The following is a 144,179-nucleotide window of genomic DNA, read 5'->3' on the forward strand; positions in this document are numbered from 1 at the left end:
TGTAAAAGCAAGGGAATATTCCTCAGTGTAAAGGAACAAGGGCACACTATTACCAGTGAGAATGGGGGCTCCTTATCCTATTAAAGATGACAGGTACTCTATTATGGCTATTTGTAAGGAAAATGCCTATAGATTGTGTCTACCAAGAGGGCTTATCTTCATAGGCATTCATTAAATTAATAGTTAATAGGGCCTATAATTCCCTTCTCTTTCCAAGGAGGGGAAATCTTATAAAGGTTCTGAAGTCTTTAACTCTAGAATGACAATTCAAACATTCTATTCTGAGAGATTTTATTCTTCTTGGAATGTTGATAGATATGACGAAGGAAATCATTCCATGGTAAATGAAATTAGAGAAAAATCACTGCAGATGGTGATTGCAGCCATGAAATTAAAAGACGCTTACTCCTTGGAAGGAGTTACGACCAACCTAGACAGCATATTAAAAAGCAGAGACATTTACTTTGTCAACAAAGTCCATCTAGTCAAGGCTATGGTTTTTACAGTAGTCATGTATGGATGTGAGAGTTGGACTGTAAAGAAAGCTGAGCACAGAAGAATTGATGCTTTTGAACTGTGGTGTTGTAGAAGACTCTTGAGAGTCCCTTGGACTGTGAGGAGATCCAACCAGTCCATCCTAAAGGAGATCAGTCCTGGGTGTTCATTGGTAGGACTGATGTTGAAGCTGAAACTCCAGTACTTTGGCCACCTCATGCGAAGAGCTGACTCATTAGAAAAGACCCTGATGCTGGGAAAGATTGAGGGCAAGAGGAGAAGGGGATGACAGAGGATGAGATGGTTGGATGGCATCACCAACTCAATGGACATGGGTTTGGGTGGACTCCGGGAGTTGGTGATGGACAGGGAGGCCTGGTGTGCTGCGGTTCATGGGGTCACAAAGAGTCAGACACGACTGAGCAACTGAACTGAACTGAACTGAACAGAAGTTCAGCAAAGCAACAAGTATTTTTAGAGCAGGACTTCTCAGATCCCTTAGCATGTTAGTATTCACTGTGAATCCCCAAGAGGAGTAGAGTGTTCCCCAAAAGCTCCCCAATAGAGTGTTCTCCCAATGGCCCCAAGGACCCCTATTTCTCAGGGTACTCAAAGGGTAATTCTACAAAATGCTACTTGGAAATGCCTCAGTACAGGAAAGGCTTTATCTCACTGGCAATGGATGGCAGAAGACACAGGTGCTTTGGGAAGAAATTGCCTGACTGGTCTGCCCTGCTCTAGACATATTTCCCATAGATAACAGCAAAGGATGCCTTCCTGCATCTTTGATTATATGTTGGTGACTATATCCATTACTTCCTGAAATCTAGGGAGGATAAATATTACTAGCAATAAACGTGATCACCAAAGATCTTACCACTGTTACTGAGAAGGCAAAGCAGGCTTTCTTGTTTCTTTCTCCAGAGAGGTAAACAATGTCAGTAAATTTAGGAAATTAATAAGTGAACTCCAAAAAGTCTCAAGAAAATGTACCTTGTGTCAGTATAGGTGGCAGCTTTAAGAAGACAGCATCCAGGCATGGCTGTAGCATTTTCTGAGTGAACTAAGCACCGTCCATGATACTTTTCCAAAGAGAGAGTCATGTTTATGTAACAAGAGCATCTGCAATTTCACTACCCCGATAAGGTGTCTTGAGCCATGGATATTCATGCCTCAGAGAGACAGAGAAGAACAGCATTTTACTCAGAGTAAAGAAGCAATTCTTCAGGCCTGAAATCAGGTGCTTTGTCAGGGCTGATGTCACTGAAATTTGAAGCAAGTTGATGTTAAAGTGTGATCTGAGATGTTCTAGGGTACATTCTACATGCATAATATGATATGGTGAAAAGAAAAAGCTAAAAATGTTTAGCCCAGGGAAAAATAATGAGTTACCTTCCTTAGGAGGTAAAGCCTAATGTAGTTTGTTTAATAAAGAAGAAAGTTCTAACCCTCTTAACAGTGTTTCATTATCTTTAGAATAATTTATTTCACGGCTACAGCCAGTCATTTGTAGATTTAATTAATGAGTTAATACAGGTAAAGTTCTTAGATCAGTGGCTGTATGTATATGACTAAAAAGTAGTAGCAAGCAAATATTATTTAGTAGTGCAGTTATAGCAGTTACATTTGGATACAAAAAAAAGTCACTCCTGAGACTATCAAACTTATCTTTACTTAAAACCTATACTACATGTCATCGTGTGAAAGCTATTTATCATTGGTCTATATAAAAATAAAAATTCCAAGAATGAGGCTGCCTGGTATATTTCATATTGCCTAAGCTCAGAACCACAGACACTTCATGCTCTTTCATTAAGTTTGCTTTCAATCATAAAACGCTTCTCAATTAAAAAGCAAGCTGTAAAATCATCCCAGGAAGGCACATTTGGGATATGAGTATGCTACTGGGAAAAGCACAAATTAATGCAATTTCAAAAAGTACTGGAAAAGTACATCATAAACCTTACTGAAGATACTTGATGGAGTCAATTTAAAAATACATATTCCTTTACTATGTGATTGAACAGTGGTTAAGCCCGAGAACTCTCAAATTAGACTCACCTGGATCCAGATCCTAACTCTTCCACTCGTTGGTCATATGGCCTTTGGCTAGTTAATATGCGGCCTTTGGCTAGTTACTTGATTACAATCTGCCTCTCTATCAGTAAGAGAAAATAACACTGCCTACTAGCTGGGGACAGTAACTAAATGATACAATACATAAAAATATTAATATAAAGCTAGTACTTAGCACATTAGCATGTACTTTGTGTTTATTCACCAGTATTTCCAAAGAATATCTCACAAGTTAGTGGGACCTATTGTGTTTGTATATACACACACATGCATGTGTTTTGAGGAAGATGTGTAAATTACGATTTTAGAAGAATTTGACCCAAACTTTTCTAGAATCCTATTTTAAGTTCTTAGCAACACTACCCTCACCTCTGGCACAATTCTACTGCCATTTTAGGATCAAGAGCACATTTGACCACATTACCTCTTGGGCAACTTCCTGCTCACAGGACATTTTCTAGGGAAGGTTTCTCTTGTCTGAGCACTTTTATTGGCATACAGTCAAGAATTTAAAAACTGTAGCTAAAGGTGGGTTTTGTCTTCCAGCTATTAATTCAGAAAGTGCTAATGGTTGCAACAATGTTAACAGCTGAAACTTAAAAACAACCAAGTTTCCTGTTAGTTCAGGATCCTTCCCACAAAGCTCACAAGAGGTCTGCTGAGCAGATGTGCAAGGGTGGGCAGAGAATGCTGGGTAAAGTTCTGCTGGTGGTTTGGGTTTAGAATTTAGATTTTACTTTCACTATTACTGGGAAGGATCAACTGACATCCCATACAAAACACACAAGCATAGCAGGTTGATCTTAAAGAATAAGCCCAGCATTGAAAAATCAAGGTTTAAGCAGATACATGTACATAACACATAATTTTAGTATAAACTAAAGGGTTGAGGTTTTAGAGACTGCAGTTTAATACAAATTATACTGAAAGTCAGAACAAGTACAGGAAATGGAAATATTTTTAAACTTGTTCTTTCAAAATTTATTGCCAGGCTCTCTGCTAGTAATGATGTAGAATTGAATAAAGAAACAGTAGAGAAGCAAAACGTTAATGGTGGCATGTGACGCTGAAACAGAGATTCAAAAATAAGTTATATGGGAGCACAAGGAAGAGAGAATTATGCTTGCCTGGAGCCTGCAGAGCTCTACAGAGAAGGTGACTTTTGAAACATGCTTTCAAGGAATGAGATCGCTCAGGCTGCTTTTTATTGTAGCTAATAACAAGATAATGTAATATAATCACCATTTCCATACAATCTACCACAGCAATTGCATATATTCTTTCTAAGCTTCACTGGAACCTTAAAAAGAAGGTATTATTCTCCCAATAAAGATATGGGAAATGGGATTCAAAAATTAAGAAACTCACAATCACATAGCTGGTGAATGGCAGATTCAGGATTTGAGCCCAGATCTACATCATTCCAGGCTTCCCAGGGGGCACTAGAGGTAAAGACTCCATCTGCCAATGCAGGAGACATGAGACATGAGTTTGATCCCAGGGTTGGAAAGATACCCTGGAGTAGGAAATAGTAACCCACTCCAGTATTCTCACCTGGAGAATCCCATGGACAGAGGAACCTGGTGGGCTACAGTCTATGGGGTCACAAAGAGTCAAACACAATTGAAGCAACTTAGCATGCACACACTACATCATTCCAAATTTTGTACTATGGTCATGAGTTGCCCAGAAAGATCTACTTCTGTTCCCTATTGTCAACCAGTATATGGTTAACTTGTAACTATACAGAACTCACCCTGGAAGCCCATCTGGAAGGCCAAACTTTGGCCTAAAGAACTGAATATTTAATGAAAGATCAAAATGGTAGCCCTGGCCCACAGGGCCCACTCTTTTCTCTGAACTTCAACCACATTTAGTTCAAAATGGTTTATACTGAGTCAAGTGCATGCCAGATTCCCTCTCCCATGCTCTGTGAACACCTGGAAATCAGGGAATAAGCCTAATCCTTCTCTGAGACCCTCAGGGTTCAGCAATCACAGAAGCTGGCTGATTGCTAATTGACCTAGTGTTTTACAGAGGGCTTGATAAGTGTGTGTGTTGACTGAAGTGAGGTGACTATAGACTTAAGGCTTACGTTCTGTAAAATAAGAAAAGGAGACCTAAGCAGTACAATATAGTGAGTTTCAGACTAGCGCCTCTCAGACCTCAGGGTGCATGGGAATCACCTGACTATACACAGAACTGTCCAGCTGATCCTACTAGAAAGCAGGCACAGAGTAGCCAAAGGTATTGCAATTAATGGGGTAGAGCAGGGAGGGACTTAACTTGCAGGGACTCAAATCCATCTGCAAGCTTCATTGCTGTTTCTGGTCGTTTTGTTCTCTGAGCAATAGTGCAAGTCGCTCACTCTTTGTGACCCCATGGATTGTAGCCCACCAGGCTCCTCTGTCCATGGGGATTCTCCAGGCGAAAATACTGGAGTGGGTTGCCATGTCCTCCTCTAGGGAAACTTCCCAACCCAGGGATTGAACCCATGTCTCCTGCATTGCAGGTGAATTCTTTACTGTCTGAGCAATGAATTGTAGTAAATACCACAGCTACCATTTACTAAGTACTTATAAAGTGTTTGGCCCTGTTCTTGGTGATTTAAGTGTGTTATTTAATTCTCACAGCACCCTATAGTACTATACTTACATTGTTGATGGGGTGGGGGGAAGTAACAGTAATTTCCTTACATTTACACAGGAAAAGCAGGGATTTCTTCCGGGTTCACCTCAGTCCAAAGTCCAGCATTGTGATTCCTTGACACTGGGCAGTGAGGCAGCGTTTTAGGGAGGACTAAGCTTGAGTTTAGGGTACTAGTGGCACAAGGAGGATAGAGGTGCAGGCAGAAAGCCTCTGGAGAACAAAGCCCTCCGCAGGATATTTGTGCCCTTAGTGCTCATGTCGCTGTTTAAATCCAGGTAAGGTATTTAACTTAACCGAGTTAACTAGTTAACTCAGCTAGTACCTGGTGGCCTGCCAGATACTCAAATTTTTATTTTATTTTATTTTATTTTTTTTAGCAAATTTCTAGTCAGTCTTTGTCTTTTCTCTAGGAAACTTCCAGGAATTTTCCCACCTGCTATCTAGGAGGAAGGCCCCACTTTAGAATTAAGTGTTGTTCTCTGGGTTAATTAAGGCTAGTGTTAGGGTCATTTCCTAAAGACTAAGAGGGTTGACGGTTTTCTTCTGTGAAAGACACCCAACAACAGTACTGGAATTGGAAAAAGTGTAGGAATTTGCCAGAGGAGCATGGAAAAATCAGTTAAGACTAAGAAATCAACTTTTTGACAAATTTTAATTTTGACTTGGAGATTAAAATAGGGTAAAAGGAGAGAGGCCTGCTTTCTTAAGTTTTGGGGTGTAAGAACAAACCAACTACCAAAAAAAGATTAGCTGTCTATGAATTGCTCTGTTGGCATAAATCCCTCTATTCCTGAATGCCAAGACAAAGCAATAGTTTAATTGTTGGTGCTCTTAGAAAAACTCATACTGGTAAGGCGTTCCAGAAGATCTTATAAATACTTAGTAATCTTGTCTGTACATTTTTCCACTGGGGAGATTTTCTATACAGGTGACTCAGCTTTCAATAAGGCAGAGTTCGCTTTTCATCCTGAAATTGGGTAGGGAAAGATGGAGAAGAAAAGCGTGGTTTAGGTCGATTTAAGACGGGGGTCGGGGGGAGAAAGAAACCCCTTCCCCCATACTCTTTAAACAACAGGTGGTTTTGACAAGAAAGATCAACACCATGCACAGTAGGAAATCGCAGGCGGAGCATTCGATTTCAGTCCCCCAGAACCTGGCGCCAGGTTGTCAGGATGCGGGAACAAGGAGGTTGCTAGCGGACAGCAAGCTCAGGTGTCAAGGGAACGGCTCCTGGGCTTTTTGGTCTAGGAAAGCTGGTTTTTGCCTTTGTTCTCTGTCTCTCTGTGTGTCCCACCACCCCCTCCCACCCTTCTGCTCATCTGTGAGGGGAGCAGGATGAGGAAGGATTATCTCCATCCTCCCAAGTCCTTCCGAGGAGTGCCCAGAAGGGCTATTTTTAGTGATAGCGGCTCCCCTCCAACTTACCCCGGGGTGGAGCCGCGACTGTAGCGCGGCCGCCCAGCGCAGGGAAGCCTCGGGTTAGGGATGGGGAAGGTAGTGGCCCCGGTCCATTCCTCAAGCACTGCCCGCCAGGTGGGCGTTCCAGAGGCCGGAGTGGCTCCACCGGCAAGCGGCGGGAGATCTTCGTGGGCGCCCTGAAGGAAGTCCTCGGCGGCCGGCCCGGGCGCGGGGTGGTCTCCGCGGGGAGGAAGTTCCCGGGCCCGGCGGCCTGCGTCACAGCGGGCTGGCACCGCGGAGCCGACCGGCGGGCGGCGCGGCGACCCCGGGGCCGGGCGCTGGGCGGCGCTGGCTGCCGCTGGCCCTGCTGCTCGCGGGGCGGCGCTGGAGGCGGCTCCGTCCGCGGCCGGGGAGGCGGAGGGGAGGAGGGCTGCGGGGCTGGGGCGTTAGCTGCGTCCCGGCTCGGAGCCCGCGAAGAGGACTAGGAGGAAGGCGCCGCCGTGGCCGCGGCCGCAGTGCTTCGGGGCGCGACGAGCCATGAGCAGCCGCCCGGCGGGCGACCCCGCTGCCGCTGGCTGCCGCTGAGCCCAGCCGGGAGACGGCTCGCCGCTCCCCAGCACCGTTCGCAGCCGGCACCCTCGCGCCCAGAGGTAAGGGCGGGGACCGCCGAGGGATGGGATGGGATGCGATGGAGAGGGACGGCCCGCCGAGGACCGCCGGCTCGGTCCTCTAGGTGTGCTGGAGCCACGATTCGCCCCGCCTCGTTCGCGTCCCTGCCTTCCCCCCGCTCTCGGGCGGGCGGACTGTGGGCTCCTGCCCGGCGTGTGGTCCCTGGAGCCATCCGCTGCCGGAGCTCGGGGACCCGCCAATCCTTACCCCACCCATTCCGCGCCAGCCCAGCGTCGGGTGAGAGACCCCAGCCTGGCGCCAAGCGCAGCGCGGCAGGTTCTGCGGACTTGGGGGGATGGGGCTGGGGGACCAGGAGAAAACGGGGCCACGCAGGGGGAGATCGTCGTTCTTTTCAACCTTAAACCTCCCTGAGACCTCAGGGTCTTTACCTACTGGTCTGCTCTTCCTCACCACCCCCGAGCCCCTGAAGTTAGCACTTTGGGGAGAGAGAGGAATTAGGTCTCCGAAGGGAACGAGAGCGCGATGCCTGCTCCCCAGCAGGACCCGAGGGGAGAGAGGGTTTCGCTGGATCTCGCGGGCCCCAGAAACCAGGTGTCTAGGCCGGCGACTGAGACCAAGACCAATGCTTTCGACACAAACCCAGGCTCGCTGGTCTTTCCCTTTCCAGCTGGTTCTCAGCGACGACACGGCTAGGGATGGAGTTAGCGACTCAGGAACCTTAGGATGTGCTCTGTAGAAGCTAATTCCTTTCTTCTCTCCCTCTGCCAGTTCTTCCCTCCCCCACCCACGGTATACATCGGATTTTAGTACCTTCAAAACCTTGCTCTTTACCTAGCTTTGGATGCCACGGACACCTAGCCCACATCCCAGACAGATATTTCAAAGAGTTAAGGCTAAACTTCACTTTCGAATTCTTTTTAAGCATTTTAAACTCCCAGCAAACCGGTTAGGAAACACTTTCAAGTCCCTATCTACCTTAAAGTAAAAATAAGCACCCATCAAACTGTGTGTGAGTGCCAGCAACGTTGGGCAGAGGGAGATCTGAATGACTATTTCATGCAGATTTATGGGGGAGGAACAGGTAAAGGAAATGGCAAGGCTTATTTTAGTCACACATTTCTTACAAGCTCTCAGTCGTGTAAAAAATGTAGCCTTAACCAACGGTCACATTTCCGGACAGGTATATAGTGGTTTCCTAAGGCATACTGGAGGCTTCTTCATGGACAAGTTATTAAAATGCCGTCCAGATGAGAGATGAAGGCAACTGGTCTTAACTCTCTTCGCACAGTAGGGTACCATCACCTCAGCCATCAGCTTTATAGTTTTTATTTTTCTTTACATTCTATTTTTAAATGATTTGTGTAAACCCCAAAGGTAAGCCATACTTTACAAAATTTGCTCAGATTCATAAACCTGTGGACATGGGTAACAGATTAAGTGTCTACAGCTCCAATCTGTGATATTTGCCTTCTTGTGATTTGCTTAGATAGGGAAGACCATGGACCTGACCCAGACTGGCTTTACTTTGGAGTCATCAAATACTCTCTTTAGGTCAGGTTGTTTGTTTGCTTTTGAGGCAGAGGTGGGGAGCAGCTTTGCAAGGATGGATGCTTTTCATGGTTCACATAACAGATTTGACCACAGATAAGGCCCACTCACCCACCAGCAGTATCAGAGATAGCAAGCATGTTTAACAACTTTCTTAGTAATAAAATGATCAAAGCCTTTGTTAATGGTACTAATCTCTTATTTCTCAGATGAACTAGGCACTTAAGGAAATGTGTTTTGAGAAGGGAATGCTTTTAGTGTAAAAAGTATCTAATTTTTACCAATTTGTTAATGATTCTTAATAGTCTGTACTTAAGTTGTAGTCACCCATAACTTCATAGTAAAACCCAAGTTTAAAAAAGAAATAGAGTGGAAATACGCACTTATTTTGCCAAGTGTGGTGTTAATAATCTAGTATGAAGCATTACTGTAACACAGGCTGAACTAGATGCCTGACATGCATGATCTCAAAATCTGACAACAAAACCTTAAGGCAGATGGCCATTCACACATTACAGAAGAGAGAGGCTCAGAGTGTGTGACTTATCCAAGACCGTACAGCTAAGTTAATGCCTGAATGAAGCCAAGCCTCTAGTTGTCTTTTCTTTTTTTTTAATTTATATTGGGGTATAATTGATTTACAGTATTGTTTTAGTTTCAGGTGTACAGCAAAATGAATCTATTACACAAATACATATATCCAAATCCTCTAGTCTTAATGATTTACTTTTTTGTTATTCAAAGCTGCCTTTTTTTTTCCTAAATAAATTTATTGTTAACTTACCATAAGGACTGTATGAGGAAATGGGGGATTAAGGAAGTCAGGTCACCTGTTCAGGGTTTTCTGGTATATAGCAGAATTCACATTTGGAATCAGGGCCATCTGTTTCCCAAACCCCTCTTCTTGCCACTGCTGTCTATTAAATGATTTAGAGCTTAACCTAATGAACATTTCACTCTGGCTCATCAGCTATTCTCATTCACATGATAATGATGCCCTCATGAGTTGCAACACACTCCCAAATACTTTATACTTAATCCCTGGAGTGCTGGCTATGTCTCTAGGCCCAGAACACTCATGAAAGCATATTGTAACCAACGAGGTGACAGGTATCCTAATGCAGGTATCATTAATTCACTTAATGTCTCTTAAAATATAAATCATTGTAGACTGGTATGGGGTAAACGGCATGGCCTCAAGATAGGAAAAGCTGGTACAGGTTCTGGCTCTACTGCATAGAACAAGTGCCAACTAATTCACATTATTGAGCTTCTCTGAGCCACAGTTTCTTGGTGTGTAATGGGCTTATAAGTAAAGCCTACCTAGCTGGATCATTGTGTGCATTCAATGTAACAGTGCTTACAAAGGACAGCTTCTGAAACCTGTGTGTTGTGTGTTCAGTCACTATATTGTGTCCGACTCTTTGCCATCCCATGGACACAGTACACCAGGCTTCCCTGTCCTTCACTATCTCCTGGAGTTTGTGGAAACTCATGTCCGTTGAGTCAGTAATGCCATCCAACCATCTCATTCTCTGCCACCCCCTTCTCCTGCCCTCAATCCCTCCCAGCATCAGGGTCTTTTCCAATGAGTCAGCTCTTTGCAGCAGGTGTCCAAAGTAGTGGATCTTCAGCTTAAGCAGCAGTCTTTCCAATGAATATTCAGGGTTGGTTTCCTTTAGAATTGACTGGTTTGATCTCTTTGCTGTCTAAGAGACTCAAGAGTCTTCTCCAGCACCATAGTTTGAAAGAATCAATTCTTTGACGCTCAGCCTTCTTTATGGTTTAACTCTCACATCCGTACATTACTAATGGAAAAACCATAGCTTTGAGTATATGGACCTTTATTGGCAAAGTGATGTCTTAACTTGTTAATACACTGTCTACATTTGTCATAGCTTTCCTTCCAAGGAGCAAGCGTCCTTTAATTTCCTGGCTGCAGTCACCATTCGCAGTAATTTTGGAGCCCAAGAAAATAAAATCTGTCATTGCTTCTACTTTTTCCCCTTCTATTTGCCATGAAGTAATGGGACAAAGGGCTTCCCTGATGGCACCAGTGGTAAAGAATCTGCCTGCCAATGCAGGAGACGTAAGAGAAGTGAGTTTGATCCCTGGGTCAGGAAGATCCCCTGGAGGAGGGCATGGCCACCCACTCTTATATTCTTACCTGGAGAATCCCATGGACTGAAGAGTCTGGTGGGCTACAGTCCATAGGATCACAGAGTCAGGCACAACGGAAGCGACTTAGCACAATGGGACAAAATGTGGTCCTGTCACCTAGTAGGTGCTTAATAAATGGTAAGAATTACTGTAGTCTACCACTGATTGAAATTTCTGCTTAATTTTACATTTGTATATTTTACATGCATATAGCATTTAGTCAGCACTGTCATTGATTCACTCTTTTATATGAAGGCCTTATCTGCTTTTTAGCATCTTTAACTTTTGAATCACATCCTTGTTTTTGTAGTCTTGACTTATATACACTTACTCACCTTATGTAGTTTTTCCTTTGTCCTACTCTGCACATTTTTTAGAATATTAATAGCCATCTTTCAATGGGATGGAATTTGTATATCTTGGCAAATGCACTATCCTGTTTTCTGCCTCTCCTGATATCTCAGCCTTGCTTATCACTCAGAGCACCATGGCAATCCTAGTATCTCCCTACCACATACCTCACCCTTCACTGAGTCTCTACCAGCTAATGTTCTGCATCTACTTCAAGGTCCAACTCCTATGTAAGCCATGGACCTTCCATTTTTAATCATTTGTCAGTTCATTTATAATTCAGATAACATATCCCCCCCTAATGATTTTTACATTTTTTAAGGTTATTTGTCTAGGTAACATCCTACAAAAAACTGTAAACTCTTTAAGACAAGGCCATTTTTCTATTTCTTTATATGCTTTGCTTCAAATAAAACATCAGTTCAGTTCAGTCGCTCAGTTGTGTCTGACTCTTTTCGACCCATGAATCGCAGCACACCAGGCCTGCCTTTCTATCAGGCCTCCCTTTCCATCACCAACTCCCTGAGTTTACCCCAATTCTTGTCCATCGAGTCGGTGATCCCATCCAGCCGTCTCATCCTCTCTCATCCCCTTCTCCTCCTGCCCCCAATCCCTCCCAGCATCAGAGTCTTTTCCAATGAGTCAACTCTTCACATGAGGTGGCCAAAGTACTGGAGTTTCAGCTTCAGCATCAGTCCTTCCAATGAACACCCAGGACTGATCTCCTTTAGGATTGACTAGTTGTATCTCCTTGCCATCCAAGGGACTCTCAAGAGTCTTCTCTAACACCACAGTTCAAAAGCATCAATTCTCCGGCACTCATGGTTTCAATTTCCTGAATGAAAGATGAGTCAGATATTCAGAGAGAGATCCTCACAATAATTAGGAAACACACCCAAGTTATTTGTCTCTGTTACATGAGTAGTGGCACCTTCCGCTTTATTCTGAGACTTGTTCATCCCAGCCTCCTTCACTCCTTTAACTGGCATTACATTTACTGGAAGGCCACAGTTCTTCAAAGCCTTGGCCATTAGGTACCAGGTAAGATAGCTATGTTTTATTGATCAATTGCTTCTGTGGTGGTATAGTAACCTCATTAGGTTGTAAATATATTGAGTACATCAACAGTATTTGAGTAGTTTGGCATTTTAGATGGGGTAATGACCCCGATGATTTCTTTAACTAGGATTATAATTTACCTACGGGAAAGAAATGCAGGTTTCCCCCATTATCTGCAAGCAGAGTTCCTCTGAAAATTTATGTAAGCTGAAATAGCATAAAGGGAAGGAACAGTTATCCTAGGACACATCTTACTAACCCATGCACAGAATACATGGAGATAAAGCGCAGATGCTCACAGGTACTGTTCAAAGTTATGGGGCTTGATGTGGAGATGCTGAGTGTAGTTCCTGGGGGAGGAGCTTGGCGGTGCCACTGTCGCTGCTGCCCTGGGTGTTCCCTGCCTCTGTATTTCTCCTTACTGCAAAACCAATGCTGAACACTATTTTTGCTTTTTACCTCTCTTTTCCATAAGTGCAAAAATCCTTTTTGGATTTCTTTCAGTTAGTCAAAACAGGCACCACTATAGGTCTTTCGTAAAACTGAAGTGATGTAAAGGGAACTTTCAAAAAACAGGTATACCTGTACCTGCCTTAGAGAGAAGGTTAAGATAATAAGCAAGGAGGATTTCAAACCATTTGGTTGAAAATAGGACTAATCATGGCACAGTATGGAGGATACAATCAAATTGACTTTCATGAGAGAACAGACCAGTTGCTCAGTCATGTCCAACTCTTTGCGACCCCATGAACCACAGCACACCAGGCCTCCCTGTCCATCACCTACTCCCTGAATTTACCCAAACTCATGTCCAGTGAGTCGGTGATGCCATCCAACTATCTCATCCTCTGTCGTCCCCTTCTCCTCCTGCCCTCAATCTTTCCCAGCATCAGGGTCTTTGCAAAAGAGTCACCACTTCTCATCAGGTGGCCAAAGTATTGGAGTTTCAGCTTCAACATCAGTCCTTCCAATGAACACCCAGGACTGATCTCCTGTGGGATGGACTGGTTGGATCTCCTTGCAGTCCAAGGGACTCTGAAGAGTCTTCTCCAACACTGCAGTTCAAAAGCATCAATTCTTCAGCGCTCAGCTTTCTTTATAGTTCAGCTCTCACATCCATACATGACTACTGGGAAAACCATAGCCTTGACTAGATGGGCATTTGTTGACAAAGTGATGTCTCTGCTTTTTAATATGTTGTCTAGGTTGGTCATAACTTTCCTTCCAAGGAGTAAGTGTCTTTTAATTTCATGGCTGCAGTCACCATCTGCAGTGATTTTGGAGCCCAGAAAAATAAAGTCAGCCACTGTTTCCACTGTTTCCCCCACCTATTTGCCATGAAGTGATGAGACTGGATGCCATGATCTTAGTTTTCTGAATGTTGAGTTTTAAGCCAACGTTTTCACTCTCCTCTTTCACTTTCATCAAGAGGCTCTTTAGTTCCTCTTCACTTTCTGCCATAAGGGTGGTGTCATCTGCATATCTGAGGTTATTGATATTTCTCCCGGCAATCTTGATTTCAGCTTGTGTTTCTTCCAGCCCAGCGTTTCTCATGATGCACTCTGCATATAAGTTAAATAAGCAGGGTGACAATATACAGCCGTGACGTACTCCTTTTCCTGTTTGGAACCAGTCTGTTGTTCCATGTCCAGTTCTAACTTGCTTCCTGACCTGCATACAAATTTCTCAAGAGGCAGGTCAGGTGGTCTGGTATTCCCATCTCTTTCAGAATTTTCCACAGTTTATTGTGATCCACACAGTCAAAGGTTTTGGCATAGTCAACAAAGCAGAAATATATGTTTTTCTGGAACTCTCTTGCTTTTTCCATGATCCAGTGGATGTTGGCAATTTGATCTTTGGTTCCTCTGCCTTTTCTAAAACCAGCTTGAACATCTGGAAGTTCACGGTTCACATATTGCTGAAGCCTGGCTTGGAGAATTTTAAGCATAACTTTACTAGCATGTGGAGAAGGCAATGGCACCCCACTCCAGTACTCTTGCCTGGAAAATCCCATGGATGAAGGAGCCTGGTAAGCTGCAGTCCATGGGGTCGCTGAGTCGGACATGACTGAGCGACTTCACTTTCACTTTTCACTTTCATGCATTGGAGAAGGCAATGGCAACCTACTCCAGTGTTCTTGCCTGGAGAATCCCAGGGACAGGGAAGCCTGGTGGGCTGCCATCTAGGGGGTCACACAGAGTTGGACACAACTGCAGCAACTTAGCAGCAGTAGCAGTTACTAGCATGTGGGATGAGTGCAATTGTGCGGTAGTTTGAGCATTCTTTGGCATTGCCTTTCTTTGGGATTGGAATGAAAACTGACCTTTTCCAGTCCTGTGGCCATTGCTGAGTTTTCCAAATTTGCTGGCATATTGAGTGCAACACTTTCACAGCATCCTCTTTTAGGATTTGAAATAGCTCAACTGGAATTCCATCACCTCCACTAGCTTTGTTGGTAGTGATGCTTCCTAAGGCCCACTTGACTTCACATTCCAGGATGTCTGGTTGTAGGTGAGTGAGCACACAATCGTGATTATCTGGGTCGTGAAAATCCTTTTTGTACAGTTCTTCTGTGTATTCTTGCCACCTCTTCTTAATATCTTATGCTTCTGTTAGAATTATGAGAGAATAATGAGAGAATTAGCATGGGGAAAAGACCCATATAGTCTCACCACAAATATCAGAGGTGGAAAAATTTTAAAGGAACTGGTAAAAGAAATGAAACACTATAATATTACTATACTATGCTATATTCTCTCTCTATATATGTCTGTGTGTGTATGTGTATATATATATACACATACATATATATATATATGTATATATATGCTGCTGCTAAGTCACTTCAGTCGTGTCCGGCTCTGTGCAACCCCATAGACCGCAGCCCACCAGGCTCCCCCGTCCCTGGGATTCTCCAGGCAATAACACTGGAGTGGGTTGCCATTTCCTTCTCCAATGCATGGAAGTGAAAAGTAAAAGTTAAGTCACTCAGTCGTGTCTGACCCTCAGTGACCCCATGGACTGCAGCCTTCCAGGCTCCTCCATCCATGGAATTTTCCAGGCAAGAGTACTGGAGTGGGGTGCCATTGTATATATATATATCACACACTATCACACCCTATGACAATAATAACAAATACTATTATTTATTATTAATAATAGGCCTGTTTAGATATGGGTCATTCCTGGACTATAGAAATAGAAAAGAGACTGTGAGGTCAAGATGGGCAAGAGTGGAAACTAGTGTGGCCTCGAATACCTAGAACAATAACGTACTCCAATTCACTCTCAGCACAGTCACAGAAGGGCAAGAGGGTAATCTCAGAACTTTATGTAAAGTAGATAGTTCAGCATATATAGTGAAAATCTCATAAACATATTAAAAGGTAAAGAATACCTGAACTCTTTTCCAATATCAGGCGTGAAACAAAAAAATAGCCTGGGCTACCTACTTAGAAGTGTAACGCACTGTCACAAGTTCAGGGAGTGAATTTAAAATCCTTTTCTGGTGTTGGATTGACTGTCCTTTTAGAATATGATTCTATAGTCTGTGAATGGCAGTCAATAGAGACATGGTAATATTCAGAAAACGAATACAGTTAAGAAAAGAGAAAAAGGCAGAATTCAAGAACCGGTTTTAAGAAAACTGTTGTAAAGCTTAGGGAAACAACTGAAAGTGTTCCAGATGACTGGGTATTTGAGGTCAAAGGCATTCAGGAGAACTATAGATTCTTTAAAGACCTCAAAAGAATGAACGCTCTGTCCTTACTGGAGATGGGTGGGAAGGAGGAGCAAGGAGGAAAGTTATTTTGGCTGAACTCAAACACTGCCCAAAGGCTAGAAGCACAAGAGAGAGTAATGAAGCTCTTAGGGAAGCATTTCTCAACCTTTAGTTCATGCCCACCTTCCTAACAGGGATACATATTTTTAAATACATTGTAATGTATCTAATTGTAATGCCACAGATACCCTGTCTACCCACTTAGGTGCTGTGGCCTGTTGGCAGGCTACACCCTGAAGATTCTTTTCCTCTGCCCTGCAGACCCAGTAACCCACTCCCGTATTCTTGCCTAGAGAATCCCTGCAGACACAGAAGCCTGGCAGGCTACACTCCATGAGGTCACAAAGAGTAGTACACAACTGAGCAACTAAGCATAGCACACAGCAGTCCAAGTGTTTGACAGGGACAAGATTGCCCCCCCTGTTGAGAACAAATGGAGGAACATGATTCTAGATTACGTTTGAAAATCACAAATGAGCCATGTGGAACTAAAAGACATGAAGAACAGTGTATACATACACATTTTTCCTTTATAAGAAATCATATTTCATTGGCTCTTAAGCTGAAATGTATTTGTAAAAATATATCTTCCAGTTGTACCAGTTTCATCTTGGCAGCATTATTACATTCATTAAGTTATCTTCCAGACCGGCCTCTACCTGCATTCTTTTGTTTTAGGGATGGGAAACCCTCCTCAAACTTTAAATGTGCAACATCTTTTATTTACTTACTTCTGTTATGCTGGGAAGGCTCTGATACTAACCATTCATTCTTGTGATTGTTCAGTTTTAATGAGTATAAATTAGTTTGTCTTTATTAGAGCATTTGCATTTTATGGCAATTTTTTATTATTATGAAACACTGTGTTCCCTCTCAAAGAAATCTTAACTCACAACAAGTAGATATTTGGTGGTGGGGGTGGGACTTCTGAAGTCACTCTTAGCTTTTTCGTGTTTGTTTCCATCCTCTGGTTCCATAGGGAGCATAAGCCTGGGCTTCTGACATGGAATCTCAGAGCCTTTAGGGTTAGAGAAGCTTGGCTTCTTTATATATTGGCTTCTTTTGGCATTTGGAGCCTGTGGGCTTCCCAGATGGCACTAGTGGTAAAGAATCCACGTGCCAGTGCAGGAGACACAAGAGCTGAGGGTTTGATCCCTGGGTCAAGAAGATCCCCTGGAGAAGGAAATAGCAACCCACTCCAGTATTCTTGCCTGGAGAATTCCGTGGACAGAGGATGCTGGTGGGCTGTAGTCCATGGGGTTGCAAAGAGTTGGACACCACTGAGCGCACACACACACAGCCTTTGCGTGCTCCTTCCTCCACCACAACACATCTTCTTTCAGCTTTTAACTGTATTGTTCTTTCCCCCTCTCCTTTCCCCTCAAGGCTTCAGAAATATCTTTGTTTTCCACATCTTTTCTCTTTGTTTGATTTTTAGAGCTGCACTGAAAGTCCCGTGAGGGCAGAGGCCATTTGGCCATATCGGTCTTGTTCACTTCTGTATCCACAGCACCTGCACAGTGACTGGAACAGAGCTGCTCAAGAAACAGTTGTGGAATAAACACTTATGATACATTTTGCACTAAAGTTTCTAACCTGCCATCTTACAGTATATCCCTTTCTGTTATTTTAAATTCTAGAAATGAAATTTAAGAGTGTAATTAGAAGTTATTCTTCTTAATGGGGTCGTGACATATGTACACAGAAATATTTCTATATGTCACTGGAAATTTAGAGTATTATATAAAACATGAATTCAGAACATCAAAACAAGTCCTAAATAAAAGTCACTACATAAGCTAAATAGATGAAAACTCATGGGTCCAGTAATCAATACAAATTACTAACTACTCTTTCTCGAATACCTTAGGAATATATTAAAATTAGAAACAGATTCAAATATCTTTTTTTAAATAGGAATGATATAACCTATAAATCTAGCTTCTGGAAAAATACTTTGGGGGTCACTTAGCTAATAACACCTTGATTTTTAAAAATAACTATGAGAATAGCTTCATTAGGAAAACAGCTTCAAGCTAATTTCTATTATGTGCCCTGAAATTAGCAAGGTCCAGGATAATTTCCCATCAGCAAAGTTAGGAAATACTATATATAGCACACAAAAATACCTTTCTAGTTAATGCACAGCTATGTAGATCCCTGTAACCAGAAAATGGTAAAAGTTGAGGAGCTAGAAGTAGGGGTATGTCTAGGGCTTGGATCTTTGTTGAGTATTTAAGCACTTTATCTAAGGAGCTGATGGTATAACGTGTATCTTATATTTCTGTATGTGGCCCCATGGTGCATAATGTAGTATTGAAGCAAGAGTTGGAAATGAGCTTGGCAAAATAAAAATGAAGGAAATAATCAAAACTGAGCACTGAAATTCACTTAAGGAAAGTATAGGATTGTACCTTGAAGAAAAATAAATAAAACAAACATAAAATATACTAGACTTTTGTTTGTTTTGTTGTGTTCATTTCTATATCACCAGTATTTACAGTAGTACCTAATATGTTCACAAAGGATCGGTAAATATTTGTTGAATGAATAAATGAATGAAATGCAAGATGGAAAAAGACTAACTACATGCCATTAGGGCAAAAGTAAAGTTAATCCTATGGAGATGGTGATGGATAACTAGTAGACTGAAGAAACTGTTAGAAAACACTTTTTGGACAAATCATTTTTGAGTCTGTGTTACAGTTTTATTTTAGTTTTACATGTAAAAGACTTCTGGTAGGTCAGAAGTAGTTTAAAAATTCATCCCGACTAGGGACATTTTATAAGCATAGTGGATGGTTAGATATTATTGTTAGGCTAGATAAAAAATGTGGGTTTAAGGTCATTGGATTCTTGCCTAAGTTAACTGATTAGCTCTTTAGCTGGTTTCCAAAGATAAGTCTTCTCCCCCTTTAGCATTATACCATATTTTGTAGGAGAAGGCAATGGCACCCCACTCCGGTACTCTTGCCTGGAGGATCCCATGGACGGAGTACCCTGGTGGGCCGCAGTCCATGGGGTCACTAAGAGTTGGACACGACTGAGCGACTTCACTTTCACTTTTCACTTGCCTAAGTTAACTGATTAGCTCTTTAGCTGGTTTCCAAAGATAAGTCTTCTCCCTCTTTAGCATTATACCATATTTTGTAGGAGAAGGAAATGGCAACCCACTCCAGTGTTCTTGTCTGGAGAATCCCAGGGACGGAAGAGCCTGGTGGGCTGCCGTCTATGGGGTGGCACAGAGTCGGACATGACTGAAGCGACTTAGCAGCCAGTACAATAAGGACGAAAAAAATTGAAGACATAAAGATTGGAAAGGAAGAAGTAAAAGTATGTCTACTTACAGACTTTGTGTTTGAAATTAGGATTCCATATCCCAAGGAATCTACAAAGCAACAACTAAAGATAAATGCCACACTCATCTCTAATTAACATGTGGGTATTTAAAATTTAGAAACAAAATCTTTGAAATAAATCTGTTGTCAGTGACTGTTTCAGTCAGCCCTTGTACCTGAACTTGAAGATGATTTTACTTATCCTGAAAGGGTATCTAATAACATAATCACATTAATAACATTTTGTTTAACTTTTTTACTTAACAGCTCTCCCCATAATGTCACTGCAATAAACAGAACAGCCTACTGTTGCCCTAATTAAGGAATTTAAGGAGCAAATCAATTAAAACTAATTATTTCCAGCATCTCTTTTACTTGTGAGTACCCCATCCTGGATTATAGGAGAGGGAGCACACCTTTGGTGTTACCTAGAGGCTGTCTAATGTGTCTCAAACGTGTTTTGAATGTTAAAAAAAAATGCTCCTTTTTTATTGCTCCAAATTAGAAACAATCTTAAACCAACATTTTTAAATGTTTTCAGATAAGAATACAGATGCCCAGTAATAAGAGAAGGCCATATGGGTCGCTGGCTTATTAACTACAACTAAGAAAGTGTTTAAGAAATCTCAGAATTTTAATTTCTTTAGAGTCCAGGAGTCTCTTATTGTTCTGCTTGTTTGCTTTTAGTTATTTATGATTTTGAAATTTCAAAAAGCAGCCCCAAAGCAGGAAAACTAATTGCCCCTTCTGAAAGAACACATTTGGTTTGAGTGAAGGAAAAAATATCTTTTGTCAATTAGGTAGAATATATGGTAAGTAAATAATTTTACATCTTCATATTGGGAAAAGTTTTTTCTTAGTTACCAGTTACCTATTCTATTAAGCTAATTAAAAACAGCTAATTTTATTTCCGTGTATTATTTATCATGTAAATCACATAAGCTAAACAATGGTGGATGACAGTATTTAAAGTGTTACACCTCAGTTCTTAAGATAAAAGAAATTTTATAAAGCATGTTATAATCATATTATTATTATTTAAATGTTATAAAGAACAAATTATATTTATGTATAGATATTATACATAGGTTAAAACTATCATATGATATTATTTGCCAAAGGTTGTTCATTAATTAGTTATTAGTCCTAAGTCTTCATATTAATTGTCTTTAATTACAGTTTATACTTCCATTTAAAAATGATGTAATCACAGTTCATATTAGAATGTATCAGAGAAATATGACATTTCATGGTTTCACGTTACTGTAGGAGTGCAACAACCATTAAATAAACTGGCACTAGTTATAATTCAATGTTGTTGAACATATGAACAAAGACATAAATTTTTAGTGTAAATAATGATCTGGGGAGCTGTCTGAGCTCAGAACTATCTGAGATGCTGTGTTCTCAGTTTTATATGCCAAATAAAACATAATTCTCAGCAACAAAAACAGAAATGATCTGACCATGGCTTCCCTGGTGGCTCAGACGGTAAAGAATCTGCCTGCAATGTGAGAAACCCAGATTCGATCCCTAGGTTGGGAAGATAGATCTCCTGGAGAAAGGAATGGCAACCTACTCCAGTATTGTTGCCTAGAGAATGCCATGGGCAGAGGAGTTTTGTGGACTACAGTCCATGGGGTCGCAAAGAGTTAGACATGACTGAGTGACTAACAATTTCAGTTTCAGTTTCATGAGACAAATACAAAGAAGTTAGTAACTTCCAATTAAACAGGCATCCTATCAGAGTACAGGTCAGTCATGCAGGAACTAAAATACATTTTAACAGCTTTATTGAGATATAACCCACCTTCTATAACACTTATTTTTTTAAGTATATAATTCAGTGGTTTTTAGAATAATTACAGAATTGTACAACCATTACCATAGTCTTAGAACATTTTCATCACCTCCCCAAAAAAATCTGTACCATAAACTATCACTCCCCAACATGCCTCCATTTCTTCTCTGAAGCTCTAGGCAGCTGTCTGTCCTCAGTCTCTATAGATTTGCTTGTTGTAGAAATTTCAGTAAATGATATCATGTTATATGTAATCTTTTGTGACTGGCTTCTTTCACTTAGCATATATTTAAGATTCATCTGAGTTGTAGCGTGTATCAGTACAGCATTCCTTTTAATTACCAAATAATATTCCATTATAGGGGTATACCATATCTTCTCTTTACATTCTTCAATTAATGGGCATTTATTCAGGTTGCTTCCACTTTGAGGCTGTGAGGAGTAAGGCTCCTGTGAACACTCATATAAGCATTTGTGTGGACATATGTTTTGATTTCTGTTAGGTAGATCTGTGTAGAGGTGGAATTGCTGGGTTATCTGGTGTCTCTTTGTTTAATACTATGGTATAAATGAGGTATAATTTTTTCATGATCTCCCAATCTAGAATAAAATCAGGGCTAAGACTTTTAACTGCCTTTTAGTGAAATTTAAGAAAATAGTTAAATTTGTTCTGAGTACTCATTATCAGGAATATCAATTGAAATTTGAATTTTATGTAATTCAGTGCAGAGTACTATAAAGCTTTGCTAAATCTCTTTGAATTAAACATTCTGATTGAGAAATATAGAAAGAGCTATTGAAGGGTGACCAGAAAGCTATTTGCATAGGTTTTAGTTCCTCATCCTTACTGACAATTCCACCCATTACCTGCAAACTTCCCTTTTGTGCATTTTTCCTCTTTTTGTTGTAAGACAGTGGTGAATATTTTTTGTGTTTCCTTATTCTAGGTATATATGTTTATTACCTCCTGCTTGGGATATGTGAATTCATTTTAGTCTTTACAGTCCTGTTAATTTCCCTCTGGAAAGAGGGAAAGGCACTTTTAAAAGTAAAACACCTTTCCTTGGCTAACGTTCTTTCAGGCACTACTCTTTTGCCCAGGAGGGTGAGAGAGGGGCTGTCTTTTCAAATTGTAGATTCTATCTTTTTTATCTATTTGAATTATTCTTTTAATCCACTGTCAGACCAATTCTTGACAGAAATTTCCCTTTACTCTTTACTACACAGACTTATGAAATCACCCAAGCAGATTTCCCCTTCTCCCTTTATTTCAACATAAATCTATTTAAAGAGGTATTTTTCTAGGGGAAAAAAAGACAAACTCTGACCACTTAACCTTCATTCTTAGAGATATTCAAAGCAAGGGAAAAAGTATAGTTGTAGTAAGTGGCCAAAGAATTCACTGACCACAAAATAAACAAACAAACAAACAAAACAAAGCACTGTAAATAACTATAGAAACAGACAAATATACAAAACAACCTCTGAACCAATTCCCGCATACAGTTTTTTAACTGTTAGACAAATGTGAATACAAGTGCAAACATATACACAAACAAACCCACTGTAAGAAAACACAAGATAAGACTTCTGTGAACGTTGTCAAGGGATAATTCTTTAAAAGTTAAACATGACTCGATGAATATAGAATGAACCTGTCAAAGATTTATTCAACTCCTTATTGAGAGAGCTGGTAAGATGGCAAAACATTTAGTTTAAAGAGCATTCCAGGAACTGTTTGAAAAAGGAATGTTAGAATAACATTACTAGGTTAGATACAAAACTATGTTACGTCCTTCGGGGCAATAAAAAAACATATGTTTTGGGTTTTCTTTTCTACCTAACAAAAATCTACAATTCTGGGATGTAATCAGTAGTAATTAGCAAGTCAAAATATATTTCCCTAAATTATTCTTGGGTAGGCCAGTTAAACACTTCTGCAGTATAATAATAAAAGGATATCTGCCCTCTTTTTGCCTCACTTCCAAGTTTTAGATACCTTTTTTCCCCTAAAAATGCATAGTTGTTCTTCCTAAGCTTCCTTTCGAAGGGCTTTTGTTTTTCTTAGTATTATAACAGAGATTTGGCCATGGAATGTGTCAAATTCAAAACACTGGTCATTGAAATTCTCAAATTTAAAATATGGCATGGAAACTTTGGATTCTACACTTGACTCCCCCTCTTGGGAGTCCTTTACGTCACTCAAATATCAAAATACCTCTCTGATCTCATCTTGGGGAGGAGTTCTTTAACTCCAACCCCAAGTTTAACCAATTCTTATGGTCCAGACTGCTCTCCAAGCTCTCAATTCAGATAGTAAATCATCGTAAACCCAGTGGAACAAGAGCCCTTTCAGGTGGCCACCAGACTTTGACATTCAAGAGATAAAATTGCCATAGATCAGCAAAAAAATACTCCAGGCTCAGGAAGAGAAGCAAGGGTACATGCCATGAAGTTCCTTGATCCAGTGGCTGCTAGCTTGCGATGAGTAAATCTCCATGGGACCTCCAAGAACCGTGACAACAAAAATCAGCAAACTATGGGCTGTGTAGCTTGAGTCTACAACCTGTTTTTGTATGGCCTGCTTGCTGAGATTGGTTTTTACATTTTTGGAGGGTTGTTTAAAGAAATTTTAAATAATATATAACATAGACCAGATGTGATCTATAAGGCCTAAATATTTGCTATCTCTCTATCTGTAAAGCTTCCCTGGTAGCTCAGATGGTAAAGAATCTGCCTGCAATGTGGGAGACCTGGGTTCAATCCCTGGGTTGGGAAGATCTCCTGGAGAAGGGAACGGCTACCCACTCCAGTATTCTGACCTGGAGAGTTCCATGGACAGAGGAGCCTGATAGGCTACAGTCCATGGGGGTGGCAAAGAGTCAGACAGGGCTGAGCAACAGGACTTTCACTTTCACTTTCCCTCTATAGAGTAAGTTTACTGATGCCTGCATATATATATAAAAAAAGATAATTTTGTTGTTAGCATGTATCGAAGAATTACAATAGATTCCCTGGTGTTTTGTTTTGTTTTTTAAAAGCTCTCTAGTAGGCTAATTCAAAGATTTGCTCTTCCTAGGGACATTTTATAGGAAAAGAGAATGGTTAGAGAAGTGTTAGATTCAACATCAAAAGAAAGTAGTATTTGGTTAAAGGCTACTAAACTCTTGGTTGATGACTTATCACTGGTGTTTTTTTAAAAAAGCTCTCTAGTAGGCTGATTCAAAGATTTGCTCTTTGTAGGGATATTATATAGGAAAAGAGAATGTTTAGAAAAGTGTTAGATTCAACATCAAAAAAAAATAATATTTGGTTAAAGGCTACTAAACTCGTGGTTGACAATTTATCAACTGCTTGGGTTGGTAACTAATCTCCCAGAATATCTTAATGTCATTAAAGTTTATTAGAATAATTTAATTAAGCATTGTATCAGGAACATTAATTTCTTTCTGGGAGGAGGTTGGAAGTTATATTACACAAACAGATTTGACACACTTTTTCATTTATAAGGCAATGTATTAGTATATATTAAAAACATAACAATGGGTTACAATAAAAGTAGACTCTAGGATTCTTTTGATACCACATTATTAATATTTCAATTTAGGACTACCCAAATAGGAAGATGAAAAACTTGGAAAAGAGTCAAAAGACCATCACAAAGAGGATTAGAAGATTGGAAAAGCAAAATCTATGTGGAAAAAATGAAAGGACTTGGGATATTTCAGCTAAGATGAGGAATACAAGGAGAAATTGAATAATTACTTCCAGTGGTATAAAGGGATCTTCAATTGAATCTAAAGAGTGATTGTATATCTCTTTTGAAAAGAGATAGAAGCTTAACTTTCAGCATAAGAATTTAAAAAGAATTTGCTGACACCAAGTCATCAGACTTGCCACAAATTTTCATAAAGGCTGTGTCTTTGTTTAAAAATTGAACAGAGTTGGGGCTCTCTGCCCTGCGTCGAATATGCTCTTGCCTGAAGGTTTAGACAGATAATCCCTTGAGATCAGCCTTGTGTTTTGCAGACCATACTGGGTGCAAACCACCACCTGATCTGCTCTCCTTTGAGGAAATTAAAAACCAGCCACTATCCTTCATAACATACTCTGTAACAGATGTGGTAGGGTAAACAAATATCTGTGTGGCAAAGATAAGGGGTAGTACTACCATAGAAGAACAGGGAAATATTCATAAGTATTTAAATATCTGGAAAGAGAAACCATAAAAATATGGCTCATAAAGCAGAGACCTGGAGGAAGGGAGGGAGCCATCCATATCTGAGGAGAGAACCAAGAAAAGGGAACAGCAAACACAAAGGCATATCCTTGGCCTGATGGGCCAACAGCAAGGAAGCCAGTGTGGATGGAAGGCACTGGGGAAACTAGTAGCTATTAGGAGAGGAGACTGGAGGCTCACAGAGTGTGTGTCCTCCTCTCCTGTGAGTGCAGTGAGGGGCCATTAGAGGGTTCTGAGCAACTGAGGGTCAAACTATGACTTGAGTTTTATTTTATTTATTTATTTATTGTATTTATTTATTTGACTGTGTCAGGTCTTCCTTGCAGCTTGAGGGATCTTTGTTGCAATTCATGGGCTTCTCTCTGGTTGTGGTGTGCAGGTTCTAGAATGCAAGTGCTCAGTAGTTGAGGCACACAGACTTTGTTGTTCTGTGGCACATGGGATCTTAGTTCCCTGACCAGAGATCAAACCCACATACCCTGCATTGGAAGAGGATTCTTAACCATTGGACCACAGGGTAGTCCCATATGACTTGAGTTTTAGAAGGATCACTCTGGTTGCAGTATAGAGAAGCCATTAGCCAGTGGCTTCAGTGCTTTTGTAATCTTAAAAAATTGTTGAAGACTCCCAAAGAGCTTTACATGGGTTATTACCTCTAAATATTTACTATATTGGGCTCCCCTGGTAGTTCAGACAGTAAAGAATCTGCCTGCAATGCAGGAGACCCAAGTTTGATCCCTGGGTTGGGAAGATCCCCTGGAGAAGTGAATGGTTACCCATTCCAGTATTCTTGCCTGGAAAAATCCATGGATAGAGAAGCCTGGTGGGCTACAGTCCATGGGATGACAAAGAGAAATTTAAAACTGTTAAGTATTTATTAACTTATTTTAAAATAACAAGAAAACATGTTAACACACATAATGTATTTTTATGAAAATAACTGTATTTTCCCCCAAAGAAAGACAATGTCATTGTCTTATATTGTTACACGTGTCTTTAATGCCTGACATTCATTATGTTCACTGACATCATATAGCCTCAAGAAAACTCTATACACTCACCAGAGAATGTGAGTTAAAAAGGCAAATCACATGTAGTATTCGTACAGGAATAGTTTTGACCTCACTGACTTTCTAAAAAGGCACAAGTTGAGGAAAAATAAAATGGTACAAACTAGACAGTAAGAGAAAAGGATGGAAACATGGAGACTGCTGCAAAAAACCACATGAGACATACTGGTGGTTGGGACTATAACTGGCAGTGTAATTAACGAGAAATGGTCAGATTCTGGATATAGTTTAAAAGTTGAACCATTAGGCTTTGCTGACAGAATACGCCTGGGTGCAAGATGAAGTCAAAATTAGCTTCAAGGTTTTAAACCAGGGGAACCGTAATGTAGAAGATTGCGGGGACAGCAGATTTAGAGTTGAAATGAATTCTGTTTTGGACTTACTTATTTTGAAATGCCTATTCAACATCCAATTGTAAATGTCAAGTTACCAGCTGGATATATGTCCAGAATTCAAGGGAAAAACTTTTTATTGCCTTTACATCCCTCAGTACCTTTAAAAGAAAAAATGCATAAAGCTGAGTTTTCTGAACTTTTCAGTATCTGAAACATATTATTTATTCTACTTTCAGATTTGGAAGTTAGTTTGGTTGGATATTGAACTCTAGCTTGACAACAGCTTTCACTAAGAATTTCAAATGTTTCAAAGAGGACACCGCAATTTGGGAGTACTTTTAGGCATATTCCATTAATGGTAGATATAGAAAAACATACAGTAAATGGAATTTTTAGAATCCTGAAGCTTCCTAGGAGAGAAGGCTAACTAATATTTTAATTAAATAATGAGGTTGATAACTTATATTACTGCCAAGAACTTTTCAAAGTGTGCATGATTTAAACAGACTGCCACAGAGTTAGATTTCAAACCTAGGTCTTTCTGGCTTGAAAATTTGCATTGTAGCCATTGCATTATTTTGAAAAGGGTGAATGGAGATAACTTGCTTCCATTTTTACTTTTTAATGTGGCTGCTTATGACTAAACTTAGAGTTCTTAGAATACAGATGTTCAGTGAGGTAGTATATACCCATAAAAGAATAATATTAATACTTTTATTAGTTTTACTGTTGGCATATATTGCTTTGGACTAAGGATTTTATAATCAGCCTTAATGTGCGAAAATGAAATCATTTTATAGAGAAGAGAATTTGTATAAATTGCCCTGAAGTTTTACGTTAAAATACTATTAATAACTTGTCAGTGCCACAAGAAGGAACATACCCCACCTTTTTGAATGGTCTGCCTGGTAAGCTCAGTCAGCAGTGGTCAGAGTGGTTTAGAGGAAAGATATTTAGTATGATGATAATCTGTTCCTGCAAAATTTTCAGGAGATCTCTTCTTCACTAGGGGCTTCCCTGGTGACTCAGCAGTAAAGAATCTGCCTGCCAATGCAGGAGATGCACATCTGATCCCTGGGTTGGGGAGATCCCCTGGAAAAACAAATGGCAACCTGCTCCACTTATTCTTACCTGGGAAATCCCATGGGCAGAGGAGCCTGGTGGGCAACAATCCATGGGGTCACAAAAGTCGGACACAACTTAGCAATCAAAACAACAACAACATTCTTCACTAGAAGGGAAAAGAATTTTAGACCCAAACTGGAACCATGCCTAAGGGACCATATCACATTAGAATATTTGATATGCAAAAATAAGAATGTTTTAGGTGAGGTAACAAGGTGGCAACAAGCAGACATATTTGTAGAGACTGAAGAATGTGAGTATCTGAGAGCATCTTTACATTCACTCAGCTGTATTGAGATTTTTTTAAAAATTGAAATATACCTTGCTTTTAAAAAGCCCCCTTGTGCCACATCCAAATCTGAGCAGAATAGGTCCCTTATACGAGGAAACCACAAATGTTGAAAACAGTGGTGTTCCTTGATGTTCTTTGGCTGCACCAATGTTTGGTTTAACTAGCATTTCTGGCAGTGCAATCACTTGAGTCTCAGAATTAGTTTGCTTAGAATTTTTATGTTTTCCTGTTGACACATTCAACCTGAATCAAAATTATTTGTGTGACATCATAAGCAGTGTAAGTATAGCATTTGTAAACAGTCTAAGGCTGTTAATATGTTAATTAATGTACTTGGGTGTGTTTGCTTGGAAACCTGGAAGCCTGTTTTAAAGTATATCTGTCATTTAGACTAATCTGAGAAAGAGTCAGAAAATGTTTAACCTCTCTGACGTTTTAAAAGAGTCATTCCCTATCTTTCAATGTCTCATATACCAACTAAATCATTTATTTAGTGAAATTATGGAAAGTAACAGACATACTGTACTTGAAAATAGACAGTTATATCCTCCTTTTAAGAAAAATTATACCTAAGCATCATCAGTATTTTTATATTAGAATCACCCATGAAAATTAAAGAAATCCTCATTATCTTAAAAAAACACAGCATTTGATATAAAAATTGAACCTGTGTATTATCTTTCATTATCAAGTAATAAACTATCAATTTTTAAATTAAAAAATATGGAAATACAACAGGAAAATGAAATAGCTGTACTCATTTAGGATGAGATAGATTCTACTCTTAAAAATTTTTTAAGTTTAAAGTTATTAAGTGCTTGACCAAGAGACTGAAGAGCTAAGAGATTTAAAACCAAAAGCCAAAAAGTTAGGAGCCAACACCAATGGAAAAGCAAACAGAAAATTAAAAGAAAACATCTCTTAATATGTTATTCTGAATAATATGAATTTAAAAAAACATTGCTGATTTTATAATGTAAGTTAATAGGACTTTAAAAAAATTATTTATTTTAATTGGAGGCTAATTACTTTACAATATTGAGGTGGTTTTTGCCATACATTGACATGAATCATCCATGGGTGTATATGTGTTCCCCATCCTGAACCCCCATCCCACCTCCCTCCCCATCCCATCCTTCAGGATTATCCCAGTGCACCAATTCTGAGTGCCCTGTCTCATCCTTCAAACCTGGACTGGCAATCTGTTTCACATGGTAATACACGTTTCAGTGCTATTCTCTCAAATCATCCCACCCTCGCCTTCTCCCACAGAGTCAAAAAGTCTGTTCTTTACATCTGTGTCTCTTTTTCTGTCTCGCATATAGGGTCATCATTACCATCTTTCTAAATTCCATATTTATGTGTTAATATACTGTATTGATGTTTTTCTTTCTGACTTACTTCACTCTGTATAATAGGCTCCCGTTTCATCCACCTCATTAGAACTGATTCAAATGCATTCTTTTTAATTGGACTTCCCTGGTGGCTCAGACAGTAAAGCGTCTGCCTACAATGCAGGAGACCCGGTTTCAATCCCTAGGTGGGGAAGATCCCCTGGAGAAGGAAATGGCAACCTACTCCAGTATTCTTGCCTGGAAAATCCCATGGATGGAGGAGCCTAGTAGGCTACAGTCCGTGGGGTCACAAAGAGTCAGACATGACTCAGTGAGAATCAGATCAGATCAGATCAGTCACTCAGTCGTGTCCGACTCTTTGAGACCCCATGAATCGCAGCACGCCAGCCCTCCCTGTCCATCACCAACTCCCGGAGTTCACTGAGACTCACGTCCATCGAGTCAGTGATGCCATCCAGCCATCTCATCCTCTGTCGTCCTCTTCTCCTCCTGCCCCCAATCCCTCCCAGCATCAGAGTCTTTTCCAATGAGTCAACTCTTCGCATGAGGTGGCCAAAGTACTGGAGTTTCAGCTTTAGCATCATTCCTTCCAAAGAGATCCCAGGGCTGCTCTCCTTCAGAATGCACTGGTTGGATCTCCTTGCAGTCCAAGGGACTCTCAAGAGTCTTCTCCAACACCACAGTTCAAAAGCATCAATTCTTCGGCTCTCAGCCTTCTTCACAGTCCAACTCTCACATCCTTACGTGACCACAGGAAAAACCATAGCCTTGACTAGACGAACCTTTGTTGGCAAAGTAATGTCTCTGCTTTTCAATATGCTATCTAGGTTGGTCATAACTTTCCTTCCAAGGAGTAAGCGTCTTTTAATTTCATGGCTGCAGTCACCATCTGTAGTGATTTTGGAGCCCAGAAAAATAAAGTCTGACACTGTTTCCACTGTTTCCCCATCTATTTCCCATGAAGTGATGGGACCAGATGCCATGATCTTCATTTTCTGAATGTTGAGCTTTAAGCCAACTTTTTCACTCTCCACTTTCACTTTCATCAAGAGGCTTTTGAGTTCCTCTTCACTTTCTGCCATAAGGGTGCTGTCATCTGCATGTCTGAGGTTATTGATATTTCTCCTGGCAATCTTGATTCCAGCTTGTGTTTCTTCCAGTCCAGCATTTCTCATGATGTACTATGCATATAAGTTAAATAAACAGGGTGACAATATACAGCCTTGACGAACTCCTTTTCCTATTTGGAACCAGTCTGTTGTTCCATGTCCAGTTCTAACTGTTGCTTCCTGACCTGCATACCAATTTCTCAAGAGGCAGGTCAGGTGGTCTGGTATTCCCATCTCTTTCAGAATTTTCCACAGTTTATTGTGATCCACACAGTCAAAGGTTTTGGCATAGTCAATAAAGCAGAAATAGATGTTTTTCTGAAACTCTCTTGCTTTTTCCATGATCCAGTGGATGTTGGCAATTTGATCTCTGGTTCCTCTGCCTTTTCTAAAACCAGCTTGAACATCAGGAAGTTCATGGTTCACATATTGCTGAAGCCTGGCTTGGAGAATTTTGAACATTACTTTACTAGCGTGTGAAATGAGTGCAATTGTGCAGTAGTTTGAGCATTCTTTGCATTGCCTTTCTTTGGGATTGGAATGAAAACTGCCCATTTCCAGTCCTGTGGCCACTGCTGAGTTTTCCAAATTTTCTGGCATATTGAGTGCAGGACTTTCACAGCATCATCTTTCAGGATTTGGAATAGTTCAACTGGAATTCCATCACCTCCACTGGCTTTGTTCATAGTGATGCTTTCTAAGGCTTACTTGACTTCACATTCCAGGATGTCTGGCTCTAGGTCAGTGATCACACCATTGTGATTCTCTGGGTCATGAAGATCTTTTTTGTACAGTTCTTCTGTGTATTCTTGCCATCTCTTCTTAATATCTTCTGCTTCTGTTAGGTCCATACCATTTCTGTCCTTTATCGAGCTCATCTTTGCATGAAATATTCCTTTGGTATCTGATTTTCTTGAAGAGATCCCTAGTCTTTCCCATTCTGTTGTTTTCCTCTATTTCTTTGCATTGATCGCTGAAGAAGGCTTTCTTATCTCTTCTTGCTATTCTTTGGAACTCTGCATTCAGATGTTTATATCTTTCCTTTTCTCCTTTGCTTTTCCCTTCTCTTCTTTTCACAGCTATTTGTAAGGCCTCCCCAGACAGCTGTTTTGCTTTTTTGCATTTCTTTTCTATGGGAATGGTCTTGATCCTTGTCTCCTGTACAATGTCACGAACCTCATTCCATAGTTCATCAGGCACTCTTATCTATCAGATCTAGGCCCTTAAATCTATTTCTCACTTCCACTGTATAATCATAAGGGATTTGATTTAGGTCATACCTGAATGGTCTAGTGGTTTTCCCTACTTTCTTCAGTTTAAGTCTGAATTTGGCAATAAGGAGTTCATGGTCTGAGCCACAGCCAGCTCCTGGTCTTGTTTTTGCTGACTGTATAGAGCTTCTCCATCTTTGGCTGCAAAGAATATAATCAGTCTGATTTCAGTGTTGACCATCTGGTGATGTCCATGTATAGAGTCTTCTCTTGTGTTGTTGGAAGAGGGTGTTTGTTATGACCAGTGCAATTCTTTATATTACATTGTGTATATGTACCACAGCTTTCTTATCCATTCATCTGCTGATGGACATCTAGGTTGCTTCCATGTCCTAGCTATTGTAAACAGTGCTGCGATGAACATTGGGGTACACTGTCTCTTTCAATTCTGGTTTCCCCAGTGTGTATGCCCAGCAGTGGGATTGCTGGGTCGTATGGCAGTTCTGTTTCCAGGTTTTTAAGGCATCTCCACACTGTTTTCCATAGTGGCTGTACTAGTTTGCATTCCCACCAGCAGTGTAAGAGGGTTCCCTTTTCTTCACAACCTCTCCAGCATTTATTGTTTGTAGACATTAAGATAGCAGCCATTCTGACTGGTGAGAGATCGTACCTCATAGTGGTTTTGATTTGCATTTCTCTGATAATGAGTGATGTTGAGCATCTTTTCATGTGTTTGTTAGCCATCTGTATGTCTTCTTTGGAGAAATGTCTGTTTAGTTCTTTGGTCCATTGTTTGATTGGGTCGTTTATTTTTCTGGAATTGAGCTGCAGGAGCTGCTTGTATATTTTTGAGATTAATTCTTTGTCAGTTGCTTCATTTGCTATTATTTTCTCCCATTCTGAAGGCTGTCTTTTCACCTTGCTTATAGTTTCCTTTGTTGTGCAAAAGCTTTTAATTTTAATTAGGTCCAATTTGTTTATTTTTGCTTTTATTTCCATTACTCTGGGATATGGGTCATAGAGGAATCTGTTGCAATTTATGTCGGAGAGTGTTTTGCCAATGTATCTTCTAGGAATTTTATAGTTTCTGGTCTTACGTTTAGATCTTTAATCCGTTTTGAGTTTATTTTTGTGTATGGTGTTAGAAAGTGTTCTAGTTTCATTCTTTTACAAGTGGTTGACCGGTTTTCCCGGCACCACTTGTTAAAGAGATTGTCTTTTCTCCATTGTATATTCTTGCCTCCTTTGTCAAACATAAGGTGTCCACAGGTCTGTGGATTTATCTCTGAGCTTTCTATGTTGTTCCATTGATCTATATTTCTGTCTTTGTGCCAGTACCATACTGTCTTGATGACTGTGGCTTTGTAGTAGAGCCTGAAGTCAGGCAGGTTGATTCCTCCAGTTCCATTCTTCTTTCTCAAGATTGCTTTGGCTAATTGAGGTTTTTTATATTTCCATACAAATTGTGAAATTATTTGTTCTGGTTCTCTGAAAAATGCCATTGGTAGCTTGATAGGGATTGCATTAAATCTATAAATTGCTTTGAAGAGGACATTTTAAGTAGTCACCTTTCTGGTTTTTCAGAAACTCTTCTGTAGAGTAAGGGAAAACACCCTTGCCTGCTAATTCCTGAATTAAATCAAGAAGAAATTCAATTTTCAATTCTGTTATCCATGAAATGTTAGGTTTAGTGACTTACTTAGAATAATTGGCTCTAAAAACAGATCACCTGGGTTGTATTCAGGCTCCTCTACTTACTGCTATGTAACCCTGGGGACATTTGACCTATTAAAGTCTCCATTTCTTCTGTAAGGGTACCCACAACCTAGGTTGTTTTGAGATTAAATGATATGATACATGTACATGTCTAAACCTTAGCTCATACTGTGATGGAGATGCAATTTTTTTATTTATAAAGGGATCTTTGCTGTTAAGATTCACACTCACTGTTATTCTCAAATAAAAAACCTATAAAGTTAAAATGGACCCCATCAGAACTACAGTTCTAATGTTCAAAGCATCATCCTCATTCAGAAAATGTTCTGGAGGGTTAAATCATTACCATGCCTGTGGAGCTCCTTGTCATTATGCTCAGAGGACGAGGTCAGAGGCTGGGAGTGCCAAAATGAGTAAGGTAGTATCTGCCCTTATAGAATTTAACAGTGTGAGTGAGGAAATAGATGCATATATAAATAACCAAGGGGAGTGCAGGAGTGAACAGACCAGGTAGGGAGAGATTTGATCTTGGCCTACATATGAAAACATGCAGCCACAGGCTTCCAGAATTGAACACTGCAGTTTACGGTCATGATCCTATCAAATGTTATCCTAGCCACATGCTCTTTCTGCAGGAGGGTGGGCCACCTGGTGGAGCCTGTCAGTCCTGATGTGCTAATCCAGGAGAGGTAAGGTACCTATTAACTATAGACACGAAATGAAAATGTGAGTCCATAGAGTACTGAAATCATTTTAAAGTAAGCAAATTCTGCTTTGGTAGGCCAAGCTGAAGCTCTCGTTTTTCCTTAAGACCTTCCCTGGTTAATAGGTTTACTTTTTATCAGAAAAAGAGGAAGTAGGTTTCTAGGGAACTAGATCTCAACCTCAATTGCATGTTGGCATCATCTGGGCACGTTTAAGAAGCAACTTCTTGCCTGGAGTGATTTTCTGATCTAACTGGACCTGGAACATTAGTATTTTTAAAGCTTTCCAGCTGATTCCACACATTGGGAGCCTCTACTCTATGTACCCTGGGTTTCATTTCCTCCAAGATTTTCTATTTCAGGATCCTGGTTCAGCCCAGATGTTGTCAACAGGTTTTCCTATGGATCATTCCTGATTTAACATCAGTCTGTGTGACTTCCTTTTGGGAACACATGGCGTTCTCTGCTGTTTCAATAAGTGATTTTGGCTCCTGGGGAAATACCCATCTTAGGCTCTGAGCAGAGCAGCTGGGGGCTTTCTCAGCTAGCACTCCGCCTCCGGGTTTTGAGTGTGAGTCTCACCCATTTTTCATGTCTCCATGGCATGACCAACCCACAGGTTCTGTTCTAGAACCTTCTATTGAATCATTTAACAGCGGGCTCTCCCTGTTTACCCTAAATCTGTTATGCAGCAGTTTGAGACCTGCTTTTACATCAAAATTGAAGTACTTTGTATTTGGCCATAGTCAATCCATAAACTTTTAGGTTCTTACATCATCTGTTAGATTTACATATTCCTTTGCTATCTTGATTTTGATATTAATAACATGTCTGTGTAAGTTCTGTTTCTACTGGTTTATTCCTTCAATCAAAAAGTATCTGTTGAATGACAAATATGGGCCAGATACTCTCCTGGACATTAGGGACAAAGTGGTGTCCAAATCTGACAAAAATTTCTGCCTTCATAGGACTTATGGTCAAGGGGGAGGAGACAAGAGAAATACGTAAGTAAGTAAAATATGTGGTATGTTCAAAGGTACTAAATGCTATGGAGAAAAATAAGGCAGCACAGGAAGAAAGGGACTGCTGGGCCTGGGGTGGGCTCGTAATATATTAAATCAGCTTTGCAGTATTATCCATGCAAGAGCTGGTGAAGGCTCATACTGGAGTGGTAGTGACAGAAATGGTGAAAAGTGGTTGGCATCTGCATGAGTTTCAGCAGGGCCTGAAGAAGACAAGGGATTGAACCCTGCAGGTATCAGGAAGAGGAGAGTTCCAGGCAGAGGGTAGAATATTGGAAATACGAGGGCTCTGAGGCAGGAGTGAACCTAGGATGTTGAAGAAACTGCAGGAAATGCCAGTGTGTCTAGAGCAAGCCAGAGCGAAGAAGGCTATGACACTGGTGCTGAGGGTGGGGAGAAGGCAGATTACATAGGGCCTATAAAGACTTCTGTGAACATTTTTACTTTTTCTGAGTGAGATGGAATTATTAGAGGGTTTTGAGCACAGGAGAGACCCAATAGGACCATTTTGGCTGCTCAGTTGAGACAAATCTATGTGAGTCAGTGATAGAAACAGGGAGACCAGTTGTGAGGATATTGCAATAATCTAGCTGAGAGATGATGGCTTGGACCAGGGTAATAGCAACAGAGCTGAGTCAGAAATATCGAAATCTGGATGTATTTTTGAAGGTAGAGTTTGTTTCTCTTAAGTGTCTAATATATTTTCACATTTCTCTTGAAAGTTGGAACTCAAACTCCAGTTAGAGACCAAGTAATGCTAGTTATAACAAAAGGTTGACTTGCAGGCTCTTGTTACCACCAATTCAGTGCCCTGATTTTTTTTACAGAATGATGGTAGATGCACCATGGCTTCCCATAGTCCTGACTTTCCCATTTTCCTGCTCTTGTGCATTGCTAGGCATTTGCCATTGAGACTTCTAACCTAAACTATCAATGATCACTCTTGCCTGCTATTGTTTAGTAAGTACCTGTCCTTCCCTTCTTTCAGTCTTTACCTTATTCAGTGGTAGGTCCCTGGAAGGTGATTTAGACAGGCAATGGGAGTGAAGAATGTGATACCGCTACCATTATTACATAAGAGCCCAAGGTTCAAAATAAATCAGGTCGAAAACACCTCTTTTCCCACTCCTCCCCTGTCTTCCCTCTTCCAACTTCCTGAACAAAGCAGAGAAAATTTTCCTTTTCAACCTCCATGTAAATCTCCCAGGGGGCCTTTTATGCCTTCCTTGCTTCTCTGCCCCAAAGTAGAGTGTAGGAATCATGAGAAAAATGTAGAGTGTTGCAAAAAAAAAAAAAAAAAAATCTGGTGATTCTCTTCTTCAAAACTAGGTAAGCCTAACTCTAAATTCTGGTATTCATGTAAATATTTCTGTTATACTGGCATACCTTGGAGATGTTCTGGGTTTGATTCCAGACTACCACAATAAAGCAAATATCATGATAAAAATGAGTTACACCAATTTTTTGGTATCCCAGTACATATAAAATTTATGCTTATACCCTACAGTAGTCTATAAAGTGAGCAATAGTATTATGTCTAAAAAACAATGTACATACCTTAATTTAAAAATATTGTATTGCTAAAAAATGTTAACTATCATCTGACAATGCTGGGAGCCCACAGATTTTCAATTTGTAAAAATCACTGTATTCGTGAAGTACAATAAAACAGGTATACCTGTTCATTTTTAACAACTGAGAGAATTCCAAAACATGTGTATACTCATATTCATTATTCATTCATTTATGACATTATGACAGCAACCATTTATTGAGTCCTTTTTATGTGCCAGGCACTGTTCTGCACACTGGGAGGTACAAGTGAACAAAATGAAGTCCCTGTTTCTTAGGAAATGTACCTTATAATGCAGGAGAAAGACAAAACACAAATAGATAAGCCCGTATGTAGTACATCTGATAAAGATAATACTGTTGATAAAAGTCACTTAGGAGAATGAAAAAATGGACTGCTGGGATAGTGTGCCACTGATGGTGGCAAGTTAATAGTAATATTTTAAAGAAGGTCACCAGAGACAGTGTTACATTATCATAATAATGATGATATGACATTTTCACAGTAACCTAAAGGAAGAGAGTGATTCAATCTCACATCTGGTAGGAAAACGCTCTTTGCTACAGGAAGTCCTTAGGTAGTTATCTTGTACTTCCTAGTGACTTCATCCTGTCCCATGGCTTTAATCCCTTCCTGTACCTTGATGAGCCCCTAATTTATATTCCTGGCCAGATCTTTCCTAAATCTAGCCTAGTATATCAGACTTTCTGGCGTCCCTCCCCTTAAATGTCTTAATCAGTTCAGTTCAGTTTATTTGCTCAATCGTGTCCGACTCTTTGCAACCCCATGCACTGTAGCACACCAGGCTTCCCTGTCCATCACCAACTCCCAGAGCTTGCTCAAACTCATGTCCATTGAGTCGGTGATGCCATCCAACCATCTCATCCTCTGTCGTCCCCTTCTCCTCCTGCCCGCAATCCCTCCCAGCATCAGGATCTTTTCCAGTGAGTCAGTTCTTCCCATCAGGTGTCCCAAGTAGTGGAGCTTCAGCTTCAGCATCAGTCTTTCCAATGAATATTCAGGACTGATATCTTTTAGGATTGACTGGTTTGATCTCCTTGCAGTCCAAGGGACTCTCAAGAGTCTTCTTCAACACCACAGTTCAAAAGCATTAGTTCTTTGGCGCTCAGCTTTCTTTATGGTCCAACTCTCACATCCATACATGACTACTGGAAAAACCATAGCTTTGACTAGTCAGACCTTTGTTGGCAAAGTAATGTCTCTGCTTTTTAATATGCTGTCTAAGTTTGTCATAGCTTTACTTCCAAAGAGCGAACGTCTTTTAACTTCATGGCTGCAGTCACCATCTGATTTTAGAGCACAAGAAAATAGTCTGTCACTGTTTCCATTGTTACCCCATCCATTTGCCGTGAAGTTATGGACCGGATGCCATGATCTTAGTTTTTTGAATGTTGAGTTTTAAGCCAGCTTTTTCACTGTCCTCTTTCACTTTCATCAAGAGGATCTTTAGTTCTTCTTCACTTTCTGCCATAAGGATGGTGTCATCTGCATATCTGAGGTTATTGATATTTCTCCTGGCAGTCTTGATTCCAGCTTGTTCTTTATCCAGCCCAGCATTTCACATGATGTACTCTGCATATAAGTTAAATAAATAGGGTGACATTATACAGCCTTGACATACTCCTTTCCCAATTTGGAACCAGCCTGCTGTTCCATGTCCGGTTCTAACTGTTGCTTCTTGACCTACATACAGATTTCTTAGGAGGCAGGTCAGATGTTCTGGTATTCCCATCTCTTTCAGAATTTTCCACAGTTTGTTGTGATCCACACAGTCAAAGGCTATGGCATAGTCAATAAAGCAGAGGTAGATGTTTGCTTTTTCTATGATCCGACGGATGTTAGAAACTTGATCTCTGGTTCCTCTGACTTTTCTAAATCCAGCTTGAACATCTGTAAGTTCTCAGTTCATGTACTGTTGAAACCTCACTTGGAGAATTCTGAGCATTACTTTGCTAGCATGTGAGATGAGTACAATTGTGCTGTAGTTTGAACATTCTTTGGGATTGGAATAAAAATTGACTTTTTCTAGTCCTGTGACTACTGCTGAGTTTTCCAAATTTGCTGGCATTTTGAGGGCAGCACTTTCACAGCAGCATCATTTAGGATTTGAAATTGCTCAGCTGGAAATTCCATCACCTCCACTAGCTTTGTTTGTAGTGATGCTTCCTAAGGCCCACTTGACTTCACATTCCAGGATGTCTGGCTCTAGATGAGTGATCACACCATTGTGGTTATCTGGGTCATGAAGATCTTTCTTGTATAGTTCTTCTGTGTATTCTTGCCACCTCTTATCTTCTGCTTCGGTTAGGTACAAACCGTTTCTGTCCTTTATTGTGCCCATCTTTGCATGAAATATTCCCTTGGTATCTCTAATTTTCTTGAAGAGATCTCTAGTCTTTCCCATTCTATTGTTTTCCTCTGTTTCTTTGTATTGATCACTTAAGAAGGCTTTCTTATCTCTCCTTGCTATTCTCTGAAAGTCTGCATTCAGGTGGGTATATCTTTCCTTTTCTCCTTTGCCTTTAGCTTATTTTCTTTTCTCAGCATTTGTAAGGTCTCGTCAGACAACCATTTTGCCTTTTTGCATTTCTTTTTCTTGGGGATGGTCTTGATCAGCACAATGTTATGAGCCTCAGTCCATAGTTCTTCAGTCACTCTATCAGATCTAACCCCTTCAATCTATTTGTCACTTCCACTGTATCATCATAAGAGATTTGATTTAAGTCATACCTGAATGGCCTAGTGGTTTTCCCTACTGTCTTCAATTTAAGTCTGAATTTGTCAATAAGGAGTTCATGATCTGAACCACAGTCAGCTCCTGGTCTTGTTTTTGCTGACTGTATAGAGCTTCTCCATCTTCAGCTGCAAAGAATATAATCAATCTGATTTCACTATTGACTATCTGGTGATGTCCATGTGTAGAGTTGTCTTTTGTTTGTTCGAAGAGGGTGTTTGCTGTGACCAGTGCATTCTCTTGGCAAAACTCTGTTAGCCTTTGCTCTGCTTCCTTTTGTACTCCAAGGCCAAACTTGCCTGTTACTCCAGGTATTTCTTGACTTCCTACTTTTGCATTCCAGTCCCCTGTGATGAAAAGGACATCTTTTTTGGTGTTAGTTCTGGAAGGTCTTGTAGGTCATCACAGAACCATTCAACTTCAGCTTCTTCAGCGTTAGTGGTTGGGGCATAGACTCGGGTTACTGTGATATTAAATGCTTTGCCTTGGAAACGAACAGAGATCATTCTGTCATTTTTAAGACTGCACCCAAGTACTGCATTTCAAACTCTTTTGTTGACTATGAGGGCTACTCCATTTCTTTTAAGAGATGCTTGCCCACAGTAGTAGATATAATGGTCATCTGAATTAAATTTGCCCATTCTGGTCCATTTTAGTTCACTGATTCCTAAAATGTCATTGTTCACTCTTGCCATCTCCTTTTTGACCACTTCTGATTTACCTTGATTCATGGATCTAACATTCCAGATTTCTATGCAATATTGCTCTTTGCAGCATCAGACGTTACTTCTATCACCAGTCACATCCATAACTGGGCATTGTTTTTGCTTTGGCTCTATCCCTTCATTCTTTCTGGAGTTATTTCTCTACTCTTCTCCAGTATCATATTTGTTGTTGTTTATCACTAAGTCTTGTCTGACTCTTTGCAACCCCATGGACTGTAGCCCGCCAGGGTCCTCTGTCCATGAAATTCTCTAGAATTTCTCAAGAATACTGGAGTGGGTTACCATTCTTTCCTTCAGAGGATCTTCCCAACCCGGGAATCAAACCCAGATCTCCTGCATTGCAGGCAGATTCTTCACTGTCTGAGCCACCAGGGAAGCCCTGTCTCATATATAGTATGTCTCTAATTAAATTACTCATGCCCTCCCCCAAACCACCTCTTTCTGTTGTTTCCTTCAGAAACTGTCATCTCTGTCCGTTCTGTGTCTCAAGTTAAAAATCTTGGTGTTATCTTCTTCTGTCTCACACCCCACATCTGATCCATCATATACATCATGAGTTACTCATATTGGGGAAAACTAGAAAAGAAGGAAACTTGGGGAATTGGGATGAAAAAATTGAGGTTAAATATTACTAGAAAGCAGAACAGTAATAGAAGTATCTGCAGGTGGTATTTGATGATATGAAGAAAATGAAGCTAAGGGATCATATGCCCTAGAACTCAGGTTGACATAAAATCACATCATAAGTCAGATTCTCCTAAAAGAGCCACAATCTCCGAGTGGTCCACCTGTTTGGATATGTCTTAGCATTAAGAATTAGTTGGCAGAACTCAGGCTGTAACTCCACATGTTGGGATAAGACTTTAAGTACCCATGGGAATTTTTTACATAAATGGCACCTGAAGCATTTTCTGTCCCCCGTGTGACCTAAATGGGGAAGCAAGAAATTCAGAATCATAATTTTAAAAAAGACAATGAACACTTGAACCATGTTTTTAAAAAAAACAAATCCTCTTTGTGGGCATATCTGCAGTAAAGCAAAACACTTTGCTGAAGCATCAAGAAAAGGAGGTTCTGGTGCTTTTCTAGGGGCAAGAGACAGTTAACAGTGTCTCAACCAAATTAACTTGAATAAGAACAATGAGAAGGAAGTAAGTATTCACTGTCCTTCTGTTTTAATTTGGAATGTGTTTCCCAGTATTCAGATTCTCAGTACAGAAGGTTTTTGCTGTTTTGCTGCACTGAGTTCCTGAAAGTCACATGTAGAATCCCTAAACGAGACTGGAATGGTGTGAAATTGGGCGAATTTCATTCTCCACCCAGGGCTTCCCCCGTGGCTCAGTGGTAAAGAATCTGCCTGCCAATGCAGAAGACGTGGGTTTGATCCCTGGGTCAAGAAGATCCCCTGGATAAGGGCATTGGCAACCCACTTCAGTATTCTTGCCTGAAGAATCCCTCATACAGAGGAGCCTGGCAGGCTACAGTCCGTGGAGTCGCAAAGAATCAGACATGACTGAAGCGACTGGGCAGAGCAGCAGGTTCTCCACCCAAGGGTTTACCATTAAATGAAAAATAGGTGTAACCAAAAGTATCACATAGAAGTCCTTCTGTGGTTCTGATAAAATTCGGTTTTGCTAGCTATTTACAACAGAAGTGTCAGTGCCATACTAGTTACTCCCTTAAGAGAAACTGAGTCCTTTATAAAATTTAAAAAGATCTTTCCTCAGACCGTATGTCTCTCACAGTGCCAGATCTTAGACAACTGGATGCTAGTCACAAATCTGACTGCCCTGGATTTAGTCCTCAGATAATAGCTAACTCCCCAAATAGGAGTTTTTGTCAATGGATGACAAGGCTGAATTTCCCATTAAGGAGGTTGTTAGAGACTTAAAAAACTTCTTTCGCGAAGTGGAATGAGTCTGAACATTGGAATCTGACAGAGCAGAGTGGGAAGTTTTGCTTTGCCCTCACAGGCTTTGTAACCTTGGAGAAATCATTTCATCGCTCTTGCACATTTATTCTTCTGAAGAGCTAAGATAATACCTTACCTCATGGGTTTAATGTGGAAGCTCAGCAGATAAAACTTGATTAATACCTGCTGTGTAGTAGGCATAATAATATTAAATGTTCATTGTTACACCTTTCCTCTCCCCTTTAAAAAAGGTGAGCTCTCAGTTTGTTTTTTTGTTTTATAAAGATTTGTTTGAGTGTGATACCTCAAGTTAGAGCTGAAGGCCATAAATGCCAAGCAATTCTTATTCTTCATAGTAAATTCCCTATCACATTTACCAAATTGGATTGTTAGCTCTATTGGTAATATTAGCAGTTGTCATATCTGAGTGCTAATTTCCTACCTAGAATAACAATTAGTGTTTGCCAGAATTACCTTTTATATACTTCCCAGAAACTCTGTGAAGGAAGATACCATCCTTTTCCCTATTTTAAGGAAGCAGAAGGATTGAGTAACTTGTTCATGGTCACCCAACTCCCCAGTGGCAGAGCCAGGATTCAGACCCAGGTACTTTGACCTCAGTGCTATGCCATGAACACTAGAGTAATCCTTTCATGCTCAAGAATTGCATTAATATGAATGTCTCTTCTTGCTTTAATCATCAGGGACATAACTTTTCCCTAAAAGTGGAGATTTGACATGGAAAATGTAACCTATTCTTTCTGTTTTTCTTTCTTTTGCCTTTTCCTATAATAAAACCAGAGCTCTAGACTGGGTGAGAGATTCTGTACCATTTGGGGAGAAAATAAGTGGGTGAAAGTAATGCATTAAACTGAACTTTTAAAATCATTTAAGATCACATGTCACTGAGAAAAGTCTCATTTGATCCCTGCAGACACTTTGCTTTCCCCTATTTGATTCTGTGAGTTAAAAGAAAGGTACAGATTATTTATTAGACCAGCTTAGTCTTTATTACTGTGCTTCCACTCCCTTGGATATTTTCTTTCTTTAATCTGTTTACATGTTTTTCGCCTGTTGCCATGGTAAAGCTCATTCCATGATGTGAGAGATCTCAGTGCCAAAGAAGGTTTTCCTAATGTTAAATCCTGTATTTTCACTTCCACATTTTATCTTGGTGTTACTAGGGCAACCCAAATAATTTCATTTTCTCTTTGAAGTTGATACCTTTTAAAGTTTTTATACCCTCATGCTGACTCATTCATGTTCTTACTATTTTTTTTTGGTTTAATTCCTGCAGCTACTTCTTTACACACACATTTTCTGCTTCTCTATAATCATAATAGCAGACGTACTGCGGTGTAGTGATTAAGTATTGGGGGGATTACAAATCCCAGTGGGGATTAGAAAAAGCCTATGAACTTTCTCACCAGAAAAAAATAGCAGTTTAAGAAAAAAGATGAATATACAATGGGGAAAGGATTGTCTCTTTAATCAATGGTGTTGGGAAAACTGGACAACCACATGCAAAAGAATGAAACTGGAACACTATGGTATACCTTACACAAAAATCAATTCAAAATGAGTTAAAGACCTGAATATAAGAAAGACCTGAAAGCATAAAACTCCTAGGAGAAAATACAGGGGATAAGATCATTGACATCAGTTTTAGCAGTGAGCTTTTGATACCCAAAGCAAAGGCAACCAAAGCAGAAATAAACAAGTGGGATTACATCAAACTAAAAAGCTTTTGTAGAGCAAAGGAAGCCATCAAGAAATGAACAGGCAACATATGGTATGGGAGAAATTGCTTGAAAATCATATATAAGTGATTAATATCCAAAAAATATAAAGAACTCATACAACTCAATAGAAAAATTCAAACAATCCAATTTTTAAAAATAGGCAGAGGATCTGAATAGATATTTTTCCAAAGACGACATACAAATTGCCAACAAGCACATGAAAAATGTTCTCAGCATCACTTATCAGCAGGGAAATGCAAATCAAAACCACAATGAAATCTCACTTCACTCCAATTAGAATGCCAATTATCAAACTTCCCTCATGGCTAAGTGGTAAAGAATCTGCCTGCCAATGCAGGAGACATGGGTTCAATCCCTGATCTGGGAAGATCTCACATGCTGCAGAGCAACTAAACCTGTGTGCCACAGCTACTGAGCCTGTACTCTAGAGCCCGGAAGCCGCCACTACTGAGCTCACATCCCACAACCACTGAAGCCTTCATGCCCTAGAGCCCATGCTCCATAACAAGAGAAGCCACCACAATGAGAAGCCTGTTCACCACAACTGGAGAGTACCTCCCATTCGCTTCAGCTGAAGAAAAGCCCGTGCAGCAACGAAGACCCAGCACAGCCAAAAACAAATAAGTTATATTTTTAAAAAGAAGGCCTATTGTCAAAAGGATGAGAAATAACAAGTATTGGTTAGAATATGGAAAAAGGGAAATCCTTGTGCACTGTTGGTAGGAACGTAAATTGGTATGCGCTTGCATGCTAAATTGCTTCAGTAGTGTCTGATTCTTTGTGACCCTATGGATTGTGGCCTGCCAGGCTCCTCTGTCCATGGGATTTCCCTGGCAAGACTACTATACAAAACAGTATGGAAGTTCCTCAAAAAGTTAAAAATGGCCATATGATCCACCTCTGGGTCTTTATCTGAAGAAAATGGAAACACTGGCTGGAAAAGATATCTGTACCCCCGTGTTCATTGCAGCAGTATTTGCAACAACCAAAAGAGAAACAACATAAGTGTCCTTTGATGGATGAATGAATAAAGTAAATGTAGTAGCTATAAATATATACAATGAAATACAATCATAAAAAAGAAATCCTGCCATTTTCAACAGTATGAATGGACCTTGAAAGCATTGTGCTAAGTGAAAAAAGTGAGCCAGAGGAAAAGAAACACTGTGTGATCTCGCCTAAATGTAGAATCTTTAAAAAAAAAAGCTGATCTATGAAATCACAGATACAGAGAACAGGCTGGTGGTTACCAGAGGCAGAGGGTAAAGGGTGGTGGCTGAAATGGGTGAAAGTGGTTTGAAAAGTACCCAGTTATAAGATAAATGAATTCTGGGGACGTAACAGACAACATGGTGACTGTAGTTAACAAGACTGTATTGTATATTTGAAAATTGTGAAGAGAGTGGATCTTAAAAGTTCTCATCACAAGAAAAAAAAAATTTGTAATTGTGTGGTGATGGATATTAACTAAACTTGCTCTGGTAATTATTTCACAATATATAATATCAGTATACCAAATCATTATGTTATACAGCTAAAAGTAAGACAGTGTTATATGTCAATTATATCTCTATTACAAAAATAACTAATGGATAGAAATATTCAATAAATAGTCTCTTTTACCCAAATGTATTTGGTTCTTGGATTTTGAATAGCAAGTTGGAAGAATTTGTATGGCAAAAATCTATCTCAATCTATTCCAGTTCAGATTGTCAAACTTAAGGTACCTATTTTTTCCACTTTTATTTGTACTTCATCCCAGGACAATTTCATGCCTGTTTTTATATCTTTGTCCTTCGCTGGCAGGTCTCTTGGCAAACTACCTGCAGAGGTTAAATGGTTAGTTGGTATGTTTCCTTCCTAATGCAGGTTGGGCTCACAGAAACCCTTTGGGTTTAAATCCATGCAAAGAGCTCAGGAGCAAAATGAAGGGATAACATTTTGAGTCTCCTTGAGAGCACATACTCAACTATCACTTCTTATTTCTCTTTTATCCCCAGTATTTGACACAGAATGTGTTTGGATAACAAATGTTGGAAGAGAGAATGGGAGGGAGGAAAAAGGAGGGAATAGGAAGAAAGAAGTGGAAGGAAGAAGGTTCTACCCAAGGGAGGAAAGGAGAAAAAAGTAAAACAGACTAAAGGAGACTCTCCTCTGACTAAAGACTGAATTTCCTGTGTGACTCAGAAGTCGGCTCCACAGGAGGAGTTCTAGAGAGATGCTGAATGAGATGCTACTCTGCAGGCTGGTGCACATTTGGATGGATGCAGGTGAGAAGAGCAGCCTCTGGTCCTCATATCTGCCACCTTAGAAAAAGACTCCTGGGAAGTCCTCGTGACTTTTTGCCCTTTTCAGTCTAGGAACATGTAACTTGGGGACTCCCTCTGTCTCACAGAATCTGAACCAGCTCAGGTTACCCCTACCCTCATTGTCTCCAGAGATAGAAAATATCAAGTTCAACCTTATTTGAATAAACAGAACCTTTCTAATAAGTGATGGAGGGCAAAGTAAACGTCTCAAGGGGGAACAAAAGAGATCACATTGTAGACCTTTCATTCTGCCCGGATGTTCTCCTGGCCCTGCCCTTCCAACTTTACCAGAGTAACTATTCCTACCTCTACTTCCTGATTTCATGCAGGTGTCACTTCCTAAACCCCCAGTATCTCAGGTACCTCCATATATTCACTACCAGGGGATCTTAAACTTCCACTTCATTGTACCTGTCACAGTTGTGATTAAATGATGGTATGTCATGTTTTCTTTTTTTTTTTTTCACTGAATGTCTTTCCACCATCATATATGGTCCATCAGACAAAGGTTATGTCTGTCTTAATCAATGGTATATCCACATTAGTGAGCTCAATACCCTGCAAATAAAAGCTACTCTGGAACCTGTAGAAAGAGTGAATAGCTGCCAGGCACTGTGTGTGGTAGGTGCAAGGGATGTAATAAAGCTTTTCAAAGGCATTGCATCTATCTTTGAAAAACTCTGTGCCTCTGGAGTAGCTATCTCTAATGATAATATATCCCTCTCTCAGCCTCCAGAAAAGAAAGATGAAAGATGAATCAAAATCCTGTGGCTTTTGACACCTTATCCCCCTAAATCCCACTTCTTTCCCACAAAAATACATCTTTCATATCTAAAAACACTGAGTAGAAATAAACCAATTTATCTTCTCACTAATTTCTGTTCCTTTGTTGAATAGACATTTATTTTGTTTTTCTGGAAACAATTTTGATTTATGTCTGTATAACCATTTTTTAAGGCCCTAGAACATTGGTCTGTTAAGTTTTTAACATGGGTCATCTGAAAATAGGATTAAACATTACAGGACGAGTAAAAACAAACAAATACCCACAGTTGTTCCATAAATTTGTCTTTTCCGTTGGCCCTAAGCTACCCAAAATATCATTCACTCATTCCTAAATCCCATTTTACTTCAGAACTTCCAGAACTCTCTCAGCTTTGAAATGTTTGATGTTCTTTTTTTTAGGCTTACTTTTAAAAAAACGTTTATTATTGGAGTATGATTGCTTTACAATATTGTGTTTCTGCTGTACAACAAAGTGGAAATGTTTGACTTTTAAAAATAACTTTTTACTTGTTTCTTCCTCACTGTTTCCTTCTAAATCTATTTTTATTTTTTATTTTTTTTTTATTCTTTTTATTCTTCCAATTTTATTTTATTTTTAAACTTTACATAATTGTATTAGTTTTGCCAAATATCAAAATGAATCCACCACAGGTATACATGTGTTCCCCATCCCGAACCCTCCTCCCTCCTCCCTCCCCATACCATCCCTCTGGGCCGTCCCAGTGCACCAGCCCCAAGCATCCAGCATCATGCATGGAACCTGGACTGGCAATTTTTAAATAAATGATTGTCTTTTCTACATAGCTTTTCAGTATTTGTGATTAACAATGAAAACTTCCCAATTTAACAACTCTTGAATCAATTTTGTTCCTTTCAAGCATCCTCAATCTACCTTTTCATCCTATTGATGAGGTTGTTTGAACAAAACCGCTTTAAATAACTAGATGCTTTAGATAACTAATTGTCAACATACAAGTTCATGTATTACTTGGCTTTAGTATCTTGTTTTCTAGGTCTCTGAACCATTTAAAAGTACATTTGACAGAACTCAGTATCTTTGAGATAGTTTTCTCAGGAAGACCTCATCTGGCCCCAAGCCATCTTTCTTAGTAATAATAATGACTGTGAGTAAATGATTTTAAAATACTAGACAGTTCGTCTGTAAAGATGGGCACTGTTTTGGGTCTCATTTCTAGTTAGCTGATGGGCTCTAAATTTTTCTCTCTCTTTTCCTTTTGCTGACAAAGTATTTAAATGAATAAATCTGAGATTTCACACTGGGAACTGTTTTGGAACTTTGTTTTTAATGAATTATTCATTTGTTTGATGAACATATATTGAGCACCTGTTATGGGCCAAAACTGTTAGGTGTTGGGAAAACAATGGAGACCAACATTCATTTGGAAACCAAATAAATGAATGGGAAATGGTGCCTGTGACGGGGGCCACAAGAGAGATCCACAGTGCTGTAAGAGCCTGCAGAGCTGGATTTGACCTAGTCAGGGAGACCAAGGTTGGCTTCCCTTAGTAAGCAGTACTAGAAACCCACTCTGCAGGAGGCACAGGAGTCTGAAAAGTGAGGAGAAATTAACAAAACATCCCCATTATAGAGTTAGCACCACAAGGACCTGCTGTAGTTGCTGGTATCTCCTTTGTGGTGACTTCTCAAGAGCCCCACACAACACTCAGCCTTTGCAATCAAATAATGTATAGCACCACCTAGTTTCACTCTTCGCTTTTTTGGAGGGGGGAAATAGAAGTTTGTTTTTTTTCCCCCAGTTTTATTTTATTTTTTTGATGTTGTTGTACAGCAGATTTTTATTATTTTATTTTTTTTTATTTTTAATATAAATTTATTTATTTTAATTGGAGGCTAATTATTTTATAATATTGTATTGGTTTTGCCATACATCAACATGAATCTGCCACGGGTATACACGTGTTCCCCATCCTGAACCCCCCTCCCACCTCCCTCCCCATACCATCCCCCTGGGTCGTCTCGGTGCACCAGCCCCAAGCATCCAGTATTGTGCATCGAACTTGGACTGGCGATTCTTTCATATATGATATTATACATGTTTCAATGCCATTCTCCCAAATCATCCCACCCTCTCCCTGTCCCACAGAGTCCAAAAGACTGTTCTATGCATCTGTGTCTCTTTTGCTGTCTCGCATACAGGGTTATCGTTACCATCTTTCTAAATTCCATATATATGCATTAGTATACTGTATTGGTGTTTTTCTTTCTGGCTTACTTCACTCTGTATAATAGGCTCCAGTTTCATCCACCTTATTAGAACTGATTCAAATGTATTCTTTTTAATGGCTGAGTAATATTCCATTGTGTATATGTACCACAGCTTTCTTATCCATTCATCTGCTGATGGACATCTAGATTGCTTCCATGTCCTGGCTATTATAAACAGTGCTGCGATGAATATTGGGGTATACGTGTCTCTTTCAATTCTGGTTTCCTCAGTGTGTACCAGCATTTATTGCTTGTAGACTTTGGATCACAGCCATTCTGACTGGCATGAGATGGTACCTCATTGTGGTTTTGATTTGCATTTCTCTGATAGTGAGTGATGTTGCACATCTTTTCATGTGTTTGTTAGCCATCTGTTATGTCTTCTTTGGAGAAATGTCTATTTAGTTTACTTTGGCCCATTTTTTGATTGGGTCATTTTTTGATTGGAACTGAGCTGCAGGAGTTGCTTATATATTTTTGAGATTAATTCTTTATCAGTTGCTTCATTTGCTATTATTTTCTCCCATTCTGAAGGCTGTTTTTCACCTTGCTTATAGTTTCCTTTGTTGTGCAGAAGCTTTTAAGTTTAATTAGGTCCCATTTGTTTATTTTTGCTTCTATTTCCAATATTCTGGGAGGTGGGTCATAGAGGATCCTGCTGTGATGTATGTCAGAGAGTGTTTTGCCTATGTTCTCCTCTAGGAGTTTTACAGTTTCTGGTCTTACGTTTAGATCTTTAATCCATTTTGAATTTATTTTTGTGTATGGTGTTAGAAAGTGCTCTAGTTTCATTCTTTTACAAGTGGTTGACCAGATTTCCCAGCACCACTTGTTAAAGAGATTGTCTTTAATCCATTGTATATTCTTGCCTCCTTTGTCAAAGATAAGGTATCCATAGGTTTGTGGATTTATCTCTGGGCTTTCTATTTTGTTCCATTGATCTATATTTCTGTCTTTATGCCAGTACCATACTGTCTTGATGACTGTGGCTTTGTAGTAGAGCCTGAAATCAGGCATGTTGATTGCTCCAGTTCCATTCTTCTTTCTCAAGTTTGCTTTGGCTATTTGAGGTTTTTTATATTTCCATACAAATTGTGAAATTATTTGTTCTAGTTCTGTGAAAAATACCATTGGTAGCTTGATAGGGATTGCATTGAATCTACAGATTGCTTTGGGTAGTATACTCATTTTCACTATATTGATTCTTCTGATCCATGAACATGGTATATTTCTCCATCTATTAGTGTCCTCTTTGATTTCTTTCACCAGTGTTTTATAGTTTTCTATATATAGGTCTTTAATTTCTTTAGGTAGATATATTCCCAAGTATTTTATTCTTTTCATTGCAATGGTGAATGGAATTGTTTCCTTAATTTCTCTTTCTATTTTCTCATTATTAGTGTATAGGAATGCAAGGGATTTCTGTGTATTGATTTTATATCCTACAACTTTACTATATTCATTGATTAGTTCTAGTAATTTTCTGGTGGAGTCTTTAGGATTTTCTATGTAGAGGATCATGTCATCTGCAAACAGTGAGAGTTTTACTTCCTCTTTTCCAATTTGGATTCCTTTTATTTCTTTTTCTGCTCTGATTGCTGTGGCCAAAACTTCCAAAACTATGTTGAATAGTAATGGTGAAAGTGGGCACCCTTGTCTTGTTCCGGACTTTAGGGGAAATGCTTTCAATTATTCACCATTGCGGATAATGTTTGCTGTGGGTTTGTCATATATAGCTTTTATTATGTTGAGGTAAGTTCCTTCTATTCCTGCTTTCTGGAGAGTTTTTATCATAAATGGATGTTGAATTTTGTCAAAGGCTTTCTCTGTATCTATTGAGATAATCATATGGCTTTTATTTTTTAATTTGTTAATGTGGTGTATTACATTGATTGATTTGCAGATATTGAAGAATCCTTGCCTCCCTGGGGTAAAGCCCATTTGGTCATGGTGTATGATCTTTTTAATGTGTTGTTGAATTCTGATTGCTAGCATTTTGTTAAGGATTTTTGCATCTATGTTCATCAGTGATATTAGCCTGTAGTTTTCTTTTTTTGTGGCATCTTTGTCAGGTTTGGGTAGTAGGGTGATGGTGGCCTCATAGAATGAGTTCGGAAGTGTCCCTTCCTCTGCAATTTTCTGAAAGAGTTTGAGCAGGATAGGTGTTAGCTCTTCTCTAAATTTTTGGTAGAATTCAGCTGTGAAGCCATCTGGACCTGGACTTTTGTTTGCTGGAAGATTTCTGATTACAGTTTCAATTTCCATGCTTGTGATGGGTCTGTTAAGATTTTCTATTTCTTCCTGGTTCAGTTTTGGAAAGTTGTACTTTTCTAAGAATTTGTCCATTTCTTCCATGTTGTCCATTTCATTGGCATATAGTTGCTGATAGACGTCTCTTATGATCTTTTGTATTTCTGTGTTGTCTGTTGTGATCTCTCCATTTTCATTTCTAATTTTATTGATTTGCTTTTTCTCCCTTTCTTTCTTGATGAGTCTGGCTAATGGTTTGTCAATTTTATTTATCCTTTCAAAGAACCAGCTTTTGGCTTTGTTGATTTTTGCTATGGTCCCTTTTGTTTCTTTTGCATTTATTTCTGCCCTAATTTCTAAGATTTCTTTCCTTCTACTAACCCTGGGATTCTTCATTTCTTCCTTTTCTAGTTGCTTTAGGTGTAGAGTTAGGTTATTTATTTGACTTTTTTCTTATTTCTTGAGGTATGCCTGTATTGCTATGAACTTTCCCCTTAGCACTGCTTTTACAGTGTCCCATAGGTTTTGGGGTTGTTGTGTTTTCATTTTCATTCGTTTCTATGCATTTTTTTATTTCTTCTGTGATTTGATGGTTATTCAGCAGCGTGTTGTTCAACCTCCATATGTTGGCATTTTTAATAATTTTTCTCCTGTAATTGAGATCTAATCTTACTGCATTGTGGTCAGAAAAGATGCTTGGAATGATTTCAATTTTTTATTATGTTTTCTATTTTGTTTTTGGTTAAGAATATATTATCTTCAGAAACAGGTGTATTTTAATGAATTGGTTTATATTTTCTGTATTTTTTTTTTTTTTCATTTAGATTTTTGGCACAGTCTTGGTCTGACTGAGAGAGTCTACAAGTAGACTTTGACCATATTCTCCTAGAGGCTTCATATACAGAAACTTCTTATGGCCTTTGTCAGCTTCCAGAAGTGAGACTCGAGGAAAGTTGAATATCATCATGTTAGATTTTATTTAGCTTTGCTGTGAGAAAAGAATTGGAAGGGGGAACTCATATAATGTCTAACTTGGAAAAGAGGAGCCATTAAATCAATATGTTAACTTTAGAGCCAAACCCAACAGATATTTTTCTTTCAAGCACAAAACTTTGCATTAAATGTTTACTGGCTGTATGGGTAAAAACAAATATTCCAATTTCCAGGTAGTTTTAATAGTCTGACAGTAAGATTCTGGTCATTTTCTCCTATAGTTCCCACCTACCTCCCCAGAGGCTGGAAGATCTGAACTTCTTTGTTCCATCATGGATCTTACTGAGCACAGCCAACAGAAAAGACAAACCAAAAGTTGACTTCTTGAGAACAACTTTCTTGAAAAGAGATTTACTCAGCATTTAATATTTTTCTGCTATTAACAACCCTACCATGTTCCCTGATCTTAAAAAGGGAAATTGTGAATGGTGGATTATTATAAAGATGAGTTTAATAAAAAAGATGATAAAAACAATGATACTATAAATCCTCTAGTCTTTCAGTCTCTCACTTTAACCATCAATCTCTTTGTTCACTGAGGAGTGTTGCTTTGGCTCCTACTGTATTTAACATGGCTGGAAATTTAAAATTTTACCCTATTAAACAACAAAAAAAGAGCTTAGTGGCAAAGTTTTGATAACAAGTTACTTTAAGTTCCCTGTCACTCTTGATTGGCGCTCTGTTTTTTATAAGTTCCAGACCATCTATGTGTGTGAAAACTGTAAAACACACCAGACTTTCTACTGAAACAGAAAAGGCAAGTCCCCCACTCCCCCCTACCCCAGCCCCCTGCCACCAACCCCTGTAGAATCATTAGGAATTTAACTCAACAAACTATTGAGCCTTTTAGGCCCCAGAGCAAGCAATATGAAATAAAAGGTGACCCCTGCCTTTTCAATCTACTCTATTTGGTGAAAAATAAGCAAAAAACTTTAGCTTTAATGTTCTGGAAAGCAGGAATGTTTCTGTCCTCTCCACCTCTCCTCCCCGTCCCTTCCTCAGAAAGTCGCCTTCCAGGTAGATGGCTTCCGGCACTTGTTTTGTTTGAATTTTCTGGCCTGCGCTATATATTCATGGTGTTTCAGCTGCTTAGAACTGTTGTGCTTTCTTTATTCAAGGGGGAAAAGTGAACTGGAGATAAACCTCAGTCTCTTTTTGCCCTTTGAAGGAAGAGAGACATCATCTTCAAAACAATCACTACAGATATACTCAGTTGAAATCTAGACTTGGTTTTTGGATGTGGAGACTGATGAGAACTGAAATCTTGTCTAAATTACATTTGAATGATATCAGCCATTTAAGGGGAAACACAGCATCTGAATGCAAAGTTCCAAAGAATAGCAAAAAGAGATAAAGCCTTCTTCAGTGATCAATGCAAAGAAATAGAGGAAAACAACAGAATGGGAAAGACTAGAGATCTCTTCAAGAAAATTAGAGATACCAAGGGAAAATTTCATGCAAAGATGGGCTCTATAAAGGACAGAAATGGTATGGACCTAACAGAAGCACAAGATATTAAGAAGAGGTGGCAAGAATACACAAACGAACTGTACAAAAAAGATCTTCATGACCCAGATAATCACGATGGTGTGATCACTGACCTAGGGCCAGACATCCTGGAATGTGAAATCAAGTGGGCCTTAGAAAGCATCACTACGAACAAAGCTAGTGGAGGTGATGGAATTCCAGTTGAGCTATTTCAAATCCTGAAAGATGATGCTATGAAAGTGCTGCACTCAATATGCCAGCAAATCTGGAAAACTCAGTAGTGGCCACAGGACTGGAAAAGGTCAGTTTTCATTCCAATCCCAAAGAAAGGCAATGCCAAAGAATCCTCAAACTACTGCACAATTGCATTCATCTCACACACTAGTAAAGTAATGCTCAAAATTCTCCAAGCCAGGCTTCAGCAATATGTGAACCGTGAACTTCCTGATGTTCAAGCTGGTTTTAGAAAAGGCAGAGGAACCAGAGATCAAATTGCCAACATCCCCTGGATCATGGAAAAAGCAAGAGAGTTCCAGAAAAACATCTATTTCTGCTTTGTTGACTATGCCAAAGCCTTTGACTGTGTGGATCACAATAAACTGTGGAAAATTCTGAAAGAGATGGGAATACCAGACCACCTGATCTGCCTCTTGAGAAATTTGTATGCAGGTCAGGAAGCAACAGTTAGAACTGGACATGGAACAACAGACTGGTTCCAAATAGGAAAAGGAGTATGTCAAGGCTGTATATTGTCATCCTGCTTATTTAACTTATATGCAGAGTACATCATGAGAAACGCTGGGCTGGAAGAAGCACAAGCTGGAATCAAGATTACCAGGAGAAATATCAATAACCTCAGATATGCAGATGACACCACCCTTATGGCAGAAAGTGAAGAGGAACTCAAAAGCCTCTTGATGAAAGTGAAAGTGGAGAGTGAAAAAGTTGGCTTAAAGCTCAACATTCAGAAAATGAAGATCATGGCATCTGGTCCCATCACTTCATGGGAAATAGATGGGGAAACAGTGGAAACAGTGTCAGACTTTAGTTTTGGGGGCTCCAAAATCACTGCAGATGGTGACTGCAGCCATGAAATTAAAAGACGCTTACTCCTTGGAAGGAAAGTTATGACCAACCTAGATAGCATATTCAAAAGCAGAGACATTACTTTGCCAACAAAGGTTCGTCTAGTCACGGCTATGGTTTTTCCTGTGGTCATGTAAGGATGTGAGAGTTGGACTGTGAAGAAGGCTGAGTGCCGAAGAATTGATGCTTTTGAACTGTGGTGTTGGAGAAGACTCTTGAGAGTCCCTTGGACTGCAAGGAGATCCAACCAGTGCATTCTGAAGGAGATCAGCCCTGGGATTTCTTTGGAAGGAATGATGCTAAAGCTGAAACTCCAGTACTTTGGCCACCTCATGCGAAGAGTTGACTCATTGGAAAAGACTCTGATGCTGGGAGGGATTGGGGGCAGGAGGGGAAGGGGATGACAGAGGCTGAGATGGCTGGATGGCATCACTGACTCGATGGACGTGAGTCTGGATGAACTCTGGGAGCTGGTGATGGACAGGGAGGCCTGGCGTGCTGCAGTTCATGGGGTCGCAAAGAGTTGGACACAACTGAGCAAATGAACTGAACTTAACTGACAGCCTTTTCAGGGGTTTAGAATCCTATGGGATAGGGGTGAGGGTCAAGTATACACTAACATCCTGGAAGACTATTTTTGGTTTAAGGAAGGTGGAAACAGTGTGGAATGAAGAGGTGACTGAGAAGAGCAGTGAGGTGCAGAGAGCTGAAGCCTTAATTCTCAGAGAGACTTTAGGTGTATTTAGAACAGAGATGAGGGAGAGAATGAATAACATTTGATGATAATCTTTTATGGTCAGGTTTTAAGAAACTATTAGATCACTTAGCTCATTTTTGGAAAAAATTTCTGAGTTTACTTCAAATGTACAGAATAAACATTAAATAATTACTAGTGTCATTTAGATGTAGCTGAAGTTCTTTGACAAAAATTCCAAAGAAGTAAAAATCTCACCAAGATTTATAAATGCCGTATTCTAAACTGTTATATTGTAAATAAGGCTTTTATGTTTGGATCTGTTTCTGTCACTTGTTTCTTAATAGACTAATGTTCTGATAAGGGAATCACAAAACATGGCCATTGGATACTGACTGGTGCTTAAGAAGTCATCATCGATCGATATATCCTCTTTGTAACTAGTGACAGACATCGTACATTAAATTTCCAATGACCCTTAACTTTGAAATTATAAATTATTCCTGACTCTCATTCTCTTCTCAAACAGTTTCTTCAGTAGTGGGTGTACTTTGAATAATCATTATTCAATGATTGTGAAGCTATGTGGTAATAGTCTCACTCTTATTGCAGTATCAAGCTATAAGAGAGGATAACAGTAGAAGAATTGTCTTAACTACAAAGTGCTCATTTGGGTGTGTGTGTCTGTTTATGACTATGTTTGCATGTTTAGGCCTCTTTGAATTTAACAAAAATGTGTTGAGGGTCTGTTCTAAGACATTGTGCTATTTTCTAGAAGATACAAAGATCAACAAGATATAAATCCTGTCCTCAGTGAAATAAAAACAGCAACCTCTTTAAATGCACCATTGGCACTGGAAACAGTAATCAAAGATCAATTACAATTCATGCTCTCACGGGAATTTGTTTAATGCACATTCTCCTAGAAGTGTACACAGGGGTGAGGCAGGCACTTTGTCTGTTTTATTCACCCAGCACCTAATACAGTGCTTGACATACCTTAAACTTTATATTTTTAGTGTACATTTTAATATATATTTCTTATAATGCTATAATTATTTATAGCAAGTACACAAGTAAATGAAATATGCTTGTGAGAGAAAAATAAGCTACTGATAATAGTACATAACAAAATTTTAGTAAATTAAAAACTTATGACTATGCTAAAGATAACTGTGGATACTGGTGTGTAAAGCAATAGCCTTGTGATATACGGTCTGAAGCAGTGATTAAAGGGTTTTTCTTTAAATATGGGAAGGATATAATGAGAAAAATGTTATATCTTAATTGACAACTAAAATAATGTTTAAAATAATTTTGTTTATTTGGCTACACTGGGTCTTTGTTGCAGTATGGGGATCTTTTATTAATAGTTGCAATCTCTTAGCTGCTGTGTGAGAACTGTTAGTTGCAGCATTTGGGATCTGGCCACGGATGGAACCCGGGTCCCTGCATTGGGAGCTTGGAGTCTTAGCCACGGGACCATCAGGGAAGTCCCCAAGGAGTAATTGTTGTTCCCTACCACTCTTAGAAAAACAGGTTAAGCTCATTTTGAACGCTTCCCAAATAATGTGATTGGGCCATTAATTTAACACATGACATCATGGAAATATTCAAGGAGATGATAGTACCAAAGTATCCATTGCGTTGTCAGATCAACTTGCCTTCTGAGTCTAAAGTTCTCATTTATGGGACTGTAAGAGCACTAGAGCTTAAGAATCCTTTAAGTATATTAATAATAGTTTATTTTTCATTTTATGTTTTCAAAGAGAGACATGAAACAAGAAATTCTATTTAAGCCATTTGTTTCTTAGTATATATTTTAGATTCTTTGCATTCAGATCAGTGTGATGTATTATTGACTAAAAGCTGTAGAGTAAGGGGTAAGGTTTGATTAGAAGTCAAGACACCACTGGCTGTGTTCCTTGGGCAAGTCACCTAATCTCTCTCCACTCAAGTTTTTACTCATAAAATGAGAGTTATGGAGTGGATGACTTCTGAAAGAGCCTTTCAGATTCTCTGAACAGTTATAACCCACCTCTGAGTTTCTTTCAATTAAATAGATTTCTGTAGAACCATATAATCATGGTTTTCTTTAGTGGATTTTTCTTTAAAAAAAAATTATCATGTATACTGCAATTGCAGAGTAAAATACAATCCAGAGTCATGCTCTCCTAAGAGAGAAATAAATCACTTTTATATAATTAGGAAATCTGGCTTTTTGTCCTGTTTTTTATTTCCATCTTTGCATTGCTAAAGGAAAAGTAATTCGTTTTATAATTGATGTTTTGAACATATTCTGATGACTTTATTTTTATTGGTACTGCTGAAAGAACCCATAAATAAATCATGGTATTCCTGTGCTCTTTCTGTCTTGCACTTCTCTGCACTGGCCTTGGCTGTGCCAGTGTCAAGGCCCTGCACCGTGGGATGTTCCTCCCGTGACAATACTTAGACACCCACTTTGCTTTTATAATCATTATTTCCAAACCAAAAGGCAATCACCCCTCCTATCTTTATCAGAATTACTAGTTACTCAGTAATTTATTCAGCAAATATTGAGTGCCTACCATATGTCAAGCATTACTTTCTAGGTGCTGGGACACATCAATATACAAAATAAAATTGAAAAGAAAATTCCTGTCATCATGAAACTTAGATTCTTTTAGGGGAGACAGACAATACATTAAGGAATGTATAATTTTTGGCAGATGGGATGTGGGATGTAAGAGATGAAGAAGACTCAGGATGACTCCAAAAATTTTGATCTAAGCAACTGGATAGACATAGTTGCCATCAAGGGAGGAAAGTTGCAAGAGGAACAGGGCTTTGCCAGGGATAGGAGAGGTAGGGATAAGGAAATGGAACTGGAGTTGGTTCCAGACATCCTGAGTTTAATGTGTCTACTGGGTGTCCAGATGGTGATACCAAGTTGGCAGCTGGGTCCACCATTTAAAGCATGATGACTTCATGTGCTCACAAGGGAGTAAATGAGGTAGGGAAGAGAACTGGACCAAAGACTAAACACTGGGCACATCAAGGCCAGAGGTCAAGGAGTTAAAGAAGGAACAGCATGGAAAACAAGAGGAAAACCTAAAGGCTATAGCATCCTGAAAGCCAAGAAGAGAATGTCATTTTATACCAGATGCCTCAGATAGAGCAAGTAAGGTGAGGGCTGAGAACTGACCATTAGCTTTAGTTAGCCACACAGATGAATTATATATGTGGGTTTCTTTCCTGTAGAAGTCACATTTGTTGTGCTCAGGAATTATTGAATTTTTAACACTCATTTTTGTAAGGGGCCACTCACTGTGCTATTGATGTGATTACTAGGATCACTTGGAATTGGCTCTTGTTTTCTTGAGCAGTACTATACTGTCTAATGTCTAATGCTATTTTCCAACTGCCAGAAAAATGTGAGACAAAGCACTGGTAGTATATACCCACCTAATAGCCATTGGAAAACAGTGTTAGCAATCAGATTTGAATCAGAGTAGAATATATTTGATATTCTTAAAGTCCTGGGTAATAAATAGAGTACAATTTGTTCTGTATAATTAATTCTTGAGAAGAAGATATTAAAACTCTCCTGAGATGGAGAAGAAGACATTGTTTCAGGGAGAACCAAATAAATGAAAGAAAGAAACTCTGGATTTGCAACTAACTTTACCAATATTCTTTACAAAAAGGATTATAGATCTGTATATTTTTGAGAGGTAACATTTTATGAATAATGAAGCCTTTAAAATGAGTTTTAGTAATAAGTATTTTTTAATTTACTTATTTTAATTGGAGGCTAATTACTTTGCAATATTGTAGTGGTTTTTGCCATACATTGACATGAATCAGCCATGGGTGTACATGTGTTCCCCATCCTGAACCCCCCTCCCCCCACCCTCCCCATCCCATCCCTCAGGGTCATCCCAGTGCACCAGCCCTGAAGACCCTGTGTCATGCATCGAACCTGGACTGGCTAGTTTTAGTAAGAAGTATTTTTAATAAAAGTAATGCAAATGGATTTCTGCAAAAGGATATAGAGGCAAATATATAACAATGTAAAAGTTTATATATTTTTGATTAGATACAAGAATCTTTTGATTTAATTTGAAATGCCATGTTTCTAAAGGCATTATCAGATAAGCAAAAATCTTACATAGTAAGTTAGAAATTAGAGTTGGAAGCAATATTAATATAATCATTTATATTTCTAAAATAGGAAAAAAATATAAATAGAATTATCCTGATTGATCTTTAGGGGAAAAAACTATGTAAACTTAGCAGTTTATTCAGAAGTGGCTTCTTCAACTTGATATGATAACTCTAAAAATGTCACAAATCATTTGGAAAGTACAATGATAATGAGAGAGAAATTGTGTTGTCACTGTAATGCACAAAGAGGGGAGGAAGGTTAGGGAGAGAGGGGAACGTATATATAATTATGGCTGATTTGCGCTGTTGTATGGCAGAAACCAACACAACACTGTAAAAAGTTTTTAAAATATTGAAATAGAAAATGGAGGAAAGCACTTAAATTGGTGAAAGAACACAAAATTTTTTTTCAGTTAAGCAAGTGCAAGATTCCTTCACCCTCTCTTTAGTTTTAAGTCAAGAGGTTTTAAGTCAATTCCTATATTTCCTCTCTTCCCCCCCCCTTTTTTTTTATTTGCATCAAAAATAATTCCAAGGATTAAATCTGTACTGGATATTGGCTTTAAGCCTTGTGTTATGTTAAAACAATGAAGTCTATATGTGCGTATTATACATGTGTCCACATACATTTATATGTAGTATGTGTGTACATACATATAAGGAAGGGCATGTGCATGCCACATGCACATACACACACTTACCCTAAAGAGGTTAAGGACATTAAGAGTAGAGTTATAACTCTAAAAGTCTGTTTCACCTTGACTGTTTCCTCTGACAATCCCTCTTAACTAGGCTGTACCAGTATTAGGAAGCAGTAGATGATACTTAAGTTTCCTAGATTGCTTAGTTTGTCTTTATTTTCCACATTAAGAAAATGATGCCAATGAGGACTGGCAGAGCCTCGCCGTTATGAGTGCCCTAGGCCTTTGCTTTTTCAAGGCCAGCCACAGATGAAGGAACGGTGAACCTCTACCTCAGTGGTTCTCAAAGTGTGGTTTGTGGAACACCAGTCACCTACACATTTTTAGAGGGTCCACAAGATCAAAGATCAAACCAGTCAATCCTAAAGGAAATCAGTCCTGAATACTCTTTGGAAGGACTGATGCTGAAGCTGAAACCCAATACTTTGGCCACCTGATGCAAAGAACTGACTCATTTGAAAAGACCCTGATGCTGGTAAAGATTGAGGGTGAGAGGAGAAAGGGGCGACATAGGATGAGATGGTTGGATGGCATCACTGACTTGATGGACATGAATTTGAGCAAGCTCCAGGAGTTGGTGATGGATAGGGAAGCCTGGCGTGCTGCAGTCATTGGGGTCACAAAGAGTCGGACACAACTGAGTGACTGAATTGAACTGAACTGACAAGATCAAAACTAGTTTTTAATGCCAAGATATTTCTTGCATTTTTCACTGATGGTACAAAATCACTGGTGGGTAAGTCATCTTAGTGTGAATCAAGGTGGAGGCAGCAAATTCTACTATATACCTCATTGGCACACATTTACAACTTAAAAGAAAAAAATGCCAGTTTTATTTAATGTCCTGGTTGAATCCATAAAAATTATTATTTTAATAGCTCTTGACCCTTGACTACATATTGTAATAATACATGAAGTGATGAAAGGGAAGAATACATAAAGCACGTCTGCTGAATTCCAAGTACAGTAGGTAGGTATCTCGAGGGAAATCTTTATTTGAATTGAAAGTTGAATTAGCCACTTTATCATAATGTACAATTTTTAATTGAATAAAACAACTGATATTCAAACTTGAGTATGTGGAAGATAATTTCTCAAAATGAATGAAGCGAGCTTGACATTTCAAAGAGAAGAACATAATATTTGCTGCCACAAACAAAATTCAAACTTTCAAGCGATGATTAGAATTTTGGAAAATTTATACACCACCATGAGCTTGACAGGCTCCAGTTACTTAAAAAATTTTCTGATGAAAGCATTAGTGATTTCAATGAATGTGATTTCTAAGTATAATTTGTCAGCATTTGGAAAATCTGCATGACTAAGTGATTCAGTATTTTCCATATTTTCCAAATGACTAATGTTGTTACCAAATCATATATGGATAAAGGGTCCATTCAAAGTTCAAGACTGATGAGTGAGTTTTAACAGCAAGGAGTTTGAAAAGTTCATCAATACAGTTTTCAGGCTCTATACTGCAACTTACCAAGTTAATTTGATATATTATCAAGTTATAGTTATCCACAATTATATGAAAAGCCTGTTAAGATAGTCTTCCCTTCTTTAACTGCATATATTTGATTCATAAATTTCAATCAAAGCAACGTATCAGAGAAGACTGAATGAAGAAGCAGATATGAGAATCCAGCTATTTTCTATTAAGTCCACTGGCAAAGAGATTTGCAAAAATGTGAAAAAAATGCCATTATTCTCATTAATTGTCTTTGTTTTGGAGAATATAGTTATCTTTATAATAATTTATGTTAACTTGGAATGAGTTTATTATTTTTAAATGAGTTAATATATATATTTTTAAAATTTCATTTTAATTTCTAATGTAGTAAGTATTGATAGGTATCATCCACCTAAAACATGCTCTTTGAGGTCCTTCTCCTACATTTTAGGACATGAAGGGATTCCCAAGATCAAAAATCTTGAGAACCACAGCTCTTCATTGGTGTATTTTATTCCTGAAATTGTTCCTTGCATCAGAGAACAAGCCCGGTTCCCTCCAAGGTGTACAGGAAACTTATCAAGAAGGAGACAATAACCAAATCTATCAAAAGATGTAAACTGTAGCACAAGCACCATACTTGTTAGTCCTGTCGCTGCAGCTGGCTCGGGTCACTCCTAATTTGATTAGGTGAGCACTGCTCTATGAACAAACATCTGAATCGACTCATCCATTTAACAGACAGTTGCTCAGGGCCTCTTGTTTTCCAGGCACTGTGGTAAGTGATGCGGGTGCAAAATAGAACAAAACAGTAGCTTCTAGGCAGAAAGTGGAAGTTAAGATGAGGTTTAGTGCCAGTCTGTGACTGCCACTGGACAGCTGTGACTAGAAAACATTTGGGGCCATGAGATAATGATCCATTGAGAAGAAAACGGTCCTAAAGTGTCAGGAAAATAAAAATTTGGACTAGTCTGAAATGTTAATAACACTAGGAGTAGGCGAAGTTATTTAGCTTGGGTGGCTTGCCTGAAACATATGTTTTGAAAACACACATATGATAACATATAGGTTCTCCCTTCAAGACGCTTGCAACCCAGTGGGTGAACAAAGTGGAGTTAGGAAAGTTGTGTTTCAGTAAAATGAGGAAATTTTATCAAATGCTGCACAGATGTCAAGTAGGTAGATCATAGGTAAAAGGAATGCCAAGTGGTTGGATTTTCCATGTTGTGTTAAGACAAATTACTGCTTAAGAAAAGTCAGGTAAAGCAGTGAGATGGAATGGAACATATTATAATAATTTCCAAAGATAAACACTAGTGAACCCAAATAAGAGGCTTTCATTTTCTTTAGGCTGTTTATCGTACAGCCTTTAATTCAGTATTAGGGAAGAGAAGATCCAGGAAAAAAAAAGGCTTGGGAAAACAAGCACCAAATGTAGCCTTTCCCTGCTCTGTAATCAGACTACATAACAGTCAGTTCAGTCACTCAGTCGTGTCCGATTCTTTGCGACCCCACGAATCGCAGCACACCAGGCCTCCCTGTCCATCACCAACTCCCGGAGTTCACTGAGACTCACGTCCATCGAGTCAGTGATGCCATCCAGCCATCTCATCCTCTGTCGTCCCCTTCTCCTCCTGCCCCCAATCCCTCCCAGCATCAGAGTCTTTTCCAATGAGTCAACTCTTCGCATGAGGTGGCCAAAGTACTGGAGTTTCAGTTTTAGCATCATTCCTTCCAAAGAAATCCCAGAGCTGATCTCCTTTAGAATGGATTGGTTGGATCTCCTTGCAGTCCAAGGGACTCTCAAGAGTCTCTCCAACACCACAGTTCAAAAGCATCAATTCTTCAGTGTTCAGCCTTCTTCACAGTCCAACTCTCACATCCATACATGACCACTGGAAAAACCATAGCCTTGACTAGATGGACCTTTGTTGGCAAAGTAATGTCTCTGCTTTTGAATATGCTATCTAGGTTGGTCATAACTTTCCTTCCAAGAAGTAAGCATCTTTTAATTTCATGGCTGCAATCACCATCTGCAGTGATTTTGGAGCCCAAAAAACTAAAGTCTGACACTGTTTCCACTGTTTCCCCATCTATTTGCCATGAAGTGATGGGACCAGATGCCATGATCTTAGTTTTCTGAATGTTGAGCTTTAAGCCAACTTTTTCACTCTCTTTCACTTTCATCAAGAGGCTCTTTAGTTCCTCTTCACTTTCTGCCATAAGGGTGGTGTCATCTGCATATCTGAGGTTATTGATATTTCTCCCGGCAATCTTAATTCCAGCTTGTGCTTCTTCCAGCCCAGTGTTTCTCATGATGTACTCTGCATATAAGTTAAATAAGCAGGGTGACAATATACAGCCTTGACATACTCCTTTTCCTATTTGGAACCAGTCTGTTGTTCCATGTCCAGTTCTAACTGTTGCTTCCTGACCTGCATACAGGTTTCTCAAGAGGGAGATCAGGTGGTCTGGTATTCCCATCTCTTGAAGAATTTTATCATACAGCCTTTAATTCAGTATTAGGGAAGAGAAGATCCAGGAAACAAAAAGGCTTAGGAAAACAAGCACCAAATGTAGCCTTTCCCTGCTCTGTAATCAGACTACATAACAAGGGCAGCTGTAAAGAGTGAGATTATTGGATCCAAAGATGGCAAAAGAGAAACTTTTTTTTTGGCCCTCACTGGCCACCCTTTTTCCTTGCCATGAGATAAGGAAAAATATTTCTTCTCCCAGTAGCTGGATGATTAACTTGAAGTCTTAAATCATAATACAGGCAATGGGATTAAGCCAAAAGATAGAACAGTGCAGGCGAAGAAAAGGATGTGTCTCTTTTCCCAGAGCCTCAGTATACCCTATTCATCTTCTGTCATTCAGAGAGAGAGGCTGGGGCTTCCCTGGTGACTCAGTGGTAAAAAAAAAAAAAAAAATCCATCTGCAATGCAGGAGACTCAATACCTGGGTCAGGAAGATCCCCTGGAGGAGGAAATGGCAACCCACTCCAGCATTCTTGCCTGGGAAATGCCATGGACAGAAGAGCCTGGCAGGGCTACAGTCCATGGGGCTGCAAAAGAGTCAGACAAGACTTAGCGACTAAACAACAACAAACAACAGATGTTTCCAGGGAAAATTGACTTCTCAGAGGATTAGTTTGAGGTTCACAGTGAAATATAAAGTGTTTAGGAAATACAGGGGGGAAAAAAATCAAGTCAAAAATCACAGGGACCAAAAAAAAAAAATAGGGCAAAAAAAAAAAGTTCTCCCCAACACCTCCTCCCCACATGAGATGATCCCATTTATCAGAAGAAGATTAGTGGCAAAGTCGTTTGCCTTTCAGGACTTAGTAAATAATTAATACAAACGAATGCTGAGGTTTACACTTTAAAAATAATTCAAAACAAAAAACCCCAAGATGACAAGACAAATAGGAAAAACGTTTTAAAGGATGGGCTGTGCTTTTTCTGGCATCTTCTGGCTCTTTCTGGCATATCTTTCTGACATTAGGGGAAAGGGAGAGACCAGGAAATAACAGGCAGCTTTGGTCATGCTGTCTCTCTGGGCCTTTAGCTTTGGCCCATTGGAGCTAAAGGGCACCGCTGATTGGATAGGAGTTAGTAAAGGTGCTTGCTGTTTTCCATGTGGGGCTCCTTATTTCCTTAAGGGGTGGATCTCTCAATAACTTGTTAAAACCCTAAAGTACAGTGACAGCTCATGGACTAATTCAGACCACTGAATACGACAGGTTGGAGCAGAATTTTCAAATGCCGTGAACAGTGCAGTATGTTGTGTGTAAAGATAAATGAATTCACCAGTCACCTCTCTTTTCTCAGAAACATGATTCCGGTGACAGAGTTCCGGCAGTTCTCTGAGCAGCAGCCTGCCTTCCGGGTGCTGAAGCCATGGTGGGATGTGTTTACCGATTACCTGTCCGTGGCCATGCTGATGATCGGTGTGTTCGGATGCACTTTGCAGGTAGGTCAAAAAAGAGGCAGAGCAAGACACTAAGCCATCAAAACCTCTTAAAAAAGTGTGTGATTTTTAACCATGTATACATTCATTGCTCTTTCTCTGTTTGCGTGTGGTATTTATAATTATGGCAGGGAGCCTGAAGCCTAATTTCCTGAACTTTCCTAATAAGGTAAATAGGGTATTTGTAAGATTTAGCTGAGTTCAAATAGCAGTTGAGTATAGTCAAGTAATATTTGATGTCATGAATATCAAAGGGAGTCCTTTATCTTCCAAAGTTGGCTTTACGGTAAAATATAGCATAGATACCCACAGTGCCATTTACATTCTTAATATCAAGCTTTTTTCTTTATCTCTTATTTTTACTCCTAAGATTTTCTGAAAGATCTGACATTTTGATGAGATGTTTTCACACCCAGTGCTTTAGTTCTGAATTAAAATGTAACTGAATCATAATTTATTCTGTATAGATACTGTACATTCATATGTTGAATCTAGATTTTTTTTTTTTTTTTGTGTGTATCTATGTGTCAGGCACTATCCTTTGTGGCCATAAGCAGTCCATTTCTAGGGGAAAACTAAACAAGCAGTCAGAACAGGTTGTGATAGAGGCTTCTGAAGAGCTCTGAGTGCAAAGGAGGGGAACCAGAAAAATGGTTGCAATATTAAAACTTGAGAACCAGTCAGGAAGAGGGAGCTGGCAATAAAGAAAGTGCTAGGAAGAGGAAAGAAAGCTCTTAGTCATGGATGTGAGAAAAGGACATGACTCCTCTGGGAGACAGTGTGTAGGACCAGCAGCCTTTGGGTGTCTTCAGCGTGAGGGTTGAAGCAGAGCCTGGGAATGGAGTCAGACCAGGAGGATGCGCTTGGTGAGGTAACGTCAGGAATGGCAGTAGAAAGTGAGTGATGGAAACCGAGGCGCCTCTGGAAAAGGCTGACGAGGGGCAGCCCTAAGGACAGGTGCAAACCAGGAGAGAGGAGAGGCTCAGGTGTGGTCAGTGAAAGCAGGTGGTTCAACTAACTCACAGGCTGAGGAGAGAAAAACAGCAACTAGGCCTTTAGAAACCTTAGTGCAAGTGGTTGGAAAACTGAATGGGAGTTAAAGGCTGTGGGGTAGATGCAACTGTCATGTATTGATAGATCTGAGAGGAAAAGTCAGGAAAGAGGGAAGTAGCTAGAAGTGGTGCAGAGTAGAAATAAAGACCTTTTTGTTGTTGCTTTTAGTAATAGTTAACATCTAGTGCTTCCTAGGGCTTCCCAGGTAGATGCAGTGGTAAAGAATCCACCTGCAATGCAGGAGACTCAGGTTTAGTCCCTGGGCCAGGAAGATCCTGGAGAAGGCAATGGCAACCCACTGAAGTATTCTCATCTGGGAAATCCCATGGACAAAGGAGCCTGGTGGGCTACAGCCCATAGGGTCACGAAGAGTCAAACATGACTGAATGTCTAAGCACAGTGCTTCCTACGTGTCAGACACTCTTCTGAAGACTTTACATATGTTTTAAATCATTTCATCCTCATACCAACCCTAGGATGTTCTATTATTATCCCCATTTATAGATGCAAAACTAAGGCACCAAGAGATTAGGAAAACTTCCAAGGTGACTGACGAAACCCTTGTTGAAATCCAAACAGTTTGGCCCCAAGTCCCTATCCTAATCCCTAACACCAGGCTGCATTTTATTTGCGGGCTGAAAATATTTCGCCCTCCTCCCCACACCAATAAAATGATGCCAGTGAAAAACTAGAGTTTGAAAGAAAGAGCATAAATTCATTCATAAATAAAACAGATAGTTGTTGAAGAACCTACTGTATGACAGGCACTGTTGTACAGGCCAGGCATTGTCAATGTAGGAGATAAAAATAAAAGACTAATTTCCTAGCCTTATAAAATTTAAGTTCTATGGGGAAAAAAATAAGCAAAATCAGTCAGTTATACGCTGATTCACTGGAAAAGACCCTGATGCTGGAAAAGATTGAGGGTGAGAGGAGAAAGGGGCGACATAGGATTAAGTGGTTGAATGGCATCACTGACTTAATGGACATGAGTTTGAGCAAACTCCAGGAGATGGTGAAGGACAGGGAAGCCTGGCGTGCTGCAGTTTATGGGGTTGCAAAGAGTCGGACACAACTGAGTGACTGAACAGCAGCATCAGCATACATGTTAGAAGGTAATAAGAACAATGGAAAAGAAAATAAAGCATACAAGAATGGTAGGAAATCCCAGCAGCTGAGATTAGCACTTGAGGTTCTCAAACAGGGTGCCCTCACCAGGGAGGTGACTTGTGAAGAAGGAATTGAAGTCAGTGCGAGAGCAGCCTATCCAGATATCCGGGGAGGAGCCATCCTATCAGAGCAAACAGATGGAGCAAAAGACACAGTGAACAAAGCAGTCACAGTACCCTTCCCCTTCTACAGAAGAAATTGACATTTGGCTTTCTCAGCTTTCTATCTCAGTTTCCCTGGTGCCTGATACAGTAGAATGTTAATTGTGTTACTAGGCAACATTGCTTATGGCATCAATAGCTGCTGATTGGTCAACTACATCTGGGGTCAGGGAATGATAAAAATGCCTGGTAGGAAGACATAGATGGGATTTCTGTGATTCTGGTGACACCTGTAACTGAGCATGTCCCTTGACACATGAAATATCTATCTACTAAGTTATAAGAGTTGTTGGCTCCTTGGGAACATAAAGCATCAAAGTCAGAGTAAATGCAGAACCTGCATACTGTGGATCTCTCTTCCTTGCACCTGAGATGATTGGGGAGGAAAAGCCTGGGGAGAGACTAGCTCTTGGGCGGCAGGGTGGACCACCACACAGATAGTTGTGAAGATTCCCCCCAAAGGGAAACAGCCTGATGCTGCCTGGATGGCAAGCTCTTACTCCAGTCCTGTTTCCAAGTGATTCTGGAACCAAGTGAGATCTGTTATAACACTAAGTTTGAATGTTGAGGTGATGTTACAGGCCTGAAGCAGGGGTGTTCCTCACACTGAGGGAAAAGCCAGGAGGCCAGTGGGCTAGAGCAGAGTGAGGAGTAGAGTAATAGAAGATTGAGGCCTGAGAGGCAACAGCTGCCAAATCTTGGAGGGCCTGGAGGCAACTGTAAAGATTCTGTCTTTGCTCTGAGTGAGATGCTCTGTGTTTGGAGGGTTGTCATTATCTGACTCAGGTTTTGACAAGACCACTCTAGGTGCTGAGAATACAGTGTGGGGGGCAAGGATGGAAATGGGAATGACCGAGAAGGCTAGTGCAATAATCCAGGCATGACACAGATCAGATGGCTTGGACTAGGAGTGAAGATGTGGTTCTGGATATATTTTGAATGAAAAAAAATGAGAGTTGCTAGAAGATTGGATTGAATGAGATGAATGAGAGAAAAAGAAATCAAGAATGACTATAAGGTTTTTAGGCCTGAGCCACTGGAAAAAGTTTGTTTTTGAGCATGTTAAGTTTGAAATATGTTAAGTGTCCAAGTGGAGAAGTAAACAGTTAAATAGAAGACCCAGGAGTTGTTGGTAGGAGAAGAATGATCATCTTCAAGAGGAAGGAGGTGTTGGATCCAGGATCCAGGGGGCGGATTATCATTGATTTGGATAGAGGGAGCACCTTCTACAAGAACAAGAGTGATGGCTACAGAGACATTTTTTGCAGGGAGAGGAAAGACACAGTAAGATGGGAGTGTATGCCCTAGAGCTTCCATGAAGTAGAAAGTGACCCGTCTGCTGAGAGAGTGTGGGGGAAGGGAGGCAGCAAGATGCAGCAACGAGGTGGGTACGGCTTGGGGTCTTCAAGGAGAAGGGCGGATTTTGGAATGGCAAGTTGGGGAAATAGCAGGAGGAGGGTAACATAGGTCTGCAGGAAGACTCTGCATCTGTCTTACTTTATCGCTATGCCAAGCATGACAGCAGAGCTGCTGCAGGGCCTTGCTTATTAACAAGCGCAGGTGTTTTTCTTATTTACTTATTCTGTCGTAGAAAAGGGAAACCACAGAGCATCTATAAGAACTAGTAGCTAACTTGGAACAAAATAAATGAAAATGGGAGTGTGTATCTATGAAAATGCCTTGATGAACATCATTTAGGGATATAGCTGCTGTGAGTTCAAGCACAACTTAAGCATCTCTTCCCGAGCCCTGGTCAGAACCATCTTCCTGGAGCATAGTCCCCATCATGTCTCTCTGCTACACAGAAGCTTCCCACTTAGCACCCTGCCCAGCACATCGAGTACCCACTCCTCAGATGGGTGACCCAACATGGAGCCTTCACACACAGGCCTGTTTCATCCTTACCGCCTTTAAGAATATGGATGGCAGTTGACTGGATACCGGAAAGACAATATTAGATGTCAAGGTTCTAAAACATCTGAAATACCCCAAAGGAAGATTGTATCAGAATGTGAAGGCTGCAGAGCTCAGAATTCATATGGGGTAGACCATGGTTCAACAAACATCCCTGCTGCTGCTAAGTCGCTTCAGTTGTGTCCGACTCTGTGTGACCCCATAGACAGCAGCCCACCAGGCTCCCCCATCCCTGGGATTCTCCAGGCAAGAACACTGGAGTGGGTTGCCATTTCCTTGCATCAGAATGTGAAGGCTACAGAGCTCAGAATTCATATGGGGTAGACCATGGTTCAACAAACATCCCTAAGCACCCTCAGTATACCAGGTGTTGTGTGGTGTGCTAGAGACATTGAAAGAGAATACAGTACAGCCCCTGCCCTCAGATTGCTAACACTCTACAGACCATAGGAATACAGAAGCAATGCCATTCAATGTGTGAGCACCTTGATGGTGGTAGACTTCAAGAGCATTAAATATGATGTCATCTTAGCTACTGGAAGTTAGGGACTTGAGGAGGTAAATTTGAGCGAATTCTCAAAGAATAAGCATATAAAACCAAAATATACATTTTTTGAAAAGAGGAATTAAAGGAAAATATCAGTATAAGCAGTAGATTTAGTGTGATTATTTCAGGAAACCCTCATTGGTGGGTCCTCATAGCCTTTTCAGGGGCATCCTGCTCTGGGTGGGGCATTCCCACAGAATCCAGGATGCTAATAGCACTCCACTGAGTGACACTGGTAAGGAGCCTGTGATAGAATGGGTATGCATTTTGTTTAGCTCCTATAAGGACCCTTGGGAGGTAGATCAGTCCCATTTTTCAGATGAGCATTCTCATCTGAAAGGTTAGGTGATGTCCCAAAGCCAAGAGAGATGCAGCCAGGGTTCAGATCTCAGGTCAGTTCTCCACCATGTAACTTTCACTCCTGTTTACCCTGCTATGGTGGGATATTATGAAATCATTACAGTTGCAAATTGTAATGGCCAAATTTTGGCTTGTAAAACAGAATTTTAAGTATAAAAATAAGTGCAAGATGACTGAAAGAGAAAATAGAAAGTTATAATAAGATTGGTTTTTTCTGATTTACAGCTTAGGTTCTCTAAAAGATTATTCACTGTACACCTGCTATTAACAAATAATAACTTCTAACCTGTAGTGAACATTAAAGAGACAAGAACAAATTACTAAAGAAAGTAAAACCACTCAGTGTTCGTATTGCAAATGAAAGTAATGTTCCCGAGGGGGAGAATTTAAGCTCTTTATTTTAGCTCTGCTGTGATAATCCTGTTTAATGACTGATAAATTCATAAACAAAAGGTTCTCTTTGAAGCTCAAAATCCTTTCCCATTTCTAAGGAGATCTTACAGTAATCACAATATGTTTTTATGCCTTGATTTTCCCTTTGTGCAGTAAAAGTGCAGTCATTCATTTTGATCATGTTTATAAAACAACATAACTCTTGGGATTTGAAAACACAGCAAAGCAAAATCTCAGTAGGGTTAGAAGAGTACTCATTGGTGGTAAAATAGGATTCCAGCAGCTTTTTTACTGTTTTATAAATGGTCTCTTCCAATAGCGAACAATAGTTCATTATCTCTTTTTTTTTTAATCATTATACAGTTACCCTTTTACTTTATTTTTAAAATTATTCTTTAAATTGGAGGATAATTGCTTTACAGTGTTATGTTGATGACTGCCATGCAAAAATGTGAATCAGTCATTATATATATATCTCCTCTCCCTTTTGAGCCTCCCTCCCACCCCACCCCCATCCCACCCTTCTAGGTCATCTCAGAGCACCAGGCTGGGCTCCCTGTGTTATATAGCAGCTTCCCACTAGCTAGCTATCTTACACATGGTAATATATATAATTATCTCTTTATTCCAAAAGAGATGGTATGCATATAGCTTTAACACTATGCAGCTTTGAAAATACTGGGGAAAGGAGGAAGATACTGTCTTGTCAGTGGTCTGTCTTGTCAATGGTCTGTCTTGTCAATGGTCTGTTGATTCTTGCCTTGAGATGTGAAGGGATCAAAATCAATATTTGTCTTACTCATCTGACAAATATTTATTCATTTCTGAGCAAGTGACTATTTTCAAGGCTTCCATGGACTAAGAGCACGCATAAAGAGCATTCCTGAGATTGTATCAGTCCACATAACAAACAAATATAAACTCATTGTAAACCAGAAGAGTGTATGTATCCTATTTCTGTATAGTCACACACCCTCTAGGGCCAATAGCATAAACACCCAACCTTGTGCTATAAACAATACTATTCAAATAATTCAATAAAATAGACGAAATCCTGAAAGGTCAACACGCTGCTTCCTGGAAAAATAAGATTGCTTTAGATCTCTGCTCCATGACTCCAGGTTATCTTATTATGACCAAATCCAAAACAGCCCATGGTCAAGCTGTTACCAAATATAGAGTTAACAGTTAGAAACCAGCAACAGGAACTGGAAGATAAGCCCCCTGGAAACCCTAGGGGACTGCTCTGTGACTGCTACACAGGAAAGACATTTCCTGCTTTCTGAATTAGAGGGGAAAAAGCCAAGAGAATGACTTAAATAACTTGAAATCACCTACAAAAAAATCCTTATAGACTAAGCCAATGGCCAGGAGCAAACTGTCCAGCAGAGTCACACTGAGAAGAGTTTGGGACATCGGAGCTTGCTGGTTGGAGTTGATCCTCACTTTTAGTTTTGCTTCTACTCAATTGCTTCTCTGGTTTAGAACCATCAGCATCAACTCCATGGCAAATGGCCTTCAACTGAAAATACTCATAGGCAGTTCACTGGAAAGCACAGGTGGTAAAAATTAGTGATTTCGGAGTAGTTCATTTTTTAAAAAATTTATTTGGCTTTGCTGGGGCTTAATTGCAGTACGTAGGATCTTAGTTACTATGTGTGAGATCTTTTGTTGCAGCATGCAAACTGGGATTGAATCCAGGCCCCCTGCATTGGGAGCTTGGAATCTTAACCACTGGACCACCAGGGAAGTCCCCAGAATAGTTGGATTACAGGCCCTGAATCCTTGCTTCTGCCTCTCTCCCCTAACCCTTTGTCCCATACTGCCCAGGATCTCTAGTAGATTTCTCCTTTGCCAAATCTGAATTTACAGATGGAGACTCAGAAATTCTTACTTAGATTAGCCTATTGTTTACGGTGAAATTCAGAATCCTAATATAACAGCAGATAGTACCAGTGGGGAGGCTTAAAATGAAGACCTCATCTAAGATATGTTTTATAAAGCTTCTGTGTACAACATGTCACCATTCTACTTCACTCTTTGGGGAATATAAAGCAAAAATCATTTGATGGTGAAAATAATTTTAAAGATCAACCTTTCTCATCTCATCATGGTGGTGGATACTGTGAGAGAAGCACTGTTTCAAAATCCCTGTTATATCTGGTAACAAAAATATGCCTTAGTTAGGATTTCCTTGGTATGATGGTTTATTCAAACTGATATTTTTTCTTTCCTAGAACTTTATTTCTTGTCATCTATCACCTTGACAACTTAATGTGCAGTGAATTCCTGACCACAAGAATAATATATGAGTGCCTTTCACTTCCTTCTCTTGGGTTTAACACAGGACATGAATCTAAATGCTTTTCTTAGACCATCTGATGCCGCCCAATGCCCCTCAGTGAATGGGGAGCGTTTCCTTTTATTTCACTATTATGGATTGTTGTGACTTTGTTGCCTACTGATTGTTTAATAATACATCTTTCCCTCAGCAAATCACTGACAAGAGAATTGAATTTTTTCATCTGTGAAGCAACTGAGATTTACTTATATTTAGTCTCTTGTTCGGAGAAAGCAATGGCAACCCACTCCAGTACTTTTGCCTGGAAAATCCCATGGACAGAGGAGCCTGGTGGGCTGCAGTCCATCAGGTCACCAAGAGTCAGATACGACTGAGCGACTTCACTCTCACGCGTTGGAGAAGGAAATGGCAACCCACTCCAGTGTTCTTGCCTGGAGAATCCCAGGGACGGGGGAGCCTGGTGGGCTGCCGTCTACGGGGTCACGCAGAGTCGGACACGACTGAAGAGACTTAGCAGTAGCAGCAGCAGTCTCTTGTTAGGACTTCCCTAGTGGCTTGGTTCTGAGAAGGCAATGGCACCCCACTCCAGTACTCTTGCCTGGAAAGTCCCATGGACGGAGAAGCCTGGTGGGCTGCAGTCCATGGGGTCGCAAAGAGTCAAACAGGACTCAGCGACTTCCCTTTCACTTTTCACTTTCATGCATTGGAGAAGGAAATGGCAACCCACTCCAGTGTTCTTGCCTGGAGAATCCCAAAGACTGTGGAGCCTGGTGGGCTGCCGTCAATGGGGTCGCACAGAGTCAGACACGACTGAAGGGACTTAGCAGCAGCAGCAGCAGTGGCTCGGTTGGTAAAGAATCTGCCTGCAATGCAGGAGACCCAGGTTCGATCCTAGTCTCTTGTGGATCCTATGTTGTAAATCACCAAAATCTGTGTTTAAAAATCTCTGTTAAGCAGGTTTATCATGAGATGGAGGCAGATAACCTTGTATTTCTAATCGGGACCTTTGATTTGGAGACCCTCCTCCATCCTCTCATATGTCAGGCAAGCAGATTCACTCCTCCTCCTCTTCCCTCACTGGGTTCCTCCCCAAGATCCCTCTTTCCCATTTCCCTGAGAACACTGAGCGTGTCTAGATCTTCTCGGCCTACGCAGGGTCTCTGTGCTAAGGATTAGGCTAACACTTGGCACTACATTTTAGTTGCAAGGCTTGTAAGTTCCTACATTATATCTGGAATCTTATATTTAACATACATAACGTGTGCTGTTCTTTTGTCCCCATGCTACTGTTTTTCTTTGTAAAATCCTGCATTTTTGTTATTTTTATTTTACAGTTCCTATTGTTTTGGAACATCTGGCCTTCCTATAGTTTTTTTTAAATCTAGTATTATTGTTTTGTATTTACTTTAATATAAACTATGAAATAAAACACTCCCAACTAGAAAGATACATATCAACTGAAAGATTTAACAAAATATAAGATCCCACTCACAGTGGCAATGAAAGCTATTAAGTATCTGGAAATTAAGCTAATCAAGAATACACAAGAACTTCACTTCAGTTCAGTTCAGTTGCTCAGTCGTGTCTGACTCTTTGCGACCCTATGAACCGCAGCACACCAGGCCTCCCTGTCCATCACCAACTCCCGGAGTTCACCCAGACTCATGTCCATCGAGTCGGTGATGCCATCCAGCCATCTCATCCTCTGTCGTCCCCTTCTCCTCCTGCCCCCAATCCTTCCCAGCATCAGAGTCTTTTCCAATGAGTCAACTCTTCGCATGAGGTGGCCAAAGTACTGGAGTTTCAGCTTTAGCGTCATTCCTTCCAAAGAAATCCCAGGGCTGATCTCCTTCAGAATGGACTGGGTGGATCTCCTTGCAGTCTTCACTAATAGCTTTTAAATGCCTCATAAATGACTTATAAGACAATTTGAATAAATGGAAAGACATTGTGCCTTTGGATGGCACAAACTTGACATTAAAAAGATGTTCAGTCCTCAAAAATTAGTTTGTAAATTCAAAGCAATATTAAGAATATTCTAGTTAGTTTATTTTTGAGAAACTTGGTGAACATATATCAAATTTATATGAAGAGTGCTCACTTGTGGTGGTGAAGGGGAATAGAATGATATAAGCTGATAGAAGGAAAGAAAAGAGAGAAGGAAGAGGAGGTGGGGAGGGGGGGACTTTGCAGGAACTGATAAAATACAGTGCTTGGAGGAATATGGAAAGTTCAGCCCTCTGCCCCTGAGGGTTCCCTTGCCCACCACACACGCGACAAAACGCCTTGACTATATAAACTAATTTCTTCAGATTTCCTTTATAGAATATGGGTCAGAAGCTCCATCTAATTCTCATCCCTTTCCCAATTGTAAATTTCTAAATCTCTGTACAAATATTCTATTTACAAGCAGGAAATTTCCTAACTCTAAATTTCACAAGTGGGTACGTCATTAACTCTTAAGATGTAGCATCCCCGTTTTTCAAGAGCAAAGCTCTAGCTGAAAGAATGACCTCTAATTGTTGGGAATAGAAACCTTGTAAGACCAGGCCTCATCTGTAAGATTCATTCATGTGTCCCCGGAAGGAAAGACAGTAGTGGTCCTGGATAAGCAAGTACTCACCCGAGTTCATTCTGTGGAATGACAGGATGAGTGAGGAAGAATTCACGAGACATTTTTGCCATGTGCTAACGTACAGTGAGCATTTGTGTGCCAAGTCGCTTCAGTCTGTCCGACTCTTTGTGACTCCATAGACCATAGCCTGCCAGACTGCTCTGCCCATGGGATTCTCTAGGCAAGAATACTGGAGTGGATTGCCATTTCATTCTCCAGGGGATCTTCCTAATGCAGCAATCGAACCCGTGTCTGTTAATGTCTCCTGCATTGGCAGGCAGGTTCTTTACCCATGGTGCCACCTTAACAGCCTTGAAAAGGGACTGAGACCTTTGAATTACTGAGATACTGTGCTTATTTCCGGGTATTTTACATCATAACTTAAGAGACTGTAACCAGTAGAAAAAAGAGACCAAAAACTTGTACGAGACCTAGTTGAAGGTACACATAGCCTAAAGCTGAGAAAATTGATGAGATCATGAGAAAAGATAGCAGGTACTCAAAGGGCTGCCATGTGGAAAGTGTAAATGGTCTAAACTGATTTCATGTGTCCTAGGACACCAAACAGAACCAACAACAGAAGTTTTAGAAGGAAGATTTTGGCTCAGTACAAACCCAACTTTCAAAAAGTTAAGCTCTTTCTGAAAATACCATGTTCAGTTGTGAGTTTCCCGTTACTGGGAAACTCACAGAGGGTGAATGGCCTGGTGGAAGGGAGCCTACAAGGACAATCCACGTGTTGAGAACTGTGGGCATTTGTCCGCTACATACGATTAAGTTCTAGGCAGTTCAGGCAGTGATAAAAATGACAAGGCCCTACCAAAAAAACATCAACTGATAACATTTAAAATACAATGTCAGGTGTATTTTAAGTGCTTTATGAAAAAGCAGTGTAAGGAGAGAGAGGGGGGGGGCCCTACTTTAAGTAAGGTGGTCAAGGAAGTCCTCTCTGAAAAATAAACATTGGAGCAATACCAAAGGAGCTGAGATGGGGAGGCATGGGGGTATCCAGAAGAAGAACATTCCAGGCAAAGGAAACACAAGAGGCCAGTGTGCCAGGTACAGAGACGGGACCGGCAAGTGTGGCGCTTCCACTGTTTTCTTGCTAGGATCCACTGTGTGAGGCTTGACATCAGTCTTAACCTAAGTGGAGTATTACCACAAATGTCAGGCACCTGAGATTTAAGCTTCAGAGTTGTCAGAGTTAACACAAAGGATTTAATCCTGTAGTACGTAAAATCTGGGACCTTATAATCTACCAAAGCAGTTAGTATTACCTCTTTGTTGACAACTAATCACAGTGTGTGGAAGAAAATACTACCATATCGCATTGTCCATTCAATACTTCAAGTTGCTCAAAGGCAGGATCTGTGTCTGGTACATCTTTGTACCACTTTTATTCTTAGACCTAACACACAAGAAATGTGTGTTGAGTGAATGCATCAATTTGCTTCAGCAGCTCTAAGAATTTATTAACTGTCTTAGTAAAAACAATTGTACAAACTCTTAATTTAAAACTGGATCATAAACTGATGGAGGAAAGCTTTGTGTGGTATAATTAATGAGAGGTGATAAAAATCAGATCTCCCCTGAAAAAAAGTAGAAAAAGCAGCCAGTAGCAAGTGATCTTTCTCTAGGAGTATCAGACATTAAGCACAGCTCTCTGCCGAACTGGATAGGAATTCGAGGAGCATCCTCTCTAGAACAATTATCATAAACCCAGTGCTGGAGAAAGGAGACAGCCCCTTAAGCTTGAGCAATAAACTTGAAAGAAAAAATCCTTTGAGGATGTACTGCAAAAATGTGCTAAAAATAGATCAACAACTCCTGAGTTGTATGTTATGTGCCCTCACGTGCTAGAAAACTACAATCAAAATTGTGTAAAAAAAAAAAAAATCATGCTTTTATGGCAAAGAGGCTTAAGAAACTGTAGACATTGAGGCACCTTGGAAGAGCAAGTTACAGAATCACTGCAGTGAAACTAATGAAGTATATTTTTACAGAACCAAGAATTTGTTATGTTTTGGCCATTTGTGGTTGTTTTATAATAAAGTTGAATGCCATGGTGAAAATCAGGTTTTTCTTCCGTATGAACTGTCCATTCATACGGATGTTGGGTGGAGAAATATTTTTAGGGCATCCCAAACTAAACCTCATTGTGAGTGTTGACTGAGTTCTGTTATGGTATTAGTACTTGACCATGTGCCCATGAAATAGATGTTACAAGCTGCCTTGAGAGTCTAAAAACCTCCATGTTGTGTTGTGGGAAAATGGTTTCTTCTTTCTAAACAACCAGATTTCCAACAAACTTTTGAAGGCTTGCTTATGGTCATTAACTATTTAGTATACTTTAGTCTTTCAGACATTAAAAAAAGATTATTTAAAATTTAGTGGTTTCTGAGTAATGATGATATTTTCATGATATTGGTTTATTCTAATCTAAAAAGGTCATTCTAACCTAAGAAGATCCTGCACTAGTTAAAATTCTTTTAAAGAAATAAAAGTAATAGAATTTCAGAATTGGAAAAGAATTTAGAGGTGATTTAGTACAAGTTCTCATCCAATATAGAAATCTCTTTTACAGCATCCTTGACAAATTAATATCTGGTTTCTATTTGAGCAAATTTGGTAATAGGGAGAAATGTGCTGTTTAATCACATTTTTGCTATGAAACTGCAAGTAAATCAGTACATATTTACTGAATGTTGACTAGGTTCCCAGCGCTGTTAGATATTATTGGGAGTAAAAATAATTTAAGGCCCCATCTCTTAAGAAGCTTAAGGAATAGTTGGAAAGCAAAGTAACACATTCATTTATTGTACCAGTTTATTCAGTATATGGTGTTATAGGCACTGTGCTAAGTTCTGATAACACAAAACTTGCTCTTGGCCCTGAAGATGTTTAAACTGTTGCAAAGATAGACGCTCAAATACATCCTTCTAACACACAATATAGTTGATGGGGTGTGTGTGTGTGTGTGTGTGGGCGCGTGCACGCGTGCATGTTCATATTGTAATGACCATAGATTGCAATAGCTGCCAAAGAGGAAGAATAGTTAAGTCTACCTGGGGAAACCCAGTTTCTTGATATTCTGTGTAGGATGGTTTAAATTATATTCCTGAAAAAAAAAAAAAAAAAGTGTTGTGGTGTGTTATAAAGAATAAGACCTGTAAGGCAAAATAAAATTTAATGAATGTCATGTGGAAGTGTCTAGCAAGTAAAGACTTTCAACTTTTTAGATGTTAACAGTATTTTATTTCTAAGAATAAAGAAATAGAGGCTTTGAAATGTGTACATCACTGTTCATTGTGTAATAGCAAGTTAAAATCTTTAGGCTCCCTAAGAAATAAACTATTCTAACTGGCAGTATTAGAATTAGCTCCTTTAGATTTGAGTTGGTATCTCCCTATTGGGTACATTAGTCTTAAGAGCTAACGAGATTCTTTGGACCAATACCTAAAACTAAGGCTGTGTAATCTTAAATTCAAATATGTTAGCTTATGTTTTGGGATGTTAATGTAAGCTTTTAAAATGTTGGAGCTGGACTCACGAAATGCCTAATGCATGAGGAGACAATGTTGTAGAGATCCTCTTCTGAATCACTCTTGTGCATCATTTGTATTCGTCAGCTGCTTAATTTTAAACTTTTAGAAATTCTGTAGTATCAGCCACAAATCTTTTGTCTAATAAACAGACCATCAACTGAGTCATCAGTTTGCCTTGTAAGAAACCTCATATGCTCCCTGGAAATCTTAAATCTGGGTTAATTTTTATAATTTCAGCTAGGTCAAGTAAAATTAAAGAGAAAAGTTGAATCTTTCCCCAGAGCTTCAAGCAAAAAAAAAATGGGGACTCTGCCATATGATGTTGGGTAAAACACATGTCCTTTCTGAGCCAATTTTATTAAATGAGCAGCATTGGCATCATTTTCATTTCACAGATGATGGGAGAAACCTAATGGTAAAATAGAAATGTGTTATGTTTAGTCTCTAACTCCAGACTTCAAAAGCCTTCTCTTCATCTGACATTTCTAGATGTCTTAGGTGTGATTAGTTGAGTCTCTAGCAAAGAGATTGAAAGATGTCTAAGATCAAGGTCCAAATGCCCAGATCTTCCGTCTCACAGCTGTCTGCTTCCCTCTTCCAAAGGATCTGCAGGAGCTATATAGGCAAAGGACAGACAGACAAAAGAACATTTGATGAAAACTAAGTTGTGGCCCCAGACCTCACTGTCACTCTCCCAGTGAGCTGGGCCAGAACTCAGATAAGTCACAAGGACTTCCTTTGGCTAAACACTGAAGGCTGAACCGGAAGCGGGTGGGAGAGCACAGGAAGCCTCCTTTATCCTCTTTCCCTGTACTTTAATCTCTGTCTCCCTGGAGCAAGAAAAGGGGAAGCTGGGCAAAGAAGAGACTGGGTGAGGAGGAGCTCTTCTGAGCAATCCTCCCCAGGCCCTCCCAGGGTATAATCCACTTCTAAGAGGGGGGCAGCTCCAGACCCACCTATCACATCAACTTCACAGAATAAGAGAGACTTCAGAGTGATGACTCCTATGAGAAGCTCTAAAGAGAGACTCCAAACAAACTAATTCCAAGAGAGCCCCTGCTCAGACTCAGAGCCTTAACCCCCTAACCCCTTAAGCACCAAGGTTCAATGCCTTTTCCTTTAATGTTACCATCTCTACCAGCCCTCTTTCTCCTGGAAAGAAAAAAAGGAGGAATAAAGTAGAGTCTTGAGTTCTGCCCAAAGATCAACCATCAGATGAGTTAGGAAAAAAGAAAAAAAAAAATCCACAGCTGAAATTCACCTTATATGGTAAAAGATCTATTCGCCTGGAATGTGTGGAACCAAATTAATGGTATTTCTGGAGTCCAGATAGCTTAACTTCCAAAAAAACATAAAATGATTGGGAAAAAAAAAATTCTCCAACCATCCATCACACCTAAATGACTAAGGATTGGCATGACTCTTGCCTTACCTGCAAGCCTTCTGTAATATCATGTAATTTAAAGTGTTTGTTGCTCAAGCATGTCCAGCTCTTTGAGACCCCATGAACTGTAGTCTCCCAGCTCCTCTGTCCGTGAAATTCTCCAGGCAAAAATACTGGAGTGGGTTGCCATTCCCTTCTCCAGGGGATCTTCCCTACCCAGGGATTGAACCTGGGTCTCCCGCATTGCAAGCAGAATCTTTGCCATCTGAGACACCAGGGAAGACCCTAGTGATGTCACAGCAAGATAACAGCTGTTCTCTCCTGTAAATGATACCATCTTTTCTTTCACATAGATTGAACCACAGCCTGGCAATTGACATCATTCATTTGCTGAGTAGTAGAGCAAATTATTCTTTGATTACTATAGAAAATTTCTGAAATAAATTACCATTTTTTAAAAGATTCTTTTAGTAGTTCTTTGTCTATTGGGTTGGTGCCAGTGGTAGAATTCTGTATCTCTGGGCTGTTTGTACATTGGTGTGAATAGTCCAGAAGATTTATGTTTCTCTGGGACTCTTCCAGTTTCTATCTTAACTCCTGCTCACAAATTTGTCAGTGAACTACAGGGTGTCCAGAGATAAGTCAATTGAAAACAGAACTAAGATTTCAGTCCCTGAGTGTTGCTTCAGAAAGAGCTTTTTCTTCATTATTTCAAGAGCATAATTTTAAATATTTCAAAATTCTAAGCAACAGAAACAAATTGTCTTGGTTATGAATCACTAACAGTATGTTCCTATTGTTTATCCATAGTTTTTGTATATGCACTGAGTTTTCTCATATGGTTTTGACCTTGAAGTGAATGCTTTCCACTTAAGTCGTGATGGATGAAATAATTCATTAACCTACTTGGCTTATCTGAGGTTATTGATATTTCTCCCAGGAATCTTTATTCCAGTTTGTGCTTCCTCCAGCCCGGCGTTTCTCATGATGTACTCTGCATATAAGTTAAATAAGCAGGGTGACAATATGCAGCCTTGACGTACTCCTTTTCCTATTTGGAACTAGTCTGTTGTTCCATGTCCAGTTCTAAATGTTGCTTCCTGACCTGCATACAGGTTTCTCAAGAGGCAGGTCAGGTAGTCTGGTATTCCCATCTCTTTCAGAATTTTCCACAGTTTATTGTGATCCACACAGTCAAAGGCTTTGGCATAGTTAATAAAGCAGAAATAGATATTTTTCTGGAATTCCCTTGGTTTTTCGATGATCAGCGGATGTTGGCAATCCTTTTCTAAAACCAGCTTGAACATCTGGAAGTTCATGGTTTACATATTGCTGTAGCCTGGCTTGGAGAATTTTAAGTATTACTTTACTAGCATGTGAGATGAGTGCAATTGTGAGGTAGTTTGAGCATTCTTTGGCATTGCCTTTCTTTGGGATTGGAATGAAAACTGCCCTTTTCCAGTCCTGTAAAACACTGCTGAGTTTTCCAAATTTGCTGGCATATTGAGTACAGCACTTTCACAGCATCATCTTTCAGGATTTCAAACAGCTCAACTGGAATTCCATCACCTCCACTAGCTTTGTTCATAGTGATGCTTCCTAAGGCCCATTTGACTTCACATTCCAGGATGTCTGACTCTAGGTGAGTGATCACACCATCGTGATTATCTGGGTCATGAACTTTTTTGTACAGCTTTGTACATTTGTACTCTTGATGAAAGTGAAAGAGGAGAGTGAAAAAGTTGGCTTGAAGCTCAACATTCAGAAAACTAAGATCATGGCATCCGGTCCCATCACTTCATGGCAAATAAGTGGGAGAAACAGTGGCTGACTTTATTTTTCTGGGCTCCAAAATCACTGCAGATGGTGATTGCAGCCATAAAATTAAAAGACACTTACTCCTTGGAAGGAAAGTTATGACCAACCTAGACAGCACATTAAAAAGCAGAGACATTACTCTGTCAACAAAGGTCCATCTAGTCAAGGCTATGGTTTTTACAGTGGTCATGTATGGATGTGAGATTTGAACTATAAAGAAAGCTGAGCGCTGAAGAATTGATGCTTTTGAACTGTAGTGTTGGAAAAGACTCTTGAGAGTCCCTTGGACTGCAAGGAGATCCAACAAGTCCATCCTAAAGGAGATCAGTCCTGGGTGTTCATTGGTAGGACTGATGTTGAAGCTGAAACTCCAATACTTTGGCCACCTGATGCAAAGAGCTGACTCATTGGAAAAGACCCTGATGCTGGGAAAGATTGAGGGCAGGAGGAGAAGGGGACGACAGAGGATGAGATAGTTGGATGGCATCACTGACTCAGTGGGCATGGGTTTGGGTGGACTCCGGGAGTTGATGGTGGACAGGGAGGCCTGGCATGCTGCGGTTCATGGGGTTGCAAAGAGTCAGACACGACTGCGCAACTGAACTGGCTGACTCACTTGGCTTATCTGAAAATGCCATGAAGCAAAAAGAAAAGTGTTTAATTTTATCCACTTCCTCATTTTTCTTTTCTTTGTGTGTCCTAAAGAAGCTTTCCTCAAAAGAAAAGGGATGAAAACAATGTAGATACAACTAAAATTCAAGATGTAGGAAATGAAAACATTCTTGATGACTAGAAAGTCTCAGGCTAACCAGGGTTAAAAAAAATTAACATTCACAGTATGTATAGTCATCCTTACCTCGAGAAGTCGGTGTATGTATATTCATAGTGGTAGGAGAATTGCTTTTATTAAAGCGAGATATCAAAACGCAGATAGGATCGTAATGTAGGTGTGTTGGTTTTTCCTTTTACTTGGGATTTAAATGAATGAGTAGTGCCTCTCAAATCTGGCACTCTCTTTCTGTATCTTCAATGAGTCAGCACTTTGCTCCGGCTTTAGGCATCACTAGGCTGACATCACTTGGCAGTTTGGAGGTTGTATGAAATGAGCTGTTTCATCTCAGAGGAAGAGAGCCAGAAGGCCGGTTTCCCCATGTTCACTGGCATCTGACTTTATCCATGTGTGTACTTGCCAGTGTTGCACTTTGTTTTCCTTTGGGGAGGGGGCACAGTGTTGATTTATTCACCTCATATTTATTACGCACTTACTTTGTACCAAGCAATGTCAATAAGGATGGAGCTTCTCTGTATCTTTACTGGTCTAGAAGGTAAACTGATAATAGAAAATCAGACTATGTTTCCATAGGTGCTACAATAGAGGGAAAATCCAGACTTAAAAACTTGCTCCCGTTAACTGTATACTTTTGTTCTATACAGTAGTGACCCAGGTAATTATGCTTTAACCTTTTCAGTGCTTGATTCTTACACCAGACTAGTGGCATTTGATGTTCCTCAGAGAAAGTTTTGATGACACTTCACTAGAGAAGATCTGCTTGACGTCCGGTTTTTAATCATGTACAGAGGAATCCTACAGCATGTGTATTATTGCTGTACCTTACCACCAAGAGAATTCATTAATTCAAAAGTCTAAGTGTTAATCAGTTCTTCCCTCCAATCCCTTAGATTTTTTTTTTTTTCCAAGGACATTGATTCCATGCCTCAGAGGTGCCAGGGTATGATTTTTTTTTTTTCTCCTTTTCCTATTGCTCTTGAGGAAATAAGCAACCAATAAAAACAGACTTTTTACTCAGTCCTTATGTTTATTAATAGACATCTTAAAATTTGGCAATTTTCTTTATACTGTTCTTTCTCTCTCTCTCTTTACACTCTGGGTCTAAACTTCCTCCATACACAGGGTGTTATTTCCTGACCATCGCATAAGTTTTAAACATCATCATTAAATAAGGAAGATACCATGTGCATAGCAGGCAGGAAATGATGCCACACCCTTGCAGTTTTGCTTTTCCATTTCCCCTGGAGACAAGGACTTGTTTGTGTTGGTGAGAGTGATGCAGTGTGTGTGGTGGCTCCTGCGTGTCTATTTTTGTTCCCCATGGTTATTGCCCCCAAGTACACATGTATTGGGCTTGGAGACTAGCAAGCTTTACGAATAAGACATTTGCTGAGAATTAAAGCATTTAAATCTTTACCCTTTTAGAACCATCTACCATGCCTTTTTCAGTCCCTTTTGTTTCTCAGTAAGATTTTTGGTACTTAAAATATTCTCAGTAGTGAGCCTTGAAACAAATTCTGGCATTCTGAGTTAATCCTGTCACTGATGAGGGTAAATCTTATGTCTCTTGAGGATAGATGCTTTTGTCTCCTAGCGTGTTTCTGAGAGAATATAATTAATGCAGTTTGTACATTAACTGATAACTTAGTGACATGAAAGTTAATTCCCTTCCCTTGTATCGCCATCATTTTTTCCCAGGAGAAATGGGTCTACCTCAGAAAGGATGGTGACAGTCTGTCTTTTTAATCTTTTTTTAAAAAATCTTAATTTATTTATTTATTTATTTATTTTTGGCCATGTTACACAGGCATGTGAGATCCTAGTTCCCCAACCAGGGATTGAACCCCTGCCCCCTGCAGTAGAAGCATAGAGTCCTAACCACTGGACTGCCAGGGAAGTTCCCATCTTTTTAACCTTATCCCTTGTTCTTTGCAAATGCAGTCCTTTGCCTCCTATCTCTGGATCCCGCAGGGTTCTGACCTTATCCTCCCCCTCCAAACCTATCCAGGTCCAGCAGTTTTGAGGCTCCAATGAAGTTGCTCCTACTCCATGAATCCTTCTCTGCTCACTGCAAGCCTTAGCTTGTTGCACTTACCACACCATTCACTCGATGTATATACAACATTGTGTGCACCCTTGTTTGACTTTTCATGTGCCTGTTTATGTTTCTCCAACAAGAATGTAAGTGCTTTTAGAACAGGGAATGTTGGTTATGCCTCCTTGATTTTCCTATGATGGTTAGCATAAAGTAGATCTTCAGTAAGTTTTAGTTAATAAAGGATAGCCTGTCCTTAGTATCTCTGAATAAGCCCCGGGGAATAGATCTTTGGGATCTGTTTCTTACTAGATCATTCTTAGATCAGCAGAGATAACTTGTTCTATCAGACTGGGGACAAATCTGGTTGGTCTTCAGAGTCCAACCCTCTGGAACCAGTTGTATCTGGAGAGTGGAGGGAAAGTAAGGGATAAAGTTAATCATCTTCCTGTTGGCCCACCTGTCACTTCATGACTCCAGTCTACCTGTCCATGTCCAACTTGCCATAACCAAGTTAAAGCATCATCTTTTAAAAGAACAGGCCACTATCTAAAGAATATACCTGAGTGACACATTAGCATACTGGAATGATGACTGCTGATTTATCATATGCAGCAAGTTTTCTCACTTCTTTCAGTGATAATGCAGTCGTAGCTATGATTTAAAGTCTAAACCAGAAAAAATGATTTAGGAGTTATAATTCATAGAAAAAGAGTACTGGACTTAATTGTCAAAATTGTAGGAAAATAAGACCTCTCATATGCTGTTAAGGGGAGATGTATATAAAGAAATCCAGACTTGTCTTGGTGGGAGAAGCATTTGACATTGTAAGTTTACCTTGTTTGGCACTACCCAAGCAATATTGTTTATTCATAATGGTAGCTTGCTCATCAGTCATTTCCAACTCTTTGCAACCCTTTGGACTGTAACCCACACCACTCCTCTGTCTATGGGATTTCCCAGGCAAGAATACTGGCATGGGTTGCCATTTCCTTCTCCGGGGAATCTTCCTGACCCAGGAATTGAACCCATCTCCTCTGTTTCCTGCATTGCAGGTGGATTCTTTACCCACTGAGCCATTAGGGAAGCTCATAATAGTCATAAGACTATTTTTTTTATTTCAACACACTGCCTCTCTCTTCTGAAAAGATAGTAAAGCAAGAGTTATTCTTGAAAACACTCTGTTCAATGTGCATAGCCATGATAAAGCCATGATAAAGAGAGATACTAAAAACACATACATGGACTTAAAAGCAAGATAAATGGTTCTATGGAGCACAAATAGAATACTGAGTGGGGCTGAGGCAATAGCCGGGCTCCCATCCAAATGTAGGCAGTAGCAGCCAGGAGTTCAGCTCCTGCCAGTAAAGGAACTAAAAATGCACCAAGCAAGATAAGAGACTGGAGTCCGGTCACTGTAGCCAAAGGCCCTCATTTCCAAAAGGAAGCTAAAAAGAATGGCGAAGAACTGACCGCTAGAGCTGGTGCTTCAGAGGAAACCATGCATCTGGGGTGCCTCCCAACCAGGAACTGAGTCAGCCCGCCTGGAATTGTGAGATCCTGACATCACAGCGGAGCAGCGAAACATCATGACAGGTCCTAATGGTGGACTGGGAGGCTGGGTGCAGGAAACCACAGAAGAGCTCACGAGAGAAAAACAGTCTCCTCAGAATGAGCCTACCGCCCAGAACGCATGAAGACAGCTATGCTAAGAAAGTCTCTCAGCAAAATTGACAGTCGGAATATTGATTCACTCCACTCTAGAGGAAACTAAGCTTTGCAACAATAATGAAGTTAAAATATATTTTCTAAAGTGTAAAAAAATTAAATAAAAAGCAGAAAAAATAGATTTAGAGTGGTCAAGGAGATAAAGACAAAACATTAAAAAGTCAGTAGATATGTCATAAGATCAGAAATTAAAAAACCACTGAAATTTAAAATATCAACAGGCAGAAGAATAACACTGTACTCAGTTGCAAGAAGAAGTAATGAATTAGAATTCTGAGTTACCCAGAGCCCAGCACAGAGAGAGATGAGAATTAAAAAGTGCACACACACCCATGGAACTGAGAGACTCTAACATATATCTAATAGGAATTGCAGGGGAAAATGGAAGAAATGGTGAAGCAATTTTTGAAGCAATTATTTAAAGAGATTTACCTGAAGTTTTCCAAAATTGAAGAAAGTCAAGTCCTTGGCTACAAATATTGAGCAGTGTTCATCTACATACATTTAAAATTAAGGTGAAAATGTAAAAGATCTTTTATTAAAAATAAAATCTTCAAAGCTACCCTAGAGAAAGAGAGATTGCTCCTCAGAGAACAAATGTAAGCTGACAGCAGACTTCTCATCAGCAAAAGAGGCCAGAATAAAATGGAATAATATGTTTAAGTGCTGAAAGGAAATTACTGTCAGCAGAATTTTATAATTTACAAAGTATTATTCAAGAGTGAAAACAATATAGACATGTTCAGATGTATGAGGCATATGAATTTTCTATCTACAGGCCCTTATTAAAAGAACTATTAAGGGATACACTTCAACCCATAGCAAAGGAACTCAGGGGAAGATAAAGGATCTGAGACAGTGGGTGAGCACATGATTTAATAAATATGTAGATAATCACAATGAACTATAGATTATTTTTTTCAAAGGAGAGCTAAAACAGACTCTAGGAACAACACAACAGGATAGTTCGGTGGGTAGTTAAAACATGCTTGGAAGAGGAGGTAAGGATTCTGAAAAGCTTTAAGTGTATCAGTTCAGTTCAGTTCAGTTGCTCAGTAATATCTGACTCTGCAACCCCATGAATCGCAGCACGCCGGGCCTCCCTGTCCATCACCAACTCCTGGAGTTCACTCAGACTCACGTCCATCGAGTCAGTGATGCCATCCAGCCATCTCATCCTCTGTTGTCCCCTTCTCCTCCTGCCCCCAATCCCTCCCAACATCAGAGTCTTTTCCAGTGAGTCAACAACTCTTCCCATGAGGTGGCCAAAGTACTGGAGTTTGTTTTTTTTTTTAAGTGTATACATTCTAAGAAATTATATGTAACCTTAACTACAGAAATTTAGTGTACACATTCCCAACCAGCTGAGGCAGGATGGAAATAGGAGATGTGTACAATGTTATCAGAGCAACAGAAAGCAGGAAGGAGGAAGAAGTGGTATATATAAAAATAAAAACATGGACATGAATCCAAATATCACTAAATATCCAAATATGAGTGAGGTGAGCCACAACATTGCAATGGATTAAATTCATTTGTAAGAAGAAAGAGGTGATTAGTTTGGATTTTTTTTAAAGTCCATAAAACAGACACCTAAGGAAATAACAAAACACAAAGTTTCTAAATAGAGATTAAAGAAGGATATTAAAAAACAGGAAAAAGCTGATGAAGCTCTGATAATATTAGATAGTATTTAGACCTTCCATTTTCAAAATGCACTCTTTATCAAAACAAGGTGTATTTTTAAATTTTAGAACACACATAAATTCTTGTAACACCACACAGGATACAAAAGAATCTCAAAACCCCGAGGAATCCCCGGGTCCTGAACCTTTGCAGTGAACCTCTGGCAACCACTGATCTGTTCTCTGACCTGGTTTACAGAATGTCATGTAAAATCAGGCACTATGTAGTTTCTGAGACTGGAACTGTTTTTAAATTAAAACTTGCCTGAATGCAATCATCATTGGAATATTTTTAATAAATTATAGCACATCTATATCATATAGTAATATAGGCCTTAGAATGAAGTAAATCTCTATATGTGGGTGTGTTAGGGTCTGTAAGACATACTGCTGCTGCTGCTGCTGCTGCTGCTAAGTCACTGCAGTCGTGTCCGACTCTATGCGACCCCGCAGACGGCAGCCCACCAGGCTCCCCCGTCCCTGGGATTCTCCAGGCAAGAACACTGGAGTGGGTTGCCATTTCCTTCTCCAATGCATGTAAGTGAAAAGTGAAAGGGAAGTCGCTCAGTCGTGTCTGACTCTTAGCGACCCAGTGGACTGCAGCCTACCAGGCTCCTCTGTCCATGGGATTTTCCAGGCAAGAGTACTGGAGTGGGGTGCCATTGCCTTCTCCGGTAAGACATACTATGAAAGTGAAAATTTTAAGGGGCAAGAACAATGCATGTAGTAAGATCCCACTTGTTTATATGTCGTGTATGCAAAGTCGCTTCACTCATGTCCGACTCTGCGACCCCATGAACTGTAGCTTGCCGGACTCCTCTGTCCATAGGAGGCAAGAATACGAGAGGGGGTTGCCATTTCCTTCTCCAGTAGATCTTCTTGACCGAGGGTTCAAAGCCATGTCTCTTAACATCTCCTGCATTGGGAGGAGGATTCTTTACCACTAGCACCACCTGAGAGGTCATGTCTATGTCAATACACAGATATAGAATACCCACCAAACTTATCAGGCTTCCTAAGGAATGGCAGGGGAGTGGGAAAGGTGAAGGGAGTATGCTCCCTCTATGCTAAATATGCATCTTTTAAAAGAAGATTTATAATAGCAAAAAATAAAATATTTAGGCATAACTTAATAAATGCCCAAAATCTATTTGAGGAAAGATATGAAACACTCCTGGGAGATACAAAATTAGATTAAGCCAAGTGGAAACACACACATGGAGAGGAAGAATCAACACCATAAAGATGTCAGTGCTTCTTAGTTTATAAATGTAATATAATCCCAATAAAAATACCACCAAGGTGATTTTTTTTTTTTTTTTGGGGATCTAGACTATAAAGTTGATTATAAAGTTCATTGTGAAAGACAAGCATGAATTTGAGCACTTACAACACTCATTACTGATTTAGTCACCTATCTCCTGTTCAGGACCTTGAAGGGTGCATTGCTCTTGGTATCTCTGGCGTGATGTCTGACGTACAGCAGGTCCTTCACTAGGAGTGACTTTTCCTGAGGCACACTCAAAACTAGTTAGCACTTGTGTTCTACACGTCCCACACCTCCCCCATCAATGTCTTTTATGTCTCCTGCATGTAAAAGATAAGCTGGCCCTTATGTATGTTTCCCTGTCTTTGTTATATCAAGCGGTTTCTCTGAAGCTGAGTGGCTTTGTTTGATTGAGTTTGAATCTCAGCCCTTTGGTGTCTCATTCATGCACATGTTGAACTGCTTCAGTAGCTTACCACTGGTCCCTGCTGCTTCTCACTGCGCTGCTTTTCTGGAAACTGCCTCAGTTAAGCAGATCTTACTTTTTTACATTGTAATGATGGAGTTTATGATTCTAGCAAAGGGACTGAGAATCAAATAACCATCATCAAAAATACAATCAAAGATGTAGGTGGACATTAATAATTTAAAATTGTGAAAGTTACTATTAAAAGGTCCTAATTTACATTGACCATGCAAGATATTTCAATATGTGATCTGCTGCTGCTGCTGCTAAATCGCTTCAGTCGTGTCTGACTCTGTGCGACCCCATAGACGGCAGCCCACCAGGCTCCCCTGTCCCTGGGATTCTCTAGGCAAGAACGCTGGAGTGGGTTGCCATTTCCTTCTCCAATGCATGAAAGTGAAAAGTGAAAGTGAAGTTGCTCAGTCGTGTCCCAACTCTTAGCGACCCTATGGACTGCAGCCCACCAGGCTCCTCCATCCATGGGATTTTCCAGGCAAGAGTACTGAATTGGGTTGCCATCAAGTGTGTACATATTCCACATAAAAATGTATCTCTTTGCTGGTATAAATTTGGCAATTATGATTTTAAATATTCGATTTCTTTTTCTAGCTCAGAGCAGCATTCCAGGATATAGTTTAGATAGGTTGCTTCAGTTTTTTAAGGAAGTTTGAATTTTACTTTGTTTCTCTTAAAAACACACCGTGTAGAAAACAAAATCAGGAAATGCAGTTTATTTCATTGACCCTACAATTTTTTTCCGAAAACAGCTGTTGTGTTATCTGAAAATAATTTGCAAATGGGAATTCATGTATTTGGCTCTTAGTGAGCCCATTTCTCCAACTACTGCAACCTTTGTGTTTCTTTTCCAGAAATATTATCCACGTATTAGAACAGTCATGGAATGATTTTACATGTATATTTTTTATTCCTCTAGGAACTTTAGTTGTAAAGTCTTGAAGAGCATTTTATATACTTTGTTACCTGGATGTCAGCTGCTCCATAGGATATAGAGGATATTGTATCAAATTCCAGTCCATGAGCTCTCTGTATTCTAACAGACTCCTGGAAGAATTAGGTTCTCATAGTCCCAGTTCCTTCTTCCATGGAAACAATTTAGATTATAGATTTTTAGCATCCCAGGCAAAATCTCCTTGTCTGTTCAGTTTTGATCTAAGCATTAAATTATTTAGTCTTTTGCCTGTGATTTCTACAGTTCATTCATAATACAGAGGTGTGTGTGTGTTTAGCAGATTTTACCAAAGGTTTAGGGAAGAGTGAAAGGTATTTCCATCTCCAAATGGAAATAATGAGTATGCAGTGCAGCCTCCTACCACATTGCTTGTCCTGTTTCCTTCGATTCTACCCCTCCTCTACTGATTCACCTCCCCCTCCCTCCAACCCCGTTCATCCCACTATAGCATGGGCGGTTTAGCCATCTTTGTTGCTGGTTTCACCTCACTTTTGCCCTCAGTGACTCATGCCCTTCTATGTACAGCTTTTCCTTATTCTGAAACTAACTTAGGTATTTGCTTTAATTTAGATGATTTCATTCAAGAATTATTCTCAGAATTTCCCTGGTGGTCCAGTGGTTAAGACTCAGGGCTTCCCACTGCAGAGCAAATGGGTTTGGGTCCTGGCTGGGGAACTAAGATGCTGTGCTGCACAGCCAAAAAATAATAATTATTATTCTCAAATCTGTTCTTAGAGTAGTAACTTTCTTACCTTGATATATCGTGGATCAGATTCTCCTGTTCATCTTGCTTTTTAAATTTTTTCTCTACCCCTTGACCCCATTTCTTTCCCCTCTTTCTCACCCTTCCCCTACATAAACACACTGTGTAGGTGTAGCTCTAGTCTCGATGCTTTTTTCCTCCAAAGGCAGTCTGAGAGTTGTCCCTAGAAGAAAAGCATTGCATTTCTCATCTGTGTGACACATGTATGGTACAAGCTGGTGGTGATGGTCTGAGCCTTGATGTTCTGCAGAACAGGATATGGTGGTGGGGCTTTCTTCCTGCTCTTACCCTAAGCACTCTTCCTTAGTCCTGCACTGCAGCCTGGAACCCTACCATTATTCTTTGGGGAAAAAAAAATTGCAGCTATTCTTTAAGGCTTATTTTGTACTCTAATCTTTAAATTTCTGGATTAGGTAAAGAGAAGTGAGATATAGGTTTAATTGGGCAAGCTACTCAAAAGAGCAGAAAAGTTGAAACAAAATCTTTTAAGTTCTTACAAGCTGCTGTTTACAAATATCCCACAAAACACCCCTTACTCTTTTCTTTTTTAAAGGAAGCCTTTCTGTCTTCTCTTTTACTGTACCTTTGAAAACATTGATGCTTTTCCCAGTTCTTCTCAGTGTTGGAGTGTTTACAGTAATCATAGAAAGTAACTTCCTTCCTCTCTTCTATGGCTACTGCACTGTTTAAATCCCCACCGTCTTTTCTCTTGGGCTCGGCAGCCTGCCCTCTTCCTTCTCATAGTGCCAGATAGACAACCTGCCATCACATCTTTGGGAATTCAACTCCAAGCTGTATCCCTGCTGGAGTCTTCTTGTAATGTGTCCTCTTAGCAGTATGAGCAGCTATTTTGCTTAGCTATTTGGACTAAATTCCAGCATCTTTTTCTACTCTCTGCTCATTTCTGACTAGTTAACAGCTTCTGGAAAGGATATCACTGTCTTTACCTTCCTGGGATTTAAATAAGCACATTTTAAAATGACATCTTGAAAGATTGAAAGAAATATGACATCGGAAAGCTGAGAGGAACTTCCAGAGTTCATCTATATATTACCTTCCTACGTTGGGCCATTCTCTTAAAGCCATCGTAGCAGAAGTTTGGAGAAACGAGCAGACTGCCTGAAGTGGTGCTGTTTCATTGCTGTATGAAGGTTGGCAAGCTGTTGAAGTTCGCTGAAGCTTAGTTGGGTTCTTCTGTAGAATGTGGAGAAAATGACCTACTTCTGTAGCATGGCAGATGCTAGCCAATCAAGTGCGTTTGTCCTGAATATAAAGAGGTATCCCAGGAGGGCACACAACTGAGCCAGGGAGACACAAGCAGGATTTCAGGCCACACTTGCCCCTCAGCTGGACACCCTGGTGCCTGGCATAACCTGAAACCCTCTGCAGCAGCCAGGCTCTGGAGGTTAATCATCTGCCCCCATGAGGAGTGAGTCTGGAGAAGGGCAGGGCAGGAGGCAGTACTGGGACCATCTGGGTGCTTGGCAGGGACTTAGAACCTCCAAAAGGTACCTACCTGCCTTTTTACCTTCTGGCTGATCTTGCTTTACACCAATGCGTCTATGTTTTCATCACATCATTAACAATGTCATATTAACATACTTGGAGAAAGAAATGGCAACCAACTCCAGTATACTTACCGGAAAAATGCTATACACAGAGGAGACTGGTGGCCTGTAGTCCATGGGGTCACAAAAAATCAGACATGACTGAGCACAGCACAGCATTAACATCCTAGCTCAAAGGTCTCACTCTTGGAGAAGGTGCTGGGGAAGCATCTCTGTCCATACTGGTCTCTAGCCCCCACCTTTTGCCTGCCTCACAGGTGTGTTCAATCACTCAGTTGTGTCCAACTCTTTGCAACTTCATCAACTGTAGCCCGCCAGGCTCCTCTGTACATGGGATTTCCCAGGCAAGAATACTGGAGTGGGTTGCCATTTCCTTCTCCAGATAATTGAAGCTTCACAGATAATTGGAGCATTAAATGAGACTACAGTTGGGAAAACAGCTAGAACATGACCCCAGCCACTGAATTTCTTTTTCTGTTTGATATTTCTTCAGGGTAGACTCTAACATCTGTCTAGGTTTTCTCCTACTATTTTCTGTTCCAGGGGTTTCCATGGTACAGTGCTTGACCCCAAGAAATATAAAGGATGCCCTATTGAAATATGAGATTAAAATGAAAACTTTATGTTTATTTTAAACCTAAAGGAAAAATAAGCTTTCTAATATTTGGCTGATGGATTGGCAATACTTTATGGTTATAATTATAAATAGGCATATGTGAGTGAGTGAAAGCCACTCAGTTGTGTCCAATTCTTTGTAACCCCATGGACTATACAGTCCATGGAATTCTCCAGGCCAGAATACTGGAGTGGGTAGCCTTTCCCTTCTCCAGGGGATGTTCCCAACCCAGGGATCGAACACAGGTCTCCCTCACTGCAGGCAGATTCTTTACCAGCCAAGCCACCAGAGAAGCCCATAGACATATATATGCACACAAATATGGACGTGTTTAACACTTTTTTTCCTCTGATACAGGTAAGTGATTAAAATGTTTGTTTGAAGACATTCTCAAACATTCTCACACCACTGTAGTCATGGAACCCTCTGAATGCAGTCACATTTGTTTTTCTTCCCTGCCTTCTTCTGATTTCCATAGTAAATGGTAGCCCCTGGTGTATCTTCTAGTCTACAGGGCGTTTATATATCTTTATAAACAAAACTTCCTCTCTTCCCCCTAACCTCATTCTTTCATTGTTATCCACATAGGATATGGGAAGAGATAAGCTTTTCCCCTAAAACATGTATAACTTTAAAAGGTAATTTGTTACTTAGGATGAAGTAAAATTGAGATCTTTTTTATTTAATCCTAGAAACTCAGTAAAATAAAATAAGAATGTGGGTTCTGGGTCCAGGTGGCCTGAGCTAGATGACATTAAGCAAGTTGCCTAACCTTTCTGTGCTTTCGTCTCCTCATCTGTGAAACTGGGGTAAAAAGAGTAATCTGCCTCATCAGGTTAAGGTGACAATTTTTTTTTTTTCCCAAGCTGAATTTATTTATTTATTTATTTTAAAATTTTATTTTATTTTTAAACTTTACAATATTGTGTTAGTTTAAGGTGACAACTGAAATAAGTAATATCTTTGACATTTTTGGAATAGAATTGCATATTAAACACAACAGAAAGTTTGTTGCTGCCATCACTGTAATCACTGTCCTTAACTTTATCCCTAGGAAAGATCCACACCCAGAACTATGCAACTCTGAGTTGGAAGGGCTAGCATCCGTGTCAGTTCTAGACTCATCCACTTTCTCAGCAAATATATACTGGTGGTCTCCTATATCAGATACTCAACTAAGGGCTGGACGCTCCACTGCATTGTCAAACCTTGTACAACACTTCTCTCTAGGGGCGTGTATCTCCCACGTCACCAACTTGTGGTCATATTCCTGGTGCCATAACAGTCCACTTTGTAATAGACTCAGTGTACACTTCGTGTACTTCTTCCTGAAGATGATTCCTCCAGGTTGATTCAAAGTGTAGTTTGCCTCATCCTATTTCATCTTTGGGAAGAAAGTGTTCTCTCTTACTGAAATTGCAATCTTATGAGACTGCAGGACTTAGTAGGGCTTAATATGATTTTCAACAAACTGAAGCATTAGTAGAGGAATAGAAGTTAATGTGATATTTTGTGTGAAAAGCAGCAAGTTTAGACATAACTATTTTACTATCAAACATTTCTATAGTCTTTCATCTCTCTGAATAAATAGCTTTTAAAAAAGCATAGTAAATTCCCATTTTATTAAAACTAGACATATTCATCTATGCATGACTAGGATATGGGTAGAAAGAAAAGAGGAAATGATAAAGACAGGAATTTCTCCCATATTTCCTCCTTTTAATCCTTTTATTTCTCGTACAGAAACTAATATAATGTTGGGAGCCATCCAATTCAAGACTGAATCTGATAAGAGGATGTACTTCCGAGACCAATGACTGATTCCCCAAAGGCTTCAGTGAAAGAAGAAATGCAAACTTTTTTAAAATACGTGAAATGTTCTTCAAATATTTGTCATGCACTGTTCTGTGTGCTGACAAAACTGCTCCATTTTGTGTCATGAGTTAGATGTGGCAAACAAAGATAAGCATTTCATTTTTCTAACCTGTGGGCTAAGAATAAAAATCTCGTGCTGGAATTGAACATTGTATTCTCCAGGCAAAGGAAATGGACGTTTATTGGATGTTACTGCTGCTTTCCTTCTCACTAATGACATTATGAAAGCTCTTTGAGTAATATAATTTGGAAATATTATTTCTGTGTTTCAGGTCATGCAAGACAAGATAATCTGCCTTCCGAAAAGAGTACAGCCTTCTCAGAACCAGTCTTCTGTTTCAAATGTCTCTCAAGCAGTGGCCAGTACCACCCCACTGCCTCCACCCAAACCATCTCCTTCTAACCCAGTCACTGTGGAAATGAAAGGGCTGAAGACAGATTTGGACCTTCAGCAGTACAGCTTTATTAACCAGATGTGCTATGAGCGAGCCCTCCACTGGTACGCCAAGTATTTCCCATACCTAGTCCTCATTCATACCCTGGTCTTCATGCTCTGCAGCAACTTTTGGTTCAAGTTCCCTGGCTCCAGCTCCAAAATAGAACATTTCATCTCAATCCTGGGGAAGTGTTTTGACTCTCCCTGGACCACACGAGCCTTATCTGAAGTGTCTGGGGAGGACTCAGAAGAGAAGGACAACAGGAAGAACAACATGAGCAGGTCCAACACCACCCAGTCTGGTCCAGAAGGCAGTCTGGTCAATTCTCAGTCTTTAAAGTCAATTCCTGAGAAGTTTGTGGTTGACAAATCCACTGCAGGGGCTCTGGATAAGAAGGAGGGTGAGCAGGCAAAAGCTTTATTTGAGAAGGTGAAGAAGTTCCGGCTGCACGTAGAAGAAGGTGATATACTATATGCCATGTATGTTCGTCAGACTGTACTTAAGGTTATAAAATTCCTAATCATCATTGCATATAATAGTGCCCTGGTTTCCAAAGTCCAATTTACAGTGGACTGTAATGTTGACATTCAGGACATGACTGGATATAAAAACTTTTCTTGCAATCATACCATGGCACACTTGTTTTCAAAACTCTCCTTTTGCTACCTGTGCTTTGTAAGTATCTACGGATTGACGTGCCTTTATACGTTGTACTGGCTGTTCTACCGTTCTCTGAAGGAGTACTCTTTTGAGTATGTCAGGCAGGAGACTGGAATTGATGATATTCCAGACGTGAAAAATGACTTTGCTTTTATGCTTCATATGATAGATCAGTATGACCCTCTGTATTCCAAGAGATTCGCAGTGTTCCTATCTGAAGTGAGTGAAAACAAATTAAAGCAGCTGAACTTAAATAATGAGTGGACTCCAGATAAACTGAGGCAGAAGCTGCAGACAAATGCCCATAACCGCTTAGAACTGCCTCTCATCATGCTCTCTGGCCTTCCAGACACTGTTTTTGAAATCACAGAGTTGCAGTCCCTAAAACTTGAAATCATTAAGAACGTCATGATACCAGCCACAATCGCGCAGCTAGACAATCTCCAGGAGCTTTCTCTACACCAGTGCTCAGTCAAAATCCATAGCGCAGCATTGTCTTTCCTGAAGGAGAATCTCAAGGTCTTGAGCGTCAAGTTTGATGACATGAGGGAGCTGCCCCCCTGGATGTATGGCCTCCGGAACCTGGAGGAACTCTACCTGGTTGGCTCTCTAAGTCACGATATTTCCAGAAATGTCACCCTTGAGTCTCTGCGGGATCTCAAAAGCCTTAAAATTCTCTCGATCAAAAGCAATGTTTCCAAAATCCCACAGGCAGTGGTTGATGTTTCCAGCCATCTCCAGAAGATGTGCATACACAACGATGGCACCAAGCTGGTGATGCTCAACAACCTGAAGAAGATGACCAACCTGACAGAGCTGGAGCTGGTCCACTGTGACCTGGAGCGCATCCCTCACGCCGTATTCAGCCTGCTCAGCCTCCAGGAATTGGACCTCAAGGAAAATAATCTGAAATCCATAGAAGAGATCGTTAGCTTCCAGCACTTGAGAAAGCTGACAGTGTTGAAACTCTGGCATAACAGCATCACCTACATCCCAGAGCATATCAAGAAACTCACCAGCCTGGAGCGTCTGTCCTTCAGTCACAATAAAATCGAGGTGCTGCCTTCCCACCTCTTCCTATGCAACAAAATCCGTTACCTGGACTTGTCCTACAATGACATTCGATTTATCCCACCTGAGATCGGAGTTCTACAAAGTTTACAGTATTTTTCCATCACTTGTAACAAAGTGGAGAGCCTTCCAGATGAACTCTACTTCTGTAAGAAACTCAAAACTCTGAAGATTGGGAAAAACAGCCTATCAGTACTTTCCCCCAAAATTGGAAATTTGTTATTTCTTTCCTATTTAGATGTTAAAGGCAATCACTTTGAAATCCTCCCTCCTGAACTGGGTGACTGTCGGGCTTTGAAGCGAGCTGGTTTAGTTGTAGAAGACGCTCTGTTTGAAACCCTGCCTTCTGATGTCCGGGAGCAAATGAAAACTGAATAACTTATTTTTGTTTAACGTTTGACTGAAACATGCTTCTACCAAATACAGTATAAATAATTAGGTAGTCTTAATGCCTTTCCTACTTTATTATTATTTTTCTTCTTTTTCGCACAAAACAAAATGTACACAAAGAATGAGTAAGGAGTATGTATTTTTTAATAAAAATTTAATTGTATTTTTTCAATATTAGTATTTTAAAGATTTATTTGTCCTGGAACCTAATGTATCTATTATTGTTTTCTACTGACAGAGACAGATGGTTCCACCTGTTTTTGTTTGGTTTTTTTGTTTGTTTGCTTGCTTGCTTGCTTGTTTGTTTTGGTTTTTTGGTAAATTCTTGTGGAAGGAAGGGAATTTTAGGTTGCATGCTTTTGGTATTTTTTAAATCGATGAAGATACTTTGCCAAGGTCATTTTTTAGCTTGTTTACATCTGTACAGGGTCTTTATTTTTGTTTTCATTGTATACATTGTATGTGTATCAAGGAATCTCTGCTAGTTATTTTAATACCAGCTGCCTTCTGCATTGGTCAAGTATTTCGTTGTATAGAAAACTCTTCTCTGGAGTATAAGCTCACATAAGTGCATTGTCATGGACTATTATTTTCAAAATTTCCCCTTGCCTCCAGCAGAACCCTAAATTGTATTCTTTCACATACCTGACAGTTATTTATCATTAGGCAAGGATTTTTTAAGTGAGTAAGGACGATAATCTTCCATGGTCAGCTTGCTTGGATTGGTCGTTTATAATTTAACTGATGTACATTACTACCAACATTTTTAAAATGTTGAAAATATTTCCTTCAGTGAAAAAGGAAATGCAGAAACTCCTCCCCTTTAATATCAATGTTGTTATGTAGTTGTGGTGAACAACCTTAGAAAAGCTAATTTATTTTAATTAAAATAGCTAATTAAATTTAAAAATCAGAATCAGAAGCCTGCTTTTTAGTAATTTAATCATCTTTGATATCTTGATATGTGAATACATCCGATGGGAAAAAAAAAAAAACAGTGCTACTAAAGCACCCTGCTAAAGAGCTGGTGCGCTCCAGCTAGGCGCGCTGGTTCCTCTGGGCAGTGTGGCAGTGGTGACCTCTATTCAAATTCTGCCTGTTACACAAACTAATCAATGTATACACACACATATATATGTATTAATCAATCTCCCTCAAGTCAGCCCTTGCTATGAATGCTAGTGATGCAAGCACAGAAACTCTATCTGTTCTCTTTGGCTTAAAAAAGTTTATCTCATCTAAAATAATTCTATTCCTTTATTTTTTTAAGTGTGAAAAAATAGCTGAGTGGATATCACTTAGAAATAATTTTTGCCTGGTGGCCAGCAGAGTTTTTATTTTATCTCTATACTAAAAAATCCAGCATAGTGGAAAGTGAAAGTAGCTCAGTCGTGTCTGAGTCTTTTGACCCCATGGACTATACAGTCCATGGGATTCTCCAGGCCAGAATACTGGAGTGGGTAGCCATTCCCTTTCCCAGGGGATCTTCCCAACCCACGATCAAACCCATGTCTCCCACATTGCAGGCGGATTCTTTACCAGCTGAGCCCCCAGGGAATCCCAAAATGTATGGGTCTTGGGCAAAAGTTTTCACTGATTATTAAACTGTGTAGAACAGGAAAATGGAAACACTATTTGTGCCCTCAATCCAGGACCAGTGCTATCTATCATGGGAATTTTGTTTCATGTTCCAACTTCACACTCACTGTTTTCAGAACCCTAGTCTGATCTAAGACGGTTTTGTGACTTAACAAAAAAAAAAGTAGGAAGATGGTTTGGGTTTCAAAATGCTGGTTTTAAAAGTTACTCCTTGATCCTGGTAAATTTGCTTAATGACACTTTGAGTCATACACGGGACACAGCTCTACAAACTACTCAGCAGATACATGTACCTCCATTGTATTTTAAATGTTATGATACATCATGGGGTAAAGGATTTGGGGAAGAGATGCTTTTCATTTATTGAATAATTTAATCATGTAGACCAAAGTGCTTTGCTGTTTCTGCTCCATGTTTAAGTGTTAGAATGGTGATTTTGTATACCTGGTTTATTTTGACCTGGAATTGAAACAATATGTTTAAAATAGCAACACGGTTTTACTTCTTTGATAAAATATTCAATTCTAGTATGTTTTTAGGATCTTGATTATGAACCATGAATTGTATTTAGAGACATAGCACTACCTGTTTTAAACAAACACACCTGGAAGATTGTCCGTCACTGAGCATGACAAGAATACCCCTGTTGAAAGGTGAGCTTTGATAACTACTGTTAAGACACTGGGTGCATTATTCTTCTGGATAAAATTTATACTTGTTTTCTATATCACCCTTAAAAAGGGATCTATTCAGGTTAAACATCATATTTATGCTGAAATCTTTATCTGGTGTTAACTTATAATCTCCCATGGGTTCATAACTGAAGTAAGTAACTAGTAATTAGTCTTTGTGACAACTTGCTCAAAATGTCAAAATAATTTTATTTACTTCCTTAATGATTTCACAGGTTGACCCTAACCTAAGTTCTAAATAACATCCAGTAAATCAGTATAGTTCTGAGTTTATGGTTTAACTAGGAAGGAAAATTCCTAGATGTTTGTTAGATTTTATAAAAATTCAAAATGTTCGAACTTCATCTTGAGTCTCAATTTTCCAACTTGACCCTTTTAAATATTGTATATTTTTGTTCACATTCTTAAGTAAAAAGCATTTAATTACTCTTTAGCCGTTAAATGGGAAACTCAGGTAAATGAACTGCTGACTTTTCTAAAGTTCTTTAATGAATCAACTCAGTGTTAAAAGGAGTATTTACCTAATCCTTTTCATATTTTTACAAGTGCTCTTGCTAAAAAGGAACAACTAGCTCTATTTCTCCAACTTCTATAAGATTCATGAGAAACTGCCTATGTAAATATAAAAGCATCATACATACTCAAGTCCTATGGCTACTGGACACCCTTGGTGAGTATGCTTTTTGGTCAGTTTTAATGGTTAAGTATAGATCAGTTGTTGGTGCATGGTCCGGTTGAAACACAACATCTAAGTATATCCTAGTGGAACTCACCTAAAAAGACCACACCTCAGAAAACTAGTTATTTGTTGGGTTTTCACTCACTCTGTTTTGTTTTTAGTACAATGGTTTTTAACATATGTGTTCTTGATTCAGTGAAACCTGTTATTTACACTGGTGAATTTTCTGATTGTTCACCCACCTTTCCCCTGCCTTAGGTTTCCCATGTAGTTAGTGCAATGAGTTCTAACAATTTCCACAGCATCCCATGTGCAGGCACTACTTTTTCAGAAAGGCTTGGAAAATAAGCCTGCTGTGAGTATTCTGTTCATTTATAGGTGCCTCCTTCTCTGCCTCTGAAGCCATCTTTACAGAGAGGGGCTTAGCAACCTGAAGTATTCCATGAGTTACTGGGGATGAACAAAGTTCATGTTTTTGCAACATGCTCTCTTATGATTTCTGTTATAAGAAAGGGAAGAAAAAAATATTTACATCTGTTGTTACCATTCCCCCCAAGAGTTTTGCTGTGGTTTATGTTCCTAATTCCAAGAAAAGTTCATTTTTTAAGTAGTGTTTTACTCTCTAATGTAGTGTAGTGATAGTCACTCAGCCGTGTCTGATTCTTTGCTACCCCATGGATTGTAGCCCACCAGGCTCCTCTGTCCATGGGATTTCATAGCAAATACCTGATCAGTAGTAGTGATATATTTATTATACTTAAACAGTGATCCACCTTTATGCAAACTGCAGTATTTAGTAGAAAAGAGATAAGCTTCTAGACAACTTAAATTTGTGTTTAGAAACTAAATTGATTCAGTTTGTGTTCTCCTATGAATCTTGAATGTGATAATGCTATTCAAGCAGTTCACATTTTTGGTAGGATCTCAATAACTCAGGGTAGGTAGGGTTCCATAGCAAAATAGCACAGTTATTAGTGAGGGGAATGCCTCAAGGGTCTGTAAGATTTTCTCTTTTTTTTTTTTTTTTTCCTGTCTATTCAGACACATTGTAAGAAAACTTGGACAGTCTCAGACCTGCAATTGATTTTTCAGATTGAGGCCTCAGTGACATGCTTCTAATACAATTTCATACCAGTCTTTCAAACTAGCTATCCACTCTTACTCCATCTTCTCAGAGACTTTCACTGGTAAAGGTAACATGCTTAAATTCATTTTGGGGAGACAGGGAGGAGAGAAGCTCTCCTCTCACGCCAAGGAATTTTTTCTTTTTATTCAGTTCAGTTCAGTTCAGTCACTCAGTCGTGTCTGACTCTTTGTGACCCCGTGAATCGCAGTACGCCAGGCTTCCCTGTCCATCACCAACTCCCGGAGTTCACTCAGACTCACGTGCATTGAGTCCGTGATGCCATCCAGCCATCTCATCCTCTGTCAACCCTTTTCCTCCTGCCCCCAACCCCTCCCAGCATCAGAGTCTTTTCCAATGAGTCAACTCTTCTCATGAGATGGCCAAAGTACTGGAGTTTCAGCTTTAGCATCATTCCTTCCAAAGAACACCCAGGGCTGATCTCCTTTAAAATGGACTGGTTGGATCTCCTTGCAGTCCAAGGGACTCTCAAGAGTCTTCTGCAACACCACAGTTCAAAAGCATCAATTCTTCGGGGCTCAGACCTCAAAAAGGGGTATATAACTTCAAACAGTTTTTTGGTCCTGTTAAATAACAGTTCCTATACATGGTTTTGGATATGGTATAAATTTGCTTTCTGCTGAACATTGTTCACTCTCTCATATGATTCTGCCTATTTAATGAATATTTTTTTGTGGGGTTGAAACTCAATGCCTTATGTGGTCACTTAGATTTCCTTTTGCTGCTCGTTTCCTCTTACTGTATATGTTCAGATTTTGTCAGTGCTGGCAAAACCTCCAAGACTGTCAAGAAAATGCTTGAAAGTTGATCTGTCATAGTGTAAATTCATGATACAATGTCTTAATGTTATTTGGCTATGTAGTACATAGGAAGAGAAAATAAATTAAATAAAATCGTTTTTGTAATTTAAAATTGAGATCAGACCCTTTCTTATTTATTTGTAGAAATCATGTTTCTCTTTTGCATTTCTCTTGTGTTTTTACATATTCTGTTACCAAGGCTCCCCGTACTCTGCAGGAAATAGGCTGCATGCATTTTTTTCACTTTGTATTTGGCTAGTTTCTGCAATTGTGACTAATGATTTCCTTCCTTAATTCTCTGTACTGCATCTACCTAAGGTGCCCCTGGAGTTTCATTTGGGTCATTAGTGCCTTGCTGTGTAATCTGGAGTGCAGTTTCTATGTATTTGCCAGATCAGACTGTACAATGGCTGTCCAGCCCAGGTCTCAGTAAATACTTTTATGGTAATAATTGGGTCTACTTAAAGAAATCAGAATGTTTCTGTACAACTAGAAAGACTTCCCTAGTTAAACACATACACTCCAAGCATAGGGAAGTACTTAATAAAATAACTTTATGAACCACTTATGCATAAGAAAATTGTGGATGGTAACTTTGAAGCTAAATTATCATTTTACAAATTTTTCTGTAGTTATTTATGACTCAGTTATTTCACTGATAATCAACTGATAGTCCTTTGGGAAAGAACTGTCGAGATAAGGAGAGATTGTGAGTGTGATGAGAGAGGCCTTGCGAATATGTGTACAGAAACTTAGAAGGAATTATGGGAGAGTGCTGAAGAAACTTTGGAGACGAGCTGAGATGGGCAGCAGATCAGAAACATCTCGTGATTCCAGTGCAAGTTGCACAAATAAAAAGTGTCCACTGCCACCTCCCACCACCCCATCTTCCAGTCCTTTCGTGTACACAGAACATCGAGATAAACACTAAAATTAACTCAGTTGTTTCAGTTAGCAAGGTACAGGATAAGCACTTTGATTTAGATAGAGAGATATATGAAAGTCACTAAAATAAGCAGCGTACTTAAACAGCCATAACACCAGGCCTGTGTGTTTCTGAATGTATATTTGAATGTCATTCTAAATATCCAAGCAGGAAAAAGTGAAAAGCTCTTCATAAGCTGCATTATTTTTATGTATAAATCTTTGAATACAGGTTATAATTTAGGTTTCATATTTAAGCATCTGTGAACAAATCAAGGTATGAGTGAACATTTATGTGATCAGGCATACCACAGTGATGAAGTTTTCAGAGTCTGGATATTTTGCATAAAAAGCACAGCACTAGGGCACTTCCCTGGTGGTCCTGTGGATGAGAATCTGCCTTGCAATACAGGGGACATGGGTTCAATCCCTGGTTCGGGAACTAAAATCCCACATGCCGCAGAGTAACTAAGCCCATGCACTGCAACTACTGAGCCCAGATGCCGAGTCTGTACACCACAGAGAAAGATTCCACATGATGCAGTGAAGAATCTGTATGCTACCATTGAGACCTGACTCAGCCAAATAAATAATAATAATAAAATAAATAAATATTTTTAAAAACAAAGCATCAGGCAAAGATTTTATCACCAAACATCTTAACCAAACTCGCCATTCTGATTATTGTGATTCAGGGGTTCCTCTGTTGTAAAGTTTGGAAACAGTTAGAAGATGGTCTTTCTCTTTATTTTTTTTTAGTCCTTTAATTAATTTTTTGAACTGTTGATTCACAATGTTGCTATTGTTATTACACAGCGAAGTGATTCAGATATAAAGATATTGCTGCTGCTATTTAGTTGCTAAGTCTTGTCTGACTCTTTTCCAACCCCATGAACTGTAGCCTGTCAGGCTCCTCTGTCCATGGGATTTCCTAGGCAAGAATACTGGAGTAGGTTGCCATTTTCTTTCTCCAGGGGATCTTCCCAACTCAGGGACTGAACCTACCTGTCTTGCTTGGCAGGTGGATTCTTTACCACTGAGCCACCTGGGAAGCCCCAGATATATGGATATAAAAAAATATATATTCTTTTTCAGATTTTTTCCATTATAGGTTATTAAAAGATATTGACTATAGTCCCCTGTGCTATGCATTAGGTCCCTGTGGAATTAATTTTATTTCAACTCAGGTTACATCTAGACATCACCATTAAAAAGTATTTAGTTCCATTCTTATTAGTATAATATGATAATTACCTGATCAGGTAATACAGATCTTGGGAAAAGTGACACAAAAAGGCCACATATAAGTTTTGCATTTTATATCTCTTCCATAATTCTTCTAAGAAAAATATCAACTCCTCAGCAGTGATTTTGGTATAGGGATAAACAACATTTTTGTCTGAATTACAAAGTTCTTGGGATTCCATTGTAATTTCACATAGACTATCTGGAATAATTTTGTTAAAATCATACTCTAAGTAACATTTGAACAGCTTTCAACTTGTCAGGCTGATTCAGTCCAAGAATAAATAAAATCAATACAAGAACATGAAGCTACATCATTGTAAACTTGAGAAATAAATGTCCACAAATTTATGAAGTAGTAGGTGTGTTCCATTTATTCTATTGAGTTATATGTATAAATTACAGTTCTTAATGATTTAAATTGCTCCATGAAAAATACTTTATGATGTAGCCAGTCTCAACAAAAACCTGAGGGCATGTACATTAATGACCACTAAAGTGGTGTTAAAGAAAAATTAATCTTGATACTTGTTAGAATGGTAAGAAAGACTTTATTTAGAACTTATTATTTATTCAGGGTTGTTTCTTAATTCTCCCAGGTTCTAGCCTCTGGTAATGTGACTTATAGACTTTCTTGGAAGTCACATTCTGAACCTTAACAGTATCAGCATATTCAGAGGTTTAGTTGTTTTATGCATCCAGAAACAAAGATAGGATGCTAACTCTCCTTACTTTGGTGAGGAATTGTTTTCCCCACTTTGGTTGTTTTTTCAAATTGAAGTACATTTCATTAACAATGTTGTCGCTTCAGGTGTACAGAAAATTGATTGGGTTTTATATATATATATATATATGTATATATATATATGTATGTATATGTGTGTATATATACTCCTTTCCAGATTATTTTCCATTATAGGTTATTACAAGAAGTGAGGAAGTATTTAAAATGAGTTCATGCTTGTAAAATTGGAAACTAGAGATTCAGCTTCAATCAAAACTATTCACTCTAAGCATTTAGCTATATAAATATTTTGTAAGTCCAGATAACCTCTCAGAGAAACTGAACTGGTGTCTAATGGGAAATATGAAAAATGTCAGAGGGATTAAATACCTGGTTTATTTACATAAGGCGTTTGTTTGTTATGAGGGCACGGGGGATAGAGGTGTGATTGACTTAACCGGGAGCCTCCTGATGAAGGATGCTCAGTGCACTTTCTAAACTTCAGGCTGATTCATTGCCCTTCAGTTCTATCAACAATGTTAAAACCATCAAATCTCAATTATGGAAAACTAGCTAGATCATTATTTTCAGAAAACTTCTCCTAAGTCAGAAACTATTGAAAGCTTTAACTATAAATCTGATCAAGAACTCATATCAAAAATGCCTGAAAGTTTACTGCAAAACCTTGTAGAAAATGCTTGTAAGACAGAATTTGCATTCTAGGTTGTTTTAAAATATTTAGACTCATAGACATTTTTTTCTTATGTGTACAAGGAGGAAACAAACATTATACAAAAATGTGTCTAGGACTCTAAATGCTTTAAATAGACATGACAATAAAGGAGTTATCGATAACCTCAGATATGCAGCTGACACCACCCTTATGGCAGAAAGTGAAGAGGAACTAAAGAGCTTCTTCATGGTGAAAGAGGAGAGTGAAAAAGCTGGCTTAAAACTCCACATTCAAAAAACAAAGATGGTGACATGCGGTCCCATCACTTCATGGCAAACAGATGGGGAACAATGGAAACAGTGACAGACTTTGTTTTCTTGGGCTCCAAAATCACTGCAGATGGTGACTACAGCCACAAAATTAAAAGACGTTTGTTCCTTGGAAGAAAAGCAACGACAAACCTTGACAGTGTATTAAAAAGCAGAGACATTACTTTGCTGACAAAGGTCTGTCTAGTCAAAGCTATGGCTTTTCCATTAGTCATCTATGCATGTGAGAGTTGGACCATAGAAAAGGCTGAGCACTGAAGAATTGATGCTTTTGAACTGTGGTATTGGAGAAGACTCTTGAGATTCCCTTGGACTGCAAGGAGATCCAACCAGCCAATCCTAAAGGAAATCAATCCTGAATATTCATTAGAAGGACTGATGCTGAAGGTGAAGCTCCAATACTTTGGCCACCTGATGTGAATAGCCAATTCATTAGAAAAGACCCTGATGCTGGGAAAGATTGAAGACAGAAGGAGAAGGGGATGAGAGAGGATGAGATGGTTAGATGGCATCACTGACTCAATGGATATGAGTTTGAGCAAGCACTGGGAGCTGGTGAAGGATAGGGAAGCTTGGCATGCTGCAGTCCATGGGGTCTCAAAAAGTTGGACACAACTGAGCAATTGAACAACAGCAATTGATTAGACAGGGATTCACAGGTTGTTAAATATTCATAAAAATGCCCCTTCTATCTTCAATCCTATCCATCCAAATCTAATTTTGGCTCTACTTATACTAAGATCCCAGAGATGTTTTAAAAGAATTTTAAGACATTAAGAATTTCTCTCAAGACTTTCTACATGCCTTGACTTACCAGTTGTACTATGATTATTTTAAGACTTACCATGAAAAAAAAAAAAAAAAAGACTTACCATGTCTCTTCTTCCAGAGTTGTAGTTCCAATGATTGCGGAAACCAAGACCTATTTTATTTTTGTATTTTTCTAAGTGCTTCTCATTCTGACTTCTATGAAATGAATCCTGAAAAACCATTTCATTAACGGAGAGCCTTGGAGCTATGAAGGGCCATGGTCCCTGTTCAAACTGGTTCTTGAATGTAGTTGTAACAAACTACCACACACTGGGTGGGTTAAACAAACAGTTATTGTTCGTAGTTCTAGGTCAAGGTGTCATCAGAGTTGGTTTCTCCTGATGGTCATGAGGGAGAAACTGTTTCATAAGTCTGTGGTTTGCAGGCAATCTTTGGTAATCCTCAGCTGATGGATGCATCACCTGATCTCTACCTCCATCTTCATTAGGAGGTGTTATCACAGGCATTACCCCTGTGTGTCTCTTGTTTTAAGTACACAGTAATATTGGATCTGAGCCCATACTGATGCCATCATCTTAACTTGATAATCTGCAAAGACCTTATTTCCAAATAATTTCACATTCACAGGTAGGGGTTAGGACTTCTTCTTTGGGAGAGGGGACACAATTCATGACACTAAGCAAGATATTTCTTTCTTGATAAAGCTATTAAATTCTAGGTTTCTTAGAAACATGGGATTTGGAGGCCTTGGTTGATCCAAAGGTTTTCATATAGTATTCCAAGAAGCTCTAACTCTCCGAAAATGTATCTCAGAAGGACTCAGAGACCAGATAGGTCTCCTGCTTTCATATCTGTACTACTTACTATTGCCTTGTAAAAAACAAAACCAAAAATGTAATACTGCTGCTACTAAGGCGCCTCAGTCGTGTCTGACTCTGTGCGACCCCAGAGATGGCAGCCCACCAGGCTCCCCCGTCCCTGGGATTCTCCAGGCAAGAACACTGGAGTGGGTTGCCATTTCCTTCTCCAATGCATGAAAGTGAAAAGTGAACGTGAAGTCACTCAGTCGTGTCCAACCCTCAGCAACCCCATGGACTGCAGCCTTCCAGGCTCTTCCATCCATAGGATTTTCCAGGCAAGAGTACTGGAGTGGGGTGCCATTGCCTTCTCCAAAAAACGTTAATAGGGTGAAGCAATTATTTATTACACTCCCAGATTCTGTGGATAAGGAATTTGGAAAGGGCACAGCAAAGGCAGCTTATCTCTGCCCCATGGTATCTGAGACCCCGGTTGGGAAAACTTGGTGGATGGATGCTAAAAGCGTCTGGAGATGTCTCTACTCCCACGTGTGGCGTTTGATTCTGGCTGTTGGCTGGAAACTCCTTGGGCCTCTCCACACAGCATGGGAAGCTTCAGGGTAGCCAGAGATCTTAGATGATAACTGAGGGTTCCAAGGTTGCTATTTCAACAGGCAGAAAGTATACAGCATCACCTTTTATGACCTCACTTCTGCTATATTCTATTGGTGGTGGTTGTTGTTCAGTCTCTAAGTCATGTCCAACTCTTTGCAACCCCATGGACTGCAGCACGCCAGGCTTCTGTCCTTCACTAGCCACCCGAGCTTGCTCAAACTCATGTCCATTGAGTCAGTGATGCCATCTAGCCATCTTATCCTCTGTGGCCCACTTCTCCTTTTGCCCTCAACCTTTCCCAGCATCAGGGTCTTTTCTCTTAGTTGAAATAGTTGTAAATCTTGTCCATGTCAGGGGCAGAGGAGTAGGGACACAGAAACCCACTTTTCGATGGAAGGAGTGTCTATGTCCATCCACATACGTGGAACAGGAGATACTGTTGAGACAAATCTGAGAAAAATATAATCTGACACACTACCCACACCATCCTCTTCAACTATTGGGCAGCACCTCTCTACTGCTGATGTTCACTGGCACTTGTAGCTAAGAAATGCGGGATCCATAGAGGCCAAGCACACTCACAAACTTCCCACAACCTGTCAGTATGTCCAGTGATTATTATAAAAAACTAGAGAATTGAGAAAGCTAGCATTTTCTTCACTTCTTTGTTTCTAATTTCTTTGGGAAAGCTGGGAGAGCCTGGCAGAATTTCTAGTATGAAATAACTGGAAGAAAGCCATCATTTCATTTTATTGAAATCTATTAAAGATCATCAGCTTTTTGACCGAGTATAAGCAAGGTGCATTCAGAAATTTTATTTGATATCACATGTTTCTCCCAATGTTAGCCAAAAGTTCCTCCATTCCTCAGAGATGCGTGTGTACACTATACATGCACACACCCCTGGTCTGTGACACAAACTCTTCAGAGGAAAAGTCCTGTCACTCTGTGGGGGAAAGCACCGTGCTCCCTTTGTCAAGCTTCTCAGTTAATGTTCCTTTCCAAACACAGAAGCCTTCCTCCCACCCTAGTTCCCTACCTGACAAACCCTCACAGTGACTGCAGGACAGGCAGCAAGAACAGGTCTATTAAGCCTCCGACCTCTTCCTTGCAGCAGCAGTCTCTGTTAGGTCCCACCCTTCTAGCTCAGGAGGAACATTTGGGGGCTCCAAAAGTTTTCTAGGAATTAATTACTCATGAACAAAGGAACCAGAAAAGTCTCAGAGATGTTTTCCAGCAGACAATTAAAGCTAACGAGTTGCAGCTGGGCAGCTTGCCCTGCAGCAGTTGAGGTGAAGTATGTGTTGCTGACTTAAGATCTGCGTTCTCCCTGTGTATGTATGTGCTCAGTCATGTCCAAGTCTTTGCAACCCCATGGACTATAGCCTGTCAGGCTCCTCTGCCCATGAAATTTTCTAGGCAAGAATACTGGAGTGGGGTGCCACGCCCTCCTCCAGAAGATCTTCCCAACCCAGAGATTGAACCCATGTCTCTTGCATCTCCTGCATTGGTAGGCTTCCCTTGTAGCTCAGACAGTAAAGAATCTGCCTGCAATGCAGGAGACCTGGCTTCAGTCCCTGGGTTGGGAATCGTTGCTTTGAGCTTCACTTCTTTAACTATTCCTCCTGTCTTCAAAATTTCCTGCCTTTCTCCTTCCCTCTGAAGGTCCCAAATCCCCAAGTTGAATCCTCACTCCTCATCCCTCTTCCTTCTTACCTCAGCCACAGCGATGTCATTTACTTCTGGGGCTTTGCAGGTGTTCTAGAGCCACTCACAGATCTCTGCCTCTAGTTACCCCTTCTCTTCTGCCTCTCACTTCCACCTGCCTTCTGGGCATTTCTGCTTGTCCTGTTAACTGAAGAGATGTCTTAAATGTATCTAGAGCAAATCTCATCGAAGCAAAACTGGTCAGGGCAACAGCCTCCTTCATGGTCTCCCCACAAACCTCTCATCCCTCCATCCTCGCTTTCTCTTCTACATCGCTAGTTTTCCAAAGTGTAGTTCTGATTATATTACCCCTCTGTTCAAAAATCTTCTCACTGTCTTCTTAATACAGTCTTAGAATTCCTTTCATGATCTAACACAATCCGGGCCTGACCTGCATTTCCAACACAGGCCCTGTTATCCAATGCAAACTCTAATTGTCACTCTCCATATACCTTCTCTATGACTTTGGGAGGGTGAATGTGAACTCTCTGATGTCTGTTTATGTTAAAGATGTCCATATTTTGGTCTTTCCCAAGAAGCTCTAAAATATTACATAACAATGCTGGTACCAATTCTGTCCTTACTAAGTTGTAAATTTCTTTTCTTAAAATGTATTTTATTGACATATAGTTGATTTATAATGTTAATTTCTGCTGTACAGAAAAGTGATTCATATGTGTATATATTTCATATATGTATATACACACATTCTTTTTTGTATTATTTTCTATTACAGTTTTATCACAGGATATTGAATGTAGTTCCCTATTCTATACAGTAGAGCTTGCTTATCTATTCTATATATAATTGCTTACATCTGCTCATCCCAAACTCCCAATCCATTCCTCTCCAACTCCCTGTCCTACTTGGCAACCATGAATCTGTTCTCCATGTCTGTGAGTCTGTTTCTGTTTCATAATTTCATTTGTGTCCTATTTTAGATTTAAATATAAGTGATATCATATGATATTTGTCTTTCTCTTTCTGATTTACTTCACTTAGTAAGATAATCTGTAGTTCTATCCATGTTGCTGCAAATGGCATATTTCATTGTTTGTCGCTGAGTAGGCTTCAGCAGTATGTGAACCAAGAACTTCCAGATGTATAAGCTGGGTTTAGAAAAGGCAGGGAAACTAAAGATCAAATTGCCAACATTCATTGGATCACAGAGAAAGCAAAGGAATTCCAGAAAAACATCTACTTCTGTTTTACTGACTATGCTAAAGCCTTTGACTATATGGATCACAACAAACTGTGGAAAATTCTTCAAGAGATGGGAATACAAGACAACCTTACCTGTGTCCTTAGAAACCTGTATGTAGGCCAAGAAATAACAGAACTGGACATGGAACAACAGACTGGTTCAAAATTGTGAAAGGAGTACAACAAGGCTGTATATTGTCACCCTGCCTATTTAACTTATATGCAAAGTACAACATGTGAAATGCCTGGGTGGATGACTCACAAGCTAGAATCAAGATTGTTGGGAGAAACATCAACAACCTGAGATATGCAGATGATACCACTGTAATGGCAGAAAGTGACAGGAACCAAAGAGCCTCTTGATGAGGGTGAAAGAGGAGAGTGATAAAGCTGGCTTGAAATTCAACTTTCAAAAAACCAAGATCATGGCACCTGGTCCCATCACTTCATAGCAAATAGAAGGGGAAAAAGTGGAAGCAGTGACAGATTTTATTTTTCTTCAGCTCCAAAATCACTGCACATGGTGACTGCAGCCATGAAATTAAAAGACACTTGCTCCTTGGAAGAAAAGCTATGACAAACCTAGACAGCATATTAAAAAGCAGAGACATCATTTTGCCAGCAAAGATCCATATCATCAAAGCTATGGTTTTTCCAGTAGTCATGAGTGAGACTTGGACCATAAAGAAGGCTAAGCACTGAGAAATTGATGCTTTCTAATTGTGGTGCTAGAGAAGACTCTTTTGAGAGTCACTTGGACTGCAAGGACATCAAACTAGTCAATCCTAAAAGAAATCAACCCTGAATATTCATTGGAAGGACTGATGCTGAAGCTGAAGCTCCAATACTTAGGCCACCTGATGGGAAGAGCTGACTCATTAGAAAGCACCCTGATGCTGGGAAAGATTGAAGGCATAAGGAGAAGGAGGCAACAGAGGATGAAATGATTAGATAGCATCACCAACTCAATGGACATGAATTTGACCAAACTCCAAGAGGTAGTGGAGGACAAGGAAGTCTGGCATGCTGCAGTCCCTGGGGTCAGAGTCGGACAAAACTTAGTGACTGAAAAACCACCACAACAAAGTATTCCTTTGTATATTCATACCACGTCTTCTTTATCCAGTAAACATCTTTTCATAGGTTCTCACTGAACCTGGTTCCAATCAAGATAAAGACAATCTGTACTCTTGAAATCCTACTTGCACATTTGAAATTCTACTTGCACCCGCAGCCACAAATCATAGCTATTTTCAAGGTCTCTATGATACAACTTTAAGTTTGATAGCCAGAAAGTAAAATGAAATGACAATGTAGTAATATTGCAGTCAACCAAATGACTGGTTAGCTATATAGTGGAGCAGTTATCAGGGACTGTGAGGAAGGAAAGCTTGTTTACTTTTCTTGAAAGTTCAGATGCTGAAAGCTAACTGGAGATATGGGGAGGAAGGGCTAGAGCTCAAAGGCTGGCTGCCTCATAGCATGTGAATTCAAACCAGAGTTTATATCTCATCTTGGCCACTGTCTAGATGTGTATATTGGGGCAAATCCCTCAGCTCCTTGAGTCATAGTCTCCTCATCATAAAATGGGTGAGTGGTAAGGGGAGGGGTACACATCCTAAGGGCTCTTGTGATGATTAGTGTGTGATGTGTAAGACACGCTTAGGTCAGTGCTCGTACTCAAGAAATCAGCTAATGTTACAATGACTATGGACTGAGCTCTGGCTAATGTAAAAAGTACTCTACAATACTGCACTTTCCTAAAGTTAACACTCATTTTGCATCTAGAATGTTCTAGGCATTGTCTTAAAGGCATTGTCCTTTGCCCTCAAGGACCTGGAGCATCCCAGAGAGCCACAGATAAGCGATTACCATTGGGCAACATGCTGAGCAGTGCAGCAGGCATGTAAATACAGCAAGTCACCCCTTTTTATCTTCAGGGGATTGGTTCTGTGGACCGTAAAAGCCCAGAAAACTGCAAATAGGAAAAGAATGTATTTGGGGGTCTGAAAAATTGTATTTCATGAGACACAGATTCAGGTAAAGCCAAAAGAGTGTTACAAGGAAATGAAAGAGTCAGGGGCTTATAAAGGCAAAAGCCATGAGGCTGTATTCTGACGTAAGAAAAGAAATATTTGTCCTTAAGGGCTGACACCAGTTGTTTTAACGTAAGTGTTGAGTGAGCATCTTGAGTTTCTGGCATTTGTTCTGGTTGCTTGCATTAAGACAGTCGTAGTCAAAAGGTCTGATTCTATCTAGGAGAGATGAGTACAAGCCACAGTTCCTCAATGGCTCCACAGCTTCATTTAGACAGCTCTCTTAGCAACACTGGTCATATTGATTTTCCTTTCACAGCACCAGGACCCCTTGCAGATACAAAAATCTGTGGCTGCTCAAGTCCCTCATATAAAATAATGTAGAATAATCTGCCCTCTGTATCCACAGAACCAACTGCACTACTCTGAAAACACAGGCACTTTCTCTAACAACGAGCATTTTCTGAGTACATCACAGGGACCAGACATTATTTTAGGTGCTGAAGGATCATAAATGAATATGATTCCTGTGTTTAAACAGTTCATAATCCAGTAGGAAATGACTGGATTGTTCCCAATAGCTACAGTGTATACTGAGATCTCACCTAGATGTCCATTCACACTACATGTGAGCACAGAGAAGATGCAGTCAGATTCACCTGATGATAGGAAGGGTTTCAGGAGGTGAATCTGAACTGGGTCCAGAAGCAGGTGATGCCCAGGCAGAAGTGAGAGCACTGCGGGGAAAGAGATTTCCGAGTGAGCATGGAGGTCTGAGAGACACATGACGTTATTGGAGGGCTTAGGAGCAGGGAAGGATCAAGAACCTTTGAAGTGATGGGAAGTAAGGATGGATAGATTAGCTTGAGGATGCCCTGGATATGCCACCAACACCAGAGAGCTCTTTGATTTATCCTTCAGGTGGTGGGAAACAGGAAGGAATTTAATCCTACCCTGTTATATTCCAAGCCTGGACAATCTTACAGAGGCTGTCTGAGATCTTCCTCTCTGTTTTCAAATCCTTGTGAAAAGAAAAAAAACTACCATCTGGTCTTGAGGAAAACCAAAGACTGCAAAGAGGAGCCAAGCGTGGGCAGACTGACAATGCCCAGAGCAAATTTGGCCGAGCATAATGAGACTCATAAGCAGTAATGTGTTGCTTTAACTTGTCCTTGGCACTGGGAGACCTCAGGGAAACCACCCAGCAGATTCAATCTCCTTTGTCCCTGCCTCTTCCTCTCCTTTCACACCCTAGTTTCTTCCTTTGCTTTGCTGCCATTTTTTTTTTTTTTTTTAATAGACCAGCTGATTGCAGGAAACTTGCCCTGTTCAGAGTCTGGAAAGTCATAACGGAAACCACTCAATTAAACTGAACTCTGAGTAGTATTCTCAGGGCAAAACTTCTCCCTCTGCCTCTGCCCCTTGCGGTTTTGGGATGTTCATTTGGAGGTGCCATTGGTCTCAGGGCACAACAGGATGTACAGCTGTACCTGCCCACCCTCTCTGAAGCCAGCTCCCGGCTGAGCCCAGGCTGCCTGCTTGAGTCACTTGGGCTGGATGGCCCAGACCAGGAGATGCGGAGGAAGACGTGGTTAGACTCAGCCAAATGTCCCTGTCTGACCTCTGCTCTTTTTCTGTCCTCAGAGGAAAGGTGGTGCTTTCCTGCCCACAGAACTTAATTTCCATTTCCCCATTCCTTACCATGCTGTACTCCTGTCCCACCTCTTGGGGAGAATGGGATTTGGTGTTTCACATGGACAGCACTCTGCAGAATCCCCTTTTTCTCAAAACCAAGGGCTTTGATGGGCCTACTGGGAAGACTACACGTTGAAAGCCAAAGGTTATCCCCCTTCTCTGCTGATTCCATTTCTTAGTTTCTTTGCACGTCCTGCCTCCCTCAGGGTGAGGCTCGGTTTCTGGCAGGTCCCCATGACCCAGCCACAGTGGGAGCATCTCGTAACCCATGTTCACCCTGACTAAACCAGGGGAGCCCCTAATCTGATCTCAGCTGGTGAGGCAGCAGCAAACAGTGGCATGAAGCAAGATGTTAATTCCCTGCCCAGGAAATAAACCTGGGTAGCCTAGATGAGAACCAGGAATCCTAGCCACTAGACCGGCAAGGGCTAGAGGCTAGAAGCTATTGTTTTCCTGGATCTCAGCCCCAAGTGAAAAATGTGTTTATCATGGAGGCAGAAACTGGAAATGCAGCTACAAAGTTTATTATTAGAGACATAGCACAGCAATAAGTGGGAGAGCACATAGAGATGTAGTTGTTTAGTTAAGAGAGGAGCGAGGCAGAGATACACACCCAGAGAGAAGAGGAGGAGTGCAGCAAAGACACGCACTCAGTCGTGTCCAACTCTTTGCCAACCCCATAGACTGCAGCCCACCAGGCTCCTCTGTCCATGGGGATTCTCCAAGCAAGAATACTAGAGTGGGTTGCCATGCCCTCCTCCAGGGGACCTTCCTGACCCAGGAATCGATCCCACATTTCTTGCATCTCCTTCATTGGCAGGCGAGGCCCAGCAAAGAGGTGGGTAAGTCATTTATGTAGGTCAGTTCTTCTGGGTCTTTGTCTTCCTTCAGGCCAATTATCTGGTTTCTTTTTCTACCCTGGGACCCTCCCCTGGGGTGTACACACACCCCTCAGCCAAGATGGACCTTGAAGTGAAGGCTTCTGAGAGAAGCAAGCCTCATTATGGTCTGGCATTGGCTACCAAGTGACAAACTGTCATGTCTGACTCTGCAATCCCAGAGACTACAGCCTGCCAGGCAAGAATACTGGAGTGGGTTGACATTTCCTTCTCCTGGGGATCTTCCTGACCCAGGGATCGAACCCAGGTCTCCTGCATTGTGGGCAGATTCTTTACGAACTAAGCTACTAGAGAAGACCCCTGGTCTGGCATTAACCCCTGACTTTTGACCCACAAAGAGCCTTTCTGGGCATGTATAGCATCTCCCTTGTCCCAAAAGAGTGGGGAGTAGAGATCCCTTAATCTTTTACTCAGAGTTTTGCTTCTCTTTTTCCTTGCTATGACTATTACCTTCAGGTGTTTACAAGAGACAAACGCTGACTATTTACCCTGTTTCTGTTGTTAATTCCATTTTGGAGGGCAAACAGAGGCTGATTATAAATGCCTCAGCTGAAGCCCATCTAACTCTTGTCTCAGGAAATGCAAACGGGAGGCTAGTTGTAAATGGCTAACCTGGAGCCCATCTATCTCCTGCATCAGCTCTTCCAACCACTTTCAGGCCCAGAGGAAGCACCACCCCTCTGAGCGTGACTCTACTCCCACAGCAACCAAGGGACCAGATGACACTGGAAGTGGGGAGGAGTTTCTGCCCACAGGGTTTACTTGAACCAAAGTAGACCCAGAGATCCTCCCTGCTATGGATCATCCTAAGGCTCAGTTTTTAGGTATGCCCTGCCAGAGCTGTCCCATGTCACCAGGAAACCTGTCACATTTTATCGTGAAACTGTGACCAACTCGTTAACAAGTACTCACTTTCCTCCTTCCCTGCCTTGCTTTTCTTTCTCTCTCACTTTCACAGCTCTGCCGTGGCACCTCCCAGAGAAACATTAGCAGGCACGCTTTACCTCACACTGTTTTCTAGGGAAAAACACTGACCCATTAATTTGGTTCATTTTTTCCTAGGTTGGCCTGGGCAGGTTTTAATCACCTCAGCAAAGAAGATTATTCCTTGCTTCTGTCTTGGAGCAGAACACATTCAGATCTGTAGATCCCTGGAAAGCATTTAGTCAGAAGGAGAGCCATCACAGCACTATTAACAAGAGGGGAAAAAAAGAAGTGGAAACAATCTAAGCTTCCCAAATTGGACAGTGTTATTTTAAATGCTAGATAGACATTTAAGATAATGTTGCAGACATATTTATTGACAAACTTATTTATGATTGTTAATTGAAAAAAATTAAATCTAAGCACAGTGTAATCTCATTTTTGCAAGAAACAAAAAAAGATTATCTGTTTGTAGAGAAAAGCTGGAGGAAGTTGTATGTCAAATGCAGACAGAAGTTGTCATCTGGTGGTGGGTGAGTTCTTTTTTAAAAAATTTTTTTAAAGAAGTTGGCTCACATGGTAATGGAGTCCAGCAAGTTTTTAGGAAGGGGACTCAGGTAAGAGCTGATGTGGCCACCTTGAGTCTGATGGTTGGAAACTCAGGTAGGGTTTCTGGGTAGCTGTCTTGAAAATTCCTTCTTCTTTTACTTCCTTTTTTAATTTGCTGTACTTCCCATCATGTGGGATCTTAGTTCCCAGACCAGGGATCAAACCTGCACCTCCAGCATTAGAAGAGTGGAGTTTTAACCACTGGACTACAAGGAAGTCTCTCCTTTGTTTTTTATATGTATCATTATTTTAAATTTTTCCTCTGCTGCTGCTAAGTCACTTCAGTCGTGTCCGACTCTGTGCGACCCCATAGACGGCAGCCCATCAGGCTCCCCCGTCCCTGGGATTCTCTAGGCAAGAACACTGGAGTGGGTTGCCATTGCCTTCTCCAATGCATGAAAGTGAAAAGTGAAAGTGAAGTCGCTCAGTCGTGCCCGACTCTTAGCGACCCCATGGACTGCAGCCTACCAGGCTCCTCTATCCATGGGATTTTCCAAGCAAGAGTACTGGAGTGGGTTGCCATTGCCTGCCTGTGGTGGATTCATTTTGATATTTGGGAAAACTAATACAATTATGTAAAGTTTAAAAATAAAAAAAAATAAAAATAAAAAATAAAAAAAATTAAAAAAAGGAAAAAAGTACCCTGGGCCTGCCTGGTGCTCATAAATTCACATTCTACAGCAATATTCTGTCATTTTAGAAGAAACTGGAGATGAAGATCCCAGAGACACTCTGGAAGATCAAGGATAACAGAGAAACTTTTATCTTTGGTGAGAATTATTAAGAGGAAGTGCATTGCAATTATTCCAATGATGTATGTTTGTTGAAGTTTGAAGGTAATATATCCATGTCTCTATCAAAAGAAGGGTTACAGTATTGCTGCTGTGACTCTCTCTTATGAGGCAGTTCATAAAGCATGACCACTTGTTTCATTACTTTATTATAATTTATAATTTTACTCTTCCTGAAATAAATGTATTGTTTCTTAAATACTTCTATTGATATATTTTTTTCAGTTCAGTTCAGTTGCTCAGTCGTGTCCTACTCTTTGCGACCCCATGAATCGCAGCACGCCAGGCCTCCCTGTCCATCACCAACTCCCAGAGTTCACTCAAACTCATGTCCATTGAGCCGGTGATGCCATCCAACCATCTCATCCTCTGTCATCCCCTTCTCCTCCTGCCTTCAACCTTTCCCAGTATGAGGGTCTTTTCAAATGAATCAGTTCTTCCCATCAGGTGTCCAAAGTATTGGAGTTTCAGCTTTAGCATCAGTCCTTCCAATCAACACCCAGAACTGATCTCCTTTAGGATGGACTGGTTGGATCTCCTTGCTGTCCAAGGGAATGTCAAGAGTCTTCTCCAACACCACAGTTCAAAAGCATCAATTCTTCAGCACTATATCTTTTTAATTCTTGATAATTTTTAAGAGTAAACCATCGCATTTGCATGGGGTGGGACAAATAATGGGCAAACCACTTATTCAACATATACTGAGCTTTGTCCATCTTTCAGAAACTAAGCTGAGGCCTGGGGAATCAGAAGTGGAAGACATACACTCTTCCCTCAGTGAGTTGGTAGGGACTAAGGATCACCAAACTGACATTGCTGTTGACTGTTGTGGGCATTCTATGCCCAGGTCACAGAAGGACATACAGTCTGGATTGTGAGTGGTCAGGAGACTCTTCTTTAGAGTAGGTGGTATCTGAGCTATATGCTGAAGGATATGTGGGAGCTAGCTAAAGAAAAGGAAAAGGACATTCCAAGCAGAGGTTAGAAGATACAGAAGTGAGCAGATCCAGAGGCTGGAACAAGCTAAATCTGTTGATCCATGGTGTCCAGAACTATCTGTAATGATGGGAAAGTTACTATATTGGGGCTATTCAAAAAGGTAGCTGCAGGTGACATGTGGCTACTGAGCAAGTGAGGAACTGAAATTTTAATTTTATTTCAATTTTTAAATTTAAATAGCCACCTGTGGCTAGTGTGATTTTTAAACCACTTTATTAGGGAGTGATTGACATCGAAAAAGCTGTGCATAATTGATGTATACGGCTCGAAAAATTTGGAGAGAAGTTTACACCTGTGAAATCATCACCACAATCTATGCCATAAACACATCTACCACCTCCTAAAATTTCCTTCTGTCCTCTATTTATTAGTCTTCTGTGTAGGCAGTGAGAATGCTTTACCTAAAGTCTAGTGTGTATTGAGCAGCATAGCTCTAGAAGAAATCTGCTGCTAGGCCATGTACATTGCTTTTTTCTAGTAAATTTCATTTTCACCCTGAAGGTAGAAAGGAGTCACAGCAGCATTTCAAAACAGAATAATTACTTAGGAGAAACTTTATATGCAAATTTGGAAGGAAAGTAATATCACCTTTCATATAGGTCTAAAGAAATGTAACTTTATGTAGTTAAAAAATATATGATCATCTGACTTCCTTGATTCCTTTTTTCTTTTAAAATATTTAATCAGATGACTTTGGGGGGGTGGGGAGAATAGTGCTTTCTTTCAGTTGTTTCCACTTTTTTCTGCCATTTGTTTTTCTCTTTTATATTCAGTGTTTCAAATATGGTTTGTATTTAATCCGGACAGTTTTTAACATGCATTCACTTTCCATGACCCTCTTAGAGAAGGTAACAGAAAAGAAGCCTGTTGAACAAACATAGCCATAAAATTTATCTTTGGAAATGATCTGACAGTGGAAACTGCCAAACAATTAGGTCACCTACAAACCAATAAGTAAAAGGATAGCCATCTCAATAGGAAATTGAGTAGATGGCATTAATGAGCCATTCCCTAGGGCTCGCATACAAATAGCCAATTAAACATGTAAAACAGCACTCAACCTTACCAGTATTCAAGCAAGTTTCCATGAAAATGAGGTTCCCAATTTTCAACAACCAAACTAGTGAAGTTTTATTTTGAAGACTGTATACCATTGAGGATATAGATAAACAATTGGTCTCTTAACCATCTTAGGAATATGAATTGGTACATTCTTTCTGGAAGCCAGTTTTGCAGTATTTTAGCCAAAGACTTAAAAGTTTAAGCCTTGTCAGCCAGCTATCCCATTTCTGGGAATTTGCCATAAGGCAGTAATTGGGGTTTCTTGCAGAGATATATGTACAAGGCCGTCTATGTCTGTACTACATGCAATAGTGAAAAAAAGCAACCTAACTGTAGTTGGTTTTATTAACTAAATCATGATACATCTACATAAAACTGGACACTACAGAGCCATTAAATGCCACGTCCCGTATGGATACTCATCTGCATGGAGGAAATGTCTGTGATTTATTTTTAATGGAAAAAATATCAACTCTTTATTAAAATGGAAGATTTACATTGAATATAAAAGATTGTGTAACTAGAAAAAATACTTGACAGATATTCACCAAAATGTTAGCATAGCGCTTAGTAGTGTGATTATGTGTGGTCTTTGTATTTTTCTGTTTCTCTATATTTTATAATCTTCTACAATGAAAGTATATAGCATTTAAGTAGAAAAACATTTTTTAGGTTGAAGTTGTTAATTAAGTGGGTAAAGTTCAATTGTGACAGAAGCAATTGAAAGAATGTAATTGCCACATTCCTGCTTTGCTAGATAAAATAATTAAAGTGCTGGCAGACATGTACTAGTCTAGATTTGTGCACAGTAGAGATTTTAAAGAGGCTGAGTGACTTTGGAGTCCTTTCCAGAAGCTCTTCCCTGCTGTTGGTAGCAGCAGCAGTGCTTTGATTAATCAAGGTAAAATGTTTGCAACCAGAGACAATTATGAACATGAAATGATCCTGCAGCCAAATAGGTGGTTGGTTTATAAAAAGAAGGGATTTTTCCATTGTTGCATGCATGCTAAGTTGCTTCAGTCATGTCTGACTCTGTGTAACTCTATGGACTGTAGTGTAAGGCAAGTGCAGAGAGAAAAAGAGAGAGGCGGGCAGTCAGGCAAGAAAAGGGAAATTTATTAGAGGGAAAAGAGAGGATGACTGGCTCTTAAGGAGAACCAGCACCCTCCCTTTTTGACAGGGTCTTTACTATACCCCATCAATGAAAAATTCTCTGAAGGGATGCTTAATTTTTAGCCTGTCATTGAGTCCTTGGTCACATAGCCAGAGGTCTGGAATCTGGTGGTCTCGAAGCTTTGAGAAGATAGGTGTCAGTGAGAAAACAGAATGTCATTTGGGCAATTTGGTCAGCTTCAAGGATCACTGTGATTTTATTCTTTGCTTGTGAGGTTAACATGATAGCCATCTTAACAATGAGACCCCATGTGGGCCCTTTCATGTAGCCGGCTAGGCTCCTCTGTCCATGGGATTCTCCAGGCAAGAATACTGGAACGGTTTCCCCTCCTCCAGGGAATCTTTGCAACCCAGAGATCGAACCCGCATCTCTTATGTGTACCTGCATTATCAGGCAGGTTCTTTACTACTAGAGCCACCTGGGAAGCCCCTACCCCCTTGTTAGGTTCTTCCTAAAATTTTAACCCAGACACATCTGGAAAAGAAGAGAGTGTAAAAGAAAGCTTTAACCAAATAACCAGAAACTTCAGTTAATCAGAAATTTATCCGCCTTTGATTTTTAGGAGAAAATGGAAAATCACACAAAAATAGTGACTATTAATCCTCAAATAGTCGATTGAGGATTACTCATAACCAACTTTCAATACGTTTCTCAAGGATTTATCAATTCAGACTAGTCTGCAGACTTCCTGCATCAGTATTTGTCATTCTATCCAATGAAAACAATTCCTAATGGTGAATTTGGAATTCCAGAAGTATTTTCATTATCAACCAAAACAGACTCAAAAATGTTCTATACACTCTACTTACTGCTCAGAAGGAAGTGAAAAAAGGAAGATAGGAAGAAAGGAAAGGAGGGAGAAAGGAGGGGAGGGAGGGAGGAGGGGACACCATATAGACTGGGAAGATTGGATCTCATCCAAAGAACAACATATTCTTGGTGTGGTCAGATGCTTAAGAGTGGAAAGAAGAAAAAATAATCTTCTATTTCTAAAGTGTTGTGGGTGGGTAATGGAGTTTGAGCTTAAAAGCAGAAATGAATGATAGTTGACCAGCAAATGATGGCAACTATGGGTCTCAGCACATTATTCTGTTGAGTTACTATTATGTGACCAAGGCTGGGTGGGACAGGACTGGGTTATACATGAGTTTCAGTGTATAAGAAAAGACAAGGACAGTATCAGAGTTGAAGAAACATACCTGCTTATAATAAGTACATTTTAGATAATTTCATTCAGTAGATGCTATGGCAGAGGCAGTGTACAATGAATGAGCAATTTCACATTTTTGAGAGACCAACACAATAATCTAAGCAGAGTTCATTCAGAAACTGCTAGATTCTTGACTCCTAAGAATACCTGGAACCAGTTCTTTTTTTTTTTTTTAATCAAACCAGTTGATGTTCACGCATTGCGTGCATGCACCCCTAACATGAGGCAAAAAAAAAAAAATCTCCCTCTGTAAAACTGGCTTTCACTCACCTTCCTTGGGTCCGGGTCTCCGGTGCTATGGTCTCTGACACCCTGCTTTGAGCTGGATGTGCCCTGATCATTGGTGCTTGCCTGAAGGAGACTTGGCTAATCTGAGATTCTTGTTCTGTATATCCCAGGATTTTGACCCCAGCTAGTTCCTGGAAACTTGACTTCCTGCTCAGTCTTCCCCTAATTCCATGTTCCACTAGCTGCCATGCCCAGTTGCTGCGTGTGTCTGGGTGAGGCAGTCACACTTCAGAATTGGTACCCGTATTGATGCTGCAAGTATCTCAACCAGAGGTATAGACCTGCCTTCACATTCATGCTTCATGGGTGGAGAGGAGGATAAAGGGACAATGCTTATCAGGCTGCTGGCAGGTAATAAATGACATGGCTTCTCACAATTAAATGCCTTTCTCCCTTCCTCTTTTCCTAACTTATCTGTGGCTATAGATACCTTGGAGTGTATAATACACATGTAACTTCCATGAATGTCAGAACTTGCATCCCCCTAAATCTGGCGCTTAGCACATAGTTGATGTTCAATAAGTATTTGTTGAACGAATGAACGTGAATAATGTATGTGATCACTCTTACCTTATATGGCTTCCTCAACACTGACCACTTGGCATGAATTTCCAAACCCTGCCCCCATTGATGTTTACCTTTGCCTGAGGAAATGACTAATATCCGCTCTTGGATGAATTAGTTACTCACTGTAAGGGCCGTTCACCAGAAGTCAGTCCTCTTAAGCAAGGCTGTTGTCTGATGGACCACTCTGCTTCTGCTCAGTGCCCTGTCTGTATAAGAAGACAGGCTGCATTCTGTGCAGTCTTGTAGCCCAATTCCAGCAGAGCATCTCAGTCAGGCAAAGTGAGGGCAGGGAGCTGCTGGTGTCCTGTCTGTTCTTGCTCCAGGCCCAGATTCCTGTCTGAAAATGAGAAGACCCCCGACCTCACGGCCAATTTATCCATCAGACAGAGAGGGTCTAAGGTCCATGAAACTTTTTAGAGACCAACAGAAAATGCTTTCATTTTCTCTTAAAATCAGAAGAAAAGGAATATAATAATGCATATGTAATAATGATTCCAGCCTGCATTATACTTATTTTTGTACTAACACAATCATAAAATAACATTCTTAATTTTTTTTTAATGGAGGAAGGAATCCATGAAAATCATAGTGCCGAGCAGAAGAGCAGACTCGCCACGCCCTGTGCTGCCCCAGGAGGGCTGGTCCCTCAGGCACCTTCCCAAAGAGAAGCCTGCTTTTCTGTAGGAAGGCAGAGAGGGCTTCAGAACCGCCCCGGCCTCTTAAATAAGGCACATCCCAGTCCAGTATACCCTCTTCCCCTCACTCCTCGACCCGAAATATGGGGAAAAGCTGCATGATCTCACTCTTCTAAAGAAGACAAACCTGGAAGTGACTCCATCCCCTGACGCTCAAGCAGAGAAAGCTCATCGATGACGTCACCTCCTTTTCCCTCAAAAGTCAAGCTTAAGCATGACCTTCCCTCAAACCCGGCAGGAAAGATCAGGCATGATGTCAGCCGACCCCCACCCCACTCCTCTCTCCCCACCCAGCTGGCCGATGACTCGTTTTCACCCCGAGGACGGAAGACGGCATCTCAGAAGTGACTCTGCCTGGAGGTGTGGGTGTCTGGCTGGCCGCTGCTTCGTCTCAGTCCCGGCAGGCCCATCTGCCTAGAAGGCAGCCAGGAGTCAGTGAGGAGTCACACGAACCGTGACTCAGCACGTGGCAGCAGACAGGAATTCGTTCAGGGCTCAACATCCAATAAGGAGTTTTCAGGCAAGTCTGGAGGGCAAGATGAGCCAGCTCACAATGAGAAACTGAAAAGCAAAAGGGAAACCAGGACTGAGAAATTCCTAGGGGGAAAGAAAAAAAAAAACGCACAACCTTGGCCGGGAGAAGGTTACTTGAATTGACAGGGATATGAGGCAAGGGCGACCTCGGACCTACATCAGCTCACGGCTCTGCCAGCACTCAGGAAGCCAGCCGTCTCTCGGTCTAGTTTGCTGTATGCCCTTCTGACCTCCTCTGCAGGTGCTGGGTCCTCCTTGCAAAGAAGGACCAGCCCCAAGAAGGACAGGACAGCCTAAGTGTGCATCAGGGCCTCAGCACCCAGGGAGCAATAGTGTTTGAGTCTGCAGTCCAGATTTAACACATGAAGAGGGAACAGGATAGGAAGAAAATAAAAGATTGTAAATAAAAGATGGAATGTCCATCGTGGGGGAGGCTGGTGTGTGGGAATGGGGAGGAGGGCAGGAATTTTCTGTACTTTCCACTCAATTTGCTGTGAACCTAAAACTGCCCTAAAAATAAAGTCTATTTTTTTCAATTGACTGAGTTTTTTGTTTTTTTTTTTTTTAATCTGTTCTGTGGCCATGGAATCCCAGGCAGCATCACGCAGAGAGGTCCATTCTAGCTCAAGAGGGAGACCAGCAAACAAGCTGACTAAGCCATCCTGACTATAGGAGCCACAAACAATGGAACTTTCCCTCTTTCTCACACTTTGGGCATAGCCCCTGCTGACGTAATTCCTTAACTGTGTACAATAATTTTGCTTTCTAGAGCGAGGAAGAAAGTTATAGCAAATGCTTCTGGAAGAGATAGACTCTGGTATAAGAATAGCTAGTAGATCTATTCTTGAGAAAAATTTTTTATATTCTAAGCCTCGGTTTCTTCACCTGTAAAATGAGGATAACAGCATTATCTGTCTTCAGAGATGTGTGGATCTACTTTCAGGTTTGCCACCCACCCTATTTACAGTAGCCACACCCTCCCTTCTCAACGCTCACCAGCACTTCCTAGCACCCTACTTCATTTTACTTTTCTACAATGCCTGTATTTATTTATTTTACAATGCATTTATCATTATCTTCATATCATTTGTTTTACCCTTTAAATTCTCTTTATCTCCCTTTGAGATGTAAATTCCATAAAGGAAGGGATTTTTGTCTGCCTTATTCCGTATCCCCAGCACCTGGCACATTTTCTAATATGTAGTAAGTTCTATATAAATATTTATTGGATAATATTCGATTTATGTGAAGTGCTCAGCAAAATGCCCTGCATATGCCCTGTGTGTAATACACATTAACTATCTTTATTATATTTTCCATGTTGCAAAACAGTAAAGACTGATGAAGTTCCAGAGAGGAGGAAAAGGGATGCAGATAAAAGAGAATTAGTGAGGATTCGAGGACATAAAAACAGACTTCCTCAATGGTACAGTTTTGCTTTGGGTTAGGTCTACAGATGTCAGTATGTGAATGCCTCCCCAGGCCTGGCCCCCTAAACAGCACAAAGTGCCCACCATGTAATGATGATTGATTGTGTTATCTCAGAGAGCTTAGAAAACAATATATGTGTGCTCTTTAGCCAACTAGTTCATCTTTTTTTGATTCTTAGACCAGAATCTGCTCTGGGCCAGTTGGACATTTCACTACAATTTTCATCACAAGCATTACATACTTTCAGTATTTCATTTGATGCTTAAAAGGAAATATGAAGAATTGTTCAAAACCAGCTCATTATCTGTCCCACAATAGCACCATTAGGAGTGTGCTGGGCTGTAAGTACCAAAGCAGAAGTGCAAAGTGACATCAAAGCAGAAGGCTGGAGGTGCTAAAGCAGCTGGATCTGAGCCGTGACACAGGAGAGAAAGAAGCATCCTCAGTAGATACCAAGCTATCAGGGCATCCTGACCCAGCACATTTCTGTTCTATGAGCCCACAGACTGTATGTGGCCAAAATCAGTGAACAGCCTGCCTCCCATCTTGTTGAAAAGTTGGTTCTTTCAAAATGTGCTTCTATCTCCTCACTTTGTAAAACACACACACAAACCACAAATCCTCTTCTATCAAGCTCAGTTTTCTCATTGAAATACTCTGCTGATCTTCAAAGAGAAAAGGAGGAACTCTTCAAAATCGTGATGAAGGTACCACTGTTCCAATGCTTTAGGAGAACTTTGCTCCTCTCAGCTCCCACCTTCCTCACGTGGAGGTGCACTCAGGCCCCAGACAGGAGGGCCAGGAGCTGAGCTCCTCTAGGGGTCAATCTGCGAAGTCTAGGCACACTGCCCTGCCTCGGCTGTCCCAGAGAAAAAAAGCATGGGAGACAGCTACAAGCGGGTGATGTAAGGGGCGACTACACTTCCAGTGCGAACATTCCCAGTCATACACTTTGTGCAAACTGTAAAAAGTTGCCTCTTCCAGGCCCTTGGATTGAAAACATTTTTTATTCCTCAAGGTTGGAGCACTTGTGAGAGAAGTAGGGCTATATTTCTCCTTGGTTGGACATCTTTGTGCAGGACAGAAACTGCAAAAATGCACTTGGTGGTTGGCTATGTGAGAAGGTCATGAAAAGCAAAATGCCTGACCCCTATTGTATACACCCGAAGGATGAGATCCTTTTCCTTTGCAGCTGGAGTTTAATCTGTGGTTGGATCTCCTCTGCTGCTGCTGCTGCTAAGTCGCTTCAGTCGTGTCCAATTTGTGCGACCCCATAGGCCCACCAGGCTCCTCCATCCCTGGGATTTTCCAGGCAAAAGTACTGGAGTGGGGTGCCATTGCCTTCTCCAGATCTCCTCTAGAAGATGCTAACCTCCCAGTCTTTCTCCTCATTCTACCAATAGCACCAGCCCTGCTCGAAGCCTATGGCATCGATACTTAATGTAGGCTGAATATTCGGAGAAGGGCGATGTGATGTCATGGCAGGGCCATGGAAGCAGCTGACCTGGCAGGGTGGCTTGATAGTGTCAACTTGGTGAGGATGAACTGCCTTTCCCAGAGTTCCCTCCCCTGCACGTGTCCCATTAGAGTGGCCACAGCAGATATTCTTGCAGGAGATTTGAAGGGGAGAAGCAAAGCAGTGGTCATTTTGTAGCTCACACGTGTTGCCACTAATCTTCTAGGTGGCCTCATTGGCCCCAAGCAGGTGTCTTTTATTGCTGTTCTTGCCTCCCCAGAGCTCTCCAGTAAGAGAGCAGCCGCAGCTGCCACCCCACCTCCATGACCGCATTCCAAACTTCGAGCTAAGATCGCTTGCATTCTTAGCTGACAGCTAAATAAAACGACCCCGTTCCTGTCAGCTGACCTCCCAGGTAAAATGCCAGCGATTTCTCAGGGGCTGTGAGAGGTAGGACTTTTGCGCAAAGAAAGGTTGGGAGCAGAGTTGGTAGGCACCAGCCCAGACTGGTTAGGGAAGTGTTTGGGGTGGTTTCCTCCAAACCCCACCACGACTGGCATTACATACTCTATTTGGATTCACAATAAAGGTGATTATTTATGATCTTATTAGCAGAGACTATAAATACCTCAAAGAAGGCTTCCAGCGTTTAAATTCTTTTCCAGTCTTAGGAACATGCTGGAATAGCGAGCAATTCTGACAAGGAGGTCTCTCACCCCTCCCTGCCATTTATTTTATGCTCTGCTCCGTCTGCACCCTCCACTCCTGACGTCAATTTCTACAACCTTCCTCCTCCCACTCTTTTCATCTTGCTGTGTTGTCACCCTGTCCTCCATCTATCTTGCCAAGAATGAACAAAGGGGTATAAGCTATCCTAAGACAACTTGACATAGAAAATATGTCTTTTCAAAGTCCCAGAATGTCACGATGAACTCATTGAGAAACCATATGATAGACTGTATTGGCTTTTCCAAAACCAGTCTCTGGAAAAAAGTGTTGAATACTTGACTCATTCACTGACAACTTAGGACAGTCCAATAGGGAGGAAGAAAGGAGAAAGAAAAAAGGAGTAAATAAATGGTTTCTTTTTATCTATAGGTATATGATTCAGGTGCCAAGGCTCATGAATCTTGGAATACAGTCAGTTACAGTCATGAATGATTCTCCAAAGAAGAGGCCAAACACTGCCAAAACAAAAAGCAAATCTAAACCATCACATTCCTACTGTAATGGATGCTGAGAAATGGATGCAGTAGAACCACCCACAAGTTTCCTGGTACTTGCTGCTGTCATTGCAAAATACTGGCTCCTTCAAAGTATCATCTCTTGCCCCTGCCAGAAAAAGCCAGTCTTTAAGAGAAACTAAATCCAAGGTCACTTACTTCCACATAAAGAGAATATTTTGTCAGCTGCCAAAATTCATTTTTCTAATGTACTCTTACCCAATAACTTAAGCCTGGTATGCTGGGCAGAGTCCAACTTGGGTAATTCCATCCTCCCAACCAAATTTCCCCAAGGACTTTGAACTAGACACGATATCATTCTTTACTTTCTTGGCTGTGCTTTTATTAATCAAACTGATGCTTTTTACTTCTGAGTGACGGGGATATGGAAATGGAATTTCTGAAAAGGGATTATTCTTAAGAATTTAGTAATGAGAGGTTCCATTATATGAATTCAGTCAAGTTCTTTGGAAGTCAAGTCTGAACTCATTTATTCAACAAATAATTATTAAAGTATATGCCAAGTACTGTTTTCAGCATTGCTGATGCAACAAGGCACAAGAAAAGGTTTCTACCTTCAAGAAATAAGTATTAGAATAAGTATATGAGATGAGGTTGAAGTGAGAAGCAAGACTCAGACCGTTTAAGCCATGATCTAGAATTTGGATATTATTATAAAGATGTTTGGAGAGTATTGGTGGAGCGATGTGCTCATATTTGTTTGTTTGTTTTAAATCAGATTACCGTGAAGGGGAAGAGCCATTATACAGGATCTGTGGGTCAGGGTCCTAGTCTACTGCTATTTTTCACTGGAATTGATTTATTTGGGGGTCAACACAACCATGTCCCTACTCTTCTCACTGAAAGCTTTTCAAAGAGCATTGAATCTTGTTATGCTCAGAGGGCCAAAAGGCCAAAGTTTGGCCACATGGGCCATCAGCAGTGGATTGTTCTATGATGAATGCGGGTTCCCTCTTCCTCTCTACATCTGGCTGTACTTTACAGGCTGCCTTTGGTCATATGGGACCCCAGACAAAAGAAGGTAAATGAAGAAACATCATTTTTCTCGTCTCCTCTGCTCCAAGAGCTGCCTGTGCTCCGCCCCAGGTAGTTCAAAAACAAAATCAAGGAAAAGCGTCTATACTTATAAGTGGCTTATTGAATGGTGGCATTCTTAGATAAGCACTACCATTGAAAAGAATCATTTTAAACTTTCTATTTGTCGCCCGCCCTGTGAACAGTGACAAATATAATTGAGAAAGTCGTAGAATCTGGGCATAGAAGGGAACATTAATGGCCATCAAGTCCAACCTTCCACCCCGTGTAGATGCTTCTATGCAGCTGACAGGGAGTCCTGCAGTGTTCTTCTTTCCTCCTATGTCAGATGGGGGCCAGACGATGGCAATTTCACTATACACAATTCTGTTGGTTTGGGAAGGTCATTGGTGATGGTACCTACTGACTTATGGTCTGAAGGGCCAAAGGGCAGATAGAGAAAGTCACAGCCTGAAAAGGGAACACCAAATAAACTTGCTAATCTCAGGAGCAAAAGAGAGAATAAAGGGCATAAAGCCACACAAGCAGATACACGGGATGCTGGTGGAGGAGAAATAAAGAGTAGGCGAATTGGAGGTGAGCGGGTCTAGAGAAATTCCCAAGGGTTTGTGTGAGTGCTTATGATGGGAATTTTAATACAATTCTCACACACATTTGTATGATTGTGCCAAGTACTTTCAGAGAGGCTGGAGGAGAATCTGTATCATACTTCTGCTAAATGGTCACTGCCTCACCTGGAAGCCATTTCACCATTAAGAAGTGGTCTTCCCTCTGACCCGACTTACAGAGCAAATCTAATACTTTTTCTTCAAGACAGTCGTTTGGATAATTAAAAAGAGCTCCCATTGTTCCCTTACGTTACTTCCTGCTTTAGGCTACGCATCCCTAGATTCTTTCAGCTGTTTTGGGATAGCATAATTTCAAGTTGAAAAGGACTTCAGAAATTCAAGTCCAGATCTCTCATTTACTCAGTCACTCAGTGGTATCTGACTCTTTGCGACCCCATGCCTCCTATTGTCCATGGAATTTTCCAGGGAAGAATACTGGAGTGGGTTGTCATTTCCTACTCCAGGAGATCTTCCTGACCCAGAGTTCAAACCCGCATCTCTTGTGTTTCCTGCATTGGCAGGTGGATTATTTACCACTGGTACCACCTGAAAAACCCTATATTAATATATACATTAAAAATATAAATGTATATTACATATACATATAAAATATACATACAACAAAATATTGTTGTTCCGTCGCTAAGTTATGTCTGACTTTTTGCAGCCCCATGGACTGTGACACACCAGGTCTCCCTCTCCCTCACTATCTCCCAGAGTTTGCCCAACTTCATGTCCATTGAGTCAGTGATGCTATCCAAACATCTCTTCCTCTTCCACCCTCTTCTCTTTTTTCCTTCACTATTTCCCAGCATCAGGGTCTTTTCCAATAAGTCAGCTGCTCGCATCAATAGAGTATTATTCAGCCATAGAAAAGAACGAAATAATGCCATTTACAGAATGGAGCTAGAGATTATCAGACTAAGTAAGTCAGAAGGAGAAGGATTCATGCCATATGATATCACTTACATGTGGAGCCTAAAATATGATACAAATGAACCTACCTATGAAACCAAAGCAGACTCACAGACATAGAGAACAGGCGTGTGGTTGCCAAAGGGGAGTGGGGTGGAGGAGGGACGCAGTGGGAGGCTGGTATCAGCAGATGCAGACTATTATATATAGAGTGGATAAACAAGGTACTACTATAATGCACAGGGAACCAGATTTAGTATTTGTGATAAACCGCAGTGGGAAAGAACATGAAACAGAATGTGTATATATGTATAAGAGAGTCACTTTTCTGGGCAGCAGAAATTAACACAACACTGTAAATCAATTATACTTGAAAAAAAAACAAACTCCCCTGTTTGTTTTTAGCTCTTCTCCTCAAAGATGACCTACAGTGATTTTTTTTCGTTTTCCAAGGTTGTCATTACTTTAGTGCAGGGATCTACAAACTACAGCCCAGCCTAAATCTGGCTAGCTGCCTGCTTTTATAAATAAAGTCTCATTAGAGCACAGCCACACCTATTTATTTCCAAATTATCAGTGGCTGCTTTCACACTACAAAAGCAGTCTTGAGTAACTGCAACCATGACCACATGGCCCACAAAGCCTAAAATATCACCTTTACAGAAAACAATTTGCCAACTCCTGGTCTAGGGTAAATTTCTGAACTCATCTGAGGCAGACTATGTGACTTCTTTCTGTCAGCTCATCTATATTTGGATATGCTTCCTCTTCAGCCATCTTTCTTCTGCCTTTACAATTTGATATATATTCTATTAAAGAACTCAAAACAAAATAGCTGCCTATTATCAACTGTTGACATATATCTTCTGCCCCATGCAATGTCTCTTCCACATTTGGAACTTTTAATAGTAAAGATCATTTATTTAAGGCAGAAATCACTATTTTTCTCATTTTTCAATTACTCATTTACATTTTATTTTCTTTCCAATTTTATTGCAATACATGGCATAGAACACTGTAGAAGTTTAAGGCACCCAATGCAATAATTGGATATATGTCTATATAGTGAAATGACTACAGTAGGTTTAGTTACCATCTATCACCTCTTTACCATTTGTTCTCATTGCTCTACACCTATGTAGCAAAGTTCACTGCATCACCTAAGGTTTTTTGGTAAGATGCCTTTCACTTTCAGCTTCGTTTTGCATGTTAGATTCTTGATTATTTATTCCTCTGCCAACAATCCTTTAATATATGAACTTACCAAAGAGCTCTCTTTGCAGACACAATAGTTTCTTCCTTCAGGATTACCTCCACTTTTGTTACCAGAATTCTTTCTGAATGTTACTTATCTATCCAGATCAGATCTCTTGATTATACTGTGAGTTTTTCTTTTTTTTTCCCCAGAAATTTTCAAATGTGATTTTGAGTTTTGAGAGCATGTCAAGGAGCCCAGATGTCCTTTCCAAGTAATTCAGATGATTCCTACTCCCCTTCTACTCTTTATCATCCAGGTCCCACCTGTTCAAGATTTTGGGTTGAATTATTTTCCCTCAAAAAGATGTGTTAAAACCTTAACCCCCAGCATCTCAGAATGTAACCTTTTTTTTTGAGGGGGGGGTTGATAAGGTCTTTATAAAGGTAATCAATTTAAATTAAGGTCATAATCCATAATAATGGTATCTTTATCTCCAAAAAAGAGGAGAAATTTGGACCCAGAGACAGACACACCGTAGAGAGAACACGAGGAGAACTTGCAAGCAGAGATGGGGCAATGCATCGCAAGCCTGTAAACATCAAAGATTGTGAGCGGAGCCCCAGGATCCAAGACAAAGGGATGGGACAGGGTCTTCCTCCAAGCCCTCAGAAGGAACCACAGGTGCCTACATCTTGATCTTAGACTTCTAGCATCCAGAACCGTGAGACAACAAATTTCTATTGTGTAAGTCACCCTGTTGGTGGGTCTTTGTTACAGCAGCCCTAGCAAATGAACACAGTCAGAATCAGTCCAAAGACGTGTGAGTCTGTAGGCTGATTCCAGTGTGAGTTCCATCTCATTTCCCCTGGCTTTGCTGACTTTAGCTCCTCCTGTCAGAGCCTGGGGTCAGCCCAGGAAAGAGCTGCAAACTCAAGGCCTGACCTCAAGATTTGTTCATCTCAGTAACTCCAAGGTGGAGTCTCAGGTCTGACTCTCATGAAGCCATAGAAGTGATTCTGAGGCATGAGCAGCAGGAAGGGCCTAACTCACTTTGTGATGTTTTTTCTCCCTGGCCCCACGGCCTTAGCACAACACCCGAGAACGGACGGACTCATGTCCGCTGCTAACCCCAGATAGGATCAAGTGCTCCCAGTGGGCTACTCGGCCGCTTGGTGTTCCCAGGTGCCCCTTCCTTAAACAGATCTGGGTAGGGGTCTGCTATTTCTTCACCCTTGCCAGTCCTTCTTCTGGAAGACCCGTAACTCCAGACCCTGGTCTGGTGGCTGGGCCACTAAGCTCTGAGGACAGGTCTCCCAAATGAGTGTCCCAAATGATTCTTCTCAGTTCCCATGTGGGGAAATTGAGATATGTTAAGGTTAAGAACCCTGTCCAGGATCACAAAGCTAAGCAATACCCCTGGGACTTGAACTCATGTAGTCTGCCTCCAGGAGCTACACTTTTCTCCTACTTTTCCTGTAAAGGAAAACAGCTTGCCCACCATGCCAGGAAAGTTTGAAACAGATCCCCTATTATCCATCACTCTATCTACTTGCTTCAAACAGATGGCTGCCATTAAGTCCCTCTAGAGAAATCCTAGAATGCCCTTGGGGATACATCAGACAAAGGAGAGAGTGTTGAGCACAGGCAGGGGTCAAGGGCTCCCAGCTGTGATTCTGTCCCACTAGTAGAGTCTTTCTCAGAAGAGAAGACAGACCAACAGATTACTAATATCAGCCCTTTAAGGACACTTCCCCTGTCTAGTGAAGCATCCAAGGTGCACTTAAAGGGTCTAGGTGGATGTGATTTCCCTCAATCTCTCTGCCTTCACCTGCTATCTTCATTGCTCCAGTTTCTATTCTGCTTGACTTAACCACCTTCACAAGCCACAAAAATAATTTCCTGTTATTGGCCGACAGTTTTTTAGGTGTTATCAAGCAGCCTCTATAACCAGGTGTAGCTCAAGTCTTTAGCACAAAACACCTTGGCACAGCCCCACCACCCTTCCCCCACCTCTAACCATTCAAGATGGTCCTAACAGGCAGCCAGGTAAGGAAAATGATTCCTGGCTGGAGTTAAATAATAGAAAGCTTCTAGAAATCTAGATATGACACTGATGACTGAGAGATTTAAGACTAAGCATAAGACTGGGAGGGAAAGACTCTACTCCATTTTCTGGTATTTGAACTTGCCTGTGATGTAAGTGTTGTCTGTGTGTGTGTTCACTCAGTCATGTCCAACTCTTGCAACCCTGTGGACTGTAGCCAGGCTCCTCTGTCCATGGGATTTCCCAGGGAAGAATACTGGAGTGGGTAGCCATTCCTTTCTCCAGGACATCTTTCTGACCCGTGGAGCAAATCGGCATTTCTTGTGTCTTCTTCATTGATAGGCAGATGCTTTACCACTGCACCACCTGAGAAGCCTTGTGTTGTCTAGCTTTTGATAAATGCTCCCTTAGCTGATAGTTTATACCTTCATACTAAAGGGATTATTAATCAGCACAACATGGCAGCTAACATGTAAAATGATGGTAAAAAGGAAAGCCAATAATTGCCTCATTAAATGAAGAGATACAAATCTGAGAAACACAATCTGACACTGATTGAAAGTAAATTACCAGCTGATTAGATGGCTGTAAATACAGAGAGAGAAGCCTGTGTTTTGTAAGGAAGAGGGAAATTATAGAGGGCACAGGAGGTGCTGAGCACAGACAGGGCTGTGCAAAGAGGAACAGGGACACCTCTGTCCCGCTGAGATTACAGAAGCAGAAAGGAAATTACAGGAAGTGCTCTGCAGATGGAGCCTGCGTGACAGGGTGGCACTTTAACTCCCACTCTCTGAGCCCCACCTCCCTAGTGAGCCTGCAGGGGTTAAACTGTGGAACCCATATCCTGAGGAGGGGTCGTTGTTATTGCAACACAGGAAGTATCAAGGATCTCAGTTGAGAGGGGGAAATATGTTTTAGCTTATACTCAATCTAAAAGCTTCTTCCTTCCTGCCAAAAAGTTAGGGACTTAACACCACTCTCAACCCTGCAACCTACAGGGACAGAGTCCATGCAGACCTCAGTGGGAGAAATGTGTGCTCAGTCTCTCAATCGTGTCTGACTCTGTGTGACTCCATGGGTTGTAGCCCACAAAGCTCCTCTGTTCATGGGATTTTCCAGGCAAGAACACTGGATGGGGTTGTCATTTCCTCCTCCAGGGTATCTTTCCGACTCAGAGATCGAACCCATGTCTCCAATGTCTCCTGCATTGGCAGACAAATTCTTTAACACTAGGGCCCCCTGGGAAGCCCCTCAGTGGGAAATGCTATCCCCCAAACAGCAGCTGGGCCAATTTCTACAGAGAGCAAAACTGAAAGAAGGAGCACCCACGAACTGAGAACTCTCTATAATCAACAGAAGGAGTTTGGGGCAGGAAGGACAGAGTAATGTCACTATAAAACTCAGGATTCCTCTGTGCATCCCAACAGAGACCCTCTCTTTCTCTGGCAAGTCAGGTGAGAGTGTGATGTGCCTATAAGGTGACTGGACAGAAATGGTGGGAGAGAAGGATGACCATGGTTTTTGCTGCAGTGAAGGAAGTGAGCATAGCAAGGAAGACAAGTGATGGTTTAATCCCATTGGGTGTTATTGTTTCCATAGCCCCAAGCCCTGTCCCACAGCATCTGTATCCCAAGCAAGGCAGCTGTGTGCTCTCATGGTCCAAGGAGAAAGAACAAAGAAGACATATAGCTGCTTGTTTAGCTCAGCAACACTCCATCTTTGTTTCCTTTGGGTTCCTGCTCTCAGGCCCTGGACATGCCTTTCACCATAGGTCAACTCTTGGGGGACAGTGGGCACAATGACCACATCAGCTACAGTTTGCATTCAGAAGGAGCCATTGCAATAGAACATGGCAGAGGACATGTGAGAGGTTGTGTAAGCAATACAGAATAAGCATGATGGGGGAAGGAGTGGGGAAAGAAGTCTCCTTTGAGTTCAGATCAAGTCATTTCTTTAGCCACATCTGAGGAAGGCTGTCGGGGTTTCCCAGATGGCTCAGTGGTAAAGAATCCACCTGCCAATGCAGGAGATGCAGGTTTGATCCCTGGGTCAGAAACATCCTCCGGAGGAGGAAACAGCAACCTGCTTCAGTATTTTTGCCAGGATAATCCTATGGACAAAGAAGCCTGGCAGGCTACAGTCTGTGGTGTCCCAAAGAGTCGGACACCACTGAGCACACAGGCAAGCACCATGAAGGCTGTCGTTAGTTCCCTAAGATGTAGGCACTTTTAAGTTACAATGTACCTAATGCCACGGAAGCTTACTGTGTTGATATCACATTTAAATGTTAACTAGTCAATCTAATCACACTAGGATCACAGCCTTGTCTAACTCAATGAGACTAAACCATGCCTGTGGGGCAACCCAAGATGGGCGGGTCATGGTGGAGAGATCTGACAAAATGTGGTCCACTGGAGGAGGAAATGGCAAACCACTTCAGTATTCTTGCCTTGAGAACCCCATGAACAGTATGAAAAGGCAAAATGATAGGATACTGAAAGAGAAACTCCCCAGGTCAGTAGGTGCCCAATATGCTACTGGAGATCAGTGGAGAAATAACTCCAGAAAGGATGAAGGGATGGAGCCAAAGCAAAAACAATACCCAGCTGTGGATGTGACTGCTGATAGAAGCAAGGTCCGATGCTGTAAAGAGCAATATTGCATAGGAACCTAGAATGTCAGGTCCATGAATCAAGGCAAATTGGAAGTGGTCAAACAAGAGATGGCAAGAGTGAATGTCGACATTCTAGGAATCAGCGAACTGAAATGGACTGGAATGGGTGAATTTAACTCAGATGACCATTATATCTACTACTGTGGGCAGGAATCCCTCAGAAGAAATGGAGTAGCCATCATGGTTAACAAGAGAGTCCGAAATGCAGTACTTGGATGCAATCTCAAAAAAGACAGAATGATCTCTGTTCATTTCCAAGGCAAACCATTCAATATCACAGTAATCCAAGTCTATGCCCCAACCAGTAATGCTGAAGAAGCTGAAGTTGAACGGTTCTATGAAGACCTACAAGACCTTTTAGAACTAACACCCCCAAAAGATGTCCTTTTCATTATAGGGGACTGGAATGCAAAAGGAGGAAGTCAAGAAACACCTGGAGTAACAGGCAAATTTGGCCTTGGAATACGGAATGAAGCAGGGCAAAGACTAATAGAGTTTTGCCAAGAAAATGCACTGGTCATAGCAAACAGCCTCTTCCAACAACACAAGAGAAGACTCTACACATGGACATCACCAGATGGTCAACACCGAAATCAGATTGATTAGATTCTTTGCAGCCAAAGATGGGAAAGCTCTATACAGCCAGCAAAAACAAGTCCAGGAGCTGGCTGTGGCTCAGATCATGAACTCCTTATTGCCAAATTCAGACTTAAATTGAAGAAAGTAGGGAAAATCACAAGACCATTCAGGTATGCCCTAAATCAAATCCCTTATGATTATACAGTAGAAATGAGAAATAGACTTAAGGGCCTAGATCTGATAGATAGAGTGCCTGATGAACTATGGAATGAGGTTCCTGACATTGTACAGGAGACAGGGATCAAGACCAGCCCCATGGAAAAGAAATGCAAAAAAAGCAAAATGGCTGTCTGGGGAGGCCTTACAAATAGCTGTGAAAAGAAGAAAAGCAAAGGAGAAAAGGAAAGATATAAACATCTGAATGCAGAGTTCCAAAGAATAGCAAGAAGAGATAAGAAAGCCTTCTTCAGCGATCAATGCAAAGAAATAGAGGAAAACAACAATGGGAAAGACTAGAGATCTCTTCAAGAAAATCAGAGATACCAAAGGAACATTTCATGCAAAGATGGGCTCGATAAAGGACAGAAATGGTATGGACCTAACAGAAGCAGAAGATATTAAGAAGAGATGGCAAGAATACACAGAAGAACTGTACAAAAAAGATCTTCATGACCCAGATAATCATGATGGTGTGATCACTGACCTAGAGCCAGACATCCTGGAATGTGAAGTCAAGTGGGCCTTAGGAAGCATCACTACCAACAAAGCTAGTGCAGGTGATAGAATTCCAGTTGAGCTATTCCAAATCCTGAAAGATGATGCTGTGAAAGTGCTACACTCAATATGCCAGCAAATTTGGAAAACTCAGCAGTGGCCACAGGACTGGAAAAGGGCAGTTTTCATTCCAATCCCAAAGAAAGGCAATGCCAAAGAATGCTCAAACTACCACACAATTGCACTCATCTCACATGCTAGTAAAGTAATGCTCAAAATTCTCCAAGTCAGGCTTCAGCAATATGTGAACTGTGAACTTCCTGATGTTCAAGCTGGTTTTAGAAAAGGCAGAGGAACCAGAGATCAAATTGCCAACATCTGCTGGATCATGGAAAAAGCAAGAGAGTCCCAGAAAAACATCTATTTCTGCTTTATTGACTATGCCAAAGCCTTTGACTGTGTGGATCACAATAAACTGTGGAAAATTCTGAAAGAGATGGGAATACCAGACCACCTGATCTGCCTCTTGAGAAATTTGTATGCAGGTCAGGAAGCAACAGTTAGAACTGGACATGGAACAACAGATTGGTTCCAAATAGGAAAAGGAGTACGTCAAGGCTGTATATTGTCACCCTGCTTATTTAACTTCTATGCAGAGTACATCATGAGAAACGCTGGACTGGAAGAAACACAAGCTGGAATCAAGATTGCCGGGAGAAATATCAATAACCTCAGATATGCAAATGACACCACCCTTATGGCAGAAAGTGAAGAGGAACTCAAAAGCCTCTTGATGAAAGTGAAAGTGGAGAGTGAAAAAGTGGGCTTAAAGCTCAACATTCAGAAAACGAAGATCATGGCATCCGGTCCCACTACTTCATGGGAAATAGATGGGGAAACAGTGGAAACAGTGTCAGACTTTAGTTTTCTGGGCTCGAAAATCACTGCAGATGGTGACTGCAGCCATGAAATTAAAAGACGCTTACTCCTTGGAAGGAAAGTTATGACCAACCTTGATAGTATATTCAAAAGCAGAGACATTACTTTGCCAACAAAGGTCCGTCTAGTCAAGGCTATGGTTTTTCCTGTGGTCATGTATGGATGTGAGAGTTGGACTGTGAAGAAGGCTGAGCACCAAAGAATTGATGCTTTTGAACTGTGGTGTTGGAGAAGACTCTTGAGAGTCCCTTGGACTGCAAGGAGATCCAACCAGTCCATTCTGAAGGAGATCAGTCCTGGGATTTCTTTGGAAGGAATGATGCTAAAACTGAAACTCCAGTCCTTTGGCCACCTCATGCGAAGAGTTGACTCATTGGAAAAGACTCTGATGCTGGGAGGGGTTGGGGGCAAGAGGAGAAGGGGACGACAGAGGATGAGATGGCTGGATGGCATCACTGACTCGATGGACGTGAGTCTGAGTGAACTCCGCAAGTTGGTGATGGACAGGGAGGCCTGGCGTGCTGAGATTCATGGGGTCGCAAAGAGTCAGACACGACTGAGCAACTGATCTGATCTGATCTGATATAACACCTGTTTAGTTAACTGGATACAGTTCTCATTTCACGTTAGGTTTGTCATTCTCAACAAATCTTTTGATGGTTGATTTTTTAAAAATTCAGAGTGAACACCTTAAAAGCATCTGGGGATGCCCCAAACTGTTGTCCATAGTCAGGACTCCCACAATCCGGGGGCAAAGTTTGGACAAGTAGTTGTTATCAAATGCTTCCCTAGCAATGCTTTCAGTGGTCTGATGTGATGCCCATCACAGACCCAGTATAAATAATGTCACTAAAGGAGCTCACAATACTCAGCCTTGCCCACAGTGAATTTAGAGATAATTTTTTTAAACTAGTTTGGGATCAACTTATTGATGAGGATAGAAGGGAAACTGAGTTCATTTCATTTGGTGTTAACTAAAATGAAGGTTAGGAACTTCCTGGAGGTCCAGGGGTTAAGATTCCAATCTTCCAATGTAGGAAGTACAGGTTCAGTTCCTGGTCAGGGAACTAAGATCCCACACACTGCCAGGCCAAAAAAAAACCTCTATGCCTGTCGTGATGGTAGGCAATTCTGTAAATATATCAAAAATCATTGAATTGTGCAAGTAAAAGCAAGTGAGTTGTGTGTAAGTTATAACAGTAAAAATTTTAAAAATCAAATAAAATGAAGGTTAACATGCCATGTATCTGGGTCACTGACTAAAAATAAGATAACAGATTGGAGAACTAAAGTTGTGACAAGGAGGATGTGGTGAAACCCAAGTGAAGGGTGTAAAGACAGGAGGATCTGATCCCAGAGCTGGTTCCTTCATGGGTAAGAGGCATTAAGAGAATACAGGAGGAGAACAAGGGCAGTGATGGGAAGTTGGAAGGCCTTCAGCAAAATTTCCCTTTAATGCACCACCACCATTTCTTCCCGTGCCCTCAGAACAGTTCCTGACGGTGCTGGTAAGAGATGTATTTCCAGTAAGTCCACACAGTCTTCCTTCTCCATCAAAGTGGAGAGGAGGATCAATTTTGCTGAAGGAGACACTTGGTTCTCACAGACTCAAGAAGTATAACCTACTTCTCTTAAGACACCTCTATTTTGTGTTCCTAAGACAATGTATGAATTAAGAAGCTACAAGGGGCACTGAAGAAGCCAAGTAGAAGCACTGAGTCTGTTGAGGAGGAAGAAATCTTTCCTCTGCCCTTCTAGGTTCTTTCTGGCTGGTCTAAGAATTAAATTGACATGAGACATTAACAAAAGAAAATCAAACTTAATTTCATACTTATGGGAACCCTACATACATGACAGGGTCAGAAACCCCACATACTTTGATTCAAAGATAAATAAAATGAGGTATGCCTGCCATCCTGAGCTAAAGAATGGGATAGAGGCCTTGGGCTTCCAAGGACAAGGAATAACCAAGGAGGGTTATTCACAGGACAAGAAGAAGAGCAGATGTTTGGTAATTATATGTTTGTTCAGCCATACAGATGGGGCCATGTCAATA

The 144,179-nt window shown here is 40.4% G+C and overlaps 1 protein-coding gene across 3 annotated transcripts; it reads left to right on the forward strand.

Moving 5' to 3' along the window:
• The first annotated feature begins 6,944 nt into the window (after positions 1 to 6,944).
• LRRC8C (leucine rich repeat containing 8 VRAC subunit C) lies at positions 6,945 to 104,927 on the forward strand. Of its 3 annotated transcripts, XM_086391078.1 has the most exons (4): positions 6,961 to 7,268; positions 46,194 to 46,463; positions 66,181 to 66,322; positions 97,616 to 104,927. In XM_086391078.1, the coding sequence occupies exons 3-4, from the start codon at positions 66,185 to 66,187 to the stop codon at positions 99,887 to 99,889; spliced, it is 2,412 nt and encodes an 803-aa protein (XP_086247204.1). In that variant the 5' UTR covers positions 6,961 to 7,268; positions 46,194 to 46,463; positions 66,181 to 66,184; the 3' UTR covers positions 99,890 to 104,927. The 3 variants fall into 3 exon arrangements, with proteins under 3 accessions (XP_086247201.1, XP_086247204.1, XP_086247203.1); XM_086391075.1 differs by lacking the exon at positions 46,194 to 46,463 and having other exon boundaries at positions 6,945 to 7,268; XM_086391077.1 differs by lacking the exons at positions 6,961 to 7,268; positions 46,194 to 46,463 and adding an exon at positions 65,945 to 66,092.
• The last annotated feature ends 39,252 nt before the right edge of the window (positions 104,928 to 144,179 follow it).

Source organism: Bos grunniens, chromosome 3 (genome assembly GCF_055505025.1).
Source record: "Bos grunniens cultivar Pamir isolate PY7600 chromosome 3, Bosgru_T2T1.0, whole genome shotgun sequence".
NCBI lineage: Eukaryota > Metazoa > Chordata > Mammalia > Artiodactyla > Bovidae > Bos > Bos grunniens.

Bases quoted from the DNA above. Each gene is read 5' to 3' on its own strand.
- LRRC8C (XM_086391075.1), top strand. From the start codon at position 66,185: ATGATTCCGGTGACAGAGTTCCGGCAGTTCTCTGAGCAGCAGCCTGCC. The intron at 66,323-97,615 runs GTAGGTCAAAAA...TCTGTGTTTCAG, and splicing joins TGTTCGGATGCACTTTGCAG to GTCATGCAAGACAAGATAAT.